Raw genomic sequence first — 116101 nt, forward strand, 5'->3', positions numbered from 1 at the left:
CTAGCAAAATTCTTGCTTGACAAATTGCTTTTTACTAACAAGTCATTTTTGCTTATTTTGGATCATTTTCATTGAAAACAATCACAGTAAGGTACTTGATTGTTACCTAGAAATTATTTGACTGATCCATTGCTGAAGTCCCCGACAACATTTTTTCGAGTCGACCAAAAGCAGTTCTTTCGACCAGTCGACTGGTTCAAATTTTTTAAAGTGTGTTTTTCCATATATAAACTGAATAAAATCAACTATATGTAGGCTACTGAGCTTGTCTGATGCTTTAAGCATTACTCAAGAGGGTGCCCTAACCTAACCTAACCTAACCAGAAGAACAAAACCTTTTCCCGAATCTCCTCCTCCCGCTGCTGATGGCCTTTGCCATTAACCTGGAAACCAGCCGCACCAATGTGTCAGAGGAAACACCGTACACCTGGCGACCGTGTCAGTGTGCATTGCGCCCGGCCTTCCACAGGAATCGCTAGTGCGCGATGGGACAAGAACATCCCTGCCGGCCAAACCGTCCCCTAAACGTGACGACACCGGGCCAATTGTGCACCGCCCCATGGGTCTCCCGGTCGCGGCCGGCTGCAACAGAGGACACAGACTTGAACCAGGATCCTGCTCTGCATTGCAGTGCCTTAGAACACTGCGCCACTCAGGAGACCCGACAACCTATCTTACCATTACTACCGATCAGTTATGGTTTTCATATGCATATTTTCGTAGAACAGTTTGATTTATTTCATATGTAAAGTCTTCGTATCTGAAAATCATTTTCAAGTGATGAATAAAAATGATATCTAAACCAAAATGAAAACTACACAAATCTAAAAGTCACTTCTATTGCCATTGCCAACAATGTAAAAACGGCCTACATAAAGCCAACAAATAAAATCATTACAGTCTGAAGGTGAAAAAAAATATCCTGATAAAAAAAAATCGCTTTGGCTACACATGGCCTTTCTGCAACGAACATGAAACAATGTAGCAACTAATCAACTTGGTCCAGCCAGATGCTTGAGCTAACAAACTTGCAACATTGTATAAAATATTTTGGACCCTAAGTTTCCCCTGCCAGTGACCTCCGGGCAGACACGGCTGTAGGCTCAATATCAGGCTATTTACGCAAGGACAAGAAGTAATCAGGTAGGCCTATTTTATAACGTTTCCACCGGATCAGAGCATGACATTTTATTATTTTTTGCTGAGTGCTTATCCAAAGGGAGAGAGCTGGAAATATTTTTCAGTTAGGCTACATTGAGGAACTATTGTCATTCTCAATGGATGTAAAAACAGACTTTGTTTCCTTGCTGTTTGAGGTGAAGAAAAATGTACTTTGAGAAGCTCCACAGCTCATAAGTGGTGTTGATTAAAGAGAATCAGAAATACTGTCAGATCCCCAAATGGGCACATTTATAAGCCTACATTTGCTCGCAGGCCAGGTAGCCTAGGCCTACTTCTATGGGTAATCAGGTGCACGTCCTTAAATATTATTGACAGGAGCACTCCAAACAAAACACAATGAATAAATTGACAACGCGTAAATGGAATGAAATAAAATAGAACTTGTTTCCATCCCCGCGGCTTCAGCAATGGATTGGTCCACTGAGATATGCGTCAATCAAGACGTGCCATAAATCTTTTTGGGGGGCAACTGCTCGACTACAAAATTCTCAGTCGACCAACAGCCTATGGACCAGTTGACTAAAAGGTGTCAGCCCTATTTGATACTGAGATAAAAACAACTGCACTAGACTTTTAGCGGATTCATTTCAAATGGTGATTCAAACAAAATACCCAGTTGCGTTGGCCGGGAATCGAACCCGGGTCAACTGCTTGGAAGGCAGCTATGCTCACCACTATACCACCAACGCTTACCGAATACCTTTCAGGAGCAGTCTCTGTTTGAAAATGAAAGTAACAGAAAACCTACATTTGACATTTGCAGAATAATAATGGGATTCCCTAAAAACACATCACTGATATCACCAGGCGGTAAATGAGTTAATAGACCAATAACAAAGAGTTCCAAACGGCTCTGCCAATAACAGCTAGTTTTCAGGTTTCCCCCTTTCCACTCAGACAATGCCAGACATTCCTAGCAAAATTCTTGCTTGACAAATTGCTTTTTACTAACAAGTCATTTTTGCTTATTTTGGATCATTTTCATTGAAAACAATCACAGTAAGGTACTTGATTGTTACCTAGAAATTATTTGACTGATCCATTGCTGAAGTCCCCGACAACATTTTTTCGAGTCGACCAAAAGCAGTTCTTTCGACCAGTCGACTGGTTCAAATTTTTTAAAGTGTGTTTTTCCATATATAAACTGAATAAAATCAACTATATGTAGGCTACTGAGCTTGTCTGATGCTTTAAGCATTACTCAAGAGGGTGCCCTAACCTAACCTAACCTAACCAGAAGAACAAAACCTTTTCCCGAATCTCCTCCTCCCGCTGCTGATGGCCTTTGCCATTAACCTGGAAACCAGCCGCACCAATGTGTCAGAGGAAACACCGTACACCTGGCGACCGTGTCAGTGTGCATTGCGCCCGGCCTTCCACAGGAATCGCTAGTGCGCGATGGGACAAGAACATCCCTGCCGGCCAAACCGTCCCCTGAACGTGACGACACCGGGCCAATTGTGCACCGCCCCATGGGTCTCCCGGTCGCGGCCGGCTGCAACAGAGGACACAGACTTGAACCAGGATCCTGCTCTGCATTGCAGTGCCTTAGAACACTGCGCCACTCAGGAGACCCGACAACCTATCTTACCATTACTACCGATCAGTTATGGTTTTCATATGCATATTTTCGTAGAACAGTTTGATTTATTTCATATGTAAAGTCTTCGTATCTGAAAATCATTTTCAAGTGATGAATAAAAATGATATCTAAACCAAAATGAAAACTACACAAATCTAAAAGTCACTTCTATTGCCATTGCCAACAATGTAAAAACGGCCTACATAAAGCCAACAAATAAAATCATTACAGTCTGAAGGTGAAAAAAAATATCCTGATAAAAAAAAATCGCTTTGGCTACACATGGCCTTTCTGCAACGAACATGAAACAATGTAGCAACTAATCAACTTGGTCCAGCCAGATGCTTGAGCTAACAAACTTGCAACATTGTATAAAATATTTTGGACCCTAAGTTTCCCCTGCCAGTGACCTCCGGGCAGACACGGCTGTAGGCTCAATATCAGGCTATTTACGCAAGGACAAGAAGTAATCAGGTAGGCCTATTTTATTACGTTTCCACCGGATCAGAGCATGACATTTTATTATTTTTTGCTGAGTGCTTATCCAAAGGGAGAGAGCTGGAAATATTTTTCAGTTAGGCTACATTGAGGAACTATTGTCATTCTCAATGGATGTAAAAACAGACTTTGTTTCCTTGCTGTTTGAGGTGAAGAAAAATGTACTTTGAGAAGCTCCACAGCTCATAAGTGGTGTTGATTAAAGAGAATCAGAAATACTGTCAGATCCCCAAATGGGCACATTTATAAGCCTACATTTGCTCGCAGGCCAGGTAGCCTAGGCCTACTTCTATGGGTAATCAGGTGCACGTCCTTAAATATTATTGACAGGAGCACTCCAAACAAAACACAATGAATAAATTGACAACGCGTAAATGGAATGAAATAAAATAGAACTTGTTTCCATCCCCGCGGCTTCAGCAATGGATTGGTCCACTGAGATATGCGTCAATCAAGACGTGCCATAAATCTTTTTGGGGGGCAACTGCTCGACTACAAAATTCTCAGTCGACCAACAGCCTATGGACCAGTTGACTAAAAGGTGTCAGCCCTATTTGATACTGAGATAAAAACAACTGCACTAGACTTTTAGCGGATTCATTTCAAATGGTGATTCAAACAAAATACCCAGTTGCGTTGGCCGGGAATCGAACCCGGGTCAACTGCTTGGAAGGCAGCTATGCTCACCACTATACCACCAAAGCTTACCGAATACCTTTCAGGAGCAGTCTCTGTTTGAAAATGAAAGTAACAGAAACCTACATTTGACATTTGCAGAATAATAATGGGATTCCCTAAAAACACATCACTGATATCACCAGGCGGTAAATGAGTTAATAGACCAATAACAAAGAGTTCCAAACGGCTCTGCCAATAACAGCTAGTTTTCAGGTTTCCCCCTTTCCACTCAGACAATGCCAGACATTCCTAGCAAAATTCTTGCTTGACAAATTGCTTTTTACTAACAAGTCAATTTTGCTTATTTTGGATCATTTTCATTGAAAACAATCACAGTAAGGTACTTGATTGTTACCTAGAAATTATTTGACTGATCCATTGCTGAAGTCCCCGACAACATTTTTTCGAGTCGACCAAAAGCAGTTCTTTCGACCAGTCGACTGGTTCAAATTTTTAAAAGTGTGTTTTTCCATATATAAACTGAATAAAATCAACTATATGTAGGCTACTGAGCTTGTCTGATGCTTTAAGCATTACTCAAGAGGGTGCCCTAACCTAACCTAACCTAACCTAACCAGAAGAACAAAACCTTTTCCCGAATCTCCTCCTCCCGCTGCTGATGGCCTTTGCCATTAACCTGGAAACCAGCCGCACCAATGTGTCAGAGGAAACACCGTACACCTGGCGACCGTGTCAGTGTGCATTGCGCCCGGCCTTCCACAGGAATCGCTAGTGCGCGATGGGACAAGAACATCCCTGCCGGCCAAACCGTCCCCTAAACGTGACGACACCGGGCCAATTGTGCACCGCCCCATGGGTCTCCCGGTCGCGGCCGGCTGCAACAGAGGACACAGACTTGAACCAGGATCCTGCTCTGCATTGCAGTGCCTTAGAACACTGCGCCACTCAGGAGACCCGACAACCTATCTTACCATTACTACCGATCAGTTATGGTTTTCATATGCATATTTTCGTAGAACAGTTTGATTTATTTCATATGTAAAGTCTTCGTATCTGAAAATCATTTTCAAGTGATGAATAAAAATGATATCTAAACCAAAATGAAAACTACACAAATCTAAAAGTCACTTCTATTGCCATTGCCAACAATGTAAAAACGGCCTACATAAAGCCAACAAATAAAATCATTACAGTCTGAAGGTGAAAAAAAATATCCTGATAAAAAAAAATCGCTTTGGCTACACATGGCCTTTCTGCAACGAACATGAAACAATGTAGCAACTAATCAACTTGGTCCAGCCAGATGCTTGAGCTAACAAACTTGCAACATTGTATAAAATATTTTGGACCCTAAGTTTCCCCTGCCAGTGACCTCCGGGCAGACACGGCTGTAGGCTCAATATCAGGCTATTTACGCAAGGACAAGAAGTAATCAGGTAGGCCTATTTTATAACGTTTCCACCGGATCAGAGCATGACATTTTATTATTTTTTGCTGAGTGCTTATCCAAAGGGAGAGAGCTGGAAATATTTTTCAGTTAGGCTACATTGAGGAACTATTGTCATTCTCAATGGATGTAGGCCGGGTTATATCCTTCCTGTTTGGCCCTGTCCGGGGGTGTCCTCGGATGGGGCCACAGTGTCTCCTGACCCCTCCTGTCTCAGCCTCCAGTATTTATGCTGCAGTAGTTTATGTGTCGGGGGGCTGGGGTCAGTTTGTTATATCTGGAGTACTTCTCCTGTCCTATTCGGTGTCCTGTGTGAATCTAAGTGTGCGTTCTCTAATTCTCTCCTTCTCTCTTTCTTTCTCTCTCTCGGAGGACCTGAGCCCTAGGACCATGCCCCAGGACTACCTGACATGATGACTCCTTGCTGTCCCCAGTCCACCTGGCCATGCTGCTGTTCCAGTTTCAACTGACCTGAGCCCTAGGACCATGCCCCAGGACTACCTGACATGATGACTCCTTGCTGTCCCCAGTCTACCTGGCCATGCTGCTGCTCCAGTTTCAACTTCCACCTGACTGTGCTGCTGCTCTAGTTTCAACTGTTCTGCCTTATTATTATTCGACCATGCTGGTCATTTATGAACATTGAACATCTTGACCATGTTCTGTTATAATCTCCACCCGGCACAGCCAGAAGAGGACTGGCCACCCCACATAGCCTGGTTCCTCTCTAGGTTTCTTCCTAGGTATTGGCCTCTCTAGGTAGTTTTTCCTAGCCACCGTGCTTCTACACCTGCATTGCTTGCTGTTTGGGGTTTTAGGCTGGGTTTCTGTACAGCACTTTGAGATATCAGCTGATGTACGAAGGGCTATATAAATAAATTTGATTTGATTTGATTTGATGTAAAAACAGACTTTGTTTCCTTGCTGTTTGAGGTGAAGAAAAATGTACTTTGAGAAGCTCCACAGCTCATAAGTGGTGGTGATTAAAGAGAATCAGAAATACTGTCAGATCCCCAAATGGGCACATTTATAAGCCTACATTTGCTCGCAGGCCAGGTAGCCTAGGCCTACTTCTATGGGTAATCAGGTGCACGTCCTTAAACATTATTGACAGGAGCACTCCAAACAAAACACAATGAATAAATTGACAACGCGTAAATGGAATGAAATAAAATAGAACTTGTTTCCATCCCCGCGGCTTCAGCAATGGATTGGTCCACTGAGATATGCGTCAATCAAGACGTGCCATAAATCATTTTGGGGGGCAACTGCTCGACTACAAAATTCTCAGTCGACCAACAGCCTATGGACCAGTTGACTAAAAGGTGTCAGCCCTATTTGATACTGAGATAAAAACAACTGCACTAGACTTTTAGCGGATTCATTTCAAATGGTGATTCAAACAAAATACCCAATTGCGTTGGCCGGGAATCGAACCCGGGTCAACTGCTTGGAAGGCAGCTATGCTCACCACTATACCACCAACGCTTACCGAATACCTTTCAGGAGCAGTCTCTGTTTGAAAATGAAAGTAAAAGAACCTACATTTGACATTTGCAGAATAATAATGGGATTCTCTAAAAACACATCACTGACATCACCAGGCGGTAAATGAGTTAATAGACCAATAACAAAGAGTTCCAAACGGCTCTGCCAATAACAGCTAGTTTTCAGGTTTCCCCCTTTCCACTCAGACAATGCCAGACATTCCTAGCAAAATTCTTGCTTGACAAATTGCTTTTTACTAACAAGTCATTTTTGCTTATTTTGGATCATTTTCATTGAAAACAATCACAGTAAGGTACTTGATTGTTACCTAGAAATTATTTGACTGATCCATAGCTGAAGTCCCCGACAACATTTTTTCGAGTCGACCAAAAGCAGTTCTTTCGACCAGTCGACTGGTTCAAATGTTTAAAAGTGTGTTTTTCCATATATAAACTGAATAAAATCAACTATATGTAGGCTACTGAGCTTGTCTGATGCTTTAAGCATTACTCAAGAGGGTGCCCTAACCTAACCTAACCTAACCAGAAGAACAAAACCTTTTCCCGAATCTCCTCCTCCCCCTGCTGATGGCCTTTGCCATTAATCTGGAAACCAGCCGCACCAATGTGTCAGAGGAAACACCGTACACCTGGCGACCGTGTCAGTGTGCATTGCGCCCGGCCTTCCACAGGAATCGCTAGTGCGCGATGGGACAAGAACATCCCTGCCGGCCAAACCGTCCCCTAAACGTGACGACACCGGGCCAATTGTGCACCGCCCCATGGGTCTCCCGGTCGCGGCCAGCTGCAACAGAGGACACAGACTTGAACCAGAATCCTGCTCTGCATTGCAGTGCCTTAGAACACTGCGCCACTCAGGAGACCCGACAACCTATCTTACCATTACTACCAATCTGCGAGCCAGTTATGGTTTTCATATGCATATTTTCGTAGAACAGTTTGATTTATTTCATATGTAAAGTCTTCGTATCTGAAAATCATTTTCAAGTGATGAATAAAAATGATATCTAAACCAAAATGAAAACTACACAAATCTAAAAGTCACTTCTATTGCCATTGCCAACAATGTAAAAACGGCCTACATAAAGCCAACAAATAAAATCATTACAGTCTGAAGGTGAAAAAAAATATCCTGATAAAAAAAAATCGCTTTGGCTACACATGGCCTTTCTGCAACGAACATGAAACAATGTAGCAACTAATCAACTTGGTCCAGCCAGTTGCTTGAGCTAACAAACTTGCAACATTGTATAAAATATTTTGGACCCTCAGTTTCCCCTGCCAGTGACCTCCGGGCAGACACAGCTGTAGGCTCAATATCAGGCTATTTACGCAAGGACAAGAAGTAATCAGGTAGGCCTATTTTATAACGTTTCCACCGGATCAGAGCATGACATTTTATCATTTTTTGCTGTGCTTATCCAAAGGGAGAGAGCTGGAAATATTTTTCAGTTAGGCTACATTGAGGAACTATTGTCATTCTCAATGGATGTAGGCCGGGTTATATCCTTCCTGTTTGGCCCTGTCCGGGGGTGTCCTCGGATGGGGCCACAGTGTCTCCTGACCCCTCCTGTCTCAGCCTCCAGTATTTATGCTGCAGTAGTTTATGTGTCGGGGGGCTGGGGTCAGTTTGTTATATCTGGAGTACTTCTCCTGTCCTATTCGGTGTCCTGTGTGAATCTAAGTGTGCGTTCTCTAATTCTCTCCTTCTCTCTTTCTTTCTCTCTCTCGGAGGACCTGAGCCCTAGGACCATGCCCCAGGACTACCTGACATGATGACTCCTTGCTGTCCCCAGTCCACCTGGCCATGCTGCTGTTCCAGTTTCAACTGACCTGAGCCCTAGGACCATGCCCCAGGACTACCTGACATGATGACTCCTTGCTGTCCCCAGTCTACCTGGCCATGCTGCTGCTCCAGTTTCAACTTCCACCTGACTGTGCTGCTGCTCTAGTTTCAACTGTTCTGCCTTATTATTATTCGACCATGCTGGTCATTTATGAACATTGAACATCTTGACCATGTTCTGTTATAATCTCCACCCGGCACAGCCAGAAGAGGACTGGCCACCCCACATAGCCTGGTTCCTCTCTAGGTTTCTTCCTAGGTATTGGCCTCTCTAGGTAGTTTTTCCTAGCCACCGTGCTTCTACACCTGCATTGCTTGCTGTTTGGGGTTTTAGGCTGGGTTTCTGTACAGCACTTTGAGATATCAGCTGATGTACGAAGGGCTATATAAATAAATTTGATTTGATTTGATTTGATGTAAAAACAGACTTTGTTTCCTTGCTGTTTGAGGTGAAGAAAAATGTACTTTGAGAAGCTCCACAGCTCATAAGTGGTGGTGATTAAAGAGAATCAGAAATACTGTCAGATCCCCAAATGGGCACATTTATAAGCCTACATTTGCTCGCAGGCCAGGTAGCCTAGGCCTACTTCTATGGGTAATCAGGTGCACGTCCTTAAACATTATTGACAGGAGCACTCCAAACAAAACACAATGAATAAATTGACAACGCGTAAATGGAATGAAATAAAATAGAACTTGTTTCCATCCCCGCGGCTTCAGCAATGGATTGGTCCACTGAGATATGCGTCAATCAAGACGTGCCATAAATCATTTTGGGGGGCAACTGCTCGACTACAAAATTCTCAGTCGACCAACAGCCTATGGACCAGTTGACTAAAAGGTGTCAGCCCTATTTGATACTGAGATAAAAACAACTGCACTAGACTTTTAGCGGATTCATTTCAAATGGTGATTCAAACAAAATACCTGGTTGCGTTGGCCGGGAATCGAACCCAGGTCAACTGCTTGGAAGGCAGCTATGCTCACCACTATACCACCAACGCTTACCAAATACTTCTCAGGAGCAGTCTCTGTTTGAAAATGAAAGTAAAAGAAAACCTACATTGGACATTTGCAGGATAATAATGGGATTCCCTATAAACACATCACTGACATCACCAGGCGGTAAATGAGTTAATAGACCAATAACAAAGAGTTCCAAATGGCTCTGCCAATAACAGCTAGTTTTCAGGTTTCCCCCTTTCCACTCAGACAATGCCAGACATTCCCAGCAAAATTCTTGCTTGACAAATTGCTCTTTACTAACAAGTCATTTTTGCTTATTTTGGATAATTTTCATAGAAAACAATAACAGTAAGGTATTTGATTGTTACCTAGAAATTATTTGACTGATCCATTGCTGAAGTCCCCGACAACATTTTTTCGAGTCGACCAAAAGCCGTTCTTTCGACCAGTCGACTGGTTCAAATTTTTTAAAGTGTGTTTTTCCATATATAAACGGAATAAAATCAACTATATGTTGGCTACTGAGCTTGTCTGATGCTTTAAGCATTACTAAAGAGGGTGCCCTAACCTAACCTAACCAGAAGAACAAAACATTTTCCCGAATCTCCTCCTCCCGCTGCTGATGGCCTTTGCCATTAACCTGGAAACCAGCCGCACCAATGTGTCAGAGGAAACACCGTACACCTGGCGACCGTGTCAGTGTGCATTGCGCCCGGCCTTCCACAGGAATCGCTAGTGCGCGATGGGACAAGAACATCCCTGCCGGCCAAACCGTCCCCTAAACGTGACGACACCGGGCCAATTGTGCACCGCCCCATGGGTCTCCCGGTCGCGGCCGGCAGCAACAGAGGACACAGACTTGAACCAGAATCCTGCTCTGCATTGCAGTGCCTTAGAACACTGCGCCACTCAGGAGACCCAACAACCTATCTTACCATTACTACCAATCTGCGAGCCAGTTATGGTTTTCATATGCATATTTTCGTAGAACAGTTTGATTTATTTCATATGTAAAGTCTTCGTATCTGAAAATCATTTTCAAGTGATGAATAAAAATGATATCTAAACCAAAATGAAAACTACACAAATCTAAAAGTCACTTCTATTGCCATTGCCAACAATGTAAAAACGGCCTACATAAAGCCAACAAATAAAATCATTACAGTCTGAAGGTGAAAAAAAATATCCTGATTTAAAAAAATCGCTTTGGCTACACATGGCCTTTCTGCAACGAACATGAAACAATGTAGCAACTAATCAATTTGGTCCAGCCAGATGCTTGGGCTAACAAACTTGCAACATTGTATAAAATATTTTGGACCCTCAGTTTCCCCTGCCAGTGACCTCCGGGCAGACACGGCTGTAGGCTCAATATCAGGCTATTTACGCAAGGACAAGAAGTAATCAGGTAGGCCTATTTTATAACGTTTCCACCGGATCAGAGCATGACATTTTATTATTTTTTGCTGAGTGCTTATCCAAAGGGAGAGAGCTGGAAATATTTTTCAGTTAGGCTACATTGAGGAACTATTGTCATTCTCAATGGATGTAAAAACAGACTTTTTTTAATTGCTGTTTAAGGTGAAGAAAAATGTACTTTGAGAAGCTCCACAGCTCATAAGTGGTGGTGATTAAAGAGAATCAGAAATACTGTCAGATCCCCAAATGGGCACATTTATAAGCCTACATTTGCTCGCAGGCCAGGTAGCCTAGGCCTACTTCTATGGGTAATCAGGTGCACGTCCTTAAATATTATTGACAGGAGCACTCCAAACAAAACACAATGAATAAATTGACAACGCGTAAATGGAATGAAATAAAATAGAACTTGTTTCCATCCCCGCGGCTTCAGCAATGGATTGGTCCACTGAGATATGCGTCAATCAAGACGTGCCATAAATCTTTTTGGGGGGCAACTGCTCGACTACAAAATTCTCAGTCGACCAACAGCCTATGGACCAGTTGACTAAAAGGTGTCAGCCCTATTTGATACTGAGATAAAAACAACTGCACTAGACTTTTAGCGGATTCATTTCAAATGGTGATTCAAACAAAATACCCAGTTGCGTTGGCCGGGAATCGAAACCGGGTCAACTGCTTGGAAGGCAGCTATGCTCACCACTATACCACCAACGCTTACCAAATACCTCTCAGGAGCAGTCTCTGTTTGAAAATGAAAGTAAAAGAAAACCTACATTTGACATTTGCAGAATAATAATGGGATTCCCTAAAAACACATCACTGACATCACCAGGCGGTAAATGAGTTAATAGACCAATAACAAAGAGTTCCAAATGGCTCTGCCAATAACAGCTAGTTTTCAGGTTTCCCCCTTTCCACCCAGACAATGCCAGACATTCCTAGCAAAATTCTTGCTTGACAAATGGCTTTTTACTAACAAGTCATTTTTGCTTATTTTGGATCATTTTCATTGAAAACAATCACAGTAAGGTACTTGATTGTTACCTAGAAATTATTTGACTGATCCATTGCTGAAGTCCCCGACAACATTTTTTCGAGTCGACCAAAAGCAGTTCTTTCGACCAGTCGACTGGTTCAAATTTTTTAAAGTGTGTTTTTCCATATATAAACGGAATAAAATCAACTATATGTAGGCTACTGAGCTTGTCTGATGCTTTAAGCATTACTCAAGAGGGTGCCCTAACCTAACCAAAAGAACAAAACCTTTTCCTGAATCTCCTCCTCCCGCTGCCCTTTGCACCATTACGCTCCAGGCATTAGGCTACACCAGGGGGTCAGTTTCCATTTAGAGTGCCAATTAACCTTTAATTTATTTTTTACTGCCAAATTTCATGATATCCAATTGGTAGTTACAGTCTTGTCCCATCTCCACAACAGACTCAGGATAGGTGAAGGTTGAGAGCCACGCGTCCTCTGAAACACAACCCAGCCAAGCTGCACTTCTCACTTAACCTGGAAACCAGCCGCACCAATGTGTCAGAGGAAACACCGTACACCTGGCGACCGTGTCAGTGTGCATTGCGCACGGCCTTCCACAGGAATCGCTAGTGCGCGATGGGACAAGAACATCCCTGCCGGCCAAACCGTCCCCTAAACGAGACGACACCGGGCCAATTCTGCCCCGCCCCATGGGTCTCCCGGTCGCGGCTGGCTGCAACAGACGACACAGACTTGAACCAGGATCCTGCTCTGCATTGCAGAGAACTTGTTTATGTAAATAATTTCATTATTCTTTTTGCCAAATTTGATGTACACAAATTCAAATTTACAAACAGAAAACCACATTTTCGTACCCTACAAAAATAAATGTAACTGTATTTTAAGACGGTTAAATGCTCTACTAACAAAAAAGCTGTTAGAATTGTAAGTGAATTGTATGTCCCTTAAGGTCCTTGTGTAATTGTAATGTGATATTGTACCCCCTAGCTCGATTGTCCATTGTTTGTAATCTATGTATGCTTGTGTTCCCTCATGTGCTTTATGTATTGATTTGTTGTTAATAAAAATACAAAAAATACAAAAAATGAAAAGTGCGCTTCATATTCAAATATTTCTGGCTTCATGCGCCATCAGGAGTTTTCCATAGGAATACATGGATGACGTCAGTGGTTTTAATGTTTAATTATTCAATTATTTAAATACAATACTGAACAAAAATCTAAATGCAACAATTTCAAATATTTTGCTGAGTTATAGTTAATATTAGGAAATCAGTCAAATTAAATAAATCCATTAGGCCCTAATCTATGGATTTCACATGGCTGGGCAGGGGCCTGGGAGAGCAAAGGCCCACCCACATGGGAGCCAGACCCACTCACTGGGGAGACAGGCCCAGACAATCAGAGTTTTCCCCACAAAAGGACTTTATGACAGACAGAAATACTTCTCAGCACCCCGCCCTCCCCCGTCTGACGATTCTGCAGGTGAAGAAGCTGGATGTAGAGGTCCTGGGCTGGCGTGGTTACACGTGGTCTCGGTTGTGAGGCAGGTTGGACATATGGCCAAATTCTCTAAAACAATGTTGAAGGCGGCTTGTGGTAGAGGAATTAACATTCAATTATCTGGAAACAGTTATGGTGGACATTCCTGCTGTCAATGTGCCAATTGCACACTCCCTCAAAACTTGACACATCTGTGACATTGTGTTGCGTGACAAAACTGCATATTTTAGTGGCCTTTAATTGTCCCCAGCACAACGTGCACCTGTGTAATGATTATGCTGTTAAATCAGTTTCTTGATATTCCACAGCTGTCAAGTGGATGGATTATCTTGACAAAGGAAAAAATGCTGACTAATCGAGATGTAAACAAATTTGTGCACAACATTTGAGAGAAGTAATATTTTTGAGCCTATGGACATTTCCTGAGATCTTTTATTTCATTTCATGAAACATGGGACCAGCACTTTACATGTTGCGTTTACATTTTTGTTCAGTGTAGATGACTGCCAAGGAGCGCTGTTTTGAAACCACAACGCTTCCATCTTGGCACTCCCCCACCATTGTTCAAAATATTTTGAATGTCTACATTAGTTTTTGCCACATTTATTATATTAGACACCTTAATGCATACGTTTAAATTATATTATGTGAGCTAAACATAAAAATACAAAATGAAAAAAATATTAAAAACAATTCCTTAAAGTATATCTTTTTTGACTGTTCGAATGTCACTGTTCCCACTACAACAATAAAAAGACTTAAATACATATAATTTTGTCCTTGACACATTTAATTTACACATTTAACATTCAATTGAAATACTCAATACGCTTTAATCGTGGCCATCAAAGTTAATATTCGACTGCATTTAGAATTGTTATTTGTTGCGCAATGACTGGGTTTACAAAAGCACGTTTCACTCCAGTGAGGAGCTACTCTTGTGTTGTCTGACAGGTGATAGGATACTCCGTTCCTCAAACTAGGCTCTGTATGCACTAAATTATGCAAATTAACCTATAAAACTATAAGCATGACCGGTCAAATGTATTTTCGGCAACTCACCAATTATCACCTAGCCTATTAATAACATCCCTAAATTCGTTGTGGTTTGTTTTTTAGAACAATCCTAACGTAACATGTCACCAAGCTTATTGCTCCAGATCCATTGATTTCAATACATTGTTGATGTGAGTGATTCATTTGCGCATGCTACTGATTACAGTAGAACAAGCTAATCAATTACAGTTTAGAGTAGACGCTTGTCAAATGTTGATGCATGTGCAGTTTAGAAGGTACTAATTTAGCTGAATACAAGTAATCTGAACACAAGTGTGTAGAGAGTCATTTTTATGTTTTGGTCTTCAAAATATCACAATATATTTCATCATATTGATTATGAATTTAAAACCGGTGTTTTGACACGGCTGTAATTACAAAATCCATGATAATAGGAAGCAGAAACAGTATCATTTTCAACTAATGTTTTAGGAACTTCTGAATGAGCCCAAAAACGTTCTCTGATTTTGGTGATATAACTGAAATTGTGAAAATGAGTTTGTCTAGCCTACTACAAGGTATATTATACCAACACTCTCCTCTCGGTGCAACGGCTATGCCATGTTGTATTGCTCATCTACAAAATGTCTGCCCCCTGTGAGGATCGAACTCACGACCTTCAGATTATGAGACTGACGCGCTACCTACTGCGCTAAGGAGGCCTATAGTTGAACAACAAAAACACTGATTTTGAAATAGGGTTTCTGATTGGCCACATCTGCAGTCCTCATGCCTTCTTGCAGCATGCTTAACACGGAACTCAAACCGGTTGTGCGCGTGCGCAATCGTGTATACATTTAAATGCGATCACGACACGCAGGTTAACATATCAAAACAAACTCTGAACCAATGACATTATTTGGGGACAGGTCGAAAACTTGCACTTGCTAGCTAATTTGTCCTATTTAGCTAGCTTGCTGTTGCTAGCTAATTTGTCCTGGGATATAAACATTAGGTTGTTATTTTACCTGAAATGCACAAATGCCTCTACTCCAACAATTAATCCACTTGTAAAAACGGTCAACCAAATCGTTTCTAGTCATCTCTCCTCCTTCCAGGCTTTTTCATCTTTTAAATTATATGGTGATTGGCATCTAAACTTTCATAGTATTACCACGACAACCAGCAACAGTTCATCTTTAAATCACCCACATGGGTATAACCAATGAGGAGATGGCACGTGGGTACCTGCTTCTATAAACCAATGAGGAGATGTGAGAGCAGGACTTGCAGCGCCATCTGAATCAGAAATAGGAATGACTTCTATTTTAGCCCTTGGCAACGCAGACGCTCGTTGACCCGTGCGAGCAGTGTGGGTGCAATAATTTAATAACATAGATTCCAAAATGTATTTTGCAACGCTCGCGCACTCGGTGTAGTCAGGGTATAAGGCACGTTTACACAGGTGAGCAGGGACCCTGGGCATCTTCTTTTGGTGTTTTTCAGAGTCAGCAGAAAGACCTCTTTTAGTGTCCTAAGTTTTCATAACTGTGACCTTAATTGCCTACAGTCTTTAAGCTGTTAGTGTCCTAACAACTGCTCCGCAGGTGCATGTTCATTAATTGTTTATGGTTCATTGAACAAGCATGGGAAAGCATTGATATAAGCCTCCTTAGCGCAGTAGGTAGCGCGTCAGTCTCATAATCTGAAGGTCGTGAGTTTGATCCTCACAGGGGGCACTGAAGTTTTCATGTACCTCTTTTTAGCTTTTGCAGGACTGGATTACACATGCCCTATCCCAAAACAACTCCCATCCCTTAACCCAACTAACCTGTACCCCTGCACACTGACTTGGTACCAGTGGCCCCTGTATCTAGCCTCGTTAGTCTTATTGTGTTACTTTTTATTATTACTTTTTATTTTAGCCTACTTGGTTAAGGGCTTGTAAGTAAGTATTTCACGGTAAAGTCTACACTTGTTGAACACATGTGGGCATTTTTAAGATGTGTCATTATTGTCACAGTGTACGAAATCAGAATTTGAAGCATATTTCTCTGACAATTGCCCTTTTGGATGGCAATTTATGAGAACTCAGTGTGACATGTATATATATATTTTTTCCCCACTGTAAAAGAATAGCCTAGATTGGGAGATATATCAGTATCGGTAGGTTTTGTCCCCCCAATGTAATGTAATCAGATGAAGAAAAAGCCATATCGGCCAGGCTATCTGAGATATAACTAGTTGGTGGGCAAAAACAGTCATCAAAACAGACATTGTATTTGTCCATACTTTACTTTGAAAATGTCAATAGGTCACACAGACTGAGGATCAAGGTAATAGAATCTACTTACTCTTGCATTTCTCTCCTACGCAAATTCCTTGGCCGTCGTGCTAAGGGATGGGAGTTGTTTTGGCATAGGGCATGTGTAATACAATCTTGCAAAAGCTAAAAAGAGGTACATGAAAAAAACAATGCCCCCTGTGAGGATCGAACTCACGACCTTCAGATTATGAGACTGACGCGCTACCTACTGCGCTAAGGAGGCTTAGAGCAAATGTGAAAACAGTGAGTTTGAAAGGATGTTTCTGATTGGTCAAATTAATGTGATTGGGCAGTACAGACAATCGCTGTATTTGCCCCTTGTGATGAAATGTCTATTATAATTTAAACTAAGGGAGGGATACTCAAATACTATTTGAGAAGGTCCGGTAACACGGATTTCCTAGGTGACAAAGGGCTGTATGGATATTGTAATTTATCAGCGCAGTAACAAACCCCCACCTCGCGACCCATGTGACCTCCCCTCCCCCACACCATCAACAACATGCGCCACGTCTATTTCTATGGACACAAGTACTGTTCGTGACACAAACTGTTCACACCCCTCTTGTTGGTGGAGAGAATTTAGCAGATTTAAAGCTAATTTCCTGCAATTCTATACATTTTGCCATGTGTTCATGTGATATCTGAGTGACTCAAACATCACAACAAAGTCAATAGGCTAAAACACCTACTTAAAAAACATTAGCTGACAGTTGATCCAACAGTCATAAATGGCTCATGAATGGTTTGCAATGACTGACACAACAAGAGGAAAACTACCCAAATTTAGAAATTGTGCATTCTACTATTACAACTTTCTAGAGTAAGCTGAAAGCCCAACTTGACCCCTCTCTGGGTCCGGATGCAGACCGCAGTCCGCCAACTGAGTATGGCTGTACTAAGGTTTCTGATTATCTAAATGATTAAACCATTTTACAGTACATTAGGTCCTAGGATACACATTTCCAAATACAAGTCAGCAAGGGACACAGTCATTTGACAATTACATGCTACGGTTAATTATTCTGTATCATAATGGATTAATACGCAAAACTTCAGCAACTTTCCTGATTTAGACCTCTACCACCACAAAGCAGAAAACCCTTCTAAGTAAACATCCAATAGATATGTCTGAACCCTATAATATGAGGTCTGACAAAAGTTGATACTAAAAATTTGTTGAAACCATCCTTGGTTAGGTTATTCAATGTGTGGGCCTATCTCTCCAGTTTGCAGACAGCTAAGCCACATTTGCTTGGTCACACACACTCTTTTAATGTATAAGGCATGTGAAATTTGAGCCACCCCTCCCTCCAACTTAGCCCTGTAGTGGACATCACTAGCTAGTGTGCAACATGAAAATGCTGAGCAGGGAATACTTTGGCATTGTGAATACAAAGGATTGGGATTGAACAATGTCTGTGAGTGCAAATAGTCATCCGAGACCATTTATTTAAATAACTAGTCCTACATGCTAATAACGCTATACACATAATCTTGATCAATTACTTAATTTACTTATCCTATAGGCCTAGCTAGGGCTACTTTGGGATATTATGGGTGGTAAGGTTGTAGCCACTCCCATTGTTTAGAACTACTTTTGGCCTTAAGCTTTCAGTTTCTTTGTACCATCATCTTTGAAATCAAATCAAATCAAATTTATGAATATAGCCCTTCGTACATCAGCTGGTATCTCAAAGTGCTGTACAGAAACCCAGCCTAAAACCCCAAACAGCAAGCAATGCAGGTGTAGAAGCACGGTGGCTAGGAAAAACTCCCTAGAAAGGCCAAAACCTAGGTAGAAACCTAGAGAGGAACCAGGCTATGAGGGGTGGCCAGTCCTCTTCTGGTTGTGCCAGGTGGAGATTATAAAAGAACATGGCCAAGATGTTAAAATGTTCATAAATGACCAGCATGGTCAAATAATAATAATCACAGGCAGAACTGTTGAAACTGGAGCAGCAGCACGGCCAGATGGACTGGGGACAGCAAGGAGTCATCATGCCAGGTAGTCCTGAGGCATGGTCCTAGGGCTCAGATCCTCCGAGAAAGAGAAAGAAAGAGAGAATTAGAGAGAGCATACTTAAATTCACACAGTACACCGGATAAGACAGGAGAAGTACTCCAGATATAACAAACTGACCCTAGCCCCCCGACACAAACTACTGCAGCATAAATACTGGAGGCTGAGACAGGAGGGGTCAGGAGACACTGTGGCCCCATCCAATGATACCCCCGGACAGGGCCAAACAAGAAGGATATAACCCCACCCACTTTGCCAAAGCACAGCCCCCACACCACTGGAGGGATATCTTCAACCACCAACTTACCATCCTGAGACAAGGTCGAGTATAGCCCACAAAGATCTCCGCCACGGCACAACCCAAGGGGGGGTGCCAACCCAGACAGGAAGATCACATCAGTGACTCAACCCACTCAAATGACGAACCCCTCATAGGGACGGCATGAAAGAGCACCAGAAAGCCAGGGTCTCAGCCCCTGTAATAGGGTTAGAGGCAGAGAATTCCAGTGGAAAGAGGGGAACCAGCCAGGCAGAGACAGCAAGGGCGGTTCGTTGCTCCAGAGCCTTTCCGTTGACCTTCACACTCCTGTGCCAGACTACACTCAATCAAAGGACCCACTGAAGAGATGAGTCTTCAGTAAAGACTTAAAGGTTGAGACCGAGTTTGCGTCTCTCACATGGGTAGGCAGACCATTCCATAAAAATTGAGATCTATAGGAGAAAGCCCTGCCTCCAGCTCTTTGCTTAGAAATTCTAGGGACAATTAGGAGGCCTGCGTCTTGTGACCGTAGCGTATGTGTAGGTATGTACGGCAGGACCAAATCAGAGAAATAGGTAGGAGCAAGCCCATGTAATGCTTTGTAGGTTAGCAGTAAAACCTTCAAATCAGCCCTTGCCTTGACTGGAAGCCAGTGTAGGGAGGCTAGCACTGGAGTAATATGATCACATTTTTTGGTTCTAGTCAGGATTCTAGCAGCCGTATTTAGCACTAACTGAAGTTTATTTAGTGCTTTATCCAGGTAGCCGGAAAGTAGAGCATTGCAGTAGTCCAACCTAGAAGTAACAAAAGCATGGATAAATTTTTCTGCATCATTTTTGGACAGAAAGTTTCAGATTTTTGCAATGTTACGTGCAATGTTAAGCTAGTTTCTTATGAGAAATGTTTTTAGTTTTTAGGGGTGCAACTGCATCACAATCTCTTTCAATAATGACAGGAATGGAGGAGGTCTTTATTCTAGTGAGATTGCTAAGGTGAACACCGCCATGTTTAGTTTTGCCCAACCTAGGTCGAGGCACAGACACGGTCTCAATGGAGATAGCTGAGCTGACTACACTGACTGTGCTAGTGGCAGACTTCACTAAACTGGCCAGCTAGCCTGCCTGCCTGCTGCCTGGCCTGCACCCTATTTCATTGTGGAGCTAGAGGAGTTAGAGCCCTGTTTATGTTGGTAGATAAGATGAGAGCACCCCTCCAGCTAGGATGGAGTCCGTCACTTCTCAGCAGGTCAGGCTTGGTCCTGTCTGTGGGTGAGTCCCAGAAAGAGGGCCAATTATCTACAAATTCTATCTTTTGGGATGGGCAGAAAACCGTTTTCAACCTGCGATTGAGTTGTTAGACTCTGCTGTAGAGCTCATCACTCCCCCTAACTGGGAGGGGGCCAGAGACAGTTACTCGATGCAGACACATCTTTCTAGCTGATTTACACGCTGAAGCTATGTTGGATAACAATATGCAAGAGAAAGGCCATAATGTATTATTCCAGCCCAGGCTCAATTTAGATTTTGGCCACTAGAAGGCAGCAGTGTATGTGCAAAGTTTCATTTTTAATTAATTTGGAAAAACATAATTCCACTTTGACATTATGGGGTATTGTGTGTAGGCCAATGACAAACATATCTATATTTAATCCATATTAAATTCAGGCTGTAACACAACCAAATATGGAAATAGTCAAGAGGTGTGAATACCTTCTGAAGGCACTGTATGTTGTAGCAAATTTTCAAAGATGCATTATGATGCATTACAAGCACAAAACATTTATTTTAACCAAAATTACAATTATGACAATAACTGTGGTAATTTGCATGACAATTAATCATTACCCAAAATGCAATAATCAGCACAGCCCTAGTGGGATGTATTTTAAGACATGATTTGTGTAAATCATAGTTGCTTTCAGCATTTAATGACACATACAGCGCATACAGTACCAAAATATACTAAAGGCTCAACTAGCCTAAGGAAAAGATACTGGCCAGTACGGGTATCGAACCCGCGACCTTCGCGTTATTAGCACGACGCTCTAACCAACTGAGCTAACCGGCCATACAAATTGGATCAAAATGTTATGTATTTGAACATTGACAATTGTTAGTGAATAGTGAAGTAGCTACTTTTAGTAGTTATGAGCACACAATCCTAGTGAGTTTGTGTGCCCACTGCACGGTTTCTATACATGGTTGAAGATTGACTTCAGCAACCTCTCATTGTCAACAAAAAAGTGCATAGCACAGTTAAATACCTGAACATACACCTTGTGGTTCTAGACCTCGTGGCGCAACGGTAGCGCGTCTGACTCCAGATCAGAAGGTTGCGTGTTCAAATCACGTCGGGGTCAAACCTTTTTCTCTCTGTGATCAATGAAAAAACATCGGGGCCAACAAACATTAGACGTAACTAATAATACCCGAGAAGTCTGTGTTAGGAGGATACATTGGCACGGGTGATGTTCGTCTCGGGCCTGCAAACTGTGGCAATATAACCTCCAAACACCGGGTTGCCAACATATTAAAATAATAATTGACATTGACATTTTCACAAAAAAAATGTTGGGATTAATTTACTCTTACTATTTCGTCTATCCACAAGCTAACACAATAATTTAAAACTGAAGCTGGAAAGACTCCAAACTAGCTGCGTTTCGTTGGACTTTTTTCCAATTTACATTTCTTTGTATATATCCATAAAAATGATGCCAGCTGATTCATGATTTCGACTGGCTGAGAAACGTTGCCTGCATCTCTCTCTCGTCCCGACTCCCGACCTCTACACGTTCATTACTATGGGACAGTAGCGAGATTGAATTTTAATATTGAAACAATGTTGCAAATGTCAGAGACAGACAGCAAGGTTTATAAATATCTCTGCTGTTGAAAACTAAATGTTAGTCTAACAGAAATGTGAGATAATGTCCAGATGCTTTTTATAGTGGAGATCAAGTTTATGACTTCCCTGCCTGGGCTAATGAGGCAGTAGATTGCGCAGTCAGATAGAACAGAGGAATTTTAACATCATACATTTAGCAGGTGGTAATTTGTGGAATAGACACCGGCTGGAATGGCTTTTAACCAATCAGCATTCAGGAATAGACCAACCCGTTGTATAAAAATGAAATAAACAATAATCTTGCCACATTTGCTCTAAAGGCTTTACCGAAACTAGAATCAGAGTATGCTATTAATTGAAATTACCTGGTTTAACATAATCTCATTCTAAATTATTCTAAACCTTTGCCCTAAACAGACAGAAACGAAAGCGAACAGCAAGTTAAGACAACATATTTGCATATTTAACCTCATTTGTTTGTGTATTCTGCTTCCACCTGTGTGTGCAATTGGTGTGTAAATCACCTCAATGTAATTACAAGGGTCTAAAATCAACTGAATCTCAATTTTGTTTGATAATTTCTGCCATATTTTGTCTGAAATATAATTACATGTAGGCTATATGTTTTGCCTAAAATTATCAAAGAAAGTGTGAGAAATATAAAAAGGAGGGCTCGTCCGGGATTTGAACCCGGGACCTCTCGCACCCTAAGCGAGAATCATACCCCTAGACCAACGAGCCACGATAGAAGATGCTGGAATTATGTGATTTTCTTCGTTTAAAACAAAGTTTTTTATTTTGAAAATTCAGATTCCTGGATGATAAGGTGCCCCTGTTAAATATGTAACGTCAGTGCTATGTAAACAACAAATAAGATTTCATTTTTTTTTTTTCATTTAACCTTTATTTAACTAGGCAAGCCAGTTAAAAACAAATTAGTATTTACAATGACGCTGGGCCAACTGTGCGCCGCCCTATGGTACTCCCAATCACCGCCGGGTGTGATACAGCCTGGATGATTGTTCAGTAAAATTAGAACAATAAATATTCCGAATTGCACGTGATCAACAATGTTTCTGAACAGACTTCAACATGCCATGGAATAGTTGTTAGCTAGCTAGCCAGCAACAGCGATGGACACCCATCGCCCACTAAATCACCCCAGCCCACTAAATCATGCATCACCAGACGCACCAAGTAAATTGGACTTCAGTTTTCAGCGTTGGCCCAGTAACCGGAAAGTTGCTGGATCAAATCCCGGAGCTGACAAGGTAAAAATCTGCCGTCCTGCCCTGAGTAAGGCAGTTAACCCACTGTTCCCCGGGCGCCGAAGACGTGGATGTCGATTATGGCAGCCCGGGGAACCCCCGGGGAGCCCCCGCACCTCTCCGATTCAGAGAGGTTGGGTTAAATGCGGAAGACACATTTCAGTTGAATGCTTTCAGTTGTACAACTGACTAGGTATCAGCCCATTCCCCTTTTTGTTATTACACTATATATCATGTGTAACTAGCTTACTAGGCTTTGATTGGGTATAGGTCGTTTTGACAGCAAGCTAACGTTAGCTAGTTAAATTAGCTTGTTAGAACGCGTTTAAACGATTGGAAGCTATCTATTGACCCACTTGTCATTCATTACGTTCAAATACACGAGGTACTGTGATATGTATATGTGTTGTTAGTTACTGCTAACTGTTGTCAACTTAATATTTGTGTTTACTTGTTGTATTCCTTACCGTCGCCCACAGTTAACAACCGCTCTCGCCTCATGTCGATCTCAAGAGTCAAATTATGTAGCGCTAGCTAGCTAAGCAGTTATCGCGCTTCCGTTTATAATATTGACCACTAGATGTCTCTGTGACACCACAAATAGCACCTCTTTAGTTACTGTCTTTGATACGTGTATTTGGCCTAAGCCAAGTTTTCCATAATATAAGAAAACGTTTATATATTTTTTAGCATTGTAGCCCATCAGCAATCATTCATATTTATCGTTGAATTTGCTACATTTTTGTTCACATGATCATGACACGGTAAAGTTAAACAATAACAGGTAATTCATCTGTAAATGTAATCAGAGACGAAGAGGGGAACTCTGATGTGTATCAAATCCAATTGTATTTGTCACATGCTTCGTAAACAACAGGTGTAGACTAACAGTGAAATGCTTACTTACGGGACCTTCCCAACAAATGCAGAGAAAAAAAGATAAATATATACACGGGGTACCAGTAACGAAGTCTATGTGCATGGGTAAGAGGTAACTGAGCTAAATATGTACATGGTAAATAATAAACAGTAGCAGCAGCGTATGTGATGAGTCAAAAGAGTTTGTGCAAAAAGGGCCAATGCATGGATTGTATCATCTTATGTATGCATGCATGATGTTTACAATGATGCACTTAATCAGATGTAATTCTGTAACTTCTGCAATATTTGGTCAGAATAAGACTAACATAAGATGTTCTAAAGTCATAGTTTAGTCTACACGTACAGAAATCATACAGATACATTCAGTACGATTTGTACTTTGCAAAATATGCTGTCAGCAAATCTTTCTTTGGCATACGGGTCTTTATCGGGATATGTATTGTCATGTGACCCATTCTCAGCCATCTTGTGGAAACGGAGAGAGAGCCACACACAACTCGAATACAAATAAACCCTGTGCTGTCAGTAAAAGCAGAGGTAAGACAGCGAAGATTAAATGCACAGTTTTGCTATAAAATAAAGCTAAACTATCGAAATAAGTATTCACGATGCCAAAGATCCCAGTTTCCGCGAATTCAACGCGTTTATGAGTGTTGTTATACCAGCATGTTTGCTTGGCCTTGAGGCTCCGGCCTCAACTATGTGGTGGCACCGCATTCGGTCCGGAGCGAGATGGGACGTTTTCCAACGAGAACCTCTTGTAGCGGAAGGCTCGTAGGCCGCACGGAGGTTTGGGGGTTAAGCGTGAACTCGTGTCAGCTCACAATACTTCTGCGATTTTGTAACAGTATGACTCTTTGTTTGTTTTCCTTTTGAGAAGCTTAGCATTTTCGTAGAAATGACCGATCAGTGATCGATCGTTACTGAAAGTTTTGTAAAACAAAGTTCTCTAGTTAGTTATGTCTACCAGTTAGCACAGGTTACTGTTCTAGCTAGCTATATAACAGCGTATCATTATGTATGGATAAATACAATAGATAAAACGTTAACTATTATGCTATCAACTTGATTAACTAGCTAGTTAGCTGTCATGCAGTTCCTTAGCTAGCTTGCCAAACAGCTTGGTAGCACATTGTTGCTAGGCTATGTTAAATGTCAGAAGGTTAGCCAACATTTCTTTAGTTGGTTAACGTTAGCTATCTAACGTTTAACTTATTTTATAGCTAATGTCTATTGTCATTATAACGTTAATTAACATGGCTAGCTTGCTAACGTTAGCTAGTTTGTATTGCCAACTCACTAGCTAGCATCTAGGTAGCTAAAGTTTCGTATGGGAATGTGTGTCTGTCGGATTATCAGGCTAATTATGGCCAGCCATATGGGAAGCTAACGTTAGTTAGCTACTAGCTAGCTACTGTAGCGCATGTGTTGGAATCAATGAGGTAAACCTGTATATAGATCATTGTTTGGAATAGATATAACGCGTTTATGCAATTTATTCAACTTAATTAAGAAGTACAGTTTGTTATTTGCCAGACAGCTAATTTGTCAAGTTCCTTATCTTATAATAACGTGATACAATATTGATAAGACATAGACATGCATGTAGAAATCATTTGAGCTTGACATTGAAAGTCAGACTACTTCGAAACCTAACTAACCAACAGTCCAAATATTAGCTGGTTGAAACTTGAATATTTAACTTGCATTTGTATCAGTCACAAACTAAACCATTCATAGACGCTAACTACCTTCAGCCCTATGGACTATAATATAGTATAATCTGATCAGGATTTTTGTTAAGAGTCCCGACCCTCATTAAGAACGTTAAAACCCATCACCTGCGTTACTGTTTTGGAAACCCAAATCAAATATTTTATATCAGCAACAAATCATTTTCAACAAACAATGTTTTATTACTACACAGCTTTATAGCGTTCGGGTTCCCACACGGCCATATTTCCATGTTACAGCGCTTGTTTACAGAAGACGGAGGCGTAACTGTTCTAAATAGCCATCTGCGTCTTGAACACCAGTGTGTAAACGGAAGATGGACCCCACAAACGTGTTGTTACTGAAAAATACTCTAGGCTGGTTTACCGGTTAAAACAGTGTACAGTAAGTGTATATTTAGCGTTTGTGAAATAATTTTGATGTGAAACTAGAGGACTTTATGTTTCTAGAACCTTATCACAATTGCGAATTTATTCATGTTTAGATGAAGTTTTTGGCTGTTTTGGCTGCTAGAGCCAATTCTCATTTAAACAGAACATGTACGGGCCTTGGACTATAAGGAGCAACATTAGCCCAATAATGGACTACATGAGCAGGCTACTGAGAGTGACATAATACGGCATCTAATCAATCATTTGTGGCTAGTCTCCATTCTTCACTGGGGCTGTTGTGGTGCAGGATCTCTACAGAAGTTGCAGCTTGATCTTTTTTTGTCACCATAAATAATGAATTAAAATTCTAATGTTGATTGGCTGTAGCCCATATGTGGCTTGCAACAGGTGGGAAGTTCAACAACAAATGCTTTCGGTTTATTCTATAGCTATCTGGCTAGACAGATTGTGGTTTAAACATACCTTTAGGCTGACTAAGGGTCATTACTAAGGGTCACTAACTGATCTGTGAACTTTAGCTACAGTGCCTTCAAAGTATTCATACCCCTTGACTTATTCCATGTTTTGATTTATAGCCTGAATTGAACACATGTGTGTATGTGTATATAAAATGTAAAAAATTCTCATCCATCTACACACACTACACTATTTTCATAAGTATTCACACCCCTGAGTTATACTTTGTAGAAGCACCTTTGGCAGCGATTACAGCTGTGAGTCTTTTTGGTTAAGTCTCTAAAAGCTTTGCACACCTGGATCGTACATTTGCCCATTTATTATTTTCAAAATTCTTCAAGCTCTGTCAGAATGGTTGTATATCATTGCAAGACAACCATTTCAGGTTTTGCCATGGATTTTCAAGTAGATAAGTCCAAACTGTAACTCAGCCACTCAGGAAAATTCACTGTCTTTGTAAACAATTTGAGTGTAGATTTGGCCTTGTGTTTTTGCCCTGCTGGAAGGTGAGTTCATCTCCCAGTGTCTGATGGAAAGCAAACTGACCAGGTCTTCCTCTAGGAAAGCTCCATTCCGTTTCATGTTTTTATCCTAAAAAGCTCCCCAGTCCTTAACTATTACAAATGTACCCATAACATGATGCAGCCACCACGAAGCTTGAAAATATGGAGAGTGGTACTCTGTAATGAGTTATGCTGGATTTGCCTCAAACTATTTTTTTGTCCTGAATGCAAAGTGTTAATTGCTTTGCCACCTTTTTGCAGTATTACTTTAGTGCCGTGTTGCAAACAGGATGCATTTAAAAAAAAAAAATGTTTTTATTCTCTACGTGCTTCCTTCTTTTCACGCTGTCAATTTAGTTAGTATTGTGGAGTAACAGTGTTGTTGTTCCATCCTCACAGCCATTACTCTTTAACTGTTTTAAAGTCACCATTGGCTTAATGGTGAAATCCCTGACTGGTTTCCTTCCTCCGGCAACTGAGTTAGGAAGGACGCCTTTATCTTTGTACTGTGGGTATTGATACACTATCCAAAATGTAATGATTCACTTCATCATGCTCAAAGGGATATTCAATGTCTGCTTTTTTTTTACCCATCCATCAACGGGTGCTCTTCTTTGCGAGGCATTGGAAAACCTCCCTGGTCTTTGCAGTTTAATCTGTTTTGAAATTCACTGCTCGACAGAGGGACCTTACAATTATCTGTATGTGTGGGGTACAAAGATGAGGTTGTCATTCAAAAATCCATTGAACTTATGTGACTTGTTAATCACATTTTTAATTCAGAATGTATTTAGGCTTGCCATAACAAAGGTGTTGAATACTTATTGACTCAAGACATTTCAGCTCCAGATACTCAACTAGTCTGAAGGACAGTTTTATTGCTTCTTTAATCAGATCAACAGTTTTCAGCTGTTCTAACAATTGCAAAAGGGTTTCCTAATGATCAATTAGACTTTTAAAACAATCAACTTGGATTAGCTAACACAATGTGTCATTGGAACACAGGAGTGATGGCTGCTGATAATTGACCTCTGTACACCTATGCAGATATTCCATGAAAAATCTGCCGTTTCCAGCTACAATAGTCATTTACAACATTAACGATGTCCACTGTATTTCTGATCAATTAGATTTTTTTTTGGACAAGAAATGCTTTGCTTTTCAAAAACAAGGACATTTCTAATTAACTGCAAACTTTTGAACGGTAGTGCGTGTGTGTATTTTACACACATTATTTATATATATATATATATATATATATATATATATATATATATATATATATATATATATATATATATATATATATATATATATGATACCTCAAGGGTTGCGCTACAGGTGTAGGGATGCACAGATGTTACATTTTTGGCCAATATCCGTTATTGTCCTTGCCAAAAAAAAACAATACCAACATCCAGCCGTGACTGGGAGACCCATAGAGCGGTACACAATTGGCTGAAATGTTGTATTGAATTAAGAGAACCATCAAGTTGATTAACAGTGCTCTGCTCTAAGTTCTGAGTTGTTAGGATCAAGGATCTCTCTGTACTCTGTGCTCCATTTATCTTTCCCTCGATCCTGACTAGTCTCCCAGTCCCTGCCGCTGAAAAACATCCCCATAGCATGATGCTCCCACCAGCATGCTTCACCATAGGGATTGTGCCAGGTTTCCTCCAGACATGATGCTTGGCATTCAGGCCATAGAGTTCAATCTTTGTTTCATCAGACCAGAGAATCTTATTTCTCATGGTCTGAGAGTCCTTTGGCTGCCTTTTGGCAATCTCCGTCTGGCCACTCTACCATAAAGGCCTGATTGGTGGAGTGTTGCAGAGATGGTTGTCCTTCTGGAAGGTTCTCCCATCTCCACAGAGGAACTCTGTGACCATCAGGTTCTTGATCACCTCTCTGACCATGGCCCTTCTCCCCTGATAACTCAGTTTGGCCGGGCGGCCAGCTCTAGGAAGAGTGGTGGTGGTTCCAAACTTCTTCCATTTAAGAATGATGGAGGTCACTGTGTTCTTGGGGACCTTCAATGCTACAGAAATGTTTTGGTAACCTTCACATTGCATTGTATTGTATTAGGCTAATCATTTTGGCCCTTTCCTTCCAATAGAAGTTCTAGGAAGAATGGCAGAAACTCAGACACTCAACTTCGGACCAGAATGGTTGGTATAGCATCATGTTAATATGAAATCTTGTTGAGCTGAAATGTTGTATTGAATTAAGAGAACCATCAAGTTGATTAACAGTGTTCTGAGTTGTTAGACTGGTTTGTTTTGTGACACCTGGTGCAGTGTTGAGGCCTGCCAGTTGTCCTCTAAACTTCACTTTTGTTTGTCTTTTTCTCCTTCTGTCCCTCTTCACCAGGCTCCGGGCCCTGTCTGGCGGTGGCCATGGGGGTGGTAGCAGCAGTATCGTTGCCACCTCACCACCTCTCTCACCTGCAATGCCAAAGTATAAACTTGCAGACTACCGCTATGGGAGAGAAGAAATGCTAGCACTTTATGTTAAGGATAGGGAGGTGAGGCAAAGGGATTCCGATGTTTTCTAAAAGGATACAGAGACACATGATTGGCATACAAATAAAGTGACTTGTATCGGCAGCTTCTGAAAAGTGCCCCAAGACAAAATTATGATTCATCCTTTTGTGGAGTGAGATTTCTTTAAAATTCAAATATATTGTCACCTTCCTGTAATATGTGTAGTAAACCTGATGTTGCAATGGATACTTGCTCATACAATTTCTTCCTTCTCCTTATCAGATCCCTGTAGACCTGCACGATAAGGATTTTCTGCCCATTTTACAAGAGGAGCCCCTGCCACCACTGGCACTTGTAGCATTTACAGAGGAAGAGCAGGTTGGTTCCTTCACTGTTAATTTACGAAGCCATGTTAGAATGAATATGCTAAATTAAGACTGCACCTTTCACCTTACCCTGTTTGTTTGTAACCATATATAGAGATTGTTGGTTATAGACAGGTCTGCCCCACCCTCCCCTCTTTCTTTATCCTCTTTCTCCCTCCCTCTCCCCCACAGAGAAATTTTTCCATGTCTGTAAACAGTGCAGCTGTGCTCAGGCTGATGGGGAGAGGAGTGGGTCCTGTTGGGCCAGGGGCGCCGAGGGGTCGAAGTACCTCACGGGGTCGAGGTGAGGAAAGAGCCCTATTCTCTCTCTGTCCATCTCAACAGTCTGAAGAGGCTTCCTCTGCTTGTGTCCTCTTCATCTGCACTAATCAGAAAAACAGACTAGGTGAACTGTTAATTTCTTTCATGTCAATAAAGGAAAGGAGACGAGGAAACTACTTTAGACTATTGGCTGTTGAGACCAGTGATTTATATATATAGGTTGAGACCCACCCCTAAGAATCTTAACAATGTCTGCCAGCTTCACAGAAGGGATGTAACCGTAGCACTCTGTTAATAGGCTTGATAATGCTCCTGTCAGCAGAAGCTATCGCAGCTGGTTGAATTCATTTTCACCAGCTAGCTCCAACATTAAAGTGTGGCGTGCATGTTTGAATCCTTTTCAACTGTAATGTGAATTGTGGATTCAAATAAGGTATTTAAAAAGTGTCTGGTAGGTCGGGGTAGAGGAGACGGAGGGTTTTACCAAAGAAGTTTTGATGACGTGGAAGGAGGCTTTGGACGTGGGGGCAGGGAGATGCACCGCTCCCAGAGCTGGGAGGAGAGGTAATGGACTATCCTTACTGGAGGCACAAGCGTGTAACTGGTATTGTCACGCCCATTAACCTTTGACTTCAATGCATGATTTATGCAAATCTTCATGTTAAGTGGGTGCATCTTAAGATGGGTTCCAGGCTAGTGGAATGAAAATGATTAAAACCCATTTGGTTTATGTTGACATATTGTCATGTTTTTGGTTATATCCATCTGTGTTTGACTATCTGCATGCTCAGTCATTATTTTTGTCTTTTCTCCTTTTCAAAGTCATGCTGAGTCTATTTTCTCACCATCTAGGGGAGACCGAAGGTTTGAAAAGCCAGGTCGAAAAGAGCCAGGTTTGTGCCAATACTTGCTCATCAAATAATCAATGCTGTTTGAATGTGATATAAATAAAATGGTGGGTTAAATAATTTACAGGTAATGTAATCACTTTGCTTTCTCTCTCTGTTCCATTGACTTGGCAGAAGTTGCTCCTACCCACTTCCTGATGAATCATAGTAAGTTTTCCCTCCAGGGTACTCGTTCGTAAACCGTGCGTACAAAATAGACCCCAAAATGTGCGTGTGCCAGTTTTCACGCAAAAGTTGGAATTTATAAAAACTGAACTTGACGTGAGAATGTGCTTTCCTCCCCGCCAACTTTAAACCATGTGTACGCACAGTTTCTAGTGGTTGAAGTATTCCATTGCAAGAAGGCAGAATTAGCCATGTGCAAATGGTAGCTAAAAAACAGGTAGCTAAATATAAGATGCAGTCATTTCCCATTTATTTTATCTTTGCATTCTTAAGAAATAGGCATCTATTCTATTTATTTCATTTATATGATCATTGAAGAATCAATTCCTCACCTTTTCTGACTGATGGCTTCATACTCACGAAATTACCTATAGGCCTCCAACAATTTAGGATAGGCTACCATTCGTCCTCTCTCATTTAATTGGACCTACTTCACAGTAGGAAATAGATAAGCTATTTCAAGTATTTTGCTCTATGCGATCGGTTCACCATTTCCATTGGAGTTTGTAGGCTACGTCTGAATAAAGTAATTTCTCGAGTTGACAATATTTCATTTATAAACATAATACATTATACGTATATCATAACCATTGCAGAATAAATTCCTCACCTTTTCTGGCCATGAGTTCATATTCCCAAAGTAGCCATGCAACTAATGACCATGCACATCTAATATAATTGGGCCTGTTAGATAGGCTATTATAATAAATAAAACCATCTGAAAGGGGTTTAGAACAGAGTAGAATTTAACAGATGAACACAGTTGATCTTTTGATCTACCACTAAGTAAGCCTACTTTAGTATTTTCTTTCCGAATAGACAGTTTCAGAGATGGGCGGTGCAACATAATTGAATTTATACGATCTGTTAACAGGTCCACAACAATTCAGAAACTGTCAGATACAGCAATGTCACTGCAAAAAAAAACATTCTGCCAACACCTCCAACGACATTTGGCTAAGTTTGCTATTGCTATTTACTTGTGGTACCTTTATAGGCTGTACACTACTTAATCAGAAAACAATACAGCTATGCAAATGTTTAGACAACCTCACAACTTATTTACTGTGACCAAGGACACCCTCAAGCTAAAAGTTTGAATCTCATGTATTGCTTGAAATTGTGGCGTTGCTACATATGTATATATTGAGTGTTTAAAAATATATATATTTTAATAAAAATTTCAACATTGATGTTATCCTTTTGATAAAATAAAGTTATTCCTTTCCTCCAGTCCGTGCTAACTACGAGGAGGTTGGGACCAGTGTGGGGGGCCTGCCAGTGAGGAAGCATGACTTCACGCGTTCGGAGAGTGAGAACTGGCGCACGTCCCGGGATGAAGTGAATGGTGAGGATGGTGAAGAGGGGGGTTGGCGCCTGGCTGGCGCCTTGGCATGTGCCTTGCGATGGGACAGCGACCGGTGGTGCCCCCCGAGTCCAGGTGTGCCCTGTAGTCATCTCACACTGCTGCCACCACAATGTGTCCTGTCGTGTGTGTGTGTGATGGTTTCAATTGCAGGCCAATCTCGATACAACTCTAAAAGGGAGATTTTTTAAAAAGCTGGTCTTATCCTGAACTCACAAATCACAATGGACACCTCAAATCATACTAAAATCCCTCTCTTGTTCAGGCCTCATGGCCAACCAAATGAGAACAGGTTTTCAACAGGAAATACTCCAATCTGTCCATAGCTTCATAAAATAAAGCATCACATGCATCTAAGAAACAGCAACATAAAGTGGTGGTCTTCAATGTGAGAGAGTGGCTGGCGTAGAGCTGAGTGACGGGGTCCTTAAACAGCTCTTCTCCTCAGACGGGCCGCGGTCGGCAGGGTGGCGAGAGGCCCACCCAGGGGAGCAGCCGCGGCAGCGCAGGCTCCCTTTCGATGCCAGGGAGGACGAGCGCGGCTACAGGCATCCCCCATCGGCCAGCGGCAGCCTGGAGGAGGATGGAGGGGGCAGCCTGCCAGAGTGGTGTCTGGAGGACGCTGAAGAGGAGACGGGCACCTTCGACTCCTCTGGAGCCTTCCTTTCGCTCAAGGTTCGAGTGAGTGAATAGTCCGTTTAGTCAGTCTAACGAACATAATTTGTTAATGGGTGCTGGGCCAAAGAAATTTTTAAAAAATTAGTAGGACCTGCACACATGATTTGAAGTCTACCGAGTAGTTCTACAATGATTTGTTTTCCCCGAAGGGCAATTTGTTTGCTGCAATTACAAATATGGCATCGGAGCACTGTGAGATGTGGAACTCTGTGAATGCCAGGCTGCTATGAGAAGGATATATATATATATATATATATCTCCCCCACAGAAAGCTCCCAAGGAGCCCATCCTGGAGGAGGCAGAGCTGGACTTCAGACCCCTGGAGGAATGTGACGAGGGTCTGGAGGAGGACGGACACCCCCGCGAGACCAAAGACACAGACGGAGAGGCCAGGAGAGAGCCCATCAGAAAACAGGGTGAGTTAACTTCTTATGGCTGCAATCCCGTTAACGGGAGCGACATGACAACAGCCAGTCAAAGTGTATGGCGCCATTTTCAAAACATCAAATCTCAATTAAAATTCCTCAAACATACATGTATCTCATACCATTTTAAAGCTATTCTCTTTGTTAGTCCCACCACAGTGTTCGATTTCAAATATGCTTTACAGCAAAAGCACCACAAACGATTGTTAGGTCACCACATAGCCACAGAAAAACACAGCCATTTTTTTCCCAGCCAAAGAGAGGAGTTTCAAAAAGCAGAAATAGAGAAAATTAATCACTGACCTTTGATCTTCATCAGATGACACTAATAGGACTTAATGTTACACTACATGTATGTTCTGTTTGATAAAGTTAATCATAAATGTAGATGATAATACAAGTTATACACATGGAATTATAGATATACCTCTCCTTAATGCAACCGCTGTGTCTGATTTTTAAAAAACTTTACGAATAAGCCAGCCATGCAATAATCTGAGGCAAAAAAATGTTTGTCACAATAGCCACCATGTTCACTTCCAACATAAACAAGAAATTACATGATAAATATTCCCTTACCTTTAATGATCTACATCAGAAAGCACTCCAGGAATCCCAGGTCCACAATAAATGTTTGTTTTGTTCGATAATGTCTGTTATTTGTGTCCAAATACCTTATTTTGTTAGCGCGTTTGGTATACATATCCAAACGCTCATTCTGGTCAGCGTTACATCGGACAAAAACTTCAAGAAGTTATATTACAGGTCGAAGAAACATTTCAAACTAAGTACAGAATCAATCATTAGGATGTTTTTAACTTACAGCTTCAATAAAGTTCCAACCAGAAAATTCCTTCTTGTCTTCATGAGTGGGTACCATGAGGAATAAGCGTGATCAGAAAATGGCTGCTTGATAGACACCTGATGCATTCTGCTCTCATTCACTCCCACAACACCATAGAAGTCTCATTAAAATGTATATTATTGGTTGACATCTAGTGGAACCCCTAGGCAGTGCAACATCATTAATATCTCAAGGGGATTTCATTGGAGACTCTGAATATATACAAAGCTCAGATTTCTCACTGTTTCTTCCTGTTTTGATTTCAACTCAGGATTTTGCCTGCCATTTGAGTTCTGTTACACTCACAGACATCATTCAAACCGTTTTAGAAACTTTAGAGTGTTTTCTATCCAATACTAATAATAGTATGCATATATTAGCAACTGAGACTGAGGAGCAGGCCATTGACTTTGGGAAACTTATTCATCCAAGCTACTCAATACTGCCCCCCAACCATAAGAAGTTAAAAGTGGAAACTGTCCGGCATACTGTATTTTTGCTCTCAATACTCAACTGTCTATGTGGAGATAAACATTGATTCATGTGTCTTGTTTTTGTCTCTAGATGTGGGGAGAGCGATAGAGGAGGCGCCCCCTGCTCCCTCTCTTCCTGAGCCCCTGCCCCCCAGCCAGCCCGACAGAGTAGAGGACCCTGAGGGGCCGTTGGAGAAGCCACTTGAGCGACCCCCTGCCCCGGAACACAGGCCAGAGGCCAACAAAGTCCCCCTGCACACCCCCATGTCCAACACAATGCTGGACTCCCTCTCCATCCCCCACACCGTTGCACACACTCTCACAGGTAGATTTACATACAAGCAGTGGAGGAATGCAGTCAAATCTCCCACATTTGTGCCCTCTTGAGGCTGTGTTTGGTGACATATTGTTGCGTCTTTCTTTAAACCACCTCCACCTCTGAGTAAATGACACCTTTGTTTTCCGCAGTAACCTTGTGCTTAAATTATACACACAGGATTGCATGTAGTTTGAGATTGTCAATTGTGAAATCATTCCGTCTGTGAGAGACTAACCCCACACCCTCTTGCCTCTCCTGTCCAGTGTCGGCCCCGTCGTCCACCATCCAGATGCAGCAGAAGCCCCTGGACGTTCCCGTGGCCATGCCCGCCCCGCTGCCCTTCAGTGCTAGCCTCAGGCCCCAGAGCACGTCTATCATGGCTCCTAACAATATGGCCACCAGCACGGGCCTCATGGCGCCCATCGGAAGGCCCACGGCCATGCCACCACACCACACTATGGATGAAGATGAGGGACTGAAGCACTTTGAACAGGTTAGTGGACAATGACTACGGTTTCTGGAAGTTAGTTGGTTACAGAGCTGCATGTTGAGCAAGTTACCAAGCTGGTTTTGATGTTACTGAATTTAGAGCATGTCTGGACATGAAACATGCAGTGTGGGTTCATTTTTGGAACAGGTCAAGAATATGGAGAGGGTGTTTATTGAATTATAATGAAATTATTGCAATTTTTCTTTTATAGGAAGCAGAGAAGATGGTGGCGTATCTACAGGACGGTGATGACCGGCTGGCTGCCAAGAGCTCAGCTACCAAACCAGCCGGCCTGCCACTCACACACGAGGCTGCTCTGAAGTGGTTTTATAAAGACCCCCAGGGAGAGATACAGGGTGAGACAGAGTGAGGGGAACGGGGCTTCTCTGAATGAAAATCTGCATACACTGCAACCAGTAAATGGAGAAATGACTTTGTCAAATCTAATAATGTCTCCCCCTCTCCAGGTCCATTCAGTAACCCGGAGATGACAGAGTGGTTCCAGGCAGGCTACTTCACCATGACCCTGCTGGTGAAGAGAGGCTGTGACGAGGTCTTCCAGCCCCTGGGTGAGATCATCAAGATGTGGGGCAGGGTGCCCTTCGCCCCCGGCCCAGCACCGCCACCCCTACTGGTAACCATCACACACCTGAGCTCCATCCAGCATTCTAGAATTCACTACTTTGTATTATCCTGAAATAAATCTTAATTAGTCTATGAGCAATTCAAAATGTTTCCGATGCACCTCACACCATCTGCATCGTCTCATGGTCAAAGCAAGTTTATGTTTAGCTTAGGGCACGTTCGGAAGGCAAATGTTGTGACGTTGCCATTCCTTATCCTAAGTCAGAGGCTTGTTCACTCTACATAACATATTGAACGTTCCACAACATTGTGCCATGCTGAATGCAGCCCAGGTCGTTGTCCCTTTGCCTGTGTTGTGGCTCTACTTCTCTGTCCCCTTGCCGATCCTATGTCTTACTCGGCCTGTCTCCCCAGGGTGATGCCGGGGACCAGGAGCGTCTGAAGCGGCAGCAGGAGCTGACGGCCCTCAACCTGTACCAGCTGCAGCAGCTGCAGTACCAGTACCTTTTGAGGCAGCAGTACGCCCAAGCCCTGGCCCAGCAGAAAGCCCAGGCCCTCAGCTCAGCACCACACCAGCAGCAGCAGCAACAACAGCAGCAGATCAACCTGCTCCTCCAGCAATACCAGGCCCTCAAGATGAGGTCATCAGAAAACACGTAAGCATATCTGCACAAACACCTCTGCTGCAATACCAGGCCCTCAAGATGAGGTTGGAGACACAGCTTCAGCATTACTAGGCCCTCAAACACTCTCACTTGGCTCCACCCCCCTTACTAGCACTGACTTTGCTGATAGCTACTTTGAGAAAAAATATGCTTACTATGACAGATATGTGGTTGTCCCACCCAGCTATATTAAGATGAATGCACTAACTGTAAGTTACTGAATGATGAAGACATACTCGCACACTCAATATTACACGGGTTCTCCTCAAACATCTTTCACTGTGGGCATTATTCAATGCCGTGTCAACATACTGGTGTGTTCTGGTTATTTATGCCATTTCTGTGTTTGGCTCCCTGTGTAGAACATCTGAGTCTCTCTTACCTCCTGTGACTCGGTCCATGTCCGTACCAGAATCCCAGGGTTCTGTGTGGGAAATGCAGAACACCTCTCAGGCCTCCTGCACATCAAACATCCAGCAACCCACACCCAGTGGTAAAACTTAATGCAGAACACACACTGAAAACATTAGCACTCGTTTTGTTTTGGGCTGATGTTTATAACCAATTTAGCTTTTGAAAGTTTGAGTATCTGAACCTCTTCAATGACAGCAAAAGACAGTGCTCCTCAATTCACCAAAAAGTGGAGAAAGCTCAAAATCATATCAATTGTAGGGAATGAATGGGGATCTATGATATATAATGACCATCCATCCAGCCTTACTGACTGTTTTGTGTGCCTGTGCAGCGTGGGAGGGCAGCAGTGTGTGGGATCTGCCCATAGACTCCATGGCCCAGGCCCCCACCATAGAACAGATGCAAAACCTAGAGAAGAATAAGGCTGCCAAGGTAAGAGCACCATATTTTCTGTACTTATGCAATCCTAAGTTGTAGATCTTTATGAAGTGCCTGGGGCTAGGGCTCAATGTGGGGAATTTGACTGTTTTTAAACACTTTTAAAGGTTTAGCGTTATGAATTGCCACAAGCAGCAATAAGACTGTGCCTGAGTATCTGTGCATGTGCTTCACTCAGTGGTGTAAAGTACTTTACTATACCGGACAAAAATATAATCGCAACATTTTAAAATGTTTTTCATGAGCAGAAACTTTCCATACGAACAAAAAGCTTATTTCTCTCAAATTTTATGCACAAATTTGTTTACATCCCTGTTAGTGAGCATTTCTCCTTTGCCAAGATAATCCATCCACCTGATGGGTATGGCATATTAAGAAGCTGATTAAACAGCATGATCATTACACAGGTGCACCTTGTGCTGGGGACAATAAAAGATCTCTCTAAAATGTTCTGTTCTGTCACACAATGCCACAGATGTCTCAAGTTTTGAGGGAGTATGCAATTGGCATGCTGACTGCAGGAATGTCCAACAGAACTGTTGCAAGAGAATTGAATGTTCATTTATCTACCATAAGTTGCCTCCAACATTGATTTGAGAATTTGGCAGTACATCCAACCAGGCTCACAACTGCAGACCATGTGTAACCACGCCAGCACATGTCTGAGTATTGGAGTGTGCCCCTGGCTATCCATAAATAAAATGGTGCTGTCTGGTTCGCTTAATATAAGGAATTTGAAATTATTTATACTTGAACTTTCGATTATTAAGTAAAATCAAATACTTTTAGACTTTAACTTGTATTTTACTGGATGACTTTCACTTTTTCTTGAATCATTTTCTGTGAAGGTATCTTTCCTCAAGTGTGACAATTGGGTACTTTTTCCGCCACTGGCTTCACTCTGCTACAACGTGGTAGCTACTGGACCAAAACAGCAGAGAATTTTTGCCTTGTACTTTAACGTTCTTTGTTGTATGTGGAAATTGGCCCGACAATGCCGTTTACTTCGTGTATCGCTGAGTTATGTGAAAAGGTGTTTTTTATGTGGTTTTGATTTACTTATTAACTGTAAATGTCTTTGATCAGCTGGAGCTGGAGCGGGGTGAGGCAGAGCTGAGTGCCAAGATGGAGGAGGAGGAACACCAACGCCAGGAGGAGGAGCAGCTAGCACGTCAGAAACAGGTGGGGGGGTTCATTAGACTGTTGCCTGCTGAAATATGCATGTCAGCTTTGTTGATGTTCAATATATGATTGCCTAGAGTTGCAAGATTGACCCATTAGCCTCTAAATTCCTAAGAGGAGGCCTTCATTTATGTTTTATGCAACTCATTTGATAGATTTCTCTATCCACAGGAGGAGGCATTGAAGAGGCAGCGGAAGCAGCAGCAGGAGGAGGCACAGCGCCAACAGAAAGAGGAGGAAGAGGAACGGCATGCGCAGGAGGAGGCCCTCCGCAGACTGGAGGAGAGGAGGAGGAGGGAGGAGGAGGAGGAGAGGAAGCAAAGGGAAGAGTTCCTCCGCAAACAGGTGCTGGGTTTCACAATAAAGACCAGTACAGGGTCGTCTTCAGTAGGCACCAAATAGAACAACATTTAGTACAACGGGAAGGAACAACCTGGTTTTCAATAAGAATTACTCAATATTTTGCTACTGTGTGCCTAATGAATACGATCCTGCCCTTATTGTTTGGGACAGGTGATACCAAATGCAAATTTCCACATACAGGTGTAGGATCTTAATTTGATCTGTATTGTCACAGCAACATAATTCAGCAGCAACAAGATTTTTATTTTGTCCATAATGTTGCTTGATTGGTGGTTAGGCTATTAGCTGGCCTAAAGTAGGCTTCATGAAATATGCAATACTGATAATATAACTGTGTTAGTGTGGGTTTTCAGTGAATTTATGTAAATCAGAAAGCACATCTGCATTTCTCAATAAAGTTGGTCCTATTTAAATAAAATAAATAAAACACGTGTTATCGTTGCTCCTTAGGAGGAGGAGCGCCGAAAGCAGGAGGAGCTGGAGGCCCTGAGGAGGCATGAGGAAGAGAAGCGGCAAGAGGAGGAGGAGGCAGCGGCTGCGGTGGCTTTGGTACGGCAACAGCAGGAGGAGGCGAAAAGGAGGGAGCAGGAGGCGGCGAGGCAGCAGGAGCTAGCCAGACAGAGGCAGCAGCAGCAGGAGGCGCTCCGCCGACTACAGCAGCAACAGCAGCTCGCCCAGATGAAGGTAACTAACAGTATAACACCTTAAGACACCTAACACTACAATAGCTAGGTACCATCGACTGCACAATTAGTGATGGGGGGGGGGGGGATTGATAGTTACATACGGGATGTTATTTTTTATGTATCGTTTTGACAATATTGCAATATTATTTTTGCGCTAGTTGGCTGTAACTGCACAGCTTGTTCTCCATCTTTTTAAGTTGGGAGCCAATTAGTTTTCAGCACTTATTTCCATGACTGATTTAAAACTTGTTTTGTCATGGCTCTGTCTTGTCCCTCTGCAGCAGACATATGGTGAACAATATGTTTGGAACATCAAATCGCAATAAAAAGAGTGTCGAATCGCAATACATATAGATTCGCATTGCATAGTGTGTCGGCACCAAAGAATCGTGATAATACTGTATCGTGAGGTCCCTGCCAATTCCCAGCCCTATACACAATACTATATTATATAAAGTCTGCCTTAGGAAAGAGGTCTTTTGACCTCAATGGAACTTCGTGATTAAATAAAATATAGCCTATAAACAATGCACTATCCTACTAACAATAATTGAGGTCAGAAATACTGTTGACCTTTTAATTGAACATTAAAATGGGATGTTGGCCTTTTGGTCTGGTATTTATTGTGCTAATCACATCAATGAGTTCCTGTATGTGAATATTTCTTTGTCATGGATACAGCCCTGACTGTCCTGCTTGCCGTTCTATCACTGACTAACCGAATCATTGTCCTGTCCCATAGCTGCCGTCTTCTTCTAAGTGGGGCCAGCAGTCAGCAGTCACGGCAGCAGCCATCTCTCAGTCCCAGAATGCTCTGTCGCTCGCTGAGATCCAGAAAGTGGAAGAGGAGAGAGAACGACAGGCACGAGAGGAGGTAAGCGCAGCTACAGTCAAAGTATTACGTTTAACATGGGTGACACTCCTTAAACCTCTTAGGGCTGCAATCCCGTTAACGGGATCGATATGACAACAGCCAGTGAAAGTGCACGGCGCCAAATTCAAAACAACACATCTCATAATTAAAATTCCTCAAACATACATGTATCTTTACCGTTTTAAAGGTAATCTTGTTGTTAATCCCACCAGTGTCCAATTTTCAAATATGCTTTACAGCGAAAGCACCACAAACGATTGTTAGGTCACCACCAACTCACAGAAAAATTCAGCCATTTTTCCAGCCAAAGAGAGGAGTCACAAAAAGCACAAATAGAGAGAAAATGAATTACTAACCTTTGATGATCCTCATCAGATGACACTCATAGGACTTCATGTTACACAATTACATGTATGTTTTGTTTGATAAAGTTCATATTTATATAAAAAAATCTCAGTATACATTTGCGTGTTACGTTCACTAGTTCCAAAAACATCCGGTGATATTGCAGAGAGCCACATCATTTTACAGAAATACTCATTCTAAATGTTGATACATACAAATGGAAATATAGATATACCTCTCCTTAATGCAACCGCTGTGTCAGATTTCAAAAAAACTTTCCGGAAAAAGCAAACCATTCAATAATCTGAGACTGCACTCAGGGAAAAAAATACAATTATCCGCCATGTTGGAGTCAACAGAAATCAGAAATAACATTATAAATATTCCCTTACCTTTGCTCTTCATCAGAATGCACTCCCAGGAATCCTAGTTCCACAATAAATGTTTGTTTTGTTCGATAATATCCATTATTTATGTCCAAGTAGCTACTTTTGTTAGCACGTTTAGTACACAAATCCAAACGCTCGTGCAGGTCCAGCCGAACGTCGGAAGAAAACTTCAAAAAGTTATATTACAGATCTTAGAAACATTTCAAACTAAGTATAGAATCAATCTTTAGGATGTTATCATAAATCTTCAATAACGTTCCAACCGGAGAATTCCATTGTCTGTAGAAAAGCCATGGAACGCAGGTCGCTATCATGTGAAATGCGCGTGACCAGGACCTGGCTCTCTGCCAGACCACTGACTCAAACAGCTCCCATATGGCTCCACATAACAGTAGAAGCCTCATTCAAGTTTCTAAAGATGGTTGACATTTAGTGGAAGCCTTAGGAAGTGCAACACAACCAATATCCCACTGTGTATTCAATAGGGTCTGGGTTGAAAATCGACCAATCCCAGATTTCCCAATTCCTGGTTGGATGATTTCTTCTCAGACATCATTCAAACAGTTTTAGAAAATTCAGTGTTTTCTATCCAATACTAATAATAATATGCATATATTAGCAACTTGGACTGAGGAGCAGGCCGTTTTACTCTGGGCACCTTTCATCCAAGCTACTCAATACTGCCCCTGCAGCCATACCAATTTCTTGTACCTGTTTTGATACGATTTTCTGGATGATAATGAGTTTTCCCACTTAGCACTAAGGTAGCATGAAATAGAATTGTTCTAAAAATCCATCATGCTTTATATCCTAGATCCGTAATCATGAACCCCCCCCTCTCTCTCCACCCATGCAGCAGCGGCGCCAGCAGGCGGAGCACCTGAAGCTCCTGCAGCAGCAGGCCCTGCAGGATGCCCGGAATCCCCAGGCCAAGCTCTCTGGCTGGGGAAGCGTGGCCAAGCAGCCGGCCACGACGAAGTCCCTGCTGGAGATCCAGAGAGAGGAGGCCCAGCAGGTGAAGCAGAGGAAGGAGCAGGGGGCTGGGGGCCAGCAGCCCAGTCACCCCACAGTCACCCAGCAGAACCGTGCCCAGAACAGAGCTGTGAGTTAGTTCGCTCGATCATTCGTTCATGAATTCGTCTGCATTCATTCATAGTCGTCGATATAATGTATTTGGCGACGTGCTGATACGGTTCTAAAAATGGGACCCACGGACGTTTCAAAATGTGTGTAGTTGTGAACTAGCTCACCTAATTCTGCTAATCAAGATCTTGATGGTTATTTGACATGTTGAATCAGGTGTACTAGCTGTAGACTAGATCAAATACATGGAGAGGCTTGGGAGGTTGGGGAAACATTCCTCTTAACTTCTTGACGCACCTATCCCGGTAGCGGGATCATTTTCATCAGCATCCACTGAATTGCAGAGCGCCAAATTCAAATTAAATTACTAAAAATATTTAATTTTCATGAAATCATAAGTGCAATATAGCAAAACACTTGCGTGTCAGATTTCAACAAAGCTTTTCGGCGAAAGCATACCAAGTGTTTATGTAAGAAAATCTCTCAGTAGACAAAATATTACAAACAGCTAGCAGCAAAGTAGATTGGTCACGAAAATCAGAAAAGCAATCAATTAAATCGCTTACCTTTGATCTTCGGATGTTTGCACTCACGAGACTCCGTTACACATTAAATGTTCCTTTTTTTTCCATAAAGATTATTTTTATATCCAAAATACCTCCCATTTGGTCGGCGCGTTATGTTCAGAAATCCACAGGCTCGAGCGGTCACGACATCGCAGACGAAAATTCCAAATAGTATCCGTAATGGTCGTAGAAACATGTCAAACGTTTTTATAATCAATCCTCAGCTTGTTTTTACAATATATAATCGATATGTCAGCCGGAATGTAGCTTCTTCCATAGGAGAGAGAGAGAGAGAGAGAGAGAGAGAAAATGGCTGTTGCGCATGAAAAACTCTGCTGGCACCCAGCCATCCACTGACGCGACGGGTTCTTTCTCGCAAATTTTTCAAAATAAAAGCCTGAAACTATGTCTAAAGACTTTTCACACCTTGAGGAAGCCATAGGAAAAGGAATCTGGTTGATATCCCTTTAAATGGAGGCAAGACATCCAATGGAACAGAGCTTTCAGGAAAAATAGCACTTGTTGGATTTTCCTCAGGTTTTCGCCTTCAATATCAGTTCTGTTATACTCAGACAATATTTTGACAGTTTTGGAAACTTTAGTGTTTTCTATCCTAATCTGACAATTATATGCATATTCTGGGCCTGAGAAATTGGCCGTTTCTAGTGGGTATGTCTTTTAGCCAAAAACAAAAATACTGCCCCCTACACTGAACAAGTTAATCAAAGACAACCCTGTTTGAATACTACTTGGACGTAATGACACTGGTCTGACCAGGTTGGATCTCTCTCTCTCTAACCCCTCTTTCCCAAGACCACCGCTCTGAGCCCCTCAGTGTGGGGCTCGGTGGCCACCAGCGGCGGGGCTCCTAACTGGGGCGGTGACAGCAGCATCTGGGGCGACAGCACCAACTCCAACATGGGCTTCTGGGAGGAGGAGGTGGCCCAGGCCCCACCCCCCGCCAGGAAGCCCAACGCTCAGAAGAACAACAAGGGCAACGCCAACCTCAGGTACAACCTCAGGACACTTTTACAGCTCGCAACTGATTGACAGTTTATATTTTGGCTGCTGGACTCAAGGAAGGTAGTTGGAAGGACAATTTTATACCACTAATATTTGTTTTATTTATTAAGGACAGAGTCCTAGATTCTGCTGAAGTTTACGTTTCACTTAGTCGTATGTTGTCAACACACTAAGTGAAAATTCCACTGAAGTGGAAGTATGTTCAAATTAGGCTGATATAATTCAATACCATGGATCACTTGGTTGTTCAAAAGGAAGTTAGTGTATCTAATACTGTGGTAACTGTGTGAGCAGCAGTCGGGCCAATAAGAAGGTGGAGGAGGAGGAGAAGCTGTTGAAGTTGTTCCAGGGGGTTAATAAGAGACAGCAGGATGGCTTCATGCAGTGGTGTGAGAAGACCCTGCACACCCTCAACACTGCCAACAACCTGGACGGTGAGTATATATACGCACCCTCAACACTGCCAACAACCTGGACGGTGAGTATATATACACACCCTCAACACTGCCAACAACCTGGACGGTGAGTGTGTGTATACACACATCCTCAACACTGCCAACAACCTGGACGGTGAATCTTTAAAAGTCACCTGACCGGAGGGATCACGTGACCCTTGAACGAGATGGCCGCATGAACTAAGAGCTCCGCACAAGTAGTTTCCAATTCCTAATCTTACCTCCACTCCAAGTTCAAACTCATTTAGCTTTAGTAAGAAAAAGTCATGGCGGCTACAAAAGGCGACACCACAGGTGACATTTTTACCCGGTCTCGAGTATTAGCGACGGAAAAAGCCTCCAAGAAGAAGCTAGCTTCAGAAAAAACTAGCGCCATTAGCCAGGAGCAAGAGAACCCGCTCCCCCACGAGGCACAACTGTCGAAGACATCCTTTCTGAGTTGAGATCCCAACGTACAGAACTAAACACTAAATTAGATGCCATTAACTCTCAGCTCAGTGCGATGGGGGCAAGGTGACAATCCTGGAAAACGCTTTGCCTGACATCAACAACAAGATGTCCAGGCGCCCCGCGTTTATGGTTGAGGCAGAGGGGCGAATCCTATCCATGGAAAACTTATTGACAGATGCCATGGAAACAATACCATATGCTAAAAAGAAAATCGAGCATCTGGAAGAGAAAACAGAGGACCTGGAAAACAGGGGGCGAAGGAATAATTGTGTACTATTGAATCTGGGCGAAAAAGAAGAGGGGAAACATGCCACTGATCCGCTACCTGCAAGACAAACTTCCCGAGTGGCTCCACATGTCCACCGACAGGCCCATAGAACTCGAGAGAGCTCATAGAGCACTGAGGCCCCCACCAGCAGCCAGACAACCACCGCGCCCAATCACCATACGTTTCCTGAGATTCACCGACAAGGAACGAGTCCTACAGGCGGCGAAAAACAACACCATCACAGTGGGAAACGCCAAACTCACTTTACACCAGGACCTGTCAGCTGGAATACGCCGAAAGCTCTGAGAGTCTGACGAAGTGAAGAAATACTCCATTGACCGAGGCATCTTCAGGGGATTCAAATACCCAAACGAGCTCAGGATTCTTCACCAAGGAGCCTTGCGACACTTCAATACTCCCGAAGAGGCAAAACATTTTTGAAAGACAATCATGGCCAATGAGAAACAGACCAATGACTAATTGCGATTAATGCCATTACTAAAGGAGGTAAGACGACATATAGCCGATATCCAGAGACCCACCCCCTAAATGTCATTATAGCCATCCAATTTATATTTATTTTCCTTTAACTGAGAGGGATGGGCTGTATAGCCTAACCTAGGCCTACTAATGTTTTAGCCTACTTTTATTTCCCTGTTTTTTTTGTTGTTGCTATTATTACTTGGGATTCCCTATGTCCCTTGGGGGAGGTATATGTAGGCTGGGCTATTGATTTTATTTTTCTCCCCTCTTTTACTGTGGTCTGGACGAGGGCAACTGTGTTATTTACTCAATGCGGGGTGGAGAGGATGAGGCATTTCTTTGGTGGGGAGAGGGAGACGTGCGTTGCTAACTGTTCCCGGTTTTTGTTTTATTCGGAACACAGAATTGAGACTGAGCGGGGGGGTAATAGATCCAACGGGATGTGTCGAGTTGTTTGGGAACTCTGCTGGGGTGTTCAGAGATTATTATTTTATGTACACCATTTATTTTCCTTACGTGATCGCAGCTGTAATTACTATCCACTTTTACCCAGCGATGACTTGCACTAAAGTTCGATTACTACTCGATGACGATGACTAGTACCTTAAATCTATTGACATGGAACTGCCATGGTCTAGAGCATGCAATAAAACGAAAAAAGATACTATGTGCTCTAAAGAAGGAAAAAGCAGACATCGCGCTATTACAAGAGACACACCACTGTGATGTTGAACATGCCAAACTCCGCAGAGCTTGGGTGGGACAGGTGTATTTCTCATCTTTCAAATCAAACAGTAGAGGCACAGCCATACTTATCCATAAAAATGTTCCATTCATAATTGACAAAAACATATCTGATCCGGAGGGGAGATTTATTTTGATAACTGGGTCACTATATGGTCAACCAATTACTATATTAAACATATACGCCCCTAACACAGATACTCCTGCCTTCATGTCAAAAATTATAACCCTGTTCAATGAGCATTGTGTCTCCTTTGGTGTGGTGGCCGGAGATTTTAATTGTACCCTTAACCCAACCCTAGACAAATCATCTCAAGTCCCCACCACAAATCCTAGATCTGCAAAGATGTTGAACTCTCTTACTAAAGAGATGGGACTGATAGATATCTGGAGAGAGACTAATAGCTCATCTATGGACTATACATACTACTCTAATGTCCATAACACCTACTCCCGTATAGATTACATTTTTATCCCAAAGAGTTTCATAAATTCAGCCACTTGTACAATCGGACCCATAGCACTTTCAGATCACGCCTTTGTCCACCTCCGCTTTGACCTCTGCAAAAACATCCCGAGGTCAAAGAGCTGGAAATTCAACACCTCCATGCTATCAAATGACGTGTGCCATACATTGGTAACTACATGGATAGACAACTACACACAAGACAATAAAGATTCTCCTGTTTCTCCGGCCACAATGTGGGACGCTGCTAAAGCCACACTAAGAGGTCATCTAATTGCATATGCTTCCTCTAAGAAAAAAGCAATGGAAGCACACAGGCTAGATCTTGAGAGGGAGCTGGAATGCTGTGAAAAAATACATAAACAATCCCTAGACAGCACCTCCTGGAGTCATCTTAAAGCAGCCAAAGCCAAACTGAATTTAGACTACACTCGGGAGATAAAAAAAATAGTTTTCTTTTCTAAACAGAAATACCATGAGTATAGCAATAGGCCCAGTAGATTGCTTGCTTACCAATTAAAAAAGGAGCAGTCAGAGCGTACAATCATGGCTATCCGAACAGCAGAGGACGAGGTCACATATGACCCAAAAAATATAAATTTAACTTTTCATGATTTTTACTGCAAACTATATACCTCTGAGAGAACACACGGAGGCAGAACTCCACTCTTTCCTAGAGGGAATCTCGCTACCTAAACTATCAGAGACCGACCAAGAAGATCTCAACTCCCCCTTCACTCCTGAGGAGATCCTGGAGGCAATTACCTCCATGCCACCTAATAAGTCCCCAGGCCCAGATGGATTCCCCAGAGAGTTCTACAAAGCTTTTTGGCCCCAGCTCAGCCCTATCTTCATGCCAAAACTCCGTTTTGCAAAAACTCCCAGACTCAATGCACACAGCTCGCATTAGTGTTGCTAAAAAAGAACAAGGACCCCCTATCCTGCTCGTCCTTCCGGCCCATAAGCTTGTTGGATTTTGACTATAAAATAATTACCAAATTGCTCGCCAAAAGACTAAACACTCTTCTTCCCAACATAATAAAAGCGGACCAAACTGGATTTATTAGAGACAGATACTCTTCTGATAACATTCGCAGTCTTTTTGATATTATTGATCAAGTAAACGCACAGAAGACCCCTGTCCTGCTGGCTTCACTGGATGCTGAGAAGGCGTTTGACAGGATGGAGTGGAGCTTTCTGTTTTCAGTCTTAGAAAAGTTCAATATGGGCCCAAATTTTATTAAATGGATCAAATCACTATACTCTCATCCAAATGCCATGGTGACTACTAATGGACTGAACTCTGACAGATTCCCTCTGGAACGGGGCACAAGACAAGGGTGCTCGCTGTCCCCGCTGCTCTACTTGTTGGGGGCGGAGCCTCTGGCAGAGCTGATAAGGAGAAATCCAAGTATTATGGGTGTTTCTGCAGGCGGCCTGCAGCACAAGATTTCGCTTTACGCGGATGATGTCTTGCTCTACATATCCAACCCGGAGAAATCCCTCCTTCTCATTGTAGACACAATTGCTCAGTATGGCAAGTTTTCAGGTTATAAGATCAATTTGAACAAATCCACTGTCTGCCCTCTCAATATTACACTCACCAGCTCTATGAAGACACTTTGTCCTTTCCAATGGAAAACACAGGGGTTTCAATACCTCGGGATCTTCATAACACCAGATCTGAATAGCCTTTTTAAGGAAAATGATCTTCCACTCCTGGATCGAATCAAGCGCGATCTCCAAACCTGGATCTCCCTCCCAATTAGCTTAGTAGGAAGAATTAATGTAATCCGTATGAACGTCCTCCCTAGACTGAACTACTTATTTCACATGCTCCCATGCTATCTCCCAGTTTCCTTCAAAACAACTAACCAAAGCATCACCAAATTTATATGGGGCAATAAAAAACCTAGGATCAAGTTTTCCACTCTATCGAAACCTGAATCTAAGGGTGGTCTTGCCCTTCCCTCCCTTCAATTGTACTACTGGTCTGCCCAAATCCGCAACATGCTAACATGGATCACAAACAGACGAGTCAACGTGGATTCAGATAGAATCCCAATCCTGTGGTTCATTGCCCTTAAGCTCAATTATATTCATTAATAACTTTAGTGAAGTGGGCAACATAGCCAAATCCTTTGTGATTTACAGCACCCTACTAGCGTGGAGGGACTGTAAGAAATACCTGGGCATTTCCTCCCAAATATGTTCTCACTCACCTATAGTAGGCAACCCAGACTTGCCAAAAGCCCTGAGGGATGCCAACTTTAATCTTTGGCATACTCTAGGAATCAGGACCTTTTCAGACCTATTTCATCAGAAAACCACTACACTGAAATCCTTTCAAGAGCTCTGCAGTGAATTCGATGTGCCAAGATCCCATTTTTTTTTAAATATCTTCAAATTAGACATGTAATTTCCTCATTTACCTCCAAGAGGAGGTTTAGAACTCAGTTGAATGAAGTTGAAACCCTTCTTGTCACAGCACAATCCATTGAAGGCAAAATATCTTACATCTATAGACTCCTTTCTGAGAAAGGAAGCTCCTCCTTTACTCCTTTGAAAATAATCTAGGAAAAGGACCTTGGTCTGACTATCAGTGATGAGTTATGGGCGGAGGTTTGCGACAGGGTATACTGCTCCTCTACCAGTGTAAAAATGAAAGAATCTAATTACAAATTTTTGTACAAATTTTATTATACTCCTTTGAGACTCCATAGAATGAAAACAGAGATGTCTCCTAACTGTAAACGATGTACCTCTGAAAGTGGAACCTATATGCATGTATTTTGGAGCTGTAGAGAGAGAGCCAGATTCTGGCAATCAGATTCTGGCAATCTGTACATACTGCTGCACAGAAAATACTAGAGGTACAGTTTGATATGACCCCGTGTATCTATCTTCTTAATGCCCAGCAGGACTTTGTTCTTGATCCTGACAGAGAAAATTTGCTTAGGACTATTACATACTTTGCTAAGAAATGTATTCTTCTATTGTGGGCCTCTAATACCCCTCCTACATTTAAAATGTAGATTGACCAGATTGTTGACTTTCTTCCTCTTGAAAAGCTCACTTATGACCTCCACAAGAGACAGCCCAAGTTTGATAGACTCTGGTCTCCACTATTCAACTATATTTCAAACTGGACAGAGTGAACGGGGTGACTAGGAAAATGCGCAGATACATGTTGTGTAAGGTACTGTAAAACCTAAAAACGAATTATTGGCCCGTCGTCTCAGCGAATGCTTGAAATAGCTGATAAGAACCTTGATAGTGCTGCTGCAAGTGTTAGATGTTTTTATTTAGTTTTTATTTATTTTTTCAAATGTATTATTTTTTGACCTTTTTCTTTTTTTAAAGCCTGTCACATCTGTGAATGTGGAATGTGTTTTTAAAGCCTGTCACATCTGTGAATGTGGAATGTGTTTTTAAAGCCTGTCACATCTGTGAATGTAGAATGTGCTTTGTTGGTTGATTGAAAAACTTAATAAAACTTTAAATTGAAGAGAAAAAAAAGTCGCCTGACCCTCTTCCTCCTCTGGCTGCAGTCCCGACATTTGCATCCTTCCTGAAGGAGGTGGACAGTCCGTACGAGGTGCACGACTACGTGCGCGCCTACCTGGGGGACACGTCCGAGGCCAAGGAGTTTGCCAAACAGTTCCTGGAGCGCCGTGCCAAGCAGAATGCCAACCAACAGAAAGCGCCCCCGGCCCCGCAGAACCAGCAACCAACACTAAAACAGCAACAGCAGGTGAGAGAGATGCAGCAGAACAGGTCATTGGTGTGACTTTGGTCTAGTGGTAACACTCCTGGCTCAAACCCTTCAATATGTCTCCCACCTGCCTGTACCCTCTTTGATTTCCTCCCTGTCTAAATAGTCAAAAATAACCCCAAAAAATAAATTACATTGGAGAGTTATGTTGTAGTCTAGTCAAAAAGATAGAATTGTACAGATTTCCCTGCTTTCCCATGTTGTCCTGGTCACATCCCTGGGTCTTGATGAGCAGTTTTTGTGTCGAGTCAGGTGTGTTGGTTCTAAGCTGGATCAAAAGTTCTCCCATAACAAGGTTGGTCAGTGACCACTGTTCATTGGCTTTCAAAATGTTACTTTGGACCATCATGTAGAAGGATACCTAATATTGCTGGACCATAATATTTCAGAAATCCATACATTAATCCATACCCTGCTACCAATGTTAGTAGTTATCTGACCCCTCATTTGCTTTGTGACTCTATTTCCCAGGATTCAATGTGGGGTGTAAGCGGGACAGGCTCTCCCTCTCTGTACCAGTCAAACCACACCAGCCTCCAGCAGCAGGCACGCTTCGAGACCGTCACCTCAGGGAAGAAGAAGAAAAAGCAGAAGATGGTCCGGGCAGACCCCAGCCTGCTAGGTGAGAAATAGACTATTAAAGCACTGTTTGTCAATGTTTTTTTGTGGTACTTTTACCCCTTTTTCTCCCCAATTTTGTGATATCTAATTGGTGGTTACAGTCTAGTCCCATCGCTGCAACTCCCCTACGGACTCGTGAGAGACAACGGTCGAGAGCCATGCGTCCTCCGAAACATGACCCTGCCAAGCAGCACTGCTTCTTGACACATTGCTTGCTTAACCCGGAAGCCAGCCGCACACCAATGTATCGGAGGAAACACTTCCAGCTGGCGACCGAAGTCAGCATGCAGGTGCCCAGCTCGCCATAAGGAAATCCCAGCCGGGCCAAACCCTCCCCTAACCCGGATGACACTGGGTCAATTGTACCCCGCCTCATGGGTCTCCCAGTTACGGCCGGCTGTGACACAGCCTGGGATTGAACCCGGGTCTGTAGTGATACATCCTTAGCCTTAGACCGCGATGCAGTGCCTTAGACCGCTGCGCCACTCGGCAGGCCTGTCAATTATTTTTTTTTATTGACTTTCTAAATCTCTTCTCATATTTGATACAGCCTTAGCTGGCAACCCAGAGCATGAACCATCCACCAATAGTGTGTTTAAAGAAACAGTGCTACACCAAGACATTCTAGTGAAAAGCCGTAACAGCAAGAAAGCTGAATAGCCAATGTTTATATGGCTGAGAGCAGGCGGGATTCTTGGCCAATCACATTCACGTTGAAATGCTGTGTAACGAGGATGCTAAGCCATTCGTCAACCACTACCCTCTAGAAAGTCAAGGTATTCGTCAAACTATTTTACTTAAAAGTACGCAATGTGACGATTACAAAGCTATGCGATATTAACTTCTTGATGCACCCATCCTGTTAGCGGGATCATTTTCGTCAACATCCGCTGAATTGCAGAGCGCCAAATTCAAATTATATGACTGAAATCATTTAATTTTCATGAAATCACAAGTGCAATATAGCAAAACACAGCTTAGCTTGTTAATCCACCTGGCATGTCAGATTTCAAAAAATCTTTTCGGCGAAAGCATACCAAGCGTTTATGTAAGGACATTAGTCTCTCAGTAGACAAAACATTACAAACAGCTAGCAGCAAAGTAGATTGGTCACAAAAATCAGAAAACCAATCAAATTAATCGCTTACCTTTGATCTTCGGATGTTTGCACTCACGAGACTCCCAGTTACACAAAAATGTTCCTTTTGTTCCATAAAGATGATTTTTTATATCCAAAATACCTCCATTTGGTTGGCGTGTTATTTTCAGAAATCCACAGGCTCAAGCAGTCACGACATCGCAGACCAAAATTCCAAATAGTATCCGTAATGTTTGTAGAAACATGTCAAACGTTTTTTGTAATCAATACTCAGGTTGTTTTTACAATATATAATCGATAATATTTCAACCGGGACTGTAGCTTCTTCAATAGGAGAGAGAGATATGTCTGCTCCAAGCTGTTGCGCATGCAAAACGCTGGCACTCAGCCAAACAATGACGCAATGTGATCTTTCTCGCTCATGTTTCAAAATATAAGCCTGAAACTATGTCTTAAGACTGTTCACACCATGGGGAAGCCATAGGAAAAAGAATCTGGTTGATATCCCTTTAAATGGAGCGAAGGCAGGCAATGGAACAGAGCTTTCAGGAAAAACAGCACTTCCGGGTTGGATTTTCCTCAGGTTTTCGCCTGAAATATCAGTTCTGTTATACTCACAGACAATATTTTGACAGTTTTGGAAACTTGAGTGTTTTCTATGCTAATCTGACAATTATATGCATATTCTGGGCCTGAGAAATAGGCAGTTTCATTTGAGTACGTTTTTCATCCAAACATCAAAATACTGCCCCCTACACTCAAGAGGTTTTAAGGAGAAAAAGTTGATAATCTCAGAAAAGATCTGTAATGTTGTGCGTCTTGTTCACGTAATTCATGCTGGTGTTGGGTTGTTGAGCTAGCGCCCAAATGATTCCCATTCACTCCTGTGCACTCAGAATCTATTGTTCTCATTGGCATTACGACTAATGCTAATTGGATTAGCATCTCTTCTGACTACCACATGCATACCTCTCATACTAAATTCACTTTCCCTGTTCTCTCATCTTCCCAGGTTTTTCTGTGAACGCGGCGTCTGAGAGGTTGAATATGGGTGAGATCGAGACGGTGGAGGACTTTTAAAGGGACTGCTCTGCTGCCAACCCCACTGACCATATCGTTCTGAACAGCTGCCATTGTACCCCCTACAACCACCACCTTCACACCCCAATGCCCCTTTCCTTTTGTGAACAGCATCCTCTTTCTGTTCTGTTTTGTACTTTAATTTAACATTTGTCATTGGAAGCTGGGGACGCTTTCCAGTGCTAGAGGACCCCTCAAAAAACATCCCTAATGAGTATTTTGCCCTATGTGAGACAGGGAGAAGGCTAACGAAGCAGCCAAACAATCAAACAGAACCATAAAAACCAACCAAGCATTGAATTGAACAACAAATCAATCAATGTAAAGGCCTAAACTTCTCCCAAAGAAAAGAGCTGAGGGCAGGACATGGATGTCTCTCCCTGTCTGTGGTCGGCTGTTCAGTCCCCTCCCAGTATCTTGTCTGAAAGTATGCAGAAGAGAGACGTTACCTGATGCAATCTTCTCCCCATGAAGTTGAACGCATTGGGGGGGTAGATAACTTTTTTTTCTGTTTTGTTATTTTTATTTATTGAATGTTTTTCTCCCCCTTTTCTCCTCCTTCCTTCACTCCTGTTTTCTGCCTGTTTGTGGATGGTGGTGGTATTGTAGGAGCCAAGGATGTGTGTGCCCACTGATGTCCTGTTTTAAGGATATGTTTGACCGTTCCAAGTAGTTATCCATTTCTTGTAAAATACTAGGCTGTTTAAAGAATAACCTTTCAATTCTGCATCTGTATTATAATATATGAAAATGATGAACTACTGGAGTCATACTTTTCTATTGCGGTATGAAATAAAACAGTCTCTTGTGTGGGCTGTTCACACCTCTCTTTGAATCAATGAATGATCTCCTTCCACGCACAACACTTTACTCACATTTGTACTCAACACTTTTTCATGCTGATTTGCTGTAGAGACTAAAATCTAAAATAGCATAAATCGTGTGTAAGTCCAAAGTTGAATGCAATAGTTGTGAATATATCTCCTCCCAGTTACTGATTTAGATTCGTAGTTATCATCCTATAATTGGTCTAGTACCAAACCAAATGATTTTTCCCTGCTGAGTTTATCATTCCCTGCATTGATGTAATTTTGGGTTATATCCTAAACAATTCACCCTACTGAGCATACCTACCCTGATTTCCAATAATACTTTAGCAATTAGGCCCGAGGAGGTACGGCTAAGGGCTGTTCTTACACACGACGCAACACAGTGCCTGGACACAGCCCTATGCGTGGTATATTGTCTGTATATCACAAACCCCCAAGGTGCCTTATTGCTATTATAAACTGGTTACCAATGTAATTAGAGCAGTAAAAATAAATGTTTTGTCATACCTGTGGTATACGGTCTGATATACCACGGCTTTCAGCCAATCAGCATTCAGGGCTATAAACTGGGTGGTTCGAAGCCTGAATGCTGACAGCTGTGGAATATCAGATCTCCGGATTGCGTCGTGCATAAGAGCAGCCCTTAGCCGTGGTATATTGGCCATATACCACGCCACCTCGGGCCTTATTGCTTAAATAACCCACATCCATCTGTGTCGACTCGTAACATAGGGATAGATCGAAACGCACAGCTTCTTCCAAAACCCCAAAATATCTCCCAAGTGGCAAGCTTGACGCCCATAACCCCTTACCACAGATCTAGGGTCTGATAAGCCTACCCCAAATCCTGAAATTTGAGAAAATATCTGGGCATGTATCAGTGACGTCTACTAACTGGAAGGTACAGGACGATGGACTGACTGTTGGGGAGGCGTTGCAATGGCCAGTCCTAAAGTCTTCCACTCTGGTTAGAAGTTTCCCATGAGCGGATCTAGGATCAGCGTACCCTGCCCCAGTCCTAATTATAACTTCGGGTGGAAAATAGTTGGAACAGAGCTTAGATCAGCGTCTACAGGCAACTCCTTATTTGAGTAATATGAAGTGGGTGGGCCTTCATGAGAGGTGTTCGTAAAGTCTGCCCCATCCAGAAGCTTCTCTCTCAATACCCAGTCCCTCTTCCACCTCTCTCTTCCCCTCTTTTTTTTATCCAGCACTCACTAGCACGCTTCGGGAGCTCTGGAGACTCAGTCCAGTCGTCCTAGCTCAACACAGGAACCATCATGGCCAACTGCAGCAGTGTATCCAGTCTCGTCCTTCTGGTCCTGCTAGGCCTCTGGGTAGCCACCATCCACTCAGGTAAGCTCCCTGCTGGACGTTGTATCCTGGTTGTCCTTGTATTAGTCATGGAAAGAGTGTAATATATGATACATACATTTATTGGTCTTTGCATGTTTTTGAATATCCTAAGTGTGAATGAAATGAAAACCGTCCACACTACGATACATGTATTTACTATTACATTATGTGTGTTTATAATGTTTTGTAACATTGCCTTACTCAGACCTCACCTCAAAAGGTCAAGGGATTGGAAAGATCGTTGGGGCAAGGGGAAAACACAACAGTTTGGTTGAGGCTTCTATAGAGAGAACTAGATGAGAAATTACACAATGTTTGTTGAAAAACACTAGATTTGCCACCAGAAATGCAGTGTTGTTGAAGTCAGTTGTTGCAAAGTTGAAGGCAAAATATGCTGCCTGCTTTTCATCCACTCCAACAAGCACATCAACAACTAGTCTTCTATTATCTGCAATTTCAGTGACAATCAAATTGAATTCAAATCCATGTTTGACTTGTTATTTCTGTGGACAAATTATCAGAAAAATCTATTATTCTGAATGTTGCTCATTGAGTGGGCTTTGGGTAAATATGGTCATATTTAGCTGAGCTCAAGGTGTGTATACGTGTCATTTCCCCCCACTATTGATCTAGAGGCCCGGTTGCGAGTGCCCTCACCCTAAATGATGCAGTTGTTTGAGCGAATGGAAGTTTGGAGACTGAAAGCTAGTCTTTGACTCACTTGCTTTCATAATGCCTCACGTTTAGAAGCTGTCTGAAACTGAAATATTGGCTCATTTTGCCAGTGGTTTCCCTCTGCCAAGAGTCAAGAGTTGTCAACCTTTCTATGTGCTTATTCATATGGGTTTATGAACATTTTATTTGGTAAAGTGTTAGGTATGAGAGGAGAATATCAAATACGCTGCTATTTGCGAGTTGTGACTACTTCAGAAGAATGCACTGATAAAATGGTTGAAAAGGATGCCAAGTACTAGCAATTTGTAGTGGTTTAATTGATCATTTTTTTATTATCAGTGTTAGTGGCTTTGTTAGAATAACCTTTTTTTACCATCTTTGTGTGTGGTTTTACTGCTGATCTAGATACGGTGTCAACAGATTCGCTGGAGTTATCTCACCCTCTCGTTTTGTTTTTCTTGTTCTAATTCCCCTTGTTACTCTCTCCCCCTATTTGTCTCACTATCTTCTAGTTCTATATCCCTCTATTTCTTTCTTTCCTCATTTTAGTTCTCTGTTTACCTCTCTCTTCCTCTATCCATGTCCCTCTCTTTCTCTCCCTTCATTTCTATATCTGTCTCTCCTACTCTCACACTTGAGTGATAAGCCTAAAGAGCGGCATGGGAGAAGAGGGGATTCCACAAAGCCCGGTATTGTGAGGGCCTTGGGAACACAGCACAGCAGCATTAAGGCCCTAGGGGTCAGGGCAAGGGTTAGAGCCACAGCAAGCCACCAGGAACATGGCACTTTTCCTCAAAACAATGACCTGTACACAACTGTCACTATGCAGGGAGGAAAATATAACACCAGATTGATAGTAACATCTAAGAATTTTAAGGATGAGGTGGTTGGTTTGATAATGAACCGTGTTGTTGACAATTTAGTTACTGAATTTGCAGTTTCATTTTTGTATCTACATTTGCATGATCATGATGTCCAGTTTAACATTGAACTTGGAACTTTGTGCATTGTCTCTTAAAACTGCACTTCCTTTTATGATGATTTGTTATTTTAGGGATTTGCAGTTCCTTTTATGATGAATGTCTATGGTCTCACAAGCATCAGATTCTGTATCGGCACCCCCGCATTCCACAAGATAAGTAAATCTCCAAGATGACTCATGAATGACTTCCACTTTACATGTTGTTTTGGACCAGTGATGCCAGGCATGGTGCCACTCATTTCCTCTAGGACTGCTGTCTTGACCGTAATACAAACTGCTTACTAAATCGTTCGCCACCAAATCTTTCTTTCCTCATTTAATTTCCTCAATCTACAACTTCTGACCTATCCAGCTCATTCATCTCTTAGTGGGCACGAAGTAAAGTAGACAAGGAAAGAAAACAGTTTTAACAGTATTGGGACCCAACCAAAGTACTCTTGTTCTCCACTTGCAAGGATTCCAGAGACCCAAGCCCTCATCTCTTGAGAAGGGAAGTAAATTGAAAAAATACGTTTAGAAATATTTGGACCCAACCATAATACTCCTCTGTTGTACTAACCTCCCAGAGACCCATATCTCTGTGATCACTAAAGGAAAGTAGACAAGGAAAGTTTTACAGAATTGGGACCCAACCATAGTACTGGCTGTTCTCCTGGGGGCTGATTCAGACTTAGGAAATCTATGCCTTATGCACGCCTTTCCTACGTACTTCTCAGTATTTGGTATTCAGACATACATTATATATACAAAAGTATGTGGACACCCCTTAAAATGAGTGGATTTGGCCATTTCAGCCACACCCGTTGCTAACAGGTGTGTAAAATCGAGCACACCGCCATGCAATCTCCATAGACAAACATTGGCAGTAGAGTGGCCTTACTGAAGAGCTCAGTGACTTTCAACGTGAAAGTCATAGGATGCCACCTTTACAACAAGTCATGCTTAACAATCTGGCAGTCCGATGGATGAATTTAACTTTGGCGCATGCCAGGAGAACGCTACCTGCCCCAATGCATAGTGACAACTGTAAAGTTGGGTGGAGGCGGAATAATGGTCTGGGGCTGTTTTTCATGGTTCGGACTAGGCCCCTTAGTTCCAGTGAAGGGAAATCTTAACACTACAGCGTACAAAGACATTCTAGACAACTCTCTGCTTCCAACTTTGTGGTAACAGTTTGGGGAAGGCCCTTTCCTGTTTCAGCATGAAACCCCAGTGTACAAAGCGAGGTCCATACAGAAATGATTTGTCAAGATCGCTGTGGAAGAACTTGACTGGCCTGCACAGAGCCCTTACTTCAACCCCATCGAATGCCTTTGGGATGAATTTGAAAGCCGACTGTGAGCCAGGCCTAATCGCCCAACATCAGTGTCCAACCTCATGCTCTTGTGGCTGAATGGAAGCAAGTCCCCACAGCAATGTTCTAACATTTAGTGGAAAGCCTTCCCAGTAGAGTGGAGGCTGTTATAGCAGCAAAGGGGGGACCAACTCCATATTAATGCCCATGATTTTGGAATGAGCTGTTCGATGAGCAGGTGTTCACATACTTTTGGTCATGTAGTGTACCTTATTCTGTTGCATAAGGCGCTCTGCAGGTGTGGCTACCTTGTTCGCTCTGAATACATTTCATTTCATTCAACTGCTGAGAACCCTCCCACTTCCTGGTCAACAGATTTTCTCCTGGAGTTTTCATTCAATAGGGTTTATAGTACATTTATCTTAAACCATCCCTTTAAAATACGTTGTACCTTTTTAGTTCGAATTTTGTCGACAGACTCACTAGAATATATAGAGAGAAGAGGTTCAGAATATTAGGGATCAATGAAAGAAAGCCTTATAAATATATGCATATTCATCTCCATTTCAGCTCCAATTGGTAGATTTAAAAATACTCTGATCTGGAGAGTCTTTACACACGGAAGAAAGAAATTCAGAAAATTGCCACATTCAGTTATTTAATCCATGTTAATGTTGGAAGACTAGTGTGTATATATATACTTCTAATAGGGAGAATAGTTTACAATAGTAGCCTTGTCTATTGCCTGCATTGACCATGGAACTGTGTGACGACACGGCCATCCATTGCTCCATGCGTCTGGTTCAAACTGTTAGGTCTTGGTCCACGCTCTGCTCCATAAACATTTAATTAGCCTATGTCTTCTGTTATGATAATGATGATAATCTGTTACTAATGATCCTCAGCAACAACCACACAGCCTTGACCGCGTTTACAGAGAGAACTAAAAGGTAAACAAAACAATGTAATTAAATGATTATGTAAACTCTGCCAACTGAATGGAACTAACAGTAAATTGACAGTTGAATATGTGTGGTCATTATGCCTACTGACAGTCGATACTGATAGTGACTAATATAGGACAGAAATAGGAGACAGAGAAAGTCGGGGTAGCCTATAATTAAGGCAATCGAGAGTGCTCATCCCTGCAAGATAAAAGGCCAAACAATATAAATTCTGCATAATGGCACAGCATTTAATAAACTTGAGGGAAAGTTGATATGCTTCAGTTTGCTGCCATATGACTGGTTTACATGCACCTTAGCCAAATACATTTAAACTCAGTTTATCAATTCCTGACATTTAATCCAAGTAAAAATGCCCGGTCTTAGGTCAGTTAGGATCACCACTTTATTTTAAGAATGTGAAATGTCAGAATAATAGTAGAGAGAATTATTTATTTCAGCTTTTATTTCTTTATTCACATTCCCAGTGGGTCAGAAGTTTACATACAGTCAATTAGTATTTGGTAGCATTGCCTATAAATTGTTTAACTTGGGTCAAACGTTTCGGGTAGCCTTCCACAAGCTCCCACAATAAGTTGGTTGAATTTTGGCCCATTCCTCCTGACAGAGCTGGTGTAACTGAGTCAGGTTTGTAGGCCTCCTTGCTCGCACACGCTTTTTCAGTTCTGCCAACAAATTTCCTATAGGATTGAGGTCAGAGCTTTGTGATGTCCACTCTAATACCTTGACTTTGTTGTCCTTAAGCCATTTTGCCAGAACATTGGAAGTATGCTTGGGGTCATTGTCCATTTGGAAGACCCATTTGCGACCAAACTTTAACTTCCTGACTGATGTCTTGAGATGTTGCTTCAATATATCCACATAATTTCCATCCTCATGATGCCATCTATTTTGTGAAGTGCACCAGTCCCTCCTGCAGCAAAGCACCCACACAACATGATGCTGCCACCCCCGTGCTTCACGGTTGGGATGGTGTTCTTCGGCTTGCAAGAATCCCCCTTTTTCCTCCAAACATAATGATGGTCATTATGGCCAAACAGTTCTATTTTTGTTTCATCAGACCAGAGGACATTTCTCCAAAAAGTACGATCTTTGTCTCAAACTCTAGTCTGGCTTTTTTATGGCGGTTTTGGAGCGGTGGCTTCTTCCTTGCTGAGCGGCCTTTCAGGTTATGTCGATATAGGACTAATTTTACTGTGGATATACAGTGGGGCAAAAAAGTATTTAGTCAGCCACCAATTGTGCACTCATCACTTAATAAGATGAGAGAGGCCTGTAATTTTCATCATATGTACACTTCAACTATGACAGACAAAATGAGGAGAAAAAATCCAGAAAATCACATTGTAGGATTTTTAATTTATTTATTTGCAAATTATGGTGGAAAATAAGTATTTGGTCACCTACAAACAAACAAGATTTCTGGCTCTCACAGACCTGTAACTTCTTTTTTAAGAGCAATGTTCTGTCATACTATCCAGGTCTGTGCCCAAACAATTTGAGCTTCCACCTTTCCAGAAACAAGTCTCTCACCGTTGCCGCTTGTTATAGACCACCTTCAGCCCCCAGCTGTGCCTTGGACACCATATGTGAATTGTTTGCCCCCCATCTATCTTTAGAGTTCGTACTGTTAGGTGACCTAAACTGGGACTTGCTTAACACCCCGGCCGTCCTACAATCTAAGCTAGATGCCCTCAATCTCACACAAATTATCAAGAAACCTACCAGGTACAACCCAAAATCCGTAACCATGGGCACCCTCTTAGATATCATCCTGACCAACCTTCCCTCTAAATACACCTCTGCTGTCTTCAACCAGGATCTCAGCGATCACTGCCTCATGGCCTGCGTGCATAATGGGTCCGCGGTCAAACGACCACCCCTCATCACTGTCAAACGCTCCCTAAAACACTTCAGTGAGCAGGCCTTTCTAACCCACCTGACCCGGGTATCTTGGAAGGATATTGACCTCATCCCGTCAGTAGAGGATGCCTGGTTGCTCTTCAAAAGTGCTTTCTTCTCCATTTAAAAAAGCATGCCCCATTCAAAAAAAATGTAGAACTAAGAACAGATATAGCCCTTGGTTAACCCCAGACTTGACTGCCCTTGACCTGCACAAAAACATCCTGTGGCGTTCTGCATTAGCATCGAATAGCCCACACGATATGCAACTTTTCAGGGATGTTAGGAACCAATATACTCAGTCAGTTAAGAAAGCTACGGCTAGCTTTTTCCAACAGAAATGTGCTTCCTATAGCACTAATTCCAAAATGTTTCGGGACACTGTAAAGTCCATGGAGAATAAGAGCACCTCCTCCCAGCTGCCCACTGCACTGAGGATAGGAAACACTGTCACCACTGATAAATCTAAGATAATCAATCATTTAAATTAGCATTTTTCCACGGCTGGCAATGTTTTCCACCTGTCTACCCCTACCCCGGCCAACACGTCAGCACCCCCTGCAGCAACTTGCCCCACCGCTTCTCCTTCACCCAAATCCAAACAGCTGATGTTCTGAAAGAGCTGCAAAATCTGGATCCCTATAAATCAGCTGGGCTAGACAGTCTGGACCCTCTTTCAAAAATTATCTGCCAAAATTGTTTCAACCACCATTTACTAGCCTATTCAACCTCTCTTTCTGAGATCCCCAAAGATTGGAAAGCTGCCGCGGTCATCCCCCTCTTCAAATGGGGAGACATCTTAGACCCAAACTGTTATAGACTTATATCCATCCTGCCCTTTCTAAAATCTTCGAAAGCAAAGTTAATAAACAGATCAACGACCATTTCGAATCCCACCGTACCTTCACTATGCAATCTGGTTTCCGAGCTGGTCATGGGTGCACCTCAGCCACGCTCAAGGTCCTAAAAGATATCATAACCGCCGTTGATAAAAGACAGTACTGTGGGCCTCCCGGGTGGTGCAGTTGATAAGGGCGCTGTACTGCAGCGCCAGCTGTGCCATCAGAGTCCCTGGGTTCGCACCTAGGCTCTGTCGTAACCGGCCGCGACCGAGAGGTCCGTGGGGCGACGCACAATTCAAATCAAATCAAATTTATTTATATAGCCCTTCGTACATCAGCTGATATCTCAAAGTGCTGTACAGAAACCCAGCCTAAAACCCCAAACAGCAAGCAATGCAGGTGTAGAAGCACGGTGGCTAGGAAAAACTCCCTAGAAAGGCCAAAACCTAGGAAGAAACCTAGAGAGGAACCAGGCTATGTGGGGTGGCCAGTCCTCTTCTGGCTGTGCCGGGTGGAGATTATAACAGAACATGGCCAAGATGTTCAAATGTTCATAAATGACCAGCATGGTCGAATAATAATAAGGCAGAACAGTTGCAACTGGAGCAGCAGCACGGCCAGGTGGACTGGGGACAGCAAGGAGTCATCATGTCAGGTAGTCCTGGGGCATGGTCCTAGGGCTCAGGTCCTTCGAGAGAGAGAAAGAAAGATTGGCCTAGCATCGTCCGGGTTAGGGAGGGCTTGGTCGGTAGGGATGTCCTTGTCTCATCGCGCACCAGCGACTCCTGTGGCGGGCCTGGCGCAGTGCGCGCTAACCAAGGTTGCCAGGTGCACGGTGTTTCCTCCGACACATTGGTGAGGCTGGCTTCCGGGTTGGATGCGCGCTGTGTTAAGAAGCAGTGTGGCTTGGTTGGGTTGTGTATCGGAGGGCGCATGACTTTCAACCTTCATCTCTCCCGAGCCCGTACGGGAGTTGTAGCGATGAGACAAGATAGTAGCTACTACAACAATTGGATACCACGAAATTGGGGAGAAAAAGGGGTAAAATTCAACAAAAAAACAAAAAAAAGACAGTACTGTGCAGCCGTCTTCATCGACCTGGCCAAGGCTTTCAACTCTGTCAATCACCGCATTCTTATCGGCAGACTCAATAGCCTTGGCTTCTCAAATGACTGCCTCACCTGGTTCACCAAATACTTCTCAGATAGAGTTCAGTGTCAAATCGGAGGGCCTTTTTTCTGGACCTCTGGCAGTCGCTATGGGGGTGCCACAGGGCTCAATTCTCGGGCCGACTCTTTTCTCTGTATATATCAATGATGTCGCTCTTGCTGCTGGTGATTCTCTGATCCACCTCTATGCAGACGACACCATTCTGTATACATCTGGCCCTTCTTTGGACACTGTGCTAACAAGCTTCAACGCCATACAACACTCCTTCCGTGGCCTCCGACTGCTTTTAAATGCTAGTAAAACTAAGTGCATGCTCTTCAACCCAATGCTGCCCCCACCCTCCCGCCCGACTAGCATCAATACTCTGGATGGTTCTGATCTAGAATATGTGGACAACTACAAATAGCTAGGTGTCTGGTTAGACTGTAAACTCTCCTTCCAGACTCACATTAAGCATCTCCAATCCAAAACTAAATCTAGATTCTGCTTCTTGTTTTGCAACAAAGCCTCCTTCACTCATACCGCCAAACATACCCTCGTAAAACTGACTATCCTACCGATCCTTGACTACGGTGAATGTCATTTACAAAATAGCCCCCAACACTCTACTCAGACTACATCCAGTTTGCTATCACAGTGCCATACGTTTTATCACCAAAACCCCATATACTACCCACCACTGCGACCTGTATGCTCTCGTTGGCTGGTCCTCACTACATATCCGTCGCCAAACCCACTGGCTCCAGGTCATCTATAAGTCTTTACTAGGTGAAGCCCCGCCTTATCTCAGCTCACTGGTCACCATAGCAACACCCACCTGTAACACATGCTCCAGCAGGTATATTGCACTGGTCACCCCCAAAGCCAACACTTCCTTTGGCCACCTTTCCTTCCAGATCTCTGCTGCCAATGGCTGGAACGAATTGCAAAAATCTCTGAAGCTGGAGTCTTATATCTCCCTCTGTAACTTTACGCATCAGCTGTCAGAGCAGCTTACCGATCACTCTACCTGTACACAGCCCATCTATAAATAGCACACCTGACTACCTCATCCCCATATTATTACTTACCCTCTTGCTCTTTTGCACCCCAGTATGTCTACTTGCACATCATCCTCTGTACATCTATCACTCCAGTATTAATGCTAAATTGTCATTATTTACTCTCTGTGGCCTTTTTATTGCCTTACCTCCATGCTCTTCTACATTTGTACACACTGTACATAGATCTTTCTATTGTGCTATTGACTGTACGTTTGTTTGTTTAACTCTGTTGTTTTTGTCGCACTGCTTTGCTTTATCTTGGCCAGGTCGCAGTTGTAAATGAGAACTTGTTCTCAACTGGCCTACCTCAAATCAAATGTATTTATATAGCCCTTCTTACATCAGCTATACAGAAACCCAGCCTAAAACCCCAAACAGCAAGCAATGCAGGTGTAGAAGCACGGTGGCTAGGAAAAACTCCCTAGATAGTCCAGAACCTAGGAAGGAACCTAGAGAAGAACCAGGCTATGAAGGGTGGCCAGTCCTCTTCTGGCTGTGCCGGGTGGAGATTATAACAGAACATGGCCAAGATGTTCAAATGTTCATAAATGACCAGCATGGTCAAATAATAATAATCACAGTAGTTGTTGAGGGTGCAACAAGTCAGCACCTCAGGAGTAAATGTCAGTTGGCTTTTCATAGCCGATCATTTAGAGTATCTCTACCGCTCCTGCTGTCTCTAGAGAGTTGAATACCTGGTTAAATAAAGGTGAAATTAAACTGGGAGGGGCAGAAAAATGCATTGAGTGGATATACAGTAAGTCATGCATATTGATAACATTGTCACTCCTGATGATCTGTCTTCCATAACCCTGTCTGTTTGGCTCTAATGATCCTTTTAGTTGACTCTTGTTTTATCACTTGGTAATAATTTCTATTTGTGAGTTGTTTTAAACTTAAGTCGAATCACCTTTTACTATAAAATAGTCAAATAAAGAAAACCCCTTGAATGAGTAGGTGTTCTAAAACTTTTGACTGCCACACCTTAATTTATCCAATCTCCATCCAAACTAGTAGCGTGTGAATAGCATGCTATTCTCATGCTGAATTTCAAGGTCGGAATACACGTTGAGGTTAAAGTGCATCTGATGTGAAAATATCTAATGTGATTGGTCAAAAGACCACTTAGTGGAAAAAACGAATTGGGCTGCCCTTTGTGAACACAGACAGTTTAACCGCCACACTTGAAATGCCCACCTAATGTCAATGAGTGACAGCGAGCCTATGTGTTTCCTCACCTCATAAGACCCATGTTAATGTCTTATGACCGACTGGTCATGGGTACCAATATTAGACCCATGTACAGAGATATATGATATTTATTTAAACCAGTTTACTACAGCAGGAAAATAATCCTGCAGCAACTGGAAATGTGAATTAAATAGATTCTAATTAATGGAAAAAATGTTATGGGTTGATGATACATTTTTCGTAAGGGAAAATCAAGTCTGAAATGAACAAAAGTTATTCTGCAACAGGGTGATCAAATGAACATCCTACATCTGTAGAAGGATTTTGTTGACTGGAATTACCTGAAACTGATAGCAAGAACACCTTTTGGAAACTGCGTCATGAGATATAGTTTAGTGTCAATCTGTAGTAGATGGAGATTATTTAGCTGGCCAATGGTAGCGCTGCGGTTACAAATGGGAACCATTACTGGAAATTTACTGAGAAGCAAACTCCTCCTGCCCTCCTTGATAAGGTGAACAAACACCAATGGAAAAACATCGCAGCGCTTTTCTCTCTGTCTTCAGTAAACCAAGCTATCCAAGGAGGTACAACCTTTTCACACACACTCATACAATTTGATAAACAAGCTTGTTTGACGTGTAGGGGCTGGGGCTACTCTAGGTTTGAGCCTGGCCGGCCGTTACCAGTTGGAGCCTGCCTCTACTGCAGACCTGCAGCCGCCCTCCATGACCGCACAAGCGGCCTTTTGTGCCACAGGCTGAAGGCTTCATTGATGGCAAGGCTGGCCAGGGGCCCAGGGCTCTGTACCTACAGCCAGCCCCTGCACAGGAAGTCACACGCTAACACATGAGTCAACCAACACACACAGCAACATCAGAAATACCCACCCCGACCGGCCTCGGCTCAGCTCATCAACAGTACACAGGCCCTCACCAACAGAGTTAGCTATCGGAGTTTGTGTGTAATGTTGGAATCATAGTGATGGGCCCACAAGTCTTTGGACATTATTCTGTTTTTATCTTTGATAGTTGGAAATGAATGTGGCTATGTGTGAGAGAGTCTTTTGAAGTGATACGTTTTGTTATGTGTATTTTCGAGATTTATCAAATAAAACTTATTGGCAAGGTTGAGTGGGAATCATAGCCGCGGGAAGTTGTTTTTAGCCTACTTCCTGAGGCTATGGTGTGAATGCTTGGTTGTGAGATTGTCAGAGTGTAGGGTTTAGAGTGGGCGGTTTTATAACTGATGATGTCTGTTGAGTTTAAATGTGTTTGGTGTATGGTTTTGTTGGTATGTGTAGCGTGAGCACAGGTAGGATTTTTACGTCTGAGTGGATAGGTGGGCTTGTGTGTGTGTGTGTGTGTGTGCGCGCACATGCACCACAGGAGGCTGCTGAGGGGAGGACGGCTCACAATAATGGCCGGAACGGAGTGAATGGAATCAAACACCTGGAAACCATGGAAACCATATGTTTGATGTATTTGATACTATTACAGTCCAGTCATTACCACAAGCCTGTTCTCCCCAATTAAGGTACCCTCAACTTCCTAAAGTGTGCACTTGTGCGTGCATACGTGTGTGTGTGGATGTTTTTTTTCTTTATAGATTGGGATCAAATTGTCCCTGTTTCTTTCAATTAAAAAGTCAAGCTCACTCAGCTGTGCACTTAACACAATACCCCTTCTCAGATCATTGAAGCAAATCAAGTTGCAGTTTATTAACTTCAATTGACCTTATCCAGAATCCACTTTTACTATTCTTGGCCCTTCACTCTCCTCTACTGGGGTAGTAAGAGAGAGAGAGGGATGTTTAAGAGATCTGGATCATGTTTCCATGGCTGCAATGAAGGTGTAAGAAGTCGTGTAGCACTTCCATGTTAGGACCTGTGGAATGTGGGTGAGAGACGCGGGAGAGGGGGAGAGGAGAGGGGCAGAATGTGGAGAGCTGGAGAGAAGAGCGAGGTGTCCGAAGGAGTTGAGAGAGCACACAGCGGAGGCTACCTGTACTGTGTACAGAGAGTGTTGATCCCCATACGAAGACATCCTTTCAGGCCCTGGTCTGAGGCTGCTCGCAGAGAAGCTAGTAGCTTAGCAACTTTCCACTGTAGCATCAAAGACTGGGGCTAATACTTAGCTCTGTACTCAGTATCTTACATTCACAGCTCTGTCACTCACTGGCTCTCTGTTAGAGGAGCATACAGTATCTTACATTCACAGCTCTGTCACTCACTGGCTCTCTGTTAGAGGAGCATACAGTGGCTTACATTCACAGCTCTGTCACTCACTGGCTCTCTGTTAGAGGAGCATACAGTATCTTACATTCACAGCTCTGTCACTCACTGGCTCTCTGTTAGAGGAGCATACAGTATCTTACATTCACAGCTCTGTCACTCACTGGCTCTCTGTTAGAGGAGCATACAGTATCTTACATTCACAGCTCTGTCACTCACTGGCTCTCTGTTAGAGGAGCATACAGTGGCTTACATTCCTAAATTCGCATACATTAGTATATATTAGCAGCCATCAGCAAAGCTACTGTAATATGTGTAATATAACATGAGTCATATTTTCAGTTCACACTCTTTCTCCAGGGTTGGTTTTATCCAGCTGATAGTATGTGAATAGCAACTTCAAGTCTAGAGAGTAGCAGGTCTGACTGAGCTTGTTCAGTTACCCACAAGGGAAATGTTTTATTTAACCCTTGTTTCGCCAGGTAGTCCCTTTGATGGTAGAATATCTATTTCCTGAAGAGATCTGTACAAGTTATGTTTTTCACTACGAATATGTACACAATGCTACAGTCTCGAACACAGCAAAATGTGGAATAAGGCAAGGTGAATGAATGCTTTCTGAAGGCACTTTAGACTTGTCTACAAACATGCCCAAATTGTGAACACACACGGTTGTTGTTCACAGAGACCGTGGAAGACCCCACGCCAACTTTACAAGGGGACAACCAGGACACACTGTCCGGTGGCGGGACATATGACGTCACCACCAAAGATCCCTTCAAGGACATGACGGAGAGAGTGTTAACCTTCGAGTATGAGGACACCACCCACTCACAGGTCATGGATGAGGAGGAAGGTGAGACAGGCGCTTCATGTCATTCATTTTTCCAGAACATTTCCCATCACCAGTTTATTAATATCAATAATTTCGGTTGTACCCAGAGGATTAAGAAAATTATATACTTCTGCCATTATTTGCATGGCAAGAGACATTGGTGAAAGCACAGTGGTGGGGTTATTTGTGTCTATTAGTTGTTCCACACCACAACCCCTTTAAATGTAATGAATTGGTAATAAACAATACAATTGTATTTAGACTTTGAACACAATTTTACTTTGAATTTGACTTGACAATCATGGTTTATACACTAGTGTCTAACCTTTGCGTGTTGCATGTACTATGTGTGTCCAGGTGTCCTGGGCCCGGGCGCCATCACAGCTATTGTCATCGCTGTCTTCCTGGGGGCTTCAGTCCTCCTCGCCCTCATTGTCATCACACTCAGGAAGTTCACCGCTTCCTAGAGCCACAAATTCCTCTTCCTCCCTTTCAATCTCTCACACTTTTCTTACCTCCACTTCTCTCTCATTCATCTATCTTCATGGTCTTTCTTGCCCATTCTCTCACTTTTGCTCAGTTTCTCTTATACCCACACATATTGTGAAAGTGACAACCCTTCTATAACCCCTGGACGCTCTAATATAATGGCAGGTCCCTTTAGCCTTGAAGCGCAACCAACAATGAATTTCCTTCAGACTCTAGCTACTATAATCATATTGTTTATGTTGGCACACATGTCAGCTTGTTACTAAATGGTCAATCCTAGCTTCCACTCAAGTCAAAATTGACTTACAACAGAGACTGGCAGGTTCTTCCAGTGTATACAGGTAACTGCCAAAATAATGGAAACACTTGAGTAAATGAGAGAGAAAGTATATTGAAAGCAGGTGCTTCCACACAGGTGTGGTTCCTGAGTTATTTCAACAATTAACATCCCATCATGCTTAGGGTCATGTATAAAAATGCTTATCAGGCCATTATTTTGGCTAACATGACTATGCCCCCCCCATAGGATGACAACAGGGCACATCCACAGGGCACAAATGGTCACTGAGTGGTTTGATGAGTAAACGATGTAAACCAAATGCCATGGCCATCTGTCACCAGATGGGATATTCTGGAGTGGTGCTTGTGACAGCATTTTCCACCACCATCAACAAAACACCAAATTATGGAATTTCTCATGGAAGAATGGCATTGCATCCCTCCAATAGAGTTCCAGACACTTGTAGAATCTGGTGCATTGAAGCTGTTCTGGCGCATGGTGGCCCGACGCCCCCTATTAAGACACTTTACGTTGGTGTTTCCTTTATTTTGGCAGTTACAATCAGATCCACTTTAGCCAACATCCGCTTAGCGGATAATGCCAGAGGTGAACTGCATTATAGCTGTCAAATCTAGTGGCTCCAGGCATTACACCAAAAGCAGACATCTCCCTTGGTCACATTAAGAGAAATCCAATGCCTGTCAAGATTTCTTAAAGATTTTTGAACAATGTATCTGTTATACTAATCTGTAATGAGCATTTGGCTGATCAGTGGGCAACGGCTGGTCCCCTTACCAAGATGGGCCACCTCAGTTTTCTGATAGGCTGAGTTGAGATCACGCCCCCCCCCCCCTGCTCATAGTAGTGGCTGGAGTGGTGTTAATGCAATGGTATTAAAAAACAGTCTCCAAGTGCTTGATACCATTCCAGTGATTCAATTCCAGTTGTTATTATGAGCCCCCCCACTGTAATTCATCTCTTTTGAAAACAAAATGTATGTCTAATGATCTGTAGTTTACAGTTGTGTGTCCAAGTGTTTTGTCGAGCATTGTGATTTGTTTTTGTAGAAGTCTTTTTTTCTGACGGTTATGTTGTGGGTTAGAGTATCCTGTCTCAGATTTAGTTTGTCTTGTGGATGAAAGGGTGTGATGAGTGTGTCTTTGAAGATTGTTCCACCATGTTCATTATGTTGCAGTAATACTGAGTGCCTTAAAAGGCAAGTGTTATTGACAATAGAATGAGAATGAAATCATTTACCAAATGCAGGCTATCATATAATATGCCAGATTTATTTCCCCAATGCCCACAATGTGTTACTGTTTATTGGCAAATAGGTGTTCAAAAGAAACGTTTGCCTATTTACAGGTGACCCATATTGACCCAAAAATCTAATATTTTAAGATGAACATGCTTCAATAAATAAACATAGATGGGGTAATTAGTTTGTTTAACCTGCAAATCACATTTTAACCTCTGGTCTAAAAAGACAATGACAACTGTTGTGAGTGTGTTTGTGTATGAGTGCATGTGTGTGATACTTTTTGATACGTTATGTCACCATTTTCTGTATTCCTCTGTGGCCTTTTACCAAACAACTAACTAAGGCTGGGATTCATTACCTGCCATAGAAATGTTTACGAGGTGTCTTTATTTACACACTTCATCCCGTGCCCACACTTCATCCCGTACCCACACCCACAATTCTGAAAAGTGTAAGCAGTCCTGAGGAGGATCGCCCTGGTGTAGTTGCAGGTTTTATACAGTACCCAATACCAGTCTGTGTTAATTTGACGATGGAAAAAGAGCTACTGCATAAATACTGCAATGTGGGTTTGGTTTATCTGAGCCCTAATGCTTTTGTGAAACAAATATTTTTTCATATAATAATATCACTGGTTTGAACGGTCTGGTTAAAAAAATAAAAGATTAAACAAATCCCTTTGTACAGCCAAATAGTAGTTATTAGTTCGTCTTGACATTGACTTCAAATGTATATGGGTATTTTTTATATGTAAGGTCGGGAATAGAAAATGAAAGTACAAACCGGTAGTTTCATTACACTGAATTAAACTGATATATCTGAGATTGGACTGATGCAATACACACTGAAGAGTGGGAGTGAGTCATTCACATGTGCTCAATGCTGGATATGCTAGCTAGACAACATACAGTAGGTGTTCAGTTTGTCTCTCAGCAAAACGGGAACAACGAGTCATTGCAACACATAATTCAAGTACTGTACATCCCATCGTGGTTCTAGATTAGAACTAGAGCTGGTTCTGGTTTGAACCAGACCCCTGTCATCCGGGTTGTGTTCAACAGGCACCAACAAAAGTTGAAGTGTCAAAACAACATTGCATTAGGCGGGGCTGTAAGATCATATCTATTTAGCAGATTCTGACTGGCAATCAGTTTGAGGACTATGGCCATTCATACTGTACTCAATACCAGTGTGACTGTTAATGTGCATATATTCTACACTTTTTCTGCTACTGTATGGTTCATTTCCTAGTCGTTTTCTCACTTCCCCCATGTCAGGTTGTTACCACTGCTGCTCTACATACTGTATGTTTGGAAACTTAACGTAATATTTTCAACTTATAATACTGTTGTTATACTGTAATAATAACCAGCAATATACACAGTTAAAGGTCATCAGTGGGCCTCCCGGGTGGCGCAGTGGTTAAGGGCTGCAGTGCCAGTTGTGCCACCAGAGACCCTGGGTTGCCAGGTGCACGGTGTTTCCTCCGACACATTGTTGCGGGTTGGATGGCGCTGTGTTAAGAAGCAGTGCGGCTTGGTTGGGCTGTGTATCGGAGGACGCATGACTTTCAAACTTCGTCTTTCGCGAGCCCGTACTGGAGTTGTAGCGATGAGACAAGATGGTAGCTTTAATTGGGGAGGAAAAGGGGTAAAATTGTAATAAATAAATAAATAAAAGTAATCAGTGATTGGACCATCTCTAAGTAATCAGAGTATCAAAGTCAATAACACATTTTCTAAACACTGCTTTACCCATGTATGTTCTGGCTCTAGCCCCAGTGATTGGACCATCTCTAAGTAATCAGAGTATCAAACACTGCTTTACCCATGTATGTTCTGGCTCTAGCCCAACCCATTGGTTTCTGAGACCAATCAGAACGGTTAAATGTGTTTGCTTTCTAGAAATCTATGGTTGGTTTGTGGCCTTTCTCTCTTTCCCTTTCTGTCTGTTCATGGCTGTCACTCTCCTGCCAGATCATGATAGCACCAAACAAAGTCTTAACATATGGATCAACCTTCAGATGTGTTGGGATTAATGCAGAAGACACACTTCGGTTGAATGCATTTGTGCAACTGACTAGGTATCCCTTTTCCCTTTCATGACCCATAATCACTGTGAGAGACATCTAAACTGAAAGCAATCAAATTTTCCAGCTAGTTTGCCAGGGGTGGTGTGCTCACAGTTGCCAAGAGCCTTACTTACAGTCCATTGCACTCATTTGGAAAAAACTGGTACTTCCTATGTTTTTCTCTTTTTGACTGGTGACACATCCATTTCTAACTTGAAGGCTGACAGTGATTGTGCAGCTAGTAACTATTCTTGGCTTCAAAACATTCACTATCAGTTTTTCACATAGCCAGAACTACCCAGCATTAGCTAAAAGCTGACACAAGTAAACATTGAGTAAATTGTAAATGTAAAGCTAACTAGCTACTAGACACGAGAAAGTGTATAGTTGCTCATCTTCATTCTACATATCAAAGTTTATTTACATTCATATATTTTTTACTCAAAATGTCTTTGTTGCAAACAACAATTACTTTTCCCAGTGTTGTGTGTGTGATGTTGGTGGTGCTGCTGAACAGTGCTTTTTCTCTCACTAACACACTACTTGTAACAACCAAGAGTGAGAAGGAACCAGTCATGGAGCAGGGGAAGTGACTCACGTTCCAGCAGAAGAGGCCTTTTCAAAATAAAAGTCCTTCAACACATCTGGTGACACATTTTTCTAAAAAGTCTTGCAATGTTTTGTTATTTTTATTGGGGGGGACCATTTTACCTGCTTCTAACATAGGAGGGTGGTGGGGGCATGTCCCCACTGTCCCTCCTGGCTCCTACGCCCTTGGTTACAGTAACCAGGATTAAAGCTGTAGATTCACTTTTCTGGATCATAGTTTGGGGGGGGGGGGGGGGGGTTGCAAGAGATGCATTGGCAAAGAGAGTCATTGGCACTTTCAAGAGATGCATTGGCAAAATAGAAAAACACAATTAGTTACTTACACACATCCCATAAAATAAATCAAATTACATTCCCCTCTAAATACACCTCTGCTGTCTTCAACCAAGATCTCAGCGATCACTGCCTCATTGCCTGCATCCGTAATGGGTCAGCGGTCAAACGACCTCCACTCATCACTGTAAAACGCTCCCTGAAACACTTCTGCGAGCAGGCCTTTCTAATCGACCTGGCCGGGGTATCCTGGAAGGATATTGATCTCATCCCGTCAGTAGAGGATGCCTGGATATTTTTTTAAAATGCCTTCCTAACCATCTTAAATAAACATGCCCCATTTAAGAAATTTAGAACCAGGAACAGATATAGTCCTTGGTTCTCCCCAGACCTGACTGCCCTTAACCAACACAAAAACATCCTATGGCGTTCTGCATTAGCATCGAACAGCCCCCGTGATATGCAGCTGTTCAGGGAAGCTAGAAATCATTATACACAGGCAGTTAGAAAAGCCAAGGCTAGCTTTTTCAAGCAGAAATTTGCTTCCTGCAACACTAACTCAAAAAAGTTCTGGGACACTGTAAAGTCCATGGAGAATAAGAACACCTCCTCCCAGCTGCCCACTGCACTGAAGATAGGAAACACTGTCACCACTGATAAATCCACCATAATTGAGAATTTCAATAAGCATTTTTCTACGGCTGGCCATGCTTTCCACCTGGCTACTCCTACCCCGGACAACAGCACTGCACCCCCAACAGCAACTCGCCCAAGCCTTCCCCATTTCTCCTTCTCCCAAATCCATTCAGCTGATGTTCTGAAAGAGCTGCAAAATCTGGACCCCTACAAATCAGCCGGGCTAGACAATCTGGACCCTTTCTTTCTAAAATTATCTGCCGAAATTGTTGCCACCCCTATTACTAGCCTGTTCAACCTCTCTTTCGTGTCGTCTGAGATTCCCAAAGATTGGAAAGCAGCTGCGGTCATCCCCCTCTTCAAAGGGGGGGACACTCTTGACCCAAACTGCTACAGACCTATATCTATCCTACCGTGCCTTTCTAAGGTCTTCGAAAGCCAAGTCAACAAACAGATTACCGACCATTTCGAATCTCACCATACCTTCTCTGCTATGCAATCCGGTTTCAGAGCTGGTCATGGGTGCACCTCAGCCACGCTCAAGGTCCTAAACGATATCTTAACCGCCATCGATAAGAAACATTACTGTGCAGCCGTATTCATTGATCTGGCCAAGGCTTTCGACTCTGTCAATCACCATATCCTCATCGGCAGACTCGACAGCCTTGGTTTCTCAAATGATTGCCTCGCCTGGTTCACCAACTACTTCTCTGATAGAGTTCAGTGTGTCAAATCGGAGGGTCTGCTGTCCGGACCTCTGGCAGTCTCTATGGGGGTGCCACAGGGTTCAATTCTTGGACCGACTCTCTTCTCTGTATACATCAATGAGGTCGCTCTTGCTGCTGGTGAGTCCCTGATCCACCTCTACGCAGACGACACCATTCTGTATACTTCCGGCCCTTCTTTGGACACTGTGTTAACAACCCTCCAGGCAAGCTTCAATGCCATACAACTCTCCTTCCGTGGCCTCCAATTGCTCTTAAATACAAGTAAAACTAAATGCATGCTCTTCAACCGATCGCTACCTGCACCTACCCGCCTGTCCAACATCACTACTCTGGACGGCTCTGACTTAGAATACGTGGACAACTACAAATACTTAGGTGTCTGGTTAGACTGTAAACGCTCCTTCCAGACCCATATCAAACATCGCCAATCCAAAGTTAAATCTAGAATTGGCTTCCTATTTCGCAACAAAGCATCCTTCACTCATGCTGCCAAACATACCCTTGTAAAACTGACCATCCTACCAATCCTCGACTTTGGCGATGTCATTTACAAAATAGCCTCCAATACCTTACTCAACAAATTGGATGCAGTCTATCACAGTGCAATCCGTTTTATCACCAAAGCCCCATATACTACCCACCATTGCGACCTGTACGCTCTCGTTGGCTGGCCCTCGCTTCATACTCGTCGCCAAACCCACTGGCTCCATGTCATCTACAAGACCCTGCTAGGTAAAGTCCCCCCTTATCTCAGCTCGCTGGTCACCATAGCATCTCCCACCTGTAGCACACGCTCCAGCAGGTATATCTCTCTAGTCACCCCCAAAACCAATTCTTTCTTTGGCCGCCTCTCCTTCCAGTTCTCTTCTGCCAATGACTGGAACGAACTACAAAAATCTCTGAAACTGGAAACACTTATCTCCCTCACTAGCTTTAAGCACCAACTGTCAGAGCAGCTCACAGATTACTGCACCTGTACATAGCCCACCTATAATTTAGCCCAAACAACTACCTCTTTCCCAACTGTATTTAATTTTAATTTATTTATTTATTTTGCTCCTTTGCACCCCATTATTTTTTTATTTCTACTTTGCACATTCTTCCATTGCAAAACTACCATTCCAGTATTTTACTTGCTATATTGTATTTACTTTGCCATCATGGCCTTTTTTGCCTTTACCTCCCTTCTCACCTCATTTGCTCACATTGTATATAGACTTGTTTATACTGCATTATTGACTGTATGTTTGTTTTTACTCCATGTGTAACTCTGTGTCGTTTTATCTGTCGAACTGCTTTGCTTTATCTTGGCCAGGTCGCAATTGTAAATGAGAACTTGTTCTCAACTTGCCTACCTGGTTAAATAAAGGTAAAATAAATAAATAAATAAACATTGAAAAATGAATACAGGTAAAATTATTAAAAGGAAAGCTAGTGACAGCTGTATAGTACATCAATGACATTGCAAGACGTTTGGACCTCTTGGTGAAAAGCGGACCTCTTGGTGAAAAGCATACCTCACTGTTGAACTCATCTCAATTGTTCAAAGGGATGTGGCTGTCTAACCCCAATTATTTCTGGCTATGTTGCTGCTGTGCTGACAGACATTGGGCTCTATTCAATCAGAACCGCTTTAGTCGGCATAGGTATGGCGGTTGTTTTGGTGGTGTCGGAACTGCGTTTGAGCTGTCAAATCCACAAGTGGCTCCTGGCATTATACCCAAAGTGGACATTCCCACTGGTTGCACGGAGTCGCATCAAGAGAAATCCCATGCAACCTTGTTTACAAGTTACAACACTGGAATTTGAGATGTAATCTACACCTCGATTAGGCTGATAGAAATCCTCATTATTTAGTTGAATGATTTAGAATTTGAGCGGCATTATTTCTATATAGGGTTAGTATCATTTTCTCGTGTTGACCTAAATGTAAGTGGGACGGGTGTGGCTTCGTGACAATGTTCAAGAGAGTAGCTGCTTGTGGCCTCCCGAGTGGCGCAGCGGTCTAAGGCTCTGCATCACAGTACTAGAGGCGTCACTACAGACCCGGGTTTGATCCCAGGCTGTGTCACAGCCGTCGTGACTGGGAGACTCATGAGGTGGCACACAATTGGGCCAGCGTTGTCCGGGTTAGGGGAGGGTTTGGCTGGCCAGGATGTCCTCTCCTTGTAGCGGGCCGGGTGCATGCTCGCTGACTTTGGTTGCCAGTTGTACGGTGTTTCCTCTGACACATTGGTGCGGCTGAACATTGTGTCAAGAAGCAGTGCAGCTGCTCACTAATTTGACAGCTCTAATGCGGTTGACGATTGATCTGATTGAATCTAGGCCTTTGACTTTTTAAATCTGTATATAATATGTTATATGTGGTAGAAGAATGACACTATGTTCTCAAACAATTGTGATTGTTCTGATTTGTGTTTGTATCTCTAAGTTATGTCCCAGACAACCTCTTGTCTGCAGCTGTAACCTGGTGTAGAGAGCACCAATTCAGACTATTGGAGTTTTCTCACATAGGAAGTGGTCATGAAAAAAAACAAAGGTACTGAAAGCAGAAGTGTTAAACTAATTTGTCTGGCACAGATAGACAGACTGACAGACACACACCAGCAGACTGGCATCTATAAGGTAAGGTTTCACTTACTGTATATACTGTATGGTGGTGGGAAAAGTACCCAATTTTCATACTTGAGTAAAAGTAAACATACCTTAATAGAAAATGACTCAAGTAAAAGTAACCCAGTAAAATACTACTTGAGTAAAAGTCTAAAAGTATTTGGTTTTAAATATACATAAGTATCATAAGTAAATGTAATTGCTAAAATATACTTAAGTATCAAAAGTAAAAGTATAAATAATAAAACATTCCTTATATTAAGCAAACCAGATGGCACAATTTTACATTTGTTATTTTTGTACAGATAGACATTATTTACATACAAAGCATTTGTGTTTAGTGAGCCCGCCAGATCAGAGGCAGTAGAGATGACCAGGGATGTTCAATTGTTAAGTGATAATATTTCTCAATTCCATTATTTTACTTTTTAGATGAATGTGTATTGTTAGATAATACTGCACTGTTGGAGCTAGGAACACAAGCATTTCACTACCACCGCAATAACATCTGCTAAATATGTGTATGCAACCAATAACATTTGATTTGATTTGCTATTGCGTGTGTGTTTGTGTGTTGCTTTCGGAATAGCATTTACTCTTATTCACGGCAGATTCAAATTAAAAGTTAGTCGCCCAGTAAAATACTACTTGAGTAAAAGTATTTGGTGTTAAATATACAGGCGCCACCATTTTCTTGTTTTTATTTTATTTACAGATAGCCAGGGGCACACTCCAACACTCAGATAATATTTACAAACAAAGCATTTGTGTTTAGTGAGTCTGCTCGATCAGAGGCAGTAAGGATGACTTGGGATGTTCTCTTGATGCATGAATTAGAAGATTTTCCTGTCCTGCTAAGGATTTAAAATATAACGAGTACTTTTGGGTGTCAGGGAAAATGTATGTAGTAAAAAAGTACATTATTTTCTTTAGAAATGTAGGAAAGTAAAAGTTGTCAAAAATATAAATAGTAAAGTACAGATAATCCCAAAACTACTATTTGTATCTAATTACTTCACACCAATGATGGTGTTACATCATTACAACAGAAAACACACTCAGAGAAGAGTGATTATTCAAATCAAACCAATATAATAGGTTATCTACAACAACATAATAAACATAATCCGAAGTCATCTTAAACTTAGAAAAAGACTAACTAATAGAATTGTATAGGTTGTTATTTTACCAGGTTACTTAATTTAGTTCTACAGTATTTGATGAGACCCAGACACAAAAATATTTTGGTTCAGAATAGTATTTGGCCATACGGCATGCAGACTGGTAGTGAAGTGGTTAAAGTGATGCTCCGGAACTTTAGTAACATTTCAGCCAGTAGTTTTGAAAGTGGTGCTCACGAGCTAAAACGGGTCACCCAATTGTGTACTACATCATTCATTACGCATGATTTGTGTTGCGTCCCGCGAAAAAATACAACAAATATATTTATTTATTTGTGCAATTCGTACGATATGTTAGAAATCCAATTCGTACAATATGTTAGAAATCCAATTCGTACAATATGTTACACATTTGTTGTGCTTAAGACCCCGGACTGCATCTTTAAGGGTTCTCACATTAAATCTGGCAGGCACTGCTTTCATATGTGAGGAGGGTACAGCTACTGTAGGCTACCCACACAACTGAGAAAAGAAAGGAGGTTTTGCATATTGGCACGTGTGAGTGTTTGTGTGTGTGTGCGTGCGTGCGTGCGTATGCATGTGTGCATGTGGGTGTTTCAATCTCAGTGCCAGTAAAATGATACATGGGGTATATGGGGACAAGTAATTATCAAAGTAGTGGAAAAATTATTGTGAGAAAAAAAAGACCAATCAAAAAGGTAGATAGTATGGCCATCATTTTTATCCTACATTTTGTGAGACTCGTTTTGATTCATATTCAAAACACCTTTTAGAAAATGAAATGACAAAGTCTATTTGAATTGTCTTACCCAACGTCTCCCATTTACTCCTCAGCGGCGCCATGACAACCAACTGCTCCTTCACCGAGGTAGACCGCCTCATGAAATCACTGGAACTTGCCATCTATGTGCCCATCTTCGTGTGCGGCCTTGTCCTCAACATCCTGGCCCTGGTTGTCTTCTGCTTCCTCCTCCGCAAGTGGACAGAGTCCACCATCTACATGACCAACCTGGCCCTCCTGGACCTCCTTCTCCTCCTCCTTCTCCCTTTTAAGATGCACGCCACCATCCACCACTGGGAGGCCCACCACCGCTTCCTCTGCTCCTTCCTGGAGAGCCTGTACTTTGTGGGCATGTACGGCAGCATCTACACTATTGCTTGCATAGCCATGGACCGCTGGGTGGCCATACGCCACCCCTTCCGCGCCAAGCAGCTCCGCTCCCGCCGGGCCGCTCTGGGGATCTGCATCCTGGTCTGGGTGGTGGTGCTGGGGGGCACCTCACCCATCTACTCGTTCCGCACGGCGGGAAATGGGTCCTTCCACTGCTTCCACGGCTTCTCAGAGAAGGGCTGGCGCCCAGATGTGATCAGCTGCCTCTTGGGCTTTGGTTTTGTGGGGCCTGCCCTGGTTCTGGTGGTGTGTTCGGCACAGAGCATCCGGACGCTGAGGCAGTCCGGCAAAGAGAGCCATAAGAACAGAGCCTGTGTGAGGATCATCTACAGCAGTCTCTGTGCCTTCCTGGTCCCCTTCACGCCTAGCCACCTGGGCATCCTGCTGCAGTTCCTGGTGAGTTAATTACTAACAGGCCCGGCTCCAGGATGACATGCCTGAGTGGGCATTTTAAATCTATGGGGGGGAACAACTAGTATTGCTTTATAGCCCTAATACCACAAGGTAGATTGGTCCTACGACTGTTCACATGTATCTGAAATGTAGCCGTACACATCAACAACCATCGCTTTATATAATAGCACAAGAAAGATATATGCCCCACTACAACATGTGTATCTGAAATGCAGCCAAGCTCCAGTAGGCCTAGACTACACATAACTTGCGCCTAAAAACACACACAGATCAGCTCAACAGGTTGAGCACCACTAACTTATCAAAGATTCTTACAGGCTTCATAACTTAAACTTCAATTATTACAACTATAGGCTACATTTCTGTCGAATTTGTGACAGTACGCTACGCAATGAGCGTAACCAAGACGCTACTTCTCTAGAGAATTTCAGAAAAGCTAACTAAATCAAGCATATTCTATAGTCATAGCTGATGTGAAATGTCTTACATGACAGTAGCTCATTTGAATCTGCCGTGAATAAGAGTAAATGCCATTCTGAAAGCAACACACAAACACATACGCTATATCAAATCAAATGTTATTGGTTGCATACACATATTTAGCAGATGTTATTGCGGTGGTAGCGAAATGCTTGTGTTCCTAGCTCCAACAGTGCAGTATTATCTAACAATACACATTCATCTAAAAAGTTAAATAATGGAATTGAGAAATATTATCACTTAACAATTGAACATCCCTGGTCATCTCTACTGCCTCTGATCTGGCGGGCTCACTAAACACAAATGCTTTGTATGTAAATAATGTCTATCTGTACAAAAATAACAAATTTAAAATTGTGCCATCTGGTTTGCTTAATATAAGGAATTTTTAATTATTTATACTTTTACTTTTGAAACTTAAGTATATTTTAGCAATTACATTTACTTTTGATACATATGTATATTTAAAACCAAATAGTTTTAGACTTTTACTGAAGTAGTATTTTACTGGGTTACTTTTACTTGAGTCATTTTCTATTAAGGTATCTTTACTTTTACTCAAGTATAACAATTGGGTACTTTTCCCACCACTGATAGAGTGAACAGTGTTTCATGTCTATGTACATAGGGCAGCAGGTGCAGGGTTGAAAAAACGTGTGGTAGCCGGATAGCAACAGTGAGTAAGTTCAGGGCAGGGTACTGGCTGGAGGCCAGCTAGTGATGCCTATTTAACAGTCTGATAGAAGCTCCATGCAAGACAAATTTTCTGATGTATTGCAATTTTTCACTGGTTCAGTCTGAAACTTTGCACATACACTGTTGCCATCTAGTGGCCGACATCTAAATTGTGCCTAAACTTATATTATATTATGGCCTTTCTCTTGCATAATACTAAAGTTATTTCTAGAGACAATTTCTGCCAGGCACCAAATTTAGCTCTATAGAGCTATGAAAGGCTACAAGTCATTATTCAGCTGTATTTGTGATATATTTACTAGGTAAGCATATACTATGTCCTTTCATTGTCCAGTGTGAAACCATGGGGTCAGGAGCCTTTCTGAATGCATGTGAACACACATTAGACGATCAACACTCTATTGAGCGCGGTAGTTACTTGGTGACAAACTTCCGCACACAGACACAGACCCTTTCTCTACAAGATGAAAAAAAATATATATATACGCATGTTTTTGGTTTGTAATATCTTTAACCAGATCTAATGTGTTATATTCTCCTACATTAACTTCACATTTCAAAGTGTTTCCTTCCAAATAGTATCAAGAATATGCATATCCTTGCTTCAGGTTCTGAGCTACAGGCAGTTAGATTTGGGTATGTCATTTTAGGCAAAAATTGAAAAAAAGGGTTTGATCCTTAAGATTAAGAGAAGCCCCAAAAAGACTGGTAGCCCAAGATGCGCTCATAAAAACAGCACTCACTGTGAGCATCGATTCAGGACCATGGACAAAAGGCTACCGCCAGTCAGTGTGATGAAAGGATAAGGGGCTGAGAATCTATCCATGAATTCGGATAGTCAAGCTAGCACGCAGGCTAGGTAGTTTAGGTATCAGCAGCCAATCCATTATGGTCTGGAAACTATAGTGCGCGTTGATTGGTCAATAGCAACACGACGTTGTAGAGTATTTGCATGAAGTTCAGTTTTTCCCAAATTTGGTCCCACCCTGTTCACGTCCCTCACCCATGCTCACATCGCCCAATGGTCCCCTCGCCCACTTCGCTTCCTTCATTGAAAATGCTTCCGTTGTTTCCTCACCCCCAACGTGATATGTCGATCTAATGTTACACAAGAGATTTACTGCCAATTTCAACGTCACCTCAGAGCACAATCAATAGGCTACATTGGTCATTGCCTGTATTCTTGTCATAAGAAGGAATTCCCCTCGACCATGCCCACAAATTGTGGAAAACAAACATTCTTTCCCATTGGCCCCATTGTAAAAGAGCTAACTTCGTTGTAACATGTACAGTGCCTTGCGAAAGTATTCGGACCTCTTGAACTTTGCGACCTTTTGCCACATTTCAGGCTTCAAACATAAAGATATAAAACTGTATTTTTTGTGAAGAATCAACAAGTGGGACACAATCATGAAGTGGAACGACATTTATTGGATATTTCAAACTTTTTTAACAAATCAAAAACTGAAAAATTGGGCGTGCAAAATTATTCAGCCCCTTTACTTTCAGTGCAGCAAACTCTCTCCAGAAGTTCAGTGAGGATCTCTGAATGATCCAATGTTGACCTAAATGACTAATGATGTTAAATACAATCCACCTGTGTGTAATCAAGTCTCCGTATAAATGCACCTGCACTGTGATAGTCTCAGAGGTCCGTTAAAAGCGCAGAGAGCATCATGAAGAACAAGGAACACACCAGGCAGGTCCGAGATACTGTTGTGAAGAAGTTTAAAGCCGGATTTGGATACAAAAAGATTTCCCAAGCTTTAAACATCCCAAGGAGCACTGTGCAAGCGATAATATTGAAATGGAAGGAGTATCAGACCACTGCAAATCTACCAAGACCTGGCCGTCCCTCTAAACTTTCAGCTCATACAAGGAGAAGACTGATCAGAGATGCAGCCAAGAGGCCCATGATCACTCTGGATGAACTGCAGAGATCTACAGCTGAGGTGGGAGACTCTGTCCATAGGACAACAATCAGTCGTATATTGCACAAATCTGGCCTTTATGGAAGAGTGGCAAGAAGAAAGCCATTTCTTAAAGATATCCATAAAAAGTGTTGTTTAAAGTTTGCCACAAGCCACCTGGGAGACACACCAAACATGTGGAAGAAGGTGCTCTGGTCAGATGAAACAAAAATTTAACTTTTTGGCAACAATGCAAAACGTTATGTTTGGCGTAAAAGCAACACAGCTCATCACCCTGAACACACCATCCCCACTGTCAAACATGGTGGTGGCCGCATCATGGTTTGGGCCTGCTTTTCTTCAGCAGGGACAGGGAAGATGGTTAAAATTGATGGGAAGATGGATGGAGCCAAATACAGGACCATTCTGTAAGAAAACCTGATGGAGTCTGCAAAAGACCTGAGACTGGGATGGAGATTTGTCTTCCAACAAGACAATGATCCAAAACATAAAGCAAAATCTACAATGGAATGGTTCAAAAATAAACATATCCAGGTGTTAGAATGGCCAAGTCAAAGTCCAGACCTGAATCCAATCGAGAATCTGTGGAAAGAACTGAAAACTGCTGTTCACAAATGCTCTCCATCCAACCTCACTGAGCTCGAGCTGTTTTGCAAGGAGGAATGGGAAAAAATTTCAGTCTCTCGATGTGCAAAACTGATAGAGACATACCCCAAGCGACTTACAGCTGTAATCGCAGCAAAAGGTGGCGCTACAAAGTATTAACTTAGGGGGCTGAATAATTTTGCACGCCCAATTTTTCAGTTTTTGATTTGTTAAAAAAGTTTGAAATATCCAATAAATGTCGTTCCACTTCATGATTGTGTCCCACTTGTTGTTGATTGTTCACAAAAAAATACAGTTTTATATCTTTATGTTTGAAGCCTGAAATGTGGCAAAAGGTCGCAAAGTTCAAGGGGGCCGAATACTTTCGCAAGGCACTGTATGTTATACAGAAATATCTAAAATGTCAGAAAAGCTGCTGTGTTGTTCAATGTACATGTGGCCAGGTCCAAATCCCAACCTACGGTTCACAAGGATCACATGTAGACAAATAGAACCTGGGAGAAAAGCCCTGTGGCTTCAGGCTATTTGCAGCTATGTGTGTGGAATAGTATAGTCTGTTTGTAACTCCACTCACTGCTTGTAGCTGTATAGTCCATTTGATTGTGTTGTTGGTCTTGGCTATCTTCATATTCCGGTCAGCAGCCAGCTAGCACTCACTCACGTGGCTGTTAGCACCGTCATGAAAAGGGGCATGAGGGAAGCCCTACAATTTTACATTTTTCTAAGTAATGAGAACACGCGGGAGCAGGCAATGTTGAAAAGTAATCTTTAGACATGGTTATACCTGCCTAAAACAAGCAGAAAACACGAAGTTTGCATTTGAAAAAGCTGAAGTTTGAGTGGCCATGCCAGAACCTGGAGGTGAACCTGATCAAACATCTCTGAGGAGACCTGAAAATAGCTGTGCAGCGACGCTCCCCATCCAACCTGACAGAGCTTGAGAGGATCTGCACAGAAGAATGGAAGAAACCCCCCCCCCCCCAAATACAGGTGTGCTAAGCCTGTAGTGTCAAACCCAAGAATACTCGAGGCTGTAATTACTGCCAAAGATGCTCCAACAAAGTACTGAGTAAAGGGTCTGAATACTTATGTAAATGGGATATTTACATTTTTATATTTAGAAAATTAGCACATTTTCTAAACCTGTTTTTGCTTTGTCATTATGGGGTATTATGTGTAGATTGATGAGGGGAAAAAACAATTGAATCCCTTTTAGTATAAGGCACTGTAAAAACGTCCTTGCGGTTATCTTATGTGCATTAATATGTCTGGGACAACATTTTTTCCCCTGGCCATGTGACTTGACCAGGAAAAACTCTAAGCCTTACAGGAATACTATCTCCTCCCAGGTACGCCAAGACGTGATCCAGGACTGCATGGCCAAGACGAATATCAGCCTGTTCCTGCAGGTGGCCATGAGTCTGGCCAACATCACGTGTTGTCTGGATGCTCTGTGTTACTACTTCATCACCAGGGAAGTGAGGACCTCCAAGCAGACCTTTACCTTCAGGAGGTCCAGGTCTAGCAGCCAGAGAAGAGCCACCACCAGCATCTCAGAGCTCTGACAAGACCCGTGGAGGGACAAACACTGAGCTGAACTGGTTTAAATTATGTTTCAACCAGTTTTGCCCACTGGGAAACTACTGTGTGTGTGAAATCTTACTAGCTGTGTGAAAAATTCTGCCACTGTTTGAGGACAAGGGACGTTGAGTAGGAAATAGGAGTATTTATTATTGAAAACCTATGCATTTTGGCCCAATTTTTCCTTTTGACCTTCTGCAGCCTTACCTCGGACAAGAGTTAACCCTAGGAGACCAGGTGTTTTAATATATTTAACTTTCACTATATTTCATTGCTTCGCTTAAGTAAAAAGTTTTAAACTTCTCTGACTACCACAAAATACTTTTAAAGAGCTGAAGCAATTCAAACAACATTTTCTTGGAAATGTTCCATTTGATTACAATTGTTTGGGCCTTGTGCAATGCCATCTATATGTGTACTGTATGTTCTGAGAAGGGACTCATGAGACTTTGTCATCAGATGAGGGATGTGGGCTAAGACAGCACACCCCTAGTTTCAACTGACGGCATACGGAGAAAACCTCATTTGTCTGTGCGTATGCTGACTGTCGCTGTGGTTACGATAAAACACATGTACACAAACTATGCCTTCAGAAAGTATTGCTCTCTCTGTACATCCAAGGGCCAGCCGTGCTGACCTGTTTTGAGCCAATTGCAATTGTGGCACCTGACCACACGACTGAACAGTAGTCCAGGTGTGACAAAACTAGTGCCTGTAGGACCTGCCTTGTTGATAGTGCTGTTAAGAAGGTAGAAACTAGAGCCTGTAGGACCTGCCTTGTTGATAGTGCTGTTAAGAAGGTAGAAACTAGAGCCTGTAGGACCTGCCTTGTTGATAGTGCTGTTAAGAAGGTAGAAACTAGAGCCTGTAGGACCTGCCTTGTTGATAGTGCTGTTAAGAAGGTAGAAACTAGAGCCTGTAGGACCTGCCTTGTTGATAGTGCTGTTAAGAAGGTAGAAACTAGAGCCTGTAGGACCTGCCTTGTTGATAGTGCTGTTAAGAAGGGAAAACAGTGCTTTATTATGGACAGACTTCTCCCCAGCTTAGCTATTGTTGTATCAATATGTTTTGACCTTGACAGTTTACAATACAGGGTTACTCCAGGCAGTTTAGTCACCTCAACTTGTTCAATTTACACATTATTTATTACAAGATTTAGTTGAGGTTTATGGTTTAGTGAATGATTTGTCCCAAATCGTTTTTGAAATATTTAGGACATACGTATTCTTGCCACCCATTCTGAAACTATCTGCAGCTATTTGTTAAGTGTTGCAGTCATTCCAGTTGCTGTATTAGCTGACGTGTATAGTGTTGAGTCATCCACATACAGGTGAAGTCAGAAGTTTACATACACTTAGAAGTTTACATACACAACCACTCCACAAATTTTGAAAAATGCTTATTGAAATTCTCAATTATGGTGGATTTATCACTGGTGACAGTGTTTCCTATCTTCAGTAGAGTGGGCAGCTGGGAGGAGGTGTTCTTATTCTCCATGGACTTTACAGTGTCCCAGAACTTTTTTGAGTTAGTGTTGCAGGAAGCAAATTTCTGCTTGAAAAGCTAGCCTTGGCTTTTCTAACTGCCTGTGTATAATGGTTTCTAGCTTCCCTGAACAGCTGCATATCACGGGGGCTGTTCGATGCTAATGCAGAACGCCATAGGATGTTTTTGTGTTGGTTAAGGGCAGTCAGGTCTGGGGAGAACCAAGGGCTATATCTGTTCCTGGTTCTAAATTTCTTGAATGGGGCATGTTTATTTAAGATGGTTAGGAAGGCATTTAAAAAAAATATCCAGGCATCCTCTACTGACGGGATGAGATCAATATCCTTCCAGGATACCCCGGCCAGGTCGATTAGAAAGGCCTGCTCGCTGAAGTGTTTCAGGGAGCGTTTGACAGTGATAAGTGGAGGTCGTTTGACCGCTGACCCATTACGGATGCAAGCAATGAGGCAGTGATTGCTGAGATCTTGGTTGAAGACAGCAGAGGTGTATTTAGAGGGCAAGTTGGTTAGGATGATATCTATGAGGGTGCCCGTGTTTAAGGCTTTGGGGAGGTACCTGGTAGGTTCATTGATCATTTGTGTGAGATTGAGGGCATCAAGCTTAGATTATAGGATGGCTGGGGTGTTAAGCATGTTCCAGTTTAGGTCGCCTAGCAGCACGAGCTCTGAAGAATAATGGGGGGGCAATCAGTTCACATATGGTGTTCAGAGCACAGCTGGGGGCAGAGGGTGGTCTATAGCACGGCGGCAACGGTGAGAGACTTGTTTTTAGAGAGGTGGATTTTTAAAAGTAGAAGTTCAAATTGTTTGGGTACAGACCTGGATAGTAGGACAGAACTCTGCAGGCTATCTTTGCAGTAGATTGCAACACCGCCCCCTTTGGCAGTTCTATCTTGTCTGAAATTGTTGTAGTTTGGGATTAAAATTTCAGAATTTTTGGTGGTCTTCCTAAGCCAGGACTCAGACACAGCTAGAACATCCGGGTTGGCAGAGTGTGCTAAAGCAGTGAATAGAACAAACTTAGGGAGGAGGCTTCTAATGTTAACATGCATGAAACCAAGGCTATTACAGTTACAGAAGTCATCAAAAGAGAGCGCCTGGGGAATAGGAGTGGAGCTTAGGCACTGCAGGGCCTGGATTCACCTCTACATCGCCAGAGGAACAGAGGGGGAGTAAAATAAGGGTACGGCTAAAAGCAATAAGAATTGGTCGTCTAGAACGTCTGGAACAGAGAGTAAAAGGAGGTTTCTGGAGGCGATAAAATAGCTTCAAGGTATAATGTACAGACAAAGATATGGTAGGATGTGAATACAGTGGAGGTAAACCTAGGTATTGAGTGATGAAGAGAGAGATATTGTCTCTAGAAACATAATTGAAACAGGGGGTGTCATTGCATGTGTGGGTGGTGGAACTAATAGGTTGGATAAGGTATAGTGAGCAGGACTAGAGGCTCTACAGTGAAATAAGCCAATAAACACTAACCAGAACAGCAATGGACAAGGCATATTGACATTAAGGAGAGGCATGCTTAGTCGAGTGATCAAAAGGGTCCAGTGAGTAGAGAGGTTGGTTGGGGTCACGGCGATTTAGACAGCTAGCCAGGCCATCGGTAGCAAGCTAGCATAGGATGGAGGTCTGTTATTAGCCACCTTGTGCGTTCGGTCGGTAGATTAGTGGGGTTCCGTGTGGTAGAGGGGATTAATCCATATCACACAATAACAAAAAAAACAATAGATATAGTTATAGAGGACCAAGAAAAGAAAAAAAAGAAGAACAAAAATTATAATACAAATAATATAAATAAATAAATAAATTGTCCGATTGTCTATTCAGATAGCAGCCGATAAGACAGCTAACGGTTAGCGGACCGCAGATGGGCGTTCAGGTAACGTTGCGACGGAGGAGCCAGCCGGATAACTCCTTCGGGTAGATAACGTCGGTAGTCCAGTTGTGAAGGCGTTGGCAGTAAAACGGGTCCGGATAGGTGATTGTAGCCCAGGAGTGATTGATGGAGTAATTTATGTTTGCTCCAGATAGCAGCTAGCTAGCTGCGAGATCCAGGTATGAATGTCCAGAGTTAGCGGTTGAAATCCAGGGACATGGAGAGAAAAATAGGTCCGGTATGTTCCGTTCTGAGCCGCGCCGTACAAAACTGGCGATAGATGTTCGAGCTAAAGGATATCTGATGACCACAAACCGTGGTTAGCTGAATACTAACGATTAGCCATTAAAGAAGCTAACTAGCTTCTGATTAGCTCCTGGCTAGCTTCTGGATTAGCTTCTGGCTAGCTTCTAGCTAGCTTCTATGGATGATTACAGATTTGAGGTAAATAATACTTTTTTCACAAATATAAATTGGTGAGGCGGGTTGCAGGAGAGCGTTTTGAAGATGAGTTTAGGGAAAATAAAAATATATATAAAAAGTTATGTGAAAAAAGTTGTAAATATATATATATATATGGGACACGACAAGACAAGGACAAAAGACGTCTGAACTGCTATGCCATCTTGGAACGAATTTGAGTCAATTGGAGGTGTACCTGTGGATGTATTTCAAGGCCTACCTTGAAACTCAGTGCCTCTTTGCTTGACATCATAGGAAAATCAAAAGAAATCTGCCAAGACCTCAATTTTTTTTTTGTAGACCTCCACAAGTCTGGTTCATACTTGGGAGCAATTTCCAAATGCCTGAAGATACCACGTTTATCTGTACAAACAATAGTACGCAAGTATAAACACCATGGGACCATGCAGCCATCATACCGCTCAGGAAGGAGACGCGTTCTGTCTCCTAGAGATGAACGTACATTGGTGCGAATAGTGCAAATCAATCCCAGAACAACAGCAAAGGACCATGTGAAGATGCTGGAGGAAACAGGTACAAAAGTATCTATATCCACAGTAAAACAAGGCCTATATCGACAAAACCTGAAAGGCCACTCAGCAAGGAAGAAGCCACTGCTCCAAAACCGCCATAAAAAAGCCAGACTACGGTTTGCAACTGCACATGGGGACAAAGTTCGTACTTTTTGGAGAAATGTCCTCTGGTCTGATGAAACAAAAATAGAACTGTTTGGCCATAATGACCATCGTTATGTTTGGAGGAAAAAGGGGGAGACTTGCAAGCCGAAGAACACCATCCCGACCGTGAGGCATGGGGGTGGCAGCATCATGTTGTGGGGGTGCTTTGCTGCAGGAGGGACTGGTGCACTTCACAAAATAGATGGCATCATGAGGAGGTTAAATTATGTAGATATATTGAAGCAACATCCCAAGACATCAGTCAGGAAGTTAAAGTTTGGTCGCAAATGAGTCTTCTAAATGGACAATGACCCCAAGTATACTTCCAATGTTGTGGCAGAATGGCTTAAGGTTAATAAAGTCAAGGTATTGGAGTGGCCATCACAAAGCCCTGACCTCAATCCTATAGAGAATGTGTGAGCAGAACTGATAAAGCGTGTGTGAGCAAGGAGGCCTAAAGACCTGACAGTTACATCAGCTCTGTCAGGAGGAATGGGCCAAAATTCACCCCACTTACTGTGGGAAGCTTGTGGAAGGCTACCCGAAACGTTTGACCCAAGCTAAACAATTTAAAGGCAATGCTACCAAAAACTAATTGAGTGTATGTAAACTTCTGACCCACTGGGAATGTGATGAAAGAAATTAAAGCTGAAATAAATATTCTCTCTACTTTTATTCTGACATTTCACATTCTTAAAATAAAGTGGTGATCTTAACTGACCTAGACAGGGGATTTTTAGTTGGATTAAATGTCAGGAATTGTGAAAACTGAGTTTAAATGCATTTGGCTAAGGTGTATGTAAACTTCCGACTTCAACTGTATGCACTGTATAGGTAGGAGGGGATTGCAAAAGATACGTGACTGGATGAACATTGACCCCAACCCTGCTAAATTGTATAAAAAGCCTTTACATTATTGTTTTAGCATTCATTTACGCTCTTGTGATAATTCACGACTGTTTTGTTAGACAACAGTCCAAAGAGAAGTCCACCTGTTATTAAAACCTATATTAGACTGTTTTTATATAACAGCAACCTTCAAACTTATGTTACTGACTGTCAAAATACGTTTTGTTATGTCATTAGATTAAATTATTCGATTCAATTTTATTCTAACAACTTAAACAGTATTATTTTTCATGTTTTCTTAAATGTGGTTGTTCAAAACAATCCCTATCATCACGTTACATGTACCTTAACTAAACCTGGTGTTTTAAAGCTGATAGGAAGTGTTGTGGAAATTCAACACAGGGACACGAGAAGTCAATATTAAACTAATCACTCTTTATTGTCAGCAAACTGGAGAGGTCACAGTCAAACTTAGATGCATAAAGTACCGGTCTGAAGTGAGCTCTAAAATGGCTTTCCTTACATACAGCCTTATATACATCTGCATAACAACCTACATAAACATTATTCAGTGGGTTGGTTCCTACATGTGTCTGGCACCGTCTCCTATCTTAATTTAAAGAACATATTCTGGGCGTTCTGCCAGATGGTCCTAAGGAAGGGGTTATGATGCCCCCCTCATATCTTTACCAAGCACAGGCAGGAAGCACGGATTGTTTGACACCAATGACAAGATGAACATTTTCAAGGCTATCTCTTCACACAAGAACATTTCCTTCACATTTCCCTTACAGTTCTACAAAAATTGTGACTGATGTCTAGCTGTACACTTGGGATCTTGATAATACATGGGCTGAGAAAAGTGCACATATTCTGGCTTTGATGGAAAATCTGTTTTCATCTTCATGGTGTAAAACATAGAAGGCAAATAGAACACAGTGGTAAAGCCTTTTGATCAAACCCTGTTTGTTTTTTTTGATCTACCACCTTGCTGTAACTGCCTTATTCTTTCTCTTAAAGGCATATTTCACTTTTTTTAAGTGTCAATATTTTTTTTCAGCCTTAATGTTTATTTAATTACATTTTGTACACACATGTGCAATGCTTAGCTTGCCAATCTGGTCCACAATCTTTAGGCATTCCCATCTCATCTAGCATTTGGGTTGGGTTGTTGTTTTTTTAGCAAACTGTACCCGGATACGGAACTGATTGAATTGCCTGGAATCAATACGAATGACTGCCCTAAATCGGCCCACATCGGGCCGTTTCCGTCTACTGTAATTCAGACGACTTTATCAGCATCGTACCAGAATCCCCCCAGAAGCAGCCCGATGCAAATTTAAATAAATGTATACAAAATTACCCGATTTAGTAATTTTAAATATGACTATTATACATTTTATACATACAAATTATACCCATCCACACATTTTTAAAACTATTTATTAATTTATTTTTTACCCCCTTTATATCATATCCAATAGTCTTGTCATCGTTGCAACTCCTTACGGCCCTGGGAGAGGCGAAGGTCGAGAGCCGTGCATCCTATGAAACACAACCCCACCAAGCCGCACTGCTTCTTGACATAATGCACACTTAACCCGGATGCCAGCCGCACAAATGTGTCAGAGGAAACACCGTACACCTGGTGACCGTGTCAGAGTGCATGCACCTGGCCCGCCACAGGAGTCACTACAGCATGATGGGACAAGGACATCCCAGCCGGCCAAACACTCCATAAACGGGACTACGCTGGGCCAATTGTGCGTCGCCTAATGGGTCTCCCGGTCGCGGCTGGGCTGGGAATCGAACCAGCATCTGTAGCAACGCAGTTGGCACTGCGAAGCAGTCTTAGACCACTGCTCCACTAGGGAGGCCCCATCCACAAAGGTTTTAACACTTATCAATTGCCTTGCACAAAGTATCAAAATGCTACTTAAACAGGACTCTTAAAGAATTTAAGAGTCATGCGCCCTCCGAAACACAACCCAACCGCATTGCTTCTTAACACAGCGCGCATCCAACCCGGAAGCCAGCCGCACCAACGTGTCGGAGAAAACACAGTACACTTAGCAACCTGGTCAGCATGCACTGCGCCAGGGCCACCACAGGAGTCGCTAGTGCGCAATGAGACAAGGATATCCCTAGAGGCCAGAGTCCCAAGTAATACATTTGTGCCAGAAAACACACACTGGAATCAGCCCAAGCTCAATCCCCACATCCTAGCCATAAGTGTGGTGAAGGAGGCTGAAGAAATTTGGCTTGTCACCTAAAACCCTCACAAACTTTTACAGATGCACAATTGAGAGCATCCTGTTGGGCTGTATCACCGCCTGGTACGGCAACTGCTCCGCCCACAACCGCAAGGCTCTCCAGAGAGTGATGCGGTCTGCACAACGTGTCACCGGGGGAAAACTACCTGACCTCCAGGACACCTATAGCACCCAATGTCACAGGAAGGCCAAAAAGATCATCAAGGACAAAAACCACCCGAGCCCCTGCCTGTTCACCCCGCTATCATCCAGAAGGTGAGGTCAGTACAGGTGCATCAAAGCTGGGACCGAGAGACTGAAAAACAGCTTCTATCTCAAGGCCATCAGACTGTTAAACAGCAATCACTAACTCAGAGAGGCTGTTGCCTATATACAGACTCAAAAATAAATTGATCACTAGTCACTTTAATAATACCACTTTAATAAGGTTTACATATCTAACATTGCTCATCTCATAGGTATATACTGTATTTTATACCATCTATTGTATCTTGCCTATGCCGCTTGGTCATTGCTCATCCATATATTTATATGTACATATTCTCATTCACCCCTTTAGATTTGTGTGTATTAGGTAGTTCTTGTGGAATTGTTAGATTACTTGTTAGATATTACTGCACAGAACTAGAACTAGAAGCACAAGCATTTCGCTACACTCACATTAACATCTGCTGTGAATGTGAATGCGATCAAATTGTATTAGTCACATGCGCCGAATACAGTGAAATACCTTACAGTGAAATGCTTACTTACCTGTCCCTAACCAACAATGCATTTTAAGAAAAATATGGATACGAATAATAAATAAAAGTAACAAGTAATTAAAGAGCAGCAGTAAAATAACAACAGCGAGACTATATACACGGGGTACCGTTACAGAGTCAATGTAAGGGGGGGCGCTGGTTATTTGAGGTAATATGTACACGTAGGTAAAGTTATTAAAGTGACTATGCATAGATGATAACAACAGAGAGTAGCAGCGGTGTAAAATGGGGGTGGGCAATGCAAATAATCTGGGTAGCCATTTGATTAGCTATTCAGGAGTCTTATGGCTTGGGGATAGAAGCTGTTAAGAAGCCTCTTGGATCTAGAGTTGGCACTCCGGTACCGCTTGCCGTGCGGTAGCAGAGAGAACAGTCTATGACTAGGGTGGCTGGAGTCTTTGACCATTTTTAGAGCCTTCCTCTGACACCACCTGGTATAGAGGTCCTGGATGCCAGAAAGCTTGGCCCCAGTGATGTACTGGGCCGTTCGCACTACCCTCTGTAGTGCCTTGCGGTCGGAGGCCGAAAAGTTGCCATACCAGGCAGGGATACAACCAGTCAGGATGCACTCGATGGTGCAGCTGTTAAACGTTTGAGGACCTGAGGATCCATGCCAATTCTTTTCAGTCTCCTGAGGGGGAATAGGTTTTGTCGTGCCCTCTTCACGACTGTCTTGGTGTGCTTGGATCATGTTAGTTTGTTGGTGATGTGGACACCAAGGAACTTGAAGTTCTCAACCTGCTTAACTGCAGCCCCGTCGATGAGAATGGGGGAGTGCTCTGTCCTCTTTTTCCTGTAGTCCACAATCATCTACTTTATCTTGATCACGCTGAGGGAGAGGTTGTTGTCCTGGCACCACACGGCCAGGTGTCTGACCTCCTCCCTATAGGCTGTCTCGTCGTGGTCGGTGATCAGGCTTACCACTGTTGTGTCGTCTGCAAACTTAATGATGGTTTTGGAGTCGTGCCTGGCCGTGCAGTCATAAGTGAACAGGGAGTACAGGAGGGGACTGAGCATGCAACCCTGAGGGGCCCCTGTGTTGTGGATCAGCGTGGCAGATGTGCTGTTACCTACCCTTACCACCTGGGGGTGGCCCAGGAAGTCCAGAATCCAGTTGCAGAGGGAGGTGTTTAGTCCTAGGGTTCTTAGCTTATTGTTGAGCTTTGAGTTGAACGCTGAGCTGTCCTCAATGAATAGCATTCTCACATAGGTGTTCCTTTTGTCCAGGTGTGAAAGGGCAGTGTGGAGCGCAATAGAGATTGCATCATCTGTGGATCTGTTGGGGCGGTATGCAAATTAGAGTGGGTCTCGGGTTTCTGGGATAATGGTGTTGATGTGAGCCATGACCAGCCTTTCAAAACACTTCATGGTTAAAGATGTGAGTGCTACGCGTCGGTAGTCATTTAGGTAAAACAAATGTTTTGGACCTAGTCATTGATTTGGGCGTTTAACAGACTGAAAAACTTAGCTGAAGCATTGATTGAAATGAATGCACTTAGATCTGTTCTTCTAAAGATTCATGATATGATAAAAATGGATGGTGTTAAGCGATAGGTGGGAGGGGTTGAATGGAGCTGAAGGGTGGGACTAATAACAACAAGGTTGTTTATTAAGTGTTGTTTATTAGTTTACTCCAATTGTTGGAGGGGTGGTAGGGTTTGTGGGGTATAGTAAAGGTATATTCTAAAATAGTGTGTATATGTATATATGTATGAATGTTTCTAGATTTATTTATATGATTTTTTCAGCTCCTCAGAGAGTTCTTTGCCATGAGGTGCCATGTTGAACTTCCAGTGACCAGTCAGTATGAGGGAGTGTGAGAGCGATGACACCAAATTTAACACACCTGCTCCCCATTCACACCTGAGACCTTGTAACACTAACGAGTCAAGTGACACCGGGGATGGAAATGGCTAATTGGGCCCAATTTGGACATTTTCACTTAGGGGTGTACTCACTTTTGTTGCCAGCGGTTTAGACATTAATGTCTGTGTGTTGAGTTATTTTGAGGGGACAGCAAATTTAAACTGTTATACAAGTTGTATACTCACTACTTTACATTGTAGCAAAGTGTCATTTCTTTATTGTTGTCACATGAAAAGATATACTCAAATATTTACAAAAATGTGAGGGGTGTACTCACTTTTGTGATATACTGTATATATTTACCCCAAAAATATATGGCGGATTAGAATTTATGCAGAAAATTATATTGATGGAAGCAACAATCTATCCACAATATTAAAGCTGATCCACCCCTTGAAAAAGATTCACGAGAAACTGAACATGACACTGGCTGATAGTTCTTGCACAGAGGCACAGCTATCTTCCACATTTACAGTCACTTCTGTCTCACAGTTGTCAACAATTTCACAGCTTGAGTACAATTTAGAAGCTGGCATAAACAAGAACTGCTAAAAGAGGAAATGGCTTTATCTTTCAACCTCCAGCTCTGAAAGCTGCAGTAGTTAAGCGTCCGTCAGTCTGTTAATCAGTCAGTTAATAGGTCAGTCAGTCAGTCCATCCCAGCCCTCCAGAGATGTGCAAAATCACATACAGAACCACCCACAGGTACCCTCTCTGCACTGCATATTTTTCTCTCTGGCCCATTGCACAATGTGCAGAATAACATGAGGTTAGCATGAGGTTGAGGTTAGCATGCGATTAGCATGAGGTTATAAGTAACAAGAACATTTCCCAGGACATAGACATATCTGATATTGTCAGAAAATTATTGTTAATTCTTTAAATTCTTGTTAATCTAACTGCACTGTCCAATTTACAGTAACTATTACAGTGAAATAATATCATGCTATTGTTTCAGGAGTGTGCACAGTTATGAACTTGAAAAGTTATTAATAACACAATAGGCACATTTGGGCAGACTTGATACAAAATGTTGAACAGAAATACAATGATTCATTGGATCAGTCTAAAACTTTGCTCATACACTGCTGCCATCTAGTGGCCAAAATCTAAATTTAATCTGGCCTGGAATAATACATTATGGCCTTTCTCTTGCATTTCAAACATGATGGTACAAAAACAATACAAAGAAACGGTTGGTTTTTCTTTTACCAGATCTAAAGTGCATTGTTCTCCTACATTCATTTCACATTTCCACAAACTTCAAAGTGTTTCTTTTCAAATGCTATCAAGAATATGCATAGCCTTGCTTCACCGCCTGAGCTACAGGCAGTTGATTTTGGTATGTCATTTTAGGCGAAAATTTTTAAAAATGGTCCGATCTTTAAGAGTTTTTTAAGGCTGTAACACAACACAATGGTAACTTTCTGAAGGCACTGTATTATTATATAATATACTGTAGATGGTCATGAACGTGTTAACATGGCGCATGCTAAGTTGTTCTTACACATGCTGTATTTGTGTATGCGTGTGATACGTCAAACGACAAATGTCAGGAAATTACTTTGGTAAGGTGTTGACATATGAAGCACTCTCATTTGTACTGTATCGCTTAGTCTCGCTTCCCTTGTGAAATTGACTTCTGTCATGTTTGGATGTTGTGGGGATTTAAAAAAAAAAATTTTTTACTTGTGTTGAGTGTGTGCAGTTTGTGTGGCAGGAGAGAGAGATGTCACTAATATCCCTGAAGTGTCCTAGATACATAACTCATGCACCAAATGTCTATTACAAGTTACATTACAGCTTCGGTCTATATACATGTTTTAGAACTTTTTTTTTTATAAAGCTCTTGAATGTCTTCCTCTGAAGGGAGATATAGTTGAAATGTAGCAATGTAATTTTCAATAATTATTGGTCATTGGTTTGACTTCTGTTAATGGTGTTTTGCAGAAATTGTATCATTTTTATTTAAGAGAAATATGAAACATTGTAGATTTTGGTACCCATGATATCCTTTGTATTCTAAGTTTATTTCTGTTTGTCTAAAACACACACAGGACAATGAAATCAAAGAAAGGATGTTTTACATGTTTATTTATTAGGTAGTAAGATAAGCTATTACAAGCTAAATGACTGTACAGCATGGCGAGTCAGAAGGGGACAGATCATGAAAGCCAATATCATACAGTAGGTCCCCTTTGAAAGAGCAACAGAATTTCTCTATATCATACAGTAGATCGATTGTAAAAAAAGGTTAAGAGAGAGGCATGCAATAGAGAGATAGTCTGGATAGTGGGAATGGAGACCGGCTACAAGGACTCAACTGCAGACAAGAGGCCAAGCCCACTACTAAGACAGGAGAAAGAGGGCGGCTGCATCTAATTCTCCACCCTTCTCCTGAAGTGTGCACTTGCACACTCCCTCTCAGAATCAGGACGTAGCCAGAAAGACACACCGAAAGAGTTCAACTCTAAAACCTATCCAAATGTACAGATGTAGGATTTTAATTTGAGCCAGTTTGCTACAGAAATAAAATAATCCTGCAGCAACAGGAAATGTAAATTATATGTTTTTGTAGGTGTTGATACATTTTCTGTAAGGGAAAATCAAGTCTGACATTTCAAACTTCAGAAGCCTTTTTAAAACCTCAAATACACAAGTTTTACATTTCAGGAATGTTCTTCTTGATCAAATTAAGAGGCTACATCTGTAGGTAATCTATATATGCCTAAGTAACACACTCAGGACTCAACATAGCGTTAGTGACTATAAATTTGGTTCCGTTGGCCCGTCCAAAGCACTGCTACTTTATACAGTCTAAAGCCATGTGAGACCCAGAGAGTCAACCAGTGGAAGATACCACAAGAGGGACAAACCATAGAGAAATTATCATTCAATCACAAAAGAAGCTCAGATAAAAATCTATGCACATTTGAATATGAAATCCAAGAAAAATCCATATACAGTATATATTGCTTATAGGAACGATGCAGAATACATACACAAACAATTGATGATTTAAATTGCAATCGAAAAAAAACATCTAAAATATATGAGGTATGTTTCGGTATTTCTGGACATCCAAAACAAGACATCATCATGGGTTCATTTGGTTGAACCAAGAGACAATTAGAAACATGTGTCTGTGCACAACACACGCAGCATCGTAACGCCCAATTCTCCTCACTGTCACACACTGCACAGGGTTAGAAGTACTATACAGAAAGGACTAACTCAATCTGAATCGATTGAAGTAAAAACCTAAGACAACTCATCTGATTATGCTGGCGTCGACTTCAAATCGATACAAATAAAAAACATCAGTGCAACAACATGACATGAAATCCCAAACAAAAAAGCTACATATTCATCGCATTACCGACATTATCGAAATATACAGATAATTGGAATACAAAAAACAAACAAATAATAGAAACAACACCAGAGCAGTAAACAACAATTCAACTTGGGACAAAAAAGGAATAAAAAAACAACATTCAAATCAAAAACTAGTGGACAAACACATGCTTTTTAAAGTGCAATATAAAGCCTAAGGGATGCGCGAGGTATGGTTTCAGAGTGGGCTTGGTGGTGTAGGGTGGCCATCTTCTTTCTCAGTATTTAGACCCTGTCGCAGATCACTGTCTCAACGACAAAGGTGTTCTCAAAGTGACGGATGCTGTGGCAGTTCCTCGCCTCACGCTTGTTGATGCCTGGAGGAGGGAGAGAAGAATGGAAGAGAGGTAAGCTTACACACAGTTTTATGTGTCATGTTCAATGATGTTATACTTATGATATATGATCCATAGGGTTTGGGATATCTATGGTGCTATTGCTTTGCTGGGTTACAGAGGTAACTCCCCATATGTCAACATAGTAGGTGCCTAATAACCATTATGGTATCATCCTCTGAAGACTAGATATTGAACAATATACACAGTTGAGGGGGATCCCACTGCCTACCTCACTGTTACCATGACTACCAGTACCAGCCTCATCTTGGATCAATGTAGTTGCTCGTCAGCCCATATATGTGCTCAGAGGAAGCATGTTACATCAATGCTCTGGTTTTACAACTCGCCAATCACAGAGGCTCATGGAGCACATCACTACTACGCATCACTTCCTCCCCCACGCACGCTGTCTGATCATTGGACCTGCGTGGTGTGTTGGAAAAATGACTCACATGCACACACACACGATGGTTCTGACATGGTGATCAAGAAGGATCTGTGCATGGAGGTCACTTAGAACTCATACAGTGGGAGGCAAGCGCCTGGCAGAGCCCATACACTCTCTCTGAGCCAGCACAGGAAGCACCGATATGGACCTGGCCATCTCCGTTTCCTCTGTGATGAGGGGTGTCACCAGACAGTCAGCCAGCCCATGGATTCAGACCGACACAGTGACTACTGTGAAACACACAACCCTTTGTTCTCCTCTCCTCTGTGCAGGACAGGAAGAGCCTAACTAATGACCTAGTACTTACATGCATCTCATGTTGACAAGGACATCTGTGTGTGAAAGTGGATGTGTGAGACAGAAGGAAAAATGATGTGTTGTTGGTGTGTGTGTGTTGTACTTACGTCGACGTGCGTCGCGTCGGCGTTTGAGGCGGTAGGTGTCTTTGCCGTAGCAGAGCCGGTGGATGAAGGGCCCCAGCGGTCTCATGTTCCTCACCCTCCCCGTCACCACCATCTCCTCCTGGATAATGTAGGTCTGGGGCAGATACGTCCCCTTCTATTGGAGAGGGAGAGAAACACAAACACACGTTAGTACAGGGATCATCAACTAGATTCAGCCACTAAAGTGATTTTTATTGAGTGGATGTTCGGGGGGCCCGGAACATAATTACATATAATATGTAGACTAAATTGACCACAAGAATCCCAAACAGATTTAATGTTTGACTAAAACAATCATTTCAAACCTTGCTTACATTTGTATACGATCATGTCATATCTCTCTATTATGCATGGGACTACTTAGGAACAGACTACTTAAATTAAAATCACTTGGAGCTGATTTGGTGTTTATTTTTTACTGTATACAAAGTTCGGGCCGCGTGCCGCCAGTTGGAAACCCTCCGTTAGTACAATGCCCTTCACAGGACAGACGGTACACATGGCTGCAATGTCCTTTTGTATAATAAATATGCATGGGCAGACTGTCCCTCTGATGGACAGCCACACACACACAAACAGTTTTCCTCTGACAGACCTAACCCAGATACAACACAATAGCGTACCTTGACATTGACCAGCAGCTCCCAGAGGTTCCTTGGTGGCATGACCAGGGTGGTGTTGAGCTCAATCACGTAACACTTGTCCAGGGCAATGTCATGGTACACAGTCAGACCCTGGAATTAGAAATGACAACAAAACATGAATCCTGTTTTTAATTTTTTTTTAAAGTTTTTGTTCATTTAGTAATTATTTTCTTAACTCTTTTCTTAAAACTGCATTGTTGGTTAAGGGCTTGTAAGTATGCATTTCACAGTAAGGTCTACATGTGTTGTATTCGGCGCATGTGACAAATACAATTAGATTTTTATTTATTTTTACTCCAGTATGCTAACTGACAGAAAAGATCACATAAAACGTTCATTGCCTTATAGACCACTGACCCTAATAGACATGTCCTCCAGAATCCTATTCTCATATGTATACCAATGGGCGAGCATTTGGACACAAAATGGCCACCTTGTATCACACTACACAATGAGTGTGTGGGACAGGCATAGGGATGACTTACCCTCTGGAAGTCATGGATGATGTCTGCGGGGTCGCTCCCTCCGAAGTGGGGCACAGGCACGCTGATCTGCTCGTAGTTGTCGTCCAGGTAGATGCCCACGTTCTCCTCCAGCTCCTGTCTGCCATGCAGGGGGGCGTACACAGAGTCCTCATACAGAACCCTGCAGTGGAACAGGCTGTCCTCAGGAATCTAGAACACACAGAGGGAGAACAGAGCAGAACAGGGTTAGTATAGTCATGGGGATATCCATCTGTGGTATATCTATAGCATGTATCATTTCTTCAATCAGAACCAATCTGTCTGTATGATTGAACATGTGAGGTATGATGTAATAGTAGCTACTACTGGCAGTTGTACAGTAGTATAGTGTAGTATAAAGTAGTATAGTTGTAAGGTAGTATGCAAAAATAGTATAATATCTAACCTGTGGTATAAAATAGGAGGTACTAGTGGTAGTTGTATAGTGGAGTGCAGAGTGGTGCAGTATAGTAGTATACCTGTTGTATGAAGTAGTACCGGTAGACGTATATGGAGGCCAGCACCAGTCCTGACATGAAGACCACCAGGCCAAAGGTGAGACAACACAGCCCGTTCAGATGAGACTGCTTTGGCCTCAGGGGAAGAACCAGCTCCTCCTGGAGAAAGAGACAATACACAGGTCAGACCTACAGGCCAATGTCAGATAAAACTATTCAACTTAAGAGTTAATTAATCAAATGGCCAACCAGACTATTTACATTGCCGCTACTTACACTATTTACATTGCCGTTTTATAATATAGGCTGAAGGCTAGAGATGCTGAAGATGCCTTGTCATCCCAACTGCCCACCCCCAGTCTCTCAGTCCTACCGTCAATCTGTTTGCTATTAGCGACACACTACTCGCCACCTAGAAACGGTACCCACACACAGTTGCTAGGGACTATGGAGGATCAAAAGGGATGAGGCAGATTGCGTTGTGCTTGCCGAGTGATGGCGAGGGAGGCTGTCACGGTTGTCTGTGAGTTCTATTCTTAGGATTCGACTTCCACATGCCCTACTTCTAGCTGTGACAGCGTTACATCACACACACCTCCAGTGGGAGGGAGTGATCACAGTGATTGCGTGGAAGTGGAATCTCAAGCCAGATTTGGTATTAATAATCCTTATACACACACATACAGATTTGGTATCCACACGTCTCCTTTACGAGCATCCCCTGTCTCCCACCTCCCTACATGACGTCAAAATCCTAACCATGTCATTCATTTGAGGTACACGATCTCACACCTTCAGATTGGGACTTGCCAAACACAGATGTATACTGAACAAAACTATATAAATGCAACAATTTCAAAGATTTGACTGAGTTAAAGTTCATATAAATAAATCAGTCAATTTAAATAAATGCATTAGGGCCTAATCTATGGATTTCCCATGACTAGGCAGGGGTGCAGCCATGGGTGGGCCTGGGAGGAAACTTGGGATGGGGAGCCAGGGCCAGCCAATCAGAATGAGTTTTACATACAGAAATATTAGCCCCTTCCCCTGTTGTGTGACAGAACTGCACATTTTAAAGTGGCCTTTTATTGTCCCCAGTACAAAGTGCACCTGTGTAATGATCATGATGTTTAATCAGCTTCTTGATATGCCACACCTGTCAGGTGGATGGATTGTCTTGGCAAAGCAGAAATGCTCACTAACAGGGATATAATAAAAAACGTGCGCACAACATTTTAGAGAAATAAACTTATTGTGCATATGGAAACTGAAAGGGATTTTTTTTTCAGCTCATGAAACATGGGATATTTCTGTTCAGCGTAGTTCTACGTCAGATCTAGATTTGATCTTACTTGAGCTAACTAATCTGACTAGTGAAATACAGCCTAATTTCTAGAGCCTAGAAACTCACATCCATTCGAGGGTCATAATCAAGTCAATGTTGACCATTTCTGAATCTGATGGATGAGGGTAGAGTTATCTAGCTCCTACAGTTGCTTAGATTGACAATTCAACTGCAAAGCTGTAAATGCATGGATTCTGTCACTTGCAGAAATACAATTCAATGTTCAGCATAAGTTTCAGATTTACTATGAATTGTATTAGCCTGCCTGACAATATCCCATCTAGGTGCACTCTAATGACAGACAGACCTATAACTGGGATGTCAGTGCTAACATATTGAGCAGCTTCATATAGACACAACCGTGTGGGAGGCTTTCTATGCAAATGCAGTATGGCCACCCTTTTAGCAGCTCCCTGACAGCTGTAACCAAATGCATATTTCTTATGACTCTCTCAACAAGTGTCACTTCCTTTCCTCATCTCCTTTATCCGATTTAAAAGAAGAGAACAGATGAAAGCCAACCAAAGTATGACTTTCTTCTAGCATATTGCACCTGGGAAGTATTTTTAGATGAGTGCAGACTGCATAGATGAGGGCAATGACACAAGGAAAGGAAATCCCACTACCCTTATTTCTAAAAACAGCCCAACTGCGCAAGTGCCCCTTACGCGCTACCTGCTGGATTTGCTGGGGAAAAACACCTCGGTGACGTAACCATAACGCAGCGATAACGTCCCCATTTGTTTGCACAATTTACAGACTGTCGAGAAGATTCAACTTCCCAATATCAACCTAATAACGTGTTGTCTTGGAAGTTGTAGATAAACATAGTAATTGCTCGAGTGGCATGGTCTAGCATAGCCAGCCTACGATTCGTGGTTACGTCTGCTGCACACCGAGTTATCTGCAGTGTCCCCAGCTAGCCTCACAAGGTGATGTAATGTCAACATCCTCGGGCTTCGCTGGCTAGCTTGTATCGATTTTAAAAGGTTAGGCTACTTTGTATGCGTGTTTCCAGCGCTTTCACAGCAGCAGTGTATACTTTCTAGTAACAGTAGTAGTAACACATGATACTGTAACAGTAGCTTAAATGATATCGTGGTAGCCTACAATGCAAATTAGTCTACAACTGATGTTATGGGCTCTTTTGGACTGTAATATATTTTACATCAACGCAATCCTTAGGCTACATGAACAAATAGTCAACGATTGAACTATAACGCAAATAAGAAAACATAGCCCTGATATAATCTAATTATTGCATTGGTCAGCAAAACATCCCTATTTTACCCCAACGCTGTCAATACATCATGGAACAAAGAAAAGAGACGCTGAACTCACGTGTTCATAGGGCATGAGAATCTCGGCTTTGTCTCCATCGAGCTCCTTCTCTGGTTTCTGCGCCGTGATCGGCTGGAAAGTTATCTTCACCATCTTTGTATGTTTTACCTTTTTCACTACACTGACTTCCTCATTCGACACTGGTAGATTATATAGTTGCACTGTTCTCTCGCCCCCGTCGTATCAGGCTCCTCTCTGACCTCAGATGAGCGTAGCTGTGACGAACAATTCTGTGTAGGACTCGGAAAAAAATCAGACCCCAATCGCTTTTCAAAGTAAGAGTCAACATCCATATGGCTTGATCAACATGTTGCTATTATTAACCTGTTGTCGACGTTATTATGTTTTATAATAATTTGATTGATGTTTGTATCGATATTTCTGGACTAAAAACAATTTTGCACCTGAATTCACTGCATGATTTCGATTCAGAAATAGGGGTTTATTTGCGAGATTCGTTCAGGGACTTTTATTTTGAAGTTTTGCACCAGATATGGGTATAACTTCCTTATCTTATTTTTATCGTTTTTTCTCTGCTGATTTTCCTCAATAGGCTCTGATATTCCGGAAGTCTATAATGATACTCATATACAGGAGTGATACTCAAATTATCTCTTTAATGACTGGAAATTGGATATGTGAGAGTATGTGAATGTAACCACACATTTATAATCAGGGGTTCCCACCAGGGGTACTAGGACCCTTGGGGGTACTCTGCCCATCCACAGGGGTACTTGAGAAGACTCTTGAGACCACAGGCTTACTGGTAAAATACACATGAGGGGGTACTTTAGGGGAACTCCGGGCAGAGCAAAATTCAGTTGGTATAGTAACTGATAAAGGTACACTGACCTAAGCTATATAAGGTGTGATGTCACACTGTTGAAAAAGTTGTGGTAACACTTTATTTGGTTTAAGGGCTGTTTTATTCTTATAAAGGCCATATCGTATGTGCATCTTCCTACTGAGCAGTAATGAACTATTCATATGAGATAATAACAACCTCTCTAGCAGTGTATGAGATGTCTGTATGTCTGTCAGATCTGTAGAGAGGAATAGAGCACAAATGGAGAGAAAACAATATTATCTCAAATTAATTGTACACTTCTCAATAAACAGAAGCATGGATGGAGCCCATGTGCCCAAGGATGAACAGGCCTACAGTAGACTACAATGTAGATAAGACATTCCTTTAGCCTATTCAAGACTGAAATAGGACTGGAATGAAATGTGGCACATTTTCCAATTCAAACTTGGCCTAAATGACTACAGACCTGTAGCACTCACGTCCTCTGTAGCCATGAAGTGCTTTGAAAGGTTGGTAATGGCTCACATCAACACCATTATCCCAGAAACCCTACACCCACTCCGATTTGCATACCGCCCCAACTGATCCACAGATGATGCAACCTCTATTGCACTCCACAATGCCCTTTCCCATCTGGACAAAAGGCCTTCCTGAAGACGAACAATAATGTTAACTTTCACTGCTATGCGGATGACACACAGCTGTACATTTCAATGAAACATGGTGAAGCCCCAAAATTGCCCTCGCTAGAAGCCTGTGTTTTCAGACATAAGGAAGTGGATGGCTGCAAACCTTCTACTTTTAAACTCGGACAAAACAAATGCTTGTTCTATGTCCCAAGAAACAAAGAGATCTTCTGTTGATCTGACAATTAATCGTAATGGTTGTACAGTCGTCTCAAATAAAACTGTGAAGGACCTCGGCGTTACTCTGGACCCTGATCTCTCTTTTGACAAACATATCAAGACTGTTTCAAGGACAGCTTTTTTACCATCTATGTAAGATTGCAAAAATTAGAAACTTTCTGTCATAAAATGATGCAGAAAAATGAATCCATGCTTTTGTTACTTCTAGGTTAGACTACTGCAATGCTCTACTTTCCGGCTACCCGGATAAAGCACCAAATAAACTTCAGTTAGTGCTAAATACAGCTGATAGAATCCTGACTAGAACCCAAAAATTTGATCATATTACTCCAGTGCTAGCCTCCCTACACTGGCTTCCAGTCAAGGCAAGGGATGATTCCAAGATTTTACTGCTAACCTACAAAGCATTACATGGGCTTGCTCCTACCTATCTCTCTGATTTGGTCCTGCCGTACATACCTACACGTATGCTACAGTCACAAGACGCAGGCCTCCTAATTGTCCCTAGAATTTCTAAGCAAAGAGCTGGAGGCAGGGCTTTCTGCTATAGAGCTCAATTTTATGGAATGGTCTGCCTACCCATGTAAGAGACGCAAACTCGGTCTCAACCTTTAAGTCTTTACTGAAGACTCATCTCTTCAGTGGGTCATATGATTGAGTGTAGTCTGGCCCAGGAGTGTGAAGGTGAACGGAAAGGCTCTGGAGCAACGAACCGCCCTTGCTGTCTCTGCCTGGCCGGTTCCCCTCTTTCCACTGTGATTCTCTGCCTCTAACCCTATTACAGGGGCTGAGTCATTGGCTTACTGCTGCTCTTTCATGCCGTCCCTAGGAGGGGTACGTCACTTGAGTGGGTTGAGTCACTGATGTGATCTTCCTGTCTGGGTTGGTGCCCCCCCTTGGGTTGTGCCGTGGCGGAGATCTTTGTGGGCTATACTCGGCCTTGTCTCAGGATGGTAAGTTGGTGGTTGAAGATATCCCTCTAGTGGTGTGGGGGCTGTGCTTTGGCAAAGTGGGTGGGGTTATATCCTTCCTGTTTGGCCCTGTCCGGGGGTATCATCGGATGGGGCCACAGTGTCTCCTGACCCCTCCTGTCTGAGCGTCCAGTATTTATGCTGCAGTAGTTTATGTGTCGGGGGGCTGGGGTCAGTTTTTTATATCTGGAGTACTTCTCCTGTCTTATCCGGTGTCCTGTGTGAATTTAAGTGTGCTCTCTGACTTGCTGCACCCTCGACAAATACTGTGATTATTATTATTTGACCATGCTGGTCATTTATGAACATTTGAACATCTTGGCCATGTTCTTTTATAATCTCCACCCGGCACAGCCAGAAGAGGACTGGCCACCCCTCATAGCCTGGTTCCTCTCTAGGTTTCTTCCTTGGTTTTGACCTTTCTTGGGAGTTTTTCCTAGCCAACGTGCTTCAACACCTGCATTGCTTGCTGTTTGGGGTTTTAGGCTGGGTTTCTGTACAGCACTATGAGATATCAGCTGATGTACGAAGGGCTATATAAATACATTTGATTTGATTTGATGGCAAGCGGTACCGGAGTGCCAAGTCTTGGACAAAAAGGCTTCTCAACAGTTTTTACCCCCAAGCCATAAGACTCCTGAACAGGTAATCAAATGGCTACCTGGACTATTTGCATTGTGTATGCCCCCCCAACCCCTCTTTTTACGCTGCTGCTACTCTCTGTTTGTCATATATGCAGTCATGTGCATACTACCTCAATTGGGCAGACCAACCAGTGCTCCCGCACATTGGCTAACCGGGCTATCTGCGTTGTGTCCCGTCACCCACCAACCCCTCTTTTACGCTACTGCTACTCTCGGTTCATCATATATGCATAGTCACTTTAACCATATCTACATGTACATACTACCTCAATCAGCGTGACTAACCGGTGTCTGTAAGTAGCCTCGCTACTGTATATAGCCTGTCTTTTTACTGTTGTTTTATTTCTTTACTTACCTATTGTTCACCTAATACATTTTTTGCACTATTGGTTATAGCCTGTAAGTAAGCATTTCACTGTAAGGTCTACACCTGTTGTATACATCGCACGTGACAAATAAACTTTGATTTGATTTAATGTCCCATTCTGTTAATTGTGTTGGATTGGGTTGGAATTGGCCTCAACTTTGGACAGCATATGCAATGGCCCACAATTAAACTTGAAATACACGTAAAGGTGACTAATGACATACCATGAGAATTGTCTGTGACTGTTACAAGAGGCTAATGGCATTTGGCAATTGGTTGTGACGAGGCTAAGTGCTTGTTTGAGTTGTAAGGTATGGTGAGTAGGCCTACGATATAAAACATTTATAGGGCACATTCAAAATGATCCTTTAGGTATTTTTTTAACTTAGCGTTTTATATTTGCTAATTCAATAAATATTGGTTTTATGTGTTAAGTAAAGTTATAGGCCTATAATGCGGTTTTTAAAGTTGACGATAAAATACTGTCTCTTTGCTATTTATTATCATCATTTCATTCCATCTCTTTCAAAACATATTGGTCTCAGGAGCACTACTGGAATGGTGGGTTATGAAAGAATAAACTATTTCGGGCCGGGACACAAACCAAAGAATAGCCCTCTTACGGTCGAGCCAAGTCCTCTCTCTCTCTCTGCCGACAACTGCCATAGCGCTCAGAGGACAAAATGCTAGACCAGCGATTGGCTGATTCGCATTGCGCTCAACAATCTTCTGCTCGCGTAGTCAGCCCCTCTATTCACATGTAAATTGGGTGAGGCGTTATAAATACCCACTACTGGCACTATCGTTGCGCTTGAGGCTGCATAACAAATCAAGTGCCCGTCTGCACAAGTACAGTTTGGCTTTGTTTGCAACAGGGACCGGAGGCCATCTGTCCCATTCACGGTGTGTAACGGTCGTGTGGATTTATCAAACCTCCGTTTTTGGCAGTGTCTGGGTTAAACTTCTCCAACATGGCCCCCACTCCCAATAATAAAAACGGACTGAGAAGAGACGAGGGTGAATACTATGGCATTAAAGTGGACAGAAAGGTAGGCCAAAGTATCGCTGATTTTTGTGTATTGAGTGCTATTTAGTGTAACTTAATATAATTTATTCATGTGCGGTCAATGTGGTTTTTTTTTTCAGACCAGAAAACCGTTGGTTGAGAAAAAGAGACGGGCTCGCATCAATGAAAGTTTGCAAGAACTCCGAGTTCTGCTCGCAGACACAGATGTACGTTTTTGCACATTTTATGTCACGTTATCTGACACTCTCCCTCTCTTTGTGTAGCCTATTGTCGTTACATTGTAAACCAGTTATTTACATTTGATCAATCTGACATTCACAGTTACAATTAAAGATGGAGAACGCCGAAGTGCTGGAGATGACTGTGAAACGAGTGGAGTGTATCATTCAAAGCCGAGCACAAGGTAAGATAGGCCCATAGGCTAGGTTTATGCACGCGATGGTATTATGCACGTGGACATTTCATACAACTAGTGGAAAGTAGTGTGTAGGCCTACATATGTAGGATCTTAATTTAAGACAGTTTGTTACAGCAGGAACATAATCCAGCGGCAACAGGACATGTGAATTATGTAGATTATAATGAATGGACATTTTTGTAGAGGTTGATTCAAATCTGACATTTCAAAGCCTTAATAACAAACTTCAGAAGCCATTTTAAACCTCAAATACACAGCATGTGTTACATTTCATGCATTGCAGTAATGTTCTCCTGCAACAGGGTGATACAATTAAGATTGTTATAAATGTACCTTTCTGTCTGTGCTTTGTCAGAGGTGGACACTATGAACCGGGAGGCAAGCGAAAGGTTTGCTGCGGGCTACATCCAGTGCATGCATGAGGTGCACACCTTCGTGTCCAACTGCCCTGGAATTGACGTGACCATTGCGGCAGAGCTCTTGAACCACCTCCTCGAATGTATGCCCCTAAACGACGAGGACAAATTCCAGGTGATGATCCAAGATATCATGACAGACTGCTCCACTAACAGTAACAGCACTTGGCCCAGTTCTGAGGGCATATACGCAGCACTGGTCTCCCCTGGGGGAAAGAGCATCTCCAGCGGCAGCTCCTCAGCCCTCTCCCCGGCGCCCTCCACTACCTCCAGCGATGACCTGTGCTCGGATCTGGAGGAGACTGACTCTGAGCAGAACCACATCTCTGTGGACGCTGAGAAGCAGGATGTTCTGAACATGCCCACAGTGGCTTATTCCGAGTCCATGTGGAGACCCTGGTAGAGCCCCAAATGAGGCCTACAACTGTCCTGTACTAGAGGAATAGCCTGCAATAGTTCTTGTATATTGGGTTTTATTCTGTAATGCTGAAGATCAAATTCCTTGGAATGTTGTTAGGCTGTTGGATGAGAGATTTTGTAGGACAAGCATGTGAAGTGGGACACTATAACTTCACTTGGCAATGCAAAGTGTTGCAAATAGGCTAGAGGTGGCATCATTTTAAAAAGCTCTTTTTTGTATTTGAACCATTCTAATAATGCGTTTGAACAACTAATAAGTATTCAAGCTATTTAATGAATTAATTGTATGTAATAGTTCAACTTTGAATAATTCCACATTGTTATAGATCTGAGATGTCTTTTTGCCAGATATAGGTGGTTTATTTACCTTCAGTGAAGGGAGGGTACAGTAGGCCTGAATGCAGATGTAAATATGTAATTGTTAATAGTATGGCTGTATAGAAAATAACCTGTCCCATTAAACCACACATAGTAATGTGTAAATTATTTTATATGTTTAGGTTGAGGAAAGTAAATGTTGTAACATTAGTCTGTAACATTGTAATAACACCGTTTTTTAAGTGTTTGTGCCTGATTATTATCATGTCCATATCTCATTTCAGACATAAATTGTCAAACACTGACTTAGTTAATTTTATTAAAAGCATTTTCTCTTCATATTGGACTCAGTTTATCCTATTTATTCTAAACAAAAATATAAACGCAACATGCAACAATTGCAGAGATTTGACTGAGTTACAGTTCATTTAATGAAATCAGTCAATCAGTGGTGCAGCCATGGGTGGGCCTTGGAGGGCATAGGCCCACCCACTGGGGAGCCCAGCCCAGCCAATCGGAATGAGTTTTTCCCCACAAAAGGGCTCCTTTTGAGACATCTGTGGCATTGTGTTGTGTGACAAAACTTCATATTTTAAGGTGGCCTTTTATTGTCCCCAGCACAAGGTCCACTTGTGTAATGATCATGTTTTTAAAATCAGCTTCTTGATATACCACACCTGTCAGATGTATGGATTATCTTGGCAAAGGAGAAATGCTCACTAACAGGAATGTAAACACATTTCTGCACAACATTTTAGAGAAATAAGATTTTGTTCTTATAGAAACTTTAAGGGATTTTTTATTTCAGCTCAGAAAATATGGGACCAACACTTGACATGTTGCGTTTATATTTTTGTTTAGTGTACTTAGCTGTGAAGAATTGAACACAAAGTAATGGACTATCGATCCATTCAAGGAAGTCTACTGCATAGCACACTTCTAAAACAGGGAGCAGAAATTGCAACAATTATTGCCTGCTAAACTCAAACAGTCATTCCACAGTAATCACATTTCAGCTTTACACTGGTAGCATTGTTTTTAAGATCTGAATCACACATTAACATTTGTATGCCATTTGTGTGTGAAGGTAGGCTTGGAAGTTTTAATTGAGTCCTATTTTAGCACAGCTGGGCCAGTGGGCCATTATGAGGTGAGAATGTCTGCCTTGGGGCTTCTCTACAATGCAGTGTGAGATCTGACAGCTGGTTCATTTGATGGCTGAGCCTTCATTGATATTCTGACAGCTTTGATTCCTTGAAATATGCCAAGGAGATGTCAGTTCACCGCGAGGTTGTGTGGGGTAATATAAGAAACGTAAAGTGAGCCATCCCACTCCCTATTTATTTCTGGTTCATATCCAGACAATGAACTAAGCAGACCAGACACAGAAAGCCACCCTGAAGAAGACCAGAACTGTGACCTTTTTTCCCAACGGTTAACGACCGAGACTCCAAGTAAGTCATCTTTATTCATCCACCATCTTTGATAATATGACCTCAGATAATATGACCGTTCAGTCAAAAGTAGAAAGCACTAGCACATGTGTTGTAATCTTTGAAGAAGTATACTGTTTGAGCATGAAAGATCTCAACAGACCCCCAACAGCCCACCACAGATACCTACACTGAATATGAAAGCGCTTCTCCTCGGGTTCAGTGGACGACCTAGTGGCACCTTGGAAGTTTCTCTGATGTCCCTAAGTGTCACTTCTGACACCTCCATATACTAGCAACGTCTCAACTCCCACCAACATAAACATGTTTAGACCCTGTTATTCCTCTCTTAGTTTTCCAAACCACAGACGATAAACAAGATGTTTTTCTAAAGACTATTTCGTTATTCCAATGATAATTGTTCTTCTCATTGTATAATCGAATACATATTCATGCATGATGTGAAAAAAAGTCTAAAGATAAGTTATAATGCCATTTCATTAGCCTATACGCAACGTTCAGTGAGTTATATGGCTCATTTGCAAGAGTACCCTAGCTAGCGTTTAAATTACACACATCAACAATCCAACACCTTCTCTATAACATATAGCCTAGCCAAGGTGACTATAATGAATTGGATGAATTGTATATTAATTCTCTACCTGAAATCCATATTATTAGGAGACATTCACAGACTGTTTGTTGTCAGTTTACGATGTAGCCGACTCCAGATTAGCGGAACCCCAGAGGTGACCATCACCGCAGGAGGGAAACTGTCCAGATTCACACCTGATCATCAAATTGGGAGAGGTGCGAACGGCGAGGCATGTGAATGACCGTGGCCGCTTTGATCCAAGCTACTAAAAGCCGTGCAAAAATCTTTCCAACTCTCTCACTGTCTGTCTGCCTTCCTGTCCAGTTTCCACTGATAACATCTAGCCATGGGCTTTTGGTCGCGAGCATTAGGATTTTATTTGACCCTCTCCTCTTACATTTTTAGGCAAATCGGAATTAAATGTTCTATACTGCAGGAAAAGGTGGAATAACTAACATGCGGTGGTTAATAGCCCTATTTTGGCTGATAGGCCTATTTTGAAATGCCACACTGCCATTCAATTCGAACAGTTAGTGAAGTGAGCATATGGCCAATCATTTCACCAACGGCCCATTTTCTGTACCTGCTCAAGTCATTCAGGTCCTCCCAAATTAACAACGTGCCATTAATGGTCCATTACACCATCTACCGAAATTAACCTAATTAATTAAGAACTGAAATCACTTAAGAGTTGCAATGAATTGATCTCGGGAAAAACATGAAAATGGCTCTTTGGTCTAAAGCTTTAGGAGCTGTTGACACCAGAAGGAGAACTTGCTGGGATATCCTTCAATATTGATCGTTCAAACACGAAAAAGGTATCCTAACATATGTCATGAAATAAATGTATGTTACCAACTTGATTTTATTACATTTATGTCAGATTATTGTGTTTTCATAAAGAGTAGGCTAGAAGCGTAAATATATTTAAATGTTAAAATGTTTGACTTTTTTTCCGAAACATTAATACATTAACACAGCCAATGTGTTTACACTTTTTAAAGTGACTATCCAACAACACAAGAAATACAGAAATACAGAGACATACAAGACCCACTGTAAAGAAATCATTAGGAAAAATGCAGGTAGACAATGTGTGTTTCCAGTGATTAAAATAAAAAAATATTTAAAAAATGAGACAAAGGAGGAGTCCTGACAAATGCTTAGACCCAATAACTATCCCAGCCATATTACAATGCAGAAAGTGTTGCTACTACCGTGTGCTCTTAAACACTGTTTCAAGGCCAGCAAGCCTGATAGCTTATAACAGGATGCTTTGTGTTTGGGAAAGCTGATCCTAGAACAGTGTTATAGGACACTCTTTCCTCAAAGCTTGGTCAAACCATCAATCACAGGCTAGAAAGAAAATGGTGAACAAAAAACATCTTCTCTATAAGCCTCCCCTACCAACTGTACTCTTTAGTCAGCCAATACACTACACTGTCTTATGAACCCTGTAAATTAAACGTTTCAAAAACAAACACATTATCAAATCAAATCAAATTGTATTGGTCACATACACATGGTTAGCAGATGTTAATACGAGTGTGGCAAAATGCTTGTGCTACTGGTTCCGACAGTGCAGTAATATCTAACAAGTGATCTAACAATCCCCAACAACTGCCTAATACATACAAATCTGAAAGGGGTAAATGAGAATATGTACATATAAATATATGGATGAGCGATGGCCAAACGACATAGGCAAGGTGCAATAGATAGTATAACATACAGAATATACATATTATATGAGTAATGTAAGATATGTGTAAACATTATTCAAGTTACATTATTTAAAGTGGCATTGTTTAAAGTGACTAGTGATCCATTTGTTAAAGTGGCCAGTGATTGGGTCTCAATGTAGGCAGCAGCCTTTGAGTTAGTGATTGCTGTTTAGCAGTCTGATGGCCTTGAGATAGAAGCTGTTCTTCATTCTCTCGGTCCCAGCTTTGATGCACCTTTACTTGCCAGGTCGCAATTGTAAATGAGAACTTGTTCTCAACTTGCCTACCTGGTTAAATAAAGGTAAAATAAAAATAAATAAATAAAATACTGACCCTGCCTTCTGGATGGTAGCGGTGTGAACAGGCAGTGGCTCGGGTGGTTGTTGTCTTTGATGATCTTTTTTGCCTTCCTGTGACATCGGGTGTTGTAGGTGTCAAGGAGGGCAGGTAGTCTGCCCCCGGTGATGCG

The 116101-nt window shown here is 42.3% G+C and overlaps 5 protein-coding genes and 10 non-coding genes across 25 annotated transcripts; 5 read left to right on the forward strand and 10 right to left on the reverse strand.

The window, feature by feature from the left end:
• Positions 1-1799: 1799 nt before the first annotated feature.
• trnag-ucc (transfer RNA glycine (anticodon UCC)) lies at positions 1800-1871 on the reverse strand. Its single transcript has one exon. It is a non-coding gene; the product is annotated as a tRNA-Gly (tRNA).
• A 2023-nt stretch (positions 1872-3894) lies between these two features.
• trnag-ucc (transfer RNA glycine (anticodon UCC)) lies at positions 3895-3966 on the reverse strand. The gene has a single exon. It is a non-coding gene; the product is annotated as a tRNA-Gly (tRNA).
• Positions 3967-6764: 2798 nt separating this feature from the next.
• Positions 6765-6836, reverse strand: trnag-ucc (transfer RNA glycine (anticodon UCC)). Its single transcript has one exon. It is a non-coding gene; the product is annotated as a tRNA-Gly (tRNA).
• A 2798-nt stretch (positions 6837-9634) lies between these two features.
• On the reverse strand, positions 9635-9706 carry trnag-ucc (transfer RNA glycine (anticodon UCC)). Its single transcript has one exon. It is a non-coding gene; the product is annotated as a tRNA-Gly (tRNA).
• A 2026-nt stretch (positions 9707-11732) lies between these two features.
• trnag-ucc (transfer RNA glycine (anticodon UCC)) lies at positions 11733-11804 on the reverse strand. Its single transcript has one exon. It is a non-coding gene; the product is annotated as a tRNA-Gly (tRNA).
• A 3432-nt stretch (positions 11805-15236) lies between these two features.
• trnam-cau (transfer RNA methionine (anticodon CAU)) lies at positions 15237-15309 on the reverse strand. The gene has a single exon. It is a non-coding gene; the product is annotated as a tRNA-Met (tRNA).
• A 1754-nt stretch (positions 15310-17063) lies between these two features.
• Positions 17064-17136, reverse strand: trnam-cau (transfer RNA methionine (anticodon CAU)). The gene has a single exon. It is a non-coding gene; the product is annotated as a tRNA-Met (tRNA).
• A 4052-nt stretch (positions 17137-21188) lies between these two features.
• On the reverse strand, positions 21189-21262 carry trnai-aau (transfer RNA isoleucine (anticodon AAU)). Its single transcript has one exon. It is a non-coding gene; the product is annotated as a tRNA-Ile (tRNA).
• Positions 21263-21482: 220 nt separating this feature from the next.
• trnaw-cca (transfer RNA tryptophan (anticodon CCA)) lies at positions 21483-21554 on the forward strand. The gene has a single exon. It is a non-coding gene; the product is annotated as a tRNA-Trp (tRNA).
• A 1157-nt stretch (positions 21555-22711) lies between these two features.
• Positions 22712-22783, reverse strand: trnap-agg (transfer RNA proline (anticodon AGG)). The gene has a single exon. It is a non-coding gene; the product is annotated as a tRNA-Pro (tRNA).
• A 1859-nt stretch (positions 22784-24642) lies between these two features.
• LOC109871604 (GRB10-interacting GYF protein 2) lies at positions 24643-54957 on the forward strand. Of its 11 annotated transcripts, none has more exons than XM_031806649.1 (28): positions 24643-24729; positions 29394-29445; positions 29648-29801; positions 30043-30138; positions 30318-30429; positions 30863-30971; positions 31230-31300; positions 31430-31462; positions 32715-32921; positions 33295-33527; positions 33793-33940; positions 35358-35591; positions 35849-36078; positions 36287-36431; positions 36543-36709; positions 37075-37316; positions 37688-37818; positions 38071-38171; positions 39264-39359; positions 39531-39704; positions 40173-40406; positions 41151-41282; positions 42873-43118; positions 44479-44675; positions 44983-45122; positions 51106-51308; positions 51801-51951; positions 54062-54957. In XM_031806649.1, the coding sequence occupies exons 2-28, from the start codon at positions 29408-29410 to the stop codon at positions 54127-54129; spliced, it is 4092 nt and encodes a 1363-aa protein (XP_031662509.1). In that variant the 5' UTR covers positions 24643-24729; positions 29394-29407; the 3' UTR covers positions 54130-54957. The 11 variants fall into 11 exon arrangements, with proteins under 11 accessions (XP_031662509.1, XP_020318105.1, XP_020318108.1 ...); XM_020462516.2 differs by having other exon boundaries at positions 33295-33521; XM_020462519.2 differs by having other exon boundaries at positions 32715-32828.
• Positions 54958-55451: 494 nt separating this feature from the next.
• On the forward strand, positions 55452-72172 carry snorc (secondary ossification center associated regulator of chondrocyte maturation). The gene is made up of 3 exons (XM_020463593.2): positions 55452-56315; positions 69298-69468; positions 69805-72172. Exons 1-3 carry the CDS (start codon positions 56240-56242, stop codon positions 69912-69914), a joined length of 357 nt encoding a protein of 118 aa, XP_020319182.1. The 5' UTR covers positions 55452-56239; the 3' UTR covers positions 69915-72172.
• A 6135-nt stretch (positions 72173-78307) lies between these two features.
• Positions 78308-87099, forward strand: LOC109872301 (G-protein coupled receptor 55). Its single transcript, XM_020463488.2, has 3 exons — positions 78308-78419; positions 80384-81116; positions 86197-87099. Exons 2-3 carry the CDS (start codon positions 80391-80393, stop codon positions 86410-86412), a joined length of 942 nt encoding a protein of 313 aa, XP_020319077.1. The 5' UTR covers positions 78308-78419; positions 80384-80390; the 3' UTR covers positions 86413-87099.
• Positions 87100-98773: 11674 nt separating this feature from the next.
• Positions 98774-105886, reverse strand: LOC109872038 (integral membrane protein 2C). The gene is made up of 6 exons (XM_020463122.2): positions 105626-105886; positions 102958-103095; positions 102461-102649; positions 101955-102065; positions 101293-101446; positions 98774-100419 (listed from the first exon to the last, which is right to left on the reverse strand). The coding sequence occupies exons 1-6, from the start codon at positions 105716-105718 to the stop codon at positions 100328-100330; spliced, it is 777 nt and encodes a 258-aa protein (XP_020318711.1). The 5' UTR covers positions 105719-105886; the 3' UTR covers positions 98774-100327.
• A 4073-nt stretch (positions 105887-109959) lies between these two features.
• On the forward strand, positions 109960-112219 carry LOC109872040 (transcription cofactor HES-6). Its single transcript, XM_020463124.2, has 4 exons — positions 109960-110330; positions 110428-110514; positions 110630-110711; positions 111082-112219. Exons 1-4 carry the CDS (start codon positions 110253-110255, stop codon positions 111543-111545), a joined length of 711 nt encoding a protein of 236 aa, XP_020318713.1. The 5' UTR covers positions 109960-110252; the 3' UTR covers positions 111546-112219.
• Positions 112220-116101: the final 3882 nt, after the last annotated feature.

This window comes from Oncorhynchus kisutch, linkage group LG27 (genome assembly GCF_002021735.2).
Source record: "Oncorhynchus kisutch isolate 150728-3 linkage group LG27, Okis_V2, whole genome shotgun sequence".
Classification (NCBI taxonomy): domain Eukaryota; kingdom Metazoa; phylum Chordata; class Actinopteri; order Salmoniformes; family Salmonidae; genus Oncorhynchus; species Oncorhynchus kisutch.

Excerpts from the sequence above, each read along its gene's own strand:
- LOC109871604 (XM_031806645.1), top strand. The coding sequence starts at position 24,925 with ATGGGACGTTTTCCAACGAGAACCTCTTGTAGCGGAAGGCTCGTAGGC. Across the intron at positions 32,922-33,294 it reads GTGGTGCCCCCCGAGTCCAG|ACGGGCCGCGGTCGGCAGGG; the intron begins GTGTGCCCTGTA and ends TCTTCTCCTCAG. Across the intron at positions 33,528-33,792 it reads TCCTTTCGCTCAAGGTTCGA|AAAGCTCCCAAGGAGCCCAT; the intron begins GTGAGTGAATAG and ends TCTCCCCCACAG.
- snorc (XM_020463593.2), top strand. The coding sequence starts at position 56,240 with ATGGCCAACTGCAGCAGTGTATCCAGTCTCGTCCTTCTGGTCCTGCTA. Across the intron at positions 56,316-69,297 it reads GGTAGCCACCATCCACTCAG|AGACCGTGGAAGACCCCACG; the intron begins GTAAGCTCCCTG and ends TGTTGTTCACAG. Across the intron at positions 69,469-69,804 it reads GGTCATGGATGAGGAGGAAG|GTGTCCTGGGCCCGGGCGCC; the intron begins GTGAGACAGGCG and ends ATGTGTGTCCAG.
- LOC109872301 (XM_020463488.2), top strand. The coding sequence starts at position 80,391 with ATGACAACCAACTGCTCCTTCACCGAGGTAGACCGCCTCATGAAATCA. Across the intron at positions 81,117-86,196 it reads GCATCCTGCTGCAGTTCCTG|GTACGCCAAGACGTGATCCA; the intron begins GTGAGTTAATTA and ends ATCTCCTCCCAG.
- LOC109872038 (XM_020463122.2), bottom strand. The coding sequence starts at position 105,718 with ATGGTGAAGATAACTTTCCAGCCGATCACGGCGCAGAAACCAGAGAAG. Across the intron at positions 102,066-102,460 it reads TCATCCATGACTTCCAGAGG|GGTCTGACTGTGTACCATGA; the intron begins GTAAGTCATCCC and ends TTCTAATTCCAG. Across the intron at positions 101,447-101,954 it reads AGCTGCTGGTCAATGTCAAG|AAGGGGACGTATCTGCCCCA; the intron begins GTACGCTATTGT and ends CCTCTCCAATAG.
- LOC109872040 (XM_020463124.2), top strand. The coding sequence starts at position 110,253 with ATGGCCCCCACTCCCAATAATAAAAACGGACTGAGAAGAGACGAGGGT. Across the intron at positions 110,331-110,427 it reads GCATTAAAGTGGACAGAAAG|ACCAGAAAACCGTTGGTTGA; the intron begins GTAGGCCAAAGT and ends TTTTTTTTTCAG. Across the intron at positions 110,515-110,629 it reads TTCTGCTCGCAGACACAGAT|TTACAATTAAAGATGGAGAA; the intron begins GTACGTTTTTGC and ends TGACATTCACAG.